This window comes from Vespa crabro, unplaced genomic scaffold (genome assembly GCF_910589235.1).
Source record: "Vespa crabro unplaced genomic scaffold, iyVesCrab1.2, whole genome shotgun sequence".
Classification (NCBI taxonomy): domain Eukaryota; kingdom Metazoa; phylum Arthropoda; class Insecta; order Hymenoptera; family Vespidae; genus Vespa; species Vespa crabro.
The window spans coordinates 1460573-1604751 of record NW_025813595.1 but is presented as its reverse complement, the minus strand read 5'-3'; positions in this window follow the sequence as shown (position 1 = coordinate 1604751).

The window sequence follows — 144179 nt, the reverse complement described above, 5'->3', positions numbered from 1 at the left end:
AAAATCGTTTTTATCGTTATTATAATTATTAATTTTTATATTACTACTATTTTTATTGTTATTATCGTTTTTATTGTTCTTATTCTTAATATTGTTATTAATACTTCTATTATAATTGTTATTATCGTTATTATCGTTATTATTGTTATTATTAATATGGATAATATCCTTATTATAGTTACTATGAATATTATAATTATCGCTATTATCGGTAATAACTTTATTATTGTTATAATTGTTATTATTGTTATTATTATTACTATTATCGTTATTATTACTACTATTATTATCGTTAATATCGTCATTATCGTAATTAATACTATTATTATTATTGATATTATCGTTATTATCGGTATTATCATTGTTAACGTTATCTTCGTTATTATTATTATTATTACTGTCATTATTATCGTTAATAGCGTTGTTATCTTTATTTTATTTTATCTTTATTATTATGGCTATTATCGTTATTATCGTCAATATTATTATCGTTAACATTGTTATAATCGTTATTATCGTTATTATTGTTATTACTGCTATTATTACTACTACTATTCCCATTATAATCATTGTTATATTTAATATTCTTAATATTGTTATTATTGCTTCTATTATTATCATTATATCATCATTGTCTTTATTATTATAAATTTTATTATAGTTAATATCGTTAATAATGTTATTGATGTTATTATTATTATCGTTTTTATTGTTAATGTTGTTACAATTATTACCGATATTATCATTAATATCGATATTATTATTATCGCTATTATCGTTAGTATTGTTATTACCGTTATTATCTTTAATATCATTTTTATTTTTAACTTTATGAACGTTATTATTATCATCGTTATTATCGTTATTTTTATTATCGTTACTATCGTCTTTGTCGTTATTATTGTTACTATCGATATTAAATAATTATTCCTTTCGTTATTATCGTTATTATTCTTATTATTATTATCCTTCAAACCTTTAATATCGTTATTATTGTTAAATTATTATCATTATTATCGTTCTTATCGTTAATATAGTTATTATTATTATTATTATTATTATTATCGTTATTATCGTTTTTATTGATATTATTGTTAATATTATTATCGTTGACATAGATATTATCCCTTTTATCGTTAGTAATATTATTATTATTGTCGTTACTATCGTTATTATCGTCATTATAATTATCATTATTATCGTTATTATTATTACTATGACTATAGACGTTATTATCAATTATATTGTTATCGTCATAATCGTTATGATCGTTATTATTGTTATGATTCTTAACATTACCACAATTATTATCGTTATTAAAGACATTATTGTTATTATTTTTAAAACTATTATTATTATTATTATTATTATTATTATTATAATTATTACTATTATTACCATTATTATCGTTATTGTCGTTATTATCGTTATTATCGCTATTATTATTATTACTATTTTCGTTATAATCGGTAATATTATTATCGTTATTATCTTTATATCTATATTATTGTTATTATTGATATTGCATCTACTACTATTATCGCTATTATCGTCATTAACGGTATTATTATTTTCATTATTATTATTATTAATATTATTGTCGTTTTTATAGTTAATATAGTTATTATAGTTATAATCATTATTATCGATATTATTATTATTATTAATTTCATAATTATCGCTATTATCGTTATTTACGCTATTAACTTTATTAATGTTATTATTATTATTGTTATTATCATTATTATCGTTAAAATCGTTAATATCCTTATTATGTTTATCGTTAAAATCTTTAATATCGTTATTATTGTTAAGAGTTTTATCTTTATTATCGCTATTGCTATTATCGTAAAATTGTTAAAATCGTCCTTATTTTTATTATTATTATCGTTATTATCGTTTTTATTAATATTATTGTTATTATTATTATCTGTGACGTACTTATTATCCCTCTTAACGCTATTATTATTATTATTATTGTTGTTAATATCGTTATTATAATTATCATTAGTATCGCTATTATCGTTATTATCATTGATATCGTTATTATCGTTATTATAATTATTATTATTATTATTTTTATAGTTATTAACTTTATTATAGATATTTTTATCATCGTCATTATCGTTATTATTATTATCGTCATTATAGTCATTATGGTAATTATTGTTATTTTTGATATTATTATTATTATTATTATTATTATCATTATTATCATTATTATTATTATCGTTAATATCTTTATTATCGTTATTATTGCTATTATCATTATTATTATTATCATTATTATCGATAATATTGATATTATTATTATCGTTTCATCGGTATTATAGTTAATATCGTTAATATTAATATTGCTATTATTGATAATATCATTTATTATCGGTATTATCGTTGTTATTTTAATCGTTATTATAATTATTATCGTTATTTTCGTTATTATAGTTATTAGTATTATTATTACATGTACTATTGTCGTTATTATCGTTATTATTATAATTTTTATTATTATCGTTTTTATTACTATTATCATTATTATCATTATTATCGTTATTGTCGTTATTATTGTTATTATTACTATATTTATTATTATCGTTATTATCGTTATTATCGTTATTATTTTTATTATCGTTTGTTATTGTTATAATTATTGTAGTTATTATCGTTATTATTGTTATAATTATTCTCGTTATTTTCGTAGTTTATGGTTTGATCATCGTTTATATCGTTAATATCTTACTATCGTTATTCTTTTTATTATTATTCAATTTATTATCATTTTTATCGGAATTATTATTTTTACTAGTATCGTTTCTATCGTTTTTATTATTTTAGTTATTATGGTAATAATCGTTATTATTGTTATCGTTATTATCGTTTATTTCGTTATAATAGTTATAAATTACTACTATTATTATTGCTAATATCTTTATTAATATTATTATCATTATTGCCGTTATCATTGTTATTATTATTAACGTTATTATAATTAATATTTTTATTACTATTATTATTATTATTGTCATTACCGTTATTTTTATTATCGATATCATCGATAATATTGTCATTAATGTTATTATTCTTGTTACTGTTATTGTAGCTATTATCGCTATTTTTGCTGAAATTATTATCGTTATTAGTGTTAATATAGTTATTAATTTTATTATGGTTAATATCGTTATTAACGTTATTATCGTTATAATCGTTATTGTCTTTATCAATATTACTATTATTATTATTATCGTTACTATTATTATTATTGTAATTATCGTTATTATAGATATTATTATCTTTACTATCGTTATTGTTGTTTGTTATCGTTGTAATTGCTAATATTATCATCAATATTATCGTTAATATCGTTATTATTGTTATTGTTAATATCGTTATTCTCGTTATTATAATTATTATTATCGTTACTATAGAAATTGTCTTTGCAATCGTTATTATTTTTATTAATATTATCTTAATTATCATTATTAACGTTATTAATGTTATTATTATTTACGTTATTATCGTCATTATTGTCATCATTATTATAATTTTTATCGCTAATATCATTATTATCGTAATTATCTTTCTTTATGTAAATATTATTATCGCTACTTTCGTCGATATTATTGTTATCCTTATTATAATTATTTTTATTAACGTTATTATCCTTATTATCTTTATTATTATTATCAATGTTGTTATCTCTACTATCGTTATTACTTTTATTATTATTATCATTATTATTTTAATAGATATTATCGTTAATATTGTTATTAATTTTATTGATATTATCGTGAATATTGTTATTATTATTATCGATATTATCGCTAAAATTGTTAATAATCTTATGGATATTATCGACTTTATCGTATTTATTATTATACTTATTACCGTTATTATTGGTATTATTGTCATGAATAATATTATTACTATAGTTATTATCGTTATCATCGATATTATTATTATTATTATTATTATTTTAATTCTTATTAATGTCGTTATAATCTTTATTATTGTTATTATATTATTATTATCCTTATTATCCTTTTTTTGTAATATTCTTATTAACGTTACTATCGTTTTTATTGATATTATTGTAATTATTATCATCGTTGACATAGATATTATCTCTTTTAACGTTATTATAATTATTATTATTATCGTTACATCGATATTATAGTTTTTATCGTTATTATTAATATCGTTATTAAAGATTAATCGTTCTTTTCATTATTATTGTTATTATTATAATCGTAAACATCATTATTATGATTATTATTATTAATACTATTATCGATAATGTCGTTGCTATTATAATCGTTATTATCATTATTTTCGTTATTAAAGTTATTATTTTTTTATCGTTTTTATCTTCATTATTGTTATTAATAATAATTTTATTATTATCGTTATTACAATTATTAATTTTATTATTGTTATTATTGATATTATTTTTGTCGATATAATCGTTAATATTACTATTATAATTATCGAATTGATCGATATTATCGTATTTATTATAATCATTTTTATCGTTATTATTGTCATTATCGTTATAATTACTATATTTATTATCGATATTATCGTAATTAACATTTTTATTATTACTATTCTTATTCTTCTTATTATTATTATTATCGTTAATATGGTTATTATCGTTACTTTCATTATTATTATTATACTTATTATCATTATTATCGTCGTTAATGTTATTATTATTATTATTATTATCGATATTATCGTTATTGTCGTTATTGTTTTGATTGATAATATTGTTATTATTGTTAATATGGTTATTATAATTATAGATATTATCGTTAATAACCTTATTATCGTTATTATTGTTATTATTGTTATTATTAAACTATTATTATCGTTATTATCGTTTTTAACGATATTAGGGTTATAATTGTTATTATTACTGCTATTATTATCATTATTATCGTTATTATCAGTATTATTGTTATTATTATAAATATTAATATCGTTACAGAATTTTAATTGTTATTATCGCTATTATCGGTTTTATAATTGTTATCGTTATTATCGTTATTATTGTTATTATTACTGTCATTATTATCGTTAAAATCGTTGTTATCTTTATTATTTATACTATTATTATGGTTATTATCCTTATTATCGTTATTATTATTATCATCGTTATTATCCGTATTATCGTTATTACTGTTATTATTATTATTGTTATAATTTTTAAATATATTATCATTAATAATGCTATTATTATTATCGATATTATCGTTAATATTGTTAATATTATTATCGATAATATCATTAATATTGTTAAAACTATTGTCGTTATTATCGTCTTTATCATATTTATTATTATCCTTATTATCGTTATTATTGTTGTTAATAATAATATTATTATTATCGTTATTATCGATATTATCGATACTATTATTATTATTAATTTATAATTATTATTGTCGTTATTATCTTTATTCTTGTTAATATTATTATTATAATCGTTATTATCGTTTTAATTATTATTACTATTATTATCATTGTCATTATTACCATTAATATCGTTATTATCGTTATTATTTTTATTATTATTATCCTTATTTCCTATATTATCATTATTATCTTTATTATTACAATTATTATTATTGTTATTATCAATATTATTGTTATAATCTTTATTACCCCTTATTATGATTATTAGTTTTATTGTCGTTAATATCGTTATTATTGTTAATATCTTTGATACAGTTATTATCCTTATTATTATTATTTTTATCTTAATTATCGTTAATAGTGTAGTTATTATTATCGACATTATCGTTATCCTTACTATTATTAACGTTAACATCGTTATTATCGTAATCATCGTAATTTCCATTATAGATATTATCGTTAATATCTTTGTTATATTTATTATTATTATTATTATTATCGTTATTATCGCAATAATCATTATTATCGTTATTATCGTTATTATCGTTATTATTTTTATTAATATTAATGTTATTATTATCATTATTATTGTTATTATTCTTATTATTGATATTATCATTATCAAAATTATCGATATTTTCGTATATATTATTGTTGTTGTTACCGTTATTAGTGTCATTATAGATATTATGACTATAATTATTAGCGTTCTTTTTGTTATTATTGATATTATTATTATTATTATTATTCGTATTATTATTGTCATTATTATCTTTATTATTGTAATTATTATTATTGTTATTATTATTATTATTATTATTATTATTATTATTATTATTATTATTATTTCCGTTATTATCTTTATTATTGTTATTATTATCATTATTAATATCGTAATTATCGTTTTTATAGTTTTCATTATTATTACTATTATTATTATTATTGTTATTATCGTTTTTATCAATATTTTTAAAATTATTATTGTCGTTATTATCGTTATTACGATTATCCTTATTATCGTTGTTTTCGTTATTATTGTTAATATTATTATCTTTATTAACGTAATTATCGTTATTAATATTCTTATTATTATCATTATTAATATCGTAATTATCGTTATTATCGTCATTATTGTTACTATCAATATTATTATTACTACTGTCGTTAATATCGTTATTATTATTATCCTTATTGTTGTTATTATCGTTATTACTGTTATTACTTTAATTGCTACCACTATTATTATCCATACTATCATTATTATTGCAAACATTGTTAATATTGTTATGATTACTTCTATTAAAATAATTATCGTTATTAACGATATTTATGTTAAAATTATTAATATTATTATCGTTATAATCATTACAATCGTTATTATTGTTATCATCTTTATTATTACTATTGTTATTATTGTAATTATCTATATTATCGGTATTATCGTAATTATTATTATCGTTATTATTGTTGTAATCGTTATTATAGTTACTATCATTATTATCGTTATTATTCTCATTTTCGTTATTGTTATACTCCGTATAATCATTATTATCGTTATCTTCGTTAATATTGTTATTATAATTATCGTTGTCATCGTTATTAACATTATTTTCTATTTTATTATTAATTTTTTTATCACTATTGTTCGTGCTATCTTTATTATTATTAATAATAATATTATTAATATTATTGTTATTATAATTTAATCGTTATTATCGTTATTATTATTATCACTATTATAGAAATTATCGTTATTATTAAAATTTTTATTTTCATCACTATCGTTATTATTTTTATATTTATCATTATTTTTATTAATATCGTTATTATCGTTATTATCGTTATTATTATTATTATAATCTTTATTAATATAATTATTGTGGTTATTACCGTTATTATCGGTATTATTATTATTATTATTATGGGCAATATTGTTATTATCGTTATTATTGTTAATACTGTTATTATTGCTTTATTACTACTACTATTATTATTATTATCTTTATTATTGTTAATATTGTAATTATTACATCTATCATTATAATTAATATCCTTTTATCGTTATTATTGCTCTTATTATTAGCATTATTAACGTTATTATCAATATAATCCTTATTTTCGTTATTATTATTATTATTATTACCGTTATTATCTTTATCACCGATATTATTGTTGTTATTTTTATCGTTTACACCATTATTAAGCTTAGTTTCGTTATCATTATTATTATCAATAATGTTATTATAGTTGTTATCGTTATTTTTGATGTTACTTTTATCGATCTTATCGCTATTATCCTTATCATCATTATTAATACTTTTATTATTATCGTAATTATCGATATAATCCTTAATATTATTATTATTATTATTATTATTATTATTAAAATGATTATTATCGTTTTTATAGTTTTTATCGTTATTATAGTTATAATTGTTATTATTATTATGGATATTTCTTTATTATCGTTGTAATTCTTATTATTATTATTGTTAGTATCGTTATTATAATAATTATTGTTCTTATAATTATCGTTACTCTCATTATTATCGTCATTATCGTTATTATTGTAATTATTTCTATCGTTATTATCGCTAATACCGTTATTATCTTTATTATCGTTAGTATCGTTTTATTATTATTATTTTTATTGTCGTTATTATTGTTAATATTTTTATTACCGTTAATTTCATTATTAACCTTATTATCAATAATATTATTATTATTATTATTAGTTATGTATTCGATATATATTATTATATATCGTTATCATCTTTGTTTTCGTTATTATTGTCATTATTACTATCGTTAATATCGATATTAACGTTAGTATCTTTATTATTGTTGTTACTAATGTCGTTATTACAGATACTATAGATATTATTGTTATTATTATTATTATATTTATCGTAATTTTCTTTATTATTCTTATTATTATTATAATTGTTATCATTATTATTGTCATTCCTATTATCGTTGTTACCGTTATTCTCTTTATTACAGTTATTATCGTACTTAATATTATTTTTATTGTCTCTATTATCGTTATTATCCTTATTATAGATATTATCGTTATTATTGTTATTATTAATATTGTGACTGTTATTATTATTATGATCGTTATTATCGCTATTAACGTTATTATTATTGTTATTGTTATTCGTCATTATCGTTATTGTCGATATTATTGTTATTATAATTATCTCTATCTTCGTTATTATTGCTATTATTATTACAATTACCATTATTATTATTGCTTTTATCGTTAGAATTGTTATTCTTTTTATAATCATTGTCGTTATTATTATTATCGCTAACATCATTATCGTTATTATTGTCATTATTGATATTATTACTACTATTATTGTCGTTAATATCGTTATTTTTGATATTATTATTATTGTAAATATTAATATTTTAGTTAATGTCGTTTTCATTGTTATAATTACTATTATTATTATCGTTATGATCGTTATTATCGTTATTATCGTAATTATAGATATTATTGCTTTTATTATTATTATTATTATCGTTATTATCTTCGTTAACTATATTATTATTATTGTTATTATTGTTCTTATCGTTATTATCGTTATTATCGTTAATTTCGTCATTATTGTTATTATTATTATTTTTATCATTATTATCGTTAGTAGTGTTATTATTGATATCGATGTTATCGTTATTATCCTTATTATCGTTATTATTACTATTATTATAATCGTCGTTCCCCTTATTGTCGTTATTATTATTATGATTATTATTGTTATTATTATTATTATTATTTCCGGTATTATCGTTATTATCTTTAATATTGTTATTATTGATATTATTACTTGTATTATTATCTTTATTTTTGTTATTATCGTTAATATTATTAATATTCTTAAAATAGTTATAATCGTTATTATCGTTATATTCGTTATAATTGTCATTATTATCATGGTTATTGTCGTTAGGATCGTTATTGACTTTATTCTTATTGTTTTTATTATCGTTATAATCGTTATTATAGTTATTATTAATATTACTATTGTTGTTATTAACTATATTATCGTAATAATTATTATTGGTTTTATCATTTTTAACGTTATTATTACAATAATTATTTTCGTTATTAAAGTAAGTATCGTTATTAATTTTATTATTATTATCGTTATTATAGTTATAGTCGTTACAATCGTTATTAATCTTACTATTATTATCATCATTATCGTTATTATTGTTACGATCAATATTATTATTATATTTATTATTGTTATTATCGTTATTATTATTATAGCTATTATCGTTATTGTCATTATAACCGTTATTATTTTTATTATTATTATCGTTATTATCAAATTATTATTATGGCTATTATCGTGATTATTGTTATTATTGTTACTTCTATTTTCATTTTTATAATGGTTTTTATCGTTATTATTGTTATTATCGTTATTATCGTTATTATTATTATTATTAGTATGTTTATTATCCTAATTATTATTATTATTATTATTATCGTTACTATCGTTATTATCGTTATTATCATTATTATCTTTAATATCGTTATTATCTCTAACATTATTAATTTTATTATGATTGTAAATATCGTTATTATTGCTATCACTTTTATAAATATTATCGTTATCATCATTATTATAGTAATTAACGATATTAATGTTATTATTGTTATTGTTATTATCGTTGATATCGTTTTTAACCTTATTATTGTTATTATTCTTTTTATTACTATTATTATTACCGTCATTATCGTTATTATCGTTTTTATCGTTATTATAAACATTATATTAATTATTATTTTCAACATTAACGTTAATATTATTATTGTTATTATCGATATTATCGTTAATATTTTCATCATTTTTTTCGATTTTGTCTTTGCTATCGATATTATTATGATAGTTATTATCGTTATTATTGTTAATATAGATATTACTACTATCACTATTATCTTTATTATCGTCATTAACGTTAGTATTATTTTTATTATTATTATTAGTATTATTGTCGTTATTACCGTTCTTATTATTATCGTTAATATCTATAATATCGTCATTATTATTATTATTAATTTTATTTTCGCTTTTATCTCTAATATCGTTTCTATCCTCAATATCGTTACTATATTTGTTATTATTGTTACTGTTACTAGTATTATTATCGTTATGATCGTTATAATCCTTATTATTATTTTTATAATTATTGTTATAATTATCGTTATTTTCGTTATTATCGTTATTATCGTTATTAAAATTATTATCGTTTTTATTATCATCGTTATTATTGTTAGTATCGTTTTTATCGTTATACATGTTATTATTATTATTACTGTTATCGTTATCAACGTTAATAATGTTAATATAATTATCGATATTATCGTAATTGTCGTTATTATTGTTATGGACATAACTATTATTATCCTTGTAATTGTTATTATTACTATCGTTATTTCTTTATTATCGTCGTAATTCTTATTAATATTATTGTTAATATCGTTATTATAGTAATTTTTTTTCTTATAATTATAGTTATTATTATTATTATCATCATTATCGTTATTATTGTAATTATTACTATCGTTTTTATCGTTAATCCCGTTATTATCTTTATTATTATTGTTATTATAATCGTTATTATCGTTAGTATCGTTATTATTATTATTATTACTTTTGTCGTTATTATTGTTATTATCTTTATTACCGTTATTTTCGTATTTATACTTATTATCGATAATATTATTATTATTATTATTATCGTTATCATCTTTTTTACCGTTATTATAGTCTTTATTACTATCGTTATTATCGTAATTATCGTTATTAATGTCAATATTACTATTGTTATTATCGTTTTTATTGTTATATGTATTATTATTATTCTAGTTATTTTCATTAATACCATTATTATCTAATTTTTAGTTGTTACTATTAATGATATTAAAGTTATTATTATTATTATTATCGTTATTATCGTTATTATCATATATATTATTATTATTACTATATACTTTACCGATATTATTTTCATTTTTATTACTATTAATATCGTTATTATCGTTTTTTTCGTCATTATGGTCATTATTACTATTGTTATTAGCGTAATCATTGTTATTAAAGTTATCGCTAATATCGATATTATTCTTATTATCTTTATAATTATTATTATTATCGTCATTTCTTTATTATCGTTATTATTGTTACTATTATTACTGTTATTATCGTTTTTATTATTATTATTATAATTATAATTCATGTAATTATCAATATTATTTTTATTATCGTCATTATTATTATTATTATTATCGTTATTACCGTTAATACCGTTACTTTCTTTATTATTATTATTATTATTATCGTTATTATCGTTATTATCGTTATTATCCTTATTATCGTTTTTATTATTATTATTATTTTCGTTTTATATATATTATCTTTATTACTGTTATTTTCGTAATTACCCATATTATCGATATTATTGTTATTATTATTATCGATGTCATTATTATTATTCTTATTATCGTTAATATTAATATTGCTATTGTCGTTATTTTTGTTATAATTATTATCGATATTATCATTATTATCGTTATTATTACTATTATTATTGTCCTTATTAACGATATTATCTTTATTTTTATTACTGTAATATCGCCATTAAGTTTATTATTGTTACTATTGTTTTTATTATTATCGTTATTTTCGTTATTATCGTTTTTATCGTTATTAATGTTATTATATTTTTTATCGTTCTTGCTGTTATTATTGTTATTATTAGTATTATTATTATCGTTGTAATCGTTATTATGTTAATTGTTATTATTATTATTATCGTTTGTATCATTATTATCGTTATTATTCTTTTTATTATTATAATTATTATCTTTATTATCATTATCTTTATAATCATTATTATAGTGTTTTATTATTATTATTGTTATTATCCTTGTTATTGTTATTATTATTATTATTATTATCGTTCTTATCTTTATTGTTTTTATTAATATTATTGTTCTTCTCGTTTATATCGTTATTATATTAATTATTATAATTATTATTGTTATCGATATTATCTTTATAATCGTAATTATTATTATTACTATATCTGTATTATCGTTATCATTATTATTGTTATTATCAGAATTATCGTAATTTTCGTTATTAACGTTATTTTTGTTATTATTGTTATCGCTATTATCGTTATTGTCGTTATTATTGTTATTGTAATTACCTTTATTGTCGTTATTATTGTTATTATTATTACTATTACTATTATTATTTCGTTTTTATAGTTAGTATTGTTATTATAATTATAATTATTATTGTTATTATTAATATCGTTAACATCATTATCGATAGTATTGCTATTATTGTTAGTATTTCTACTACTGTTATCATTAATATCGTTATTTTTGTTAATAATATAATTCTTAATATTATTATTGAAGTTAATTCCGTTATCATCGTTATTATTACTATTATTATTATCCTTATGATCGTTATTGTCGTTATTATCGTAATTATAGATATTATTACTGTTATTATTCTTATTATTATCATTATTATCTTTATTATCTTTATTTACGTTAACATTGTTTTTATTGTTATCGCTAGTATCGTTAATATCGTTATTATTGTTATTATTATTATTATTATCGTTATTATCGTTAGTATTGTTATTAATATTATCGATATTATTAATATAATCGTTAATAATATAATCGTTATTTTCGTTACTATCGTTATTATCGTAATTATTTTTATTACTAATACAATTACTATCGTTATTATCGTAATTATCTTTATTATTAATATTATTATTTTCGTTGTTATCATAATCGGCGTTATTAATTTTATTGTTTTTTCGATATTAATATCATTGTTATTATAGTTACTGTCCTTATTATCGTTATTATCGTTATTATTAATAATATAACAGTTATTATCGATATTATCGTTGTTATTCTTATTATTATTTTCGATATTATCGATAATATTTTAATTATTATTATTGGTATTATCGTTACTATAGTTATTATTATTATTGTTATTATCGTTATTGTCGATATTATAGTTATTATTATTGTTAATATTAACCATAATATCGTTAATGTTGTTATTAATATTATTGATATTTTGCTTACTATCGATAATATTATTATCGTTAATATCGTTATTATCTTTAGTATCGTTATTACTACAATTACTATCGTTGATATCTTTATTATGTTTATTATTGTTATTATTATTATTGTTATTATCGTTTTTATCGTTATAATTATTATTACTTTTTTCGTTATTATCGTCATTATTATAATTGTACTTATCGTTATTATCGGTAATATGGTTATTGATGTTCTTATTATTATTGTAATTATCACAATTATTGTTATTATTGTCAATTTCGTTATTATCTTTATTATTTTTATAATTATTATCGCTAATATCGTTATTATCGTTATTATTCTTATTATTATTGTCGTAATAATTGTTATTGTTATTATCTTCATAATCTTTCCCATCGCTATTATTGTTTTAATTATCGTTATTATAATTATTATCGTAATTATCGTTATTATCGATATTACTAATATTATAATTATAGGAATGATAGTAGTTATCGGTATTATTGTTAATATTATTATTATCGTTGTTATCGTTGTTATTATTATTGTTATTGTCGTTATTATCGTATTATTATTATCGTTACTATCAATATTATCGTTATTATCACTTTTATTATTACTATTATCGTTATTACCGTTAATATTGTTATTATTATTATCGATATTATCGTTATAATCGTTACTATTGTTACCGTAAATATAGTTCTTATCGTTATTATTGTTATTACTACTACGATTATTAAAGTATTATCATTATTATTGTTATTATTATTATCGTTGTCATCGTGATTATCCTTATTTTCGTTATTATTATTAATATTGTTATTATCGTTGTTATCATTATTATTGTTATTATTATTATTAATATTTTCACCATTATCATAATTTTTGTTACTATCAATATTATTATTATTACTATAATCGTTATTATTGTATTATAATTATCTTTATTATTGTTATTATTTTTAATATCGTTCATATCGTTACTATCTTTATTATTATTATTATTATTATAATAGTTGTTATCGTGTTTATCCTTGTTTTCATTATTATTAATATTACTATTATCGTCTTTTTGTAGTTATCGTTAATATTCTTATTATTATTATTATTGTCGATATTATCGTTATTACCGTTAACCTCTTTCTTATTGTCATTACCGTACATAATATAATTTTTATTGACGTTATTTTCTTTATTATTGTTATTCTTTTTATTATTATCTTTATTATCGATTTTATTGTTATTACTTTAATCGATATTATCGTTATTATCGTTATTATTCTTATAACTATTGTGTTATTATCGTTATTATTATAAACGAAATTGTCTTTATTTTCGTTTTATTATTATTATTATTGTCGTTATTATCGTTATTATCGTTATTTTCTTTATTATCGTTTTTATTTAATATCGTCCTTATAAACACTATCTTTATATTTATCCTATATTACTATATATATCAATATATATATTATTATTACTATCGTTATTATAGTTATTATTGTTATTATTATAATCGTTCTTATCTTTATTATCCTTATAATCGATATTATTATTATTAATATTACCATTATTATCGTTTTTATCGATTTTATGGTTATAATTTTTATCGTCATTTTTCTCCTTAATGTTGTTATTGTTATCATTATTATAGTCATTATTATTATTATTATTATTACTATCCTTATTAACGATAAAATATTAATATTTATTATTATAATTACCGTTATTATCGGTATCATCGTTATTCTTCTCATTAATATTATTATTTTTTTATTATCGTTATTATCATTATTATCGTCATTATCGTTTTTGTTAATAGTATTAATATGGTTTTTATCTTTATTATTTTTATTATATATGTTATCATAATCGATAATATCGTTATAATCGTTATTATTATTAATATTATTATCGTTAATCTCTTTATTATCGTAATTATTGTTATTATTATTATTATTATTATTATGATTATTATTGTTATTATAGATAGTATTATTATTAGTATTATTGTTATTATCGTTTATATTATTATCGTTATTACCTTTTTTGTTGTTGTTATTGTCATTATTATTATTATCGATATTATCTTTAATATTGTTATTATTGTTATCGATATCAACGTTATTATCGATATTATTAGAATCTTTAATATCGTTATTATCGTTAGTAATATTATTATTGTTATAATTACTAAAATTATTAACGTTCTTATCGCTATTATCGTTGTTATTGTTAATATTATTATTATTATCGTTATTATCGTTATGAATTTATTATTATTATCGTTATTTCCATTTATTTCGTTATTATCTTTGTTTTTATTATTATTATTAATGATATTATCGTCATTATCGTTAAAATCGTTATTCTCGTTATTATATTTATCGTTATAACCGTTATTATCGTTATTATTATTATTAAAATTATCCTTATTTTCGTTAATATTGATAATATTATTATCTATATTATCATTATTATTGTTATTATTATTATCGACGATATCTTTATTATCCTTTTTATTGGTATTATTAATATTTCTTTTATCGCTATATTCGTAAATATCGTCACTTTTAATAACCTTATTATCGTTAATATTGTTATTATCGTTATTATTGCTAATATTATTATTATAATTATCTATATAATTGTTAATATTTTTATTAATATAATCGATATTGTCTTTATTTTTCTTATTAATATTATTGATGATATCGGTCTTATCCTTAGTATCGTTTTAATTATAATTTTTATTTTCTTAATTATCGTTATCGTTGCAATTATTATTATTGTTATTAATGTCAATATCGGTATTATCTTTATTATTGTTAATATTATTAAAGTAATTATCGTTATTATCGCTATTATTATCATTTCTATTATCTTTGTCATTGTTAATATTATCGATATTATCGTTATTATAGTTATTACTATGATTATTGTTACTATAACTGCTATCATTGTCTTTATTATCGTTACGATCATTATTATTATTTATATGTTTATTATTATCGAAATTATCGTTACCATCGTTATTCTGATTATTATTATTATCGTTAACATCCTTATCGTCGTTTTTTCGTTATTCTCGATTTTACTGTTTCTATCGTTATTAAAATTATTATTATTATCCTTATTATCGTTAAAATCGTTATTATCGCTATTATTTTTATTATTATTTTCGTTGTTATCGTTATTATTCTTATTTTCGTTATTATTATTACTATTATATTCGTTATTATCCTTATATTCGTTATTGTGATTATTATTATTATTATCTTTATTGTCGTTCTTATCGTTATTATAATTATTACTATTATCGTTAATATCATTAGTATTATTATCTTTATTACCGTTATTATCGTTTTTATCGTTATTACTGTTATTATTATTAAGGTTACTTTCGTTTATATTGTTGTTATTATTATCGATATTATCTTTATTATCGTTATCATTGGTATCGCTATTATCGTTATTATTGTTATTATTATTACCATTTCTATTTTTATTTTCGTTATTATTACTAACGTTATTATTGTTATTATTATTATTTTTATCTTTATTGACATTATTATCGATATTATCGTTATTACTACTTTTGATATTATTGTTATTATTATTATCGTTATTATCGTTAATATCGTTAATATTATTATTATTTTTTTTATATTATTATTATTATTATCGGTATATATGTTATTATTATTTCTATTATGGTTATTATTGTTAATATTGTTAATATTATTATCGATATTATCGTAATTATCGTTATTATTGTTATCGTCATTACCGATATTATCGTTAATAGTGTTATGAATATTATTGTTATTATTATGATTATTATTATCGTTCTTATCTTTATTATCTTTAATAATGTTATTATTGTTATTAATACTTGGATTATTAACGTTATTATATTTATTATAGTTATTATTTTTATTATTATTATATTTATTATTATTATTTATATTATTTATATCGTTATTGTCGTTATTATCCTTAATTTTGTAATTAATATTTTACCATTATCTTCCATTTCGTTACCATCGTTATTATTGCTATTATTACTATTGTTACTGTTGTATTTATTATTACGCGATATTACCGTTATTATCGTCATTATTGTTATTATTATTATCGTTATTACCGTTATTATCGTCATTATTGTTATTATGATTATTATTATTACCGTTTTAATAGTTATTTTTGTTATTATTATTACAGTTATTATGATTATTGTCGTTATTATCAATGTTATTGTTCTTATTATTTTCGTTATAAACGTTGTTATCGTTATTAATTTTATTATTATTATCTTTATTATCGTTATTATGGTTATAATCATTAGTATTTTTATCTTTTCTATTATTATTATCGTAATTAGAGTTATTATAATTATTATTATCGTTACTATCATTATCTTTATAAACAATATAATCGATAATTTTGTTATAATTATTATTGTTTTTATCCTTATTATTGTAATCATTATTATTATTATTATTAATATTATTTTCATTATCGTTTTTATTGTTATAATTGTTATTAGTATTATCGTAATTATCGTTATTGTCGATATTATTGTTATTAGTGTTATTATTATTATCGCCATTATCGTTATTATTGTTATTATAGCTATATTTGTTATTATTGTTATTATTGTTAATATCGTTGTTATCCTTATTGTTGTTTTTGTTATATTCGCTATTATCGTTATTATCGTTATTATCTTTATTATTATTATTATTATTGTCGTTATTATAGTTATTATCATTATTACCGTTATTTTCGTAATCAACCATATTTTCGATATTAAAATTATTCTTACTATTATCGTTATTATATTAATAATCGTATTATTGTTATTATTGTTATTGTAATTATCGTTAGTATTGTTATATTTATTATTATTATTATAGATATTTTCATTAATATCATTACTATCGATTTTATACTTATTACTGTTAACGTTATTGTCGCTCTTATTAATATTATTATTATCGATATTATTGTTATTACCGTTATAATTATTAGTATTATTACCATTATTAGTGTTATTATCGTTATTATTGTAATTATTATTATCGTAATTATCGGTATTATTATTATTACCATAATTGTTATTATCGTTAATATAGTTATTATAATTATTGATATTATTGTTATTATCGTTATTATTATTACTATTTTTATTATTATCGTTATTATTAATTCTACTATTATCGTTATTAACGATATTATTATAATTGTTATTATCATAATTATCGTTATTATCTTTACTATCGTTATTATTATTATTATTGTTATTATTAGTACTATTATTATCATTATTTTCATTGTTATCGTTAATATTATTTTTATTATTATTATAATTATTACTGTCTTTAATATCGTTATAATCGCTATTATCGTTATTTTCGTTAATATTTTTATTATTATTATATTTATAATCGTTATTTCCTATAATACTGATATTTTCTTTATTATTAATATTTTTATTGTCGTTATTATCGTTATTACTATTACTACTATTGTCGATTTTATCGTTAATACCATTTCGTTATTATATTTATTATATTTATTAATGTCGTTATTATTATTATTATTATCGTTATTAACGATATTGTCGTTATTGTTGTTATTATTGCTAGTATTATTATTATTTTTATCGTCATTATCGTTATTAGTATTAATATTATTATTATTATTATTATTATTATTATTGCCGTCATTATCATTATTATGAATATTATTGTTATTACTATAATTATTATTATTGCCGTTATTATCGTTATTATCATAATTACTGTTATTATTATTATTATTATTATTATCGATATTATCGTTATTATCGTAATTATTATTATCGTTATTGTCGTCATTATCTTTCTTATAATTATTATAGTAATTATCAATATTATTATTGTTATTAATATTGTCTTTATAATCGTTATTATGAATATCGTTATTATTGTTTTTATCGTTATTACTGTAATAATGTTATTATAACTATTATTATTATCGTTATTATCGTAATTATCATTATTATTATTACTATTATTATTATTATTATTATTATCGTTATTACCTTTATTATCGTTATTATCGATATAGTTATTATTATTATTTCAATTATAATCGATATTATCGGTATAATTATTAATATTATTATCTTTATTATAGTTATTAGCGTTATTATTTTTATTATTATTACCGTTATTATCGTAATTATCATTATCATTTTATTTTTTTATCGTTATTATCGTTATTACTATTATTATTTTGATAATTATTATCGTTTTAAAATTATTATCATTATTATCTTTAATATTGTCAATATTATCGTTAACATCGTTATTGTTTTTATCGCTATTATCATTATTATCGTTATTATTATTAACGATATTATCGTTAGTATCGGTATTATTGTTATTATTGTTATTATTATTATCGATATTATTGTCTATATTGTTGTTATTATTGTCGATATTATCGTTAATATTGTTATTATTATTATCGAAGATACCGATATTATCCTATTTATTAATATCGATATTATCGTTATTATCTTTATTATCGTTATTATTGATATTATTGTTATTATTCTATTATTTTTATCGTTATTACAGTTATTATCGTTATAATTTTTATTATTATTTTGTCGTTAGTATCTATAATATCGTTATTATTACTATAATTATTATTATCTCTATAATCGTTATTATCGTTATTATAGTTATTATTATTATCGATATTATCGTAATTGTCACCATTATTATTATCGTTAAATTCGTTCTTATCGTTATTATTGTTATTACTTTTTTATTACTGCTATTATTATTGTTATTATCGTTATTATATTTATTATTCTTAATATTGTTATTATTATTTCTATTATTATCTCTATTATCGTGATTGTCATTATTGTTTTTACTATTGTTAATATTATTATCATTCTTAACACCATATACGTTATTATCGTTATTGTTGTTATTATTATTATCGTTGGAATCATTTACATCGTTCTTATCTTTATTATTACTATTATTATCAATGTTATTCTCGTAAATATCATTATTAACGTTATTACAGTTACTATCGTTATTATCTTTATTATTAATATTGTTATTATTATTATCGTTATTATTATTATCGTTATTTTCGTTATTATTATTATAGTAATTATCGTTATTATCGTTAATAATGTTACTATTTTTATTACTATTATCGACGTTAAAGTTTATAATATTATTATTATGATCGATATTATCGTTAATATTGTTAATATTATTATCGATAATATCGTTAAATTTGTTAATTTTATTATTGATATTATCGACTTTATCGTTTATATTATTAACATTATTATCGTTATTATCGTTGTTATCTTTATTATTATTATTATTATTATTATCGTTATTATCGTTATAATCGTTAATATTATTATCGTTAACAATGTTGTAAGCATTATTATCGTTATTATTGTTATTACTTTTATTATTACTATTACTATTATCGTTATAATCGTTATTATATTTATTAATCTAAATATTGTTATTATTAATTCTATTATTATCATTATTATCGTTATTGTCGTTATTATTATTATCGTTAGAAACTCATTGCTAATATCGTTAATATTGTTATTATTATTATTGACGTTATAATCGTTATTATCGTTATTATTATAAATTTTGTTATTGTTATTATTGTTATTATTGTTTTTGTTGTTATTATTATTATCGATACTATCGTGAATATTGTTACAAGTATTAGCGATATTATCCTTAATATCGTTATTATTATTATCGCTATTATTGATAGTATCGTTATTATCGTTCTTATCTTTAATAAGATTATTTTTATAAACGTTATTATGGTTAATGCCATTGATATTGTTATTATCGTTATTATTAGTATTATTATTTTCGTTATTATCGTTATTATCGTGATTATTGTTATTAATATTATAGTTGTCACCGTTATTGTACTTACTTTCGTTATTATTATTATTATTATAAATGTTAATATCCTTGTTCGTTACTAATGTTATTCCAATTTTCGTTATTTCGTTATTATTGCTAATAATATTATTATTAATTTCATTATTATCGATATTATCGATATTATCGTTATTATTGCTATATTTATTTTTATAATTTTGGATATTATCATTAATATTTTTATTATTATTATCGTTATTATTGTTACTATCGTTAATATCTTTATTATTATTATAATTATTATCGTAAATATCGTTATTATAGTTATGAATATTACTAATAATATCGATATTATCGTTATTTTTATTATTATTACTATTGACGTTATTATGAATAATATTGTTATCGTCATAATCTTTATTATCGTTATTATTGTTACTATTCTTAAGATTAACACTATTATTATCGTTATTATGCAAATTATTGTTATTATTTTTATTATTATTATTGTTATTATTATAATTATCGTTATTGTTATTATTACTATTGTCGTTAAAATCGTATATAATATTATCATTATTATTGTTATTATTGCTATCATTTTTATAATTACTATTATTATTATCGTTATTATTGTAATTAACGTTATTATTATTGCAATTATTATAACTATTATTATCGTTATTATCTTTAATTTCGTTATCATCGTTATTATCGATATTAATATTATTATTATTATTATGGTTAATATTATTATTATTGTTATTTTCGTTATTATTATTATAGTTATTATCGCTTTTACCATTATTCTCTTTATTATCAATAATATTGCTATTACAATTTTTATTTTTATTATCGTTACTATTGATATTATCGTTAAAATTGTTATTATCTTTATTATTATTAATTTTGTTATCGTTATTTCGTAATTATCGATGTTATTATTATTAATAATATTCTTATTATCGATAGTATTATCATAGTTATAATCATTATTATCGGTTTTATCGTTTATATCATTATTATCTTTATTAATATTAATATTTTTATCATTATTCTCGCTATTATCATTACTATTTATATTAATATTATCATTGTTATCGTTATTAATATTATTGTTATCATTATTATCGTTATTGCTGTTATTATTCCTACTATTATTATCGTTATTATTGATAATATTTTTAATATCTTTATTATTATTATTATTATTATCATTAATATAGATATTATTGTTCCTTTTATTAATATAATTATTATCGTTATTATCATTATTATGGTTATTATCGTTATAATCGTTATTATTATTACAATTATAAACATCGTTATCATTATTATTGTTACTAACGATAATATTATTAATATTATCGTTATTACCGTTTTTATTATAATCGCTATTATCGTTATGATCGTTATTATTGTTATTATTACAATTATTAATATCGATATTATCCTAATTAATGTTAATAATATTATAGTTATTATCGTTATTATCGTTATAATTATTATCGTTAAATACGTTTTTATGGCTATTATTGTTATTACTTCCATTATTACTACTATTATTGTAGTTATTATCGTTATTATACTTACTATTTTTAATATTGTCATTATTACTTTTATTATTATCCTTATGTCGTAATAATCGTTGTTACTGTTATTATTATTAATATTATTATCGTTCTTACCATTATAAACGTTATTATTGTTATTATTGTTCTTAGTATTACCGTTATTAACGTTAGTATCAATTTTATATATATTATTCTTAGAATTTTTATCTTTATTATCGTTATTATCGTTATTATTATTATCGCTATTATCGATATTATTGATATTATTGTTATTATTAAAGAAATTATTATTGGTTTTATCTTTATTATCGTTAATATTATTATTATTATAATAATTATCGTTATTATCCTTAGTATCGATATTATCGTTATTATTATTATCGTTATTATCGTAATTATCTTTATTATTGATATTATAGCTATTATTACTATTAATATTATCGTTATTATCGTTATTATTAATATTAATATTATTTTTATTTTTGTAGTTATTAACTTTATTATTATCATTATTATTATCATTATTATCGTTATTATCGTTATTATGATTATCTTTATTGTCGTTATTATCGGAATTATCGTTATTATCAATATTATCGTTGGTATCGTTATAAACGTTATTATTATTACTATTATAAACATCGCTATTATTATTATTGTTACTAAAGATAATATTATTATTATTATTAAATTCGTTATTATAGTTATAATTATAGTCGCTATTATCGTTAAGATCGTTAATATTGTTATTACTACAATTAGTAATATCGAGAATATCGTAAATATTGTTATTAATATTATCGATATTATCTTTATTATCGTTATTATTATTATCGTTAAAATCGTTTTTATGGGTATTGTTTTTATTACTGTCATCACTACTACTATAATTGTCGTTATTATCGTCAATATACATATTATTTTTTATATTGTTATTATTTCATCTATTATTATAATTGTAATTGTTATTATCTTTATTGTCGTTTTTATCGTTATTAACTATAATGTTATTAACCTTATTATCGTTATTATCTTCATTATCGCTATTATCGTTAATATTATTATTATTATTATCGTCAGTATGTTATTATCGTTACTATTGTAATTATTTATATTGTTGGTGTTATTATTATTGTTATCGTTATTGTCGTTATATTCGTGGTTATTATTACTATTATTGTTATTATCGCTATTATCGATATTATCGTTATTATGGTTATTATCGTTATTATAGTTATTATTATAATTGTTATTATTATTATGAACTTTATTATCGACATTATCGTTATTTTTATTTTTAATGATATTTTTATTATCGTTATTATTGTTATTATTATTATTATAACTAACTTTATTATCGTTAATAATGTTATCGATATTATCGTTTTTATTGTTATATTTATTATTATTATTATAGTAATTTTCATTATTATCATTATTATCGAATTTATACTTATTACTATTAACGTTACTATCGCTCTTATTAATATTGTTATTATAGAAATTTTCGCTATTATCGTTATAATTATTATTATTATTATTATCATTATTGTAGTTATTATCGGTATTATTGTAATTATTATTATCGATTATATCGTTATTATCATTATTATCGTTAATATTATTAATATTATTCTTAACATAACCGTTATTATTGTTATTATTTTAGTGAATATTATTGTCATTATTATTATTATTATCGTTATTATTATTAATATTATTATTATTTTTATTATTGTCGTCATTATCTTTATTACCGGTATTATTATTATTATTATTATTATTATTATTATTATTATTATTATTATTATTATTACTATTATTATTATTATTATTATTGTCGTTATTAACGTTATTATCTTTATTACTGTTATTATTATTATTATTATTATCGATAATATCGTTATTATCGTCATTATGGTTATCATCGTTATTATAGTTATAAACGATATTATTGTTATTATTATTGGCTTTATTATCGTTATTATAGATGTCGATATTATCGTTGTTATCGTTATTATTGTTATAATGCTATTATAACTATTATTATTATTGTTATTATCGTAATTACCATTATTATTATTATCAGTATTATTACTATTATTATTATCGTTTTTACCTTTATAATCGTTAGTTTCGATATTGTTATAATTATTATTTCCATTGTAATCGTTATTATCGTTATTATTAATGATATTATATCTTTATTATCGTCATTAGAGTTATCAATTTTACTATTTTTACTGTTATTATCGTTATTAACTTTATTAAGGTTATGAATTTTATTATTATTATCTATATTATCATTATTATTTTTATTTTTAATATCGTTATTAACGTTATTAATACTATAAATAAGATAATTATTATCGTTTTAACATTATTATCGTTATTATATTTAATATTGTCAATATTATCGTTAATATCGTTATTTTTTTATCCCTATTATCATTATTATCATTATTATTATTAACAATATTATCTTTATTACCTTTTTTAATATTATTATTGATATTATTGTTATTTTTCAATTATTTCTATCGTTATTACCGTTATTATCGTTATTATTATTATTATTTTTGTATTCTTATTATCTTTATTATGGTTATTATTACTATTATTATTATTATCGTTATTTTCGTAATTATAGATATTAATGTTATTATTATTATCGATATTATCGTTAATATTCTTATTATTATTATCTTTAAAATCGTTTTTATCGTTATTATAATTATTACTTTTTTTATTACTTCTATTTTTATTGTGCTATCGTTTTTATTGTTATTATGCTTAATATTATTATTAATACTTCTATTATATTTGATATTATCGTTATTATCGTCATTATTGTTATTATTATTATGTATAATATCCTTATTATAGTTACTATGAATATTATAATTATCGTTATTATCGGTAATAACATTATTATCGCTATAATTGTTATTATTGTTATTATTACTACTATTATCGTTATTATTACTACTATTATTATCGTTAATATCGTCATTATCGTAATTAATACTATTATTATTATTGTTATTATCGTTATTATCGGTATTATCATTGTTAACGTTATCTTCGTTATTATTATTATTATTACTGTCATTATTATCGTTAATAGCGTTTTATCTTTATTATTATTATTAATATTATTATGGTTATTACCGTTATTATCGTCAATATTATTATCGTTAACATTGTTATAATCGTTATTATCGTTATTACTGTTATTATTACTACTACTATTATCATTATAATCATTATTATGTTTAATACTCTTAGTATTGTTATTATTACTTCTATTATTATCATTATTATCGTCATTGACGTTATTATTATAAATTTTATTATAGTTAATATCGTTATTAATGTTTTTGTTGTTATTATTATCGTTTTTATTGTTAATATTGTTACAATTATTAATGATATTATCCTTAATATCGTTATTATTATTATCGTTATTATCGTTAGTATCGTTATTAGCGTTATTATCTTTAGTATGATTTTTATTATTAACTTAATGATCGTTATTATTATTATCGTTACTATCGTCTTTGTAGTTATTATTTTTACTATCGATATTAAATTATTATTCCTATCGTTATTATCGATATTATCCTAATTATTATTTTCCTTAAAATCTTTAATATCGGTATTATTGTTAAGATTATTATCATTATTATCGTTCTTATAGTTAATATCGTTAATAATATTATTATTATTAATATTGTTATTATCGTTGTCATAGTTATTATCCCTTTTAACGTTATTATTATTATTATTATTATTGTAGTTACTGTCGTCATTATCGTTATTAAAATTATCATTATTATCGTTATTATTATTATTATTACTGTGGACGTTATTATCAATAATATTGTTTTCGTCTTAATCGTTATTATCGTTATTATTGTTATGATTCTTAACATTACCAAAATTATTATCGTTATTAAACACATTATTGTTATTATTTTTAAAACTATTGTTATTATTATTATTATTATTATATTATAATTATTATTTTTATTACCATTATTATCGTTATTGTCGTTATTATAGTTATTATCGCTATTATTATTCTTTCTATTTTCGTTATAATCGTTAATATCCTTAATTTTTTTATCGTTAAAATCTTTAATATCGTTATTATCATTTTATTGATATTACTGTTATTGTTATTATCGGTGACATGTTATCCCTTTTAACGCAATTATTATTATTATTAATGTCGTTATTATCGTTATTATAATTATCATTATTATCGCTATTATCGTTATTATCATTGATATCGTTATTATCGTTATTGTTACTATTATTTTTATAGTTATTAACTTTATTATAGAAATTATTATCATCGTCATTATCGTTATTATTATTATCGTCATTATAGTCATTATGGTAATTATTGTTACTTTTGATATTATTATTATTATTATTATCATTATTATCATTATCATTATTATCGTTAATATCTTTATTATCGTTATTATTGCTATTATCATTATTATTATTATCAATATTATCGGTAATATTGATGTTGTTATTATCGTTTAATCGTTATTATAAATAATATCGTTGTTATAAATATCGTTATTATAGATAATATCGTTCTTTTCTATATTATTGTTATTATTATTAACGTAAATATCGTTATTATCGTTATTATTAACACGACCATTATCGGTATTATCGTTGTTAATATAATCGTCATTATCATCTTTATCGTTATTATCGTTATGATAGTTATTAGTATTATTATTACATGTACTATTATCGTTATTATCGTTATTATTATTATTTTTATTATTATTGTTTTTATTACTATTATCATTATTATTATTATTATCGTTATTGTCGTTATTATTGTTATTATAGTTATTATTACGTTATTATCGATTTTATCGTTATTAACGTTATTATTGTTATTATTACTATTTTTATTATTACCGTTATTATCGTTTTATCGTTATTATCGTTATTATTTCTATTATCGTTGTTATTGTTATAATTATTGTAGTTATTATCGTTATTATTGTTATAATTATTATCGTTATTTTCGTAGTTTTTGATTTTATCATCGTTTATATCGTTAATATCTTACTATCGTTATTCTTTTTATTATTATTAAATTTATTATCTTATTTATCTGTATTATTATTATTATTTGTATCGTTTCTATCGTTTTTATTATTTTAGATATTATAGTAATAATCGTTATCATTGTTATCGTTATTATTGTTATTTTCGTTATATTCGTTATTAATTACTATTATTATTATTGCTAATATCTTTACTATTATTATTATCAATATTGCCGTTATCATTGTTGTTATTATTAACGTTATTATAATTATTATTGTTATTACTATTATTATTATTATTGTCATTACCGTTATATTTATTATCGTTATCACCGATAATATCGTCAATAATGTTATTATTATTGTTACCTTTATTGTCGCTATTATCGCTATTATTGCTGATATTATTATCGTTATTAACGTAAATATAGTTATTAATTTTATTATGTTTAATATAGTTATTAACGTTATTATCGTAATAATCGTAAGTATTATCATTTTTATCGTTTCTATTGTTATTATTATTATAATTATTTTCCTTGTTATCATTATTGTCATTATTATCGTTATTATTGTAATTATTATTATCGTGAATGTTGTTATTATCGTTATTATTGTAATTATTATTATCGTGAATGTCCTTATTATCATTATTATTGTTTTTATTATTATCGTTATTATCATAATTATCTTTTTTATTATTATTATTACCGTTATTATCGTTATTGACTTTATCGATATTATTATTATTATTATTATTATTATTATAATCGTTACTATTATTATTATTGTAATTATCGTTATATTGATATTATTATCGTTACTATCGTTATTGTCGTTTGTCATCGTTATAATTGCTAATATTATTATCAATATTATCGTTAATATCGCTATTATTGTTATTGTTATTATCGATATTATTATTATCATTGTTGTTACCTCTACTATCGTTATTACTTTTATTATTATTATTATTATTATTATTATTATTTTTATAGATATTAACGTTAATTTTGTTATTAATTTTATCGATATTATCGTTAATATTGTTATTATTATTATCGATATTTTCGCTAAATTTGTTAATAATCTTATGGATATTATCGACTTTATCATATTTATCATTATACTTATTACCGTTATTATTGGTATTATTGTCATGAATAATATTATTATTATAGTTATTATCGTTGTCATCGATATTATTATTATTATTATTATTATTATTATTATTATTATTATTATTCTATTGATGTCGTTATAACCTTTATTATTGTTAATATTATTATTATTATCCTTATTATCCTCTTTTTGTTATATTATTATTAACGTTACTATCGTTTTTAATGATATTATTGTTATTATTATTATCGTTGACATAGTTATTATTTCTTTTAACGTTATTATAATTATAATTATTGTCGTTACTATCGTTATTATCGTTATTATAATTATCATTATTATCGTTATTATCGTTATTATCATTGATATCGTTACTATAGGTATTATTACTATTATTATTATCGATATTAACGTTAGTATAGTTATTATTATCAACGTCATTATCGTTATTTTTTATATCGTTATTATAGTCGTTATCGTAATTATTGTTATTTTTGATATTATTATTATTACTATTATCGTTATTATCATTATTATTATTATCGTTATTTTCTACATTATCGATATTATTCCTATTAATATTATTATTATTATTATCAATATTATCGTTATTATTTTTGTTATTATTATCGTTACATCGTTATTATAATTATTATCGTTATTATTAATATCGTTATTAAAGATTAATCGTTCTTTTCTTTATTATTGTTATTATTATAATCGTAAATATCGATATTATCATTATCATTATTAATACTATTATCGATATTGTCGTTTGTTATTATAATCGTTATTATCATTATTTTCGTTATTATCGTTATTATTATTATCGTTATTATTGTTGTAATCGTTATTATATTTACTATCATTATTATCGTTATTTTTCTCATTATCGTTATTGTTATAATCCGTATAATCGTTATTATCGTTGTTATCGTTAAAATTGTTATTAAAATTATCGTTGTCACCGTTATTAACCTTATTTTCTATTTTATTATTAATATTTTTATCACTATTATCGTTGTTATTGTTATTATTGTTAATAATAATATTATTATTATTATTGTTAATATAATTTTATCGTTAGTATCGTTATTATTATTATCACTATTATAGAAATTATCGTTATTATTAAAATTTTTATTTTCATCACTATCGTTATTTTTGTTATATTTATCATTATTTTTATTAATATCGATATTATCGTTATTATCGTTATTATTATTATTATTATTATTAATATAATTATTGTCGTTATTACCGACATTATCGGTATTATTGTTATTATTTCGATTGTTGTCATCCTTATTAACATTTATATTGCTATTATCTTATTATTATTATTATTATTATTATCTTCGTAATAGTTATTACCGTTATTTTCGATATTACTTTTATTAATATTTTTATTATTATTACTATCCTTATTATCGTTATTATTGCTATTATTAATTATGTTATAAACGTTAATATCGTTATTAATTTTATTATTATTAATGTCATTATCGTTATTACCGTTATAATCGTTAATATTATTATTATTATAATGGATAATATTGTTATTTTCGTTATTATTGTTAATACTGTTATTATTGTTATTATTACTACTATTATTATTATTATTATATTTATTATTGTTAATAGTGTAATTATTACATCTATTTTTGTCATTACTATCGTTTTACCGTTATTATTGCTCTTATTATTAGCATTATTAACGTTATTATCATTATAATATTTATTTTCGTTATTATTATTATTATTATTACCGTTATTATCTTTATCACCGATATTAATGTTATTATTTTTATCGTTTACACAATTATTATTCTTAGTTTCGTTATCATTATTATTATGAATAATGTTATTATAGTTGTTATCGTTATTATTGCTATTATTATTATAATTATTATCGTTATTAGTGCTATTATAGATATTATTATCATCCTCATTATCGTTATTATTATAATCGTTATTATCGTCATTATTGTAATTATTATTACTATCGATATTATTATTACTATTATCGTTATTATCGTATCATTATTATCGTTATTATCTTTATTAAGGTCATTATTGCTATTATTATTATTATTATTATTATCGATAATATCGTTATTATTATTATCGTTATTATAGACAAATCGTTATTTTTTTGTTATTATTTTTAATATTATTATTATTGTCTCTATTATTATCGTTATTATCGCTATTATCGTTATTTTTGTTATTATTATTAACGTTATTATCTATATTATCGTTTTTATCTTTATTATCAGTATTATAATTATTGTCATAAACATTATTATCGTTATTATCATTATTATCTTTATTATCATTATTATTGTTATTTTCTTAACGTTATTATCGTTAATATCGTTGTTATCATTATCGTTATTATCATTTTATCATTGACATCTTTATTATCGTAATTATTATATTTATTATTATCGTTATTATCGTTATAAACGTTAATATTGTTAATATTATTATCGATGATATCGTAATTGTCATTATTATTGTTATCGTCATTATAGTTATTATTGGTATAATTGTTATTATTACTATCGTTATGTTATTTGTTATCGTTATTATCGTTACTATTATTTTATTCTTATTGTTATTATTGTTTCTATCGTTATTTTTGATATTACTATTATCGATGTTATCGTTATTATCCTTGTCATCATTATTAATACTTTTATTATTATCGTAATTATCGCTATTATCCTTAATATTATAATTATTATTATTATTATTATTATTATCGTTATTATAGTTATTATCGTTATTATAGTTATAATTGTTATTATTATTATCGTTATTTCTTTATTATCGTTGTAAGTCTTATAGTTATTATTGTTAGTATCGTTATTATAATAATTAATGTTCTTATAATTATCGTTATTCTCATTATTATCGTCATTATCGTTATTTTCGTTATCATCGTTCTAATTGTTATTATTATTATAGTTACTGTCGTTTTTATCCTTATTAACTTTATTATTATTATCCATATTATCGATATTTTCTAAATTTTTTTTTCTATTAATATTGTTATTATCGGTATTATCGCTATTATCGATGTTATTATTAATTTACTTATCGTTATTTTCGCTATTATCTATATTATTTTTATTAGTATTCTCGATGTTTCCTTTAATATATATAATATCGTTGTTAATATTATTATTATTATCGTCATTATCTTCAATTTCGTTATTATCGATTTTATCGTTCTTATTATTATTATCATAATGCTTATTATCGTTAATATTGTTATTATCGTTTTTATTATTACTATTATTATCGTTATTACCATTATTATCCTTATCATCGTTATTATTGTTATTATTATTATCGTTATTATCGTTAATATCGACATTATGGCTATTATTGTTATTATTGTTATTATTATTGTCTTTATTATCGTAATTATCGTTATTATTATTATTATTGTTACCGTTATTATTATTATTATTATATACGTTATGATCGTTATTATCGATATTATTGTCATTATTATTATTATTATTATCGATGTATTTGTTAATATTGTAATTATTATTATCGATATAATCGTTGTAATCTATATTATTACTATCGTTATTATCGCTATTATCGTTATTTTTGTTATCATAGTTATTATTACTATTTTTACTATCGTTATTTTCGTTATTATCGTTATCATCATTATTATATTTATTATTGTTATTATTATAGATTTTATCGTTATTACTGCTATTATTATTATAAATAACATCGTTGTTATCGTTGTTATTGCTAATATTATCATTATTAATATTGTTATCGTCATTAATGTTTTTTTTACCTATATTATCCTCATTATTATTAATATTATTATTATTGTTAATATTCTTATTATTGTTATCGATATTATCATTATTATCGTTATTATCGTTATTATCGTTATTATCGTTATTATCGTACTTAATATTACAATTATTACTGTTACATTCGTTATTATCGATATTATAATTATTATTAATATTATAATTATTATTACCTTTCTTATTATAAACATTATTATCGTAATTATCGTTATTATTGTTGTTATAATTATTATTAATATTATTATTTTCATCGTTATTATCATTATTATTATTATTGTCTGTATTATTGTTTTTATTATTAATTTTATTATCTTTATTATAGTGAATATTGTTATTATTAATATAAATATTATCGTTTTTATCGATATATGATTATCTTTATTATCGTTATTCACATTATTAATGTTATTATTGTTATAATATGTTCTATTACTAAGGTTATTTTTGTTTATGTCGTTATTATTTTTATTATATTTATTATTATTTTCCTCATTATAGCTATCGTCGTTATTATAATTATTATTATTATTATTATTATTATTATTATTATTTTTATTTACGTTATTATCGATATTATCGTTATTATCAATATTATTGTTACTTTTATTATCGTTATTTACGTTATTATCGTTATTATGGTCATTATTATAATTGTTATTACCGTTAATATTGTTATTATTACAATTATTATTATCGATATTATCATTATTATCGCTAATATCGTTATTATCGTTATTACTGTTATTAATATTTTTGGCAATAACATTCTTTTCCGCCTTTAATGTTATTATTGTTATTATTACTACTATTATTATGGTTATGTTTGTCTATATCTTTATTGATATCATTATATTTTATTATTTTTGTTATTATTGTTATTATCAATATAATTTTTATAATTATTGTCGTTATAAACATTATTACTTTTATTATCAAAGTTATTATTATAATTATTGTCGTTATTAACGATATTATTGTTATTATTATGTTTATTATTATTATTGTCGTTATTATCGTTATTATTATTATTATTATTATACGTTATCATTGTTATTATTATTATGGTTATAATCTATATTATCGTTATCATTGTTATTATTATTATTATTGTTATCAATATTATCGTTAATATTTTTATTATTATTATCAATAATACCCTTATTATCCTTATTAATGTTATTATTAATATTATTGTTTTTATCGCTAATATCATTATAATCGTTTTCATACTTATTAATATTACCTTTACTAACGTTATTATCATTATTATTATATTTATCGTCATGATTGTTATTATTATTAATATCGTTAATATCGTTATTATCCGTATTATTGTTCCTACTATTGTTATTATTATCGTTATTATCGTTATTATTGCAATTATTATCATCGTTATTAACCTAATTATCGTTATTTATTATTTTAATATATGCCCTATCATCGTTGTTATATATATTATCGATTTTATAATTATTATTATTATCGTTATTATCGTTATTAATGTTCCATCAACATTATTGTTATTATTATTATCCTTATTATCGTTATTATCGTTATTATTTTTATTACAGTTATTGTTGTTATTAATATTATTATTATTATCTTTATTATCGTAATTAAATTTATTATTGATATTTTTATTATTATTTTTATCATCATTGTTATCGTTATTATTGTTATTATCATCGTCATTATCGTAAATATTGTTAAAATTATTATTATTTTTATTAATCTTATTATTTATATTATTAATGCAATTATAATCGTTATTATCGTTATTATTTCTATTATTATTATCAATATTATCGTAAATATAGTTATTAAAGTTTTTATTATTATTATTATTATTGTTACCATTAATATCATTATTATCGTGTTTATCATAATAATTATTATAATTACTAAAATTATTAGGGTTATTATGTTGTTTATCGTAATAATTATTATGGCTATTATCGTTAATGTTATTATTATTGTTATTAGTACCATTATTATTAACGTTATTAACGTTATTATCGTTATTATCAATACCGCTATTATCGTATTTTTCGTTTTTATCGTTATTATCGTAATTATTGTTATTATTATTATTATTATCGATATTATTGTTAATTTTGTTATTATTATTATCGATATTATCGTTTTTATAGTTATTATCGTTATTAGCAATATTGTTGTTATTATTGTTATTAGTACTATTAAGATTATCGTTATTTTTGTTATTATAGTTATTATTCTTAATATTGTTATTATTATATATTTTATTATCGTTAGTAGCGTTATTTTCATTATTAAGTATATTATTATTAATATTATTACTTTTGTCGATATTCTCGTTAATATTGTTATTACTGTTATTATTAATAATATTATTAACGTTATTATCGTTATTATATATACTATTCTTAATATTGTTATTATTACTTCCATTATTATCGTTATTATTAATATTATTATAAATATTATTATCGTTCTTATCGTTATAATCGTTTGTATCTTTATTATTGTTGTTAATATTATCGTCATTAACGTTAATATCGTTGTTATCTATATTATTATTATTATTATTATCGTTATGGTTATAATCGTTATTAACGTTATTGTCATTATAATCGTTATTATCGTTATTATCGTTATAATTGTTATTATTATTATCGTTATTGTGGTTTGTGTCGTTATTATCGTTATTATTACTATTATTATTATCGTATTTACCGTTTTTATTGCTATTATTATTTTTTTATTTTCGTTATTATCGTTACTATCTTTATTATTATAATTATTATTATTACTATTAATATTATTATTATTATTATTATTGTTATTATGTTTTTTATCGTTATTATTATTACTATTATTATTATCGTTATTATCGATAATTTCGTTATTAACGTTATTTTGTTAGTATATTATTTTTATTATCGTTATTATCGTTAATCATGTTATTATCTTTGTTATTATTGCTATTATCGTAAATATCGTTATTAATGCTATCACTATTATAATTATGATTGCAATTATCATAATTATTGTTATTATCGTTTTATTGTTTTTATTATTATCGTTATTTTCTTTATTTTAAATATTATTATTATTATCGTTAATAAAGATATTATCGTTATTATATCCATCGTCATTATAGTTATTATCATTATCGATATTATCGTCATTATAGTTATTCTTGTTACTATCGATATTATAATTATTACTATTATTGTTATAATCGTTATTATTATTCTCGTTATTTTCCGTGTTACGGATATTATTGCTATTATTATTATTATTATTATGGTTATTAACGTTAAAATTGTTATTATTAATATCGTTTTTATCGTTAAAGTTTTAATTATTATATTCGATTTAATCGTTTTCATCGATATTTTTCTTTTCGTTATTATCGTTATTATTATTATCGATAATATCCTTATTATAGTTATTATGAATATTATAATTATCATTATCATCGGTAATAACCTTATTAACAATATTATTGTTATTATTGTTATTATTATTACTATTATTATCGCAATTATCGTTATTAGTGTTATCATTGTTATTATTGCTACAATTATTATCGTTATTATCGTTATTATCTTTATTGTTGTTATATTATTATCGCTATTATATTTATTATCGTTATTATTATTCTTATTATTATCGTTATTATCGTAATAATCGTATCATTGTTATTATTGTTATTGTTATTATCCGTATTAGTGTATTATTTAATATTATTATTATAGTTATTTTCTTTAATATCATTATTATCGAATTTATAGTTATTACTATTCACGTTATTATCGCTCTTCTTAATAAAATGATTATCGATATTATCGTTACTATCGTTATAATTATTATCTTCATTGCCGTCTTCATGTTTACTATCGTTATTATAGTTATTATCAATTTCATTATTGTTATTATTATTGTCTTTATTATCGTAATTATCGTTATTATCGTTTTTATTATTATTACAATTATTAATATTATCGTTATTACCTTTATTATCGATAATATTATTATTATTATTGTCGTTATTATCGTTATTACTATTATCCATATCATCGTTGTTATCGTTATTATTGTTGTTATTATTATTACAATTAACGAATAATCTATATTAATTTTATTATTATTATCGTTATTTTCGTTATTATCGTAATTATTGTTACTATCGATATTATTATTACTCTTATCGTTATTATCGTTATTATTATTATCCTTATTATCGTTATTATCGTTATTATTTTTATTACCTTAAGTGTTACCACTATTATTATCGTTATTATCATTATTATTGCAAACATTATTAATATTTTTATTATTACTTCTATTAATATAATTATCGTTATTATCGTAATTATTGTTATTATTATTAATAATATATTCGTTATTATCATTATAATCGTTATTATTGTTATAATCTTTATTATTACTATTATTATTATATTTATTATTGTTATTATCGGTATTAATGTTATTATTATCATTATTATTGTTATCATCGTTATTTTAGTTACTATCATTATTATCGTTATTATTGTCATTATCGTTATTATAATTATTGCCATTTTCGTTATTATCTTTATTATAATAATACGTATAATTGTTATTATCGTTATTATCGTTAATATTGTTATTATTATTATCGTTGTCATCGTTATTATCCTTATTTTCTATTTTATTTTTTTACTATTATCACTATTGTCGTTGTTATCATTATTATTGTTAATATTATTATTATTTATACCGTTATTATCGTTATTACAATTATCTTTATTACCGTTATTATAGCTTTTATTTTTATTATTAATATAGTTATAATCGTTAACATCGTTATCATCTTTATTATTATTTTTATTATTAATGTTATTATCGTTCTTAGCTTAATTATCGATATTATTTTTATTATTATTATCTTTATTTTCCTTAATATCGTAATTATCATTATTAATGGTATAAATATTTTTTATGATTATTATTGTTATTTTTGTTATTATTAGTATAAATATTATCGTTATAATCGTTATTATCGATATTAATGTTATTATTATTATCGTTATTATCATTACTATGGTTATTATTATTATTATTATTATTATCGTTTGTATCATTATTTTCTTTATCATTGATATTATTATTATAATTACTATCGTTATTATCATTATATTTATAATCATTATTTTCCTTAATTGTGTTATTAATATTATTGTTATTACCCTTATTATTGTTATTATTTTATTATTATTATCGTTATTACCTTTATTGTTTTTATTAATCTTATTGTTTTTAGTGTTATTATAATTATCGTTATTACCATTATTATCGTTATTATTATAATTTCTGATACCGTTACTATGTTTATTGTTTTTAGCATCATTAACGCAATTATTATTTGTTATTATTATTATTATTACTAATAACGTTATTATCGTTATTATTAACATAATTTTTATGGGTATTATCGTTATTATCTTTATTGTTCTTCTCATTATTATTGTTATTATCGTCGTTATTATTATTAATATTATTATAATTTGTATTGTTATCATTATTATCGTTTTTTGTCATTAATACCGTTATTATCTTTATTATTATTATTATTATTATTATCGTTATTAACGTTATTGTCGTTATTATTATTAATACAATTATCGTTACTATCGTCGTTATTATAATCGTTATTATCGTTATTATCGTCATAATCGTAATTATTATTATTATTAATATCTATATTATCGTTAATATTTTAATTATTATTATCGATATCATCATTAAAATTGTTATTGTTAATATCGTTATTATCGTTATTGTCGTCATTATAGTTATTATTATTGTTAATGTTATCGATAATATCGTTATTATCGTTATTACCGTTAGTATCGTTATTATTATTTTATTATTACAATTACTATCGTTGATTTCTTTAATATCTTTTTTATTGTTATTATTTTTATTGTTATTATCGTTATTATCGAAATAATTATTATTACTGCTTTCGTTAATAGCGGCATTATTATAATCGTACTTATCGTTATTATCGTTATCATTGTTCTTAATATTATGGTTATTATCGGTATTACCGTTATTGCTGTTGTTATTATTATTGTAATTATCGTTATTGTTGTTACTATTATTATTATTATTATTATTGTTATTACCACCATTATCGTTATTATGGTCAATTTCGTTATTATCTTTATAATTATTATTGTTATTATTGCTAATATCGTTATTATCGTCATTATTGTTATAATTATTACCGTTATTATCGTTATATTCGTTATTACAGTTTTATCTCTTAATATTCCTTATTATCGATATTACTATTATTATAATTATCGGTATGATTGTATTTATCGATATTATTGTTAATATTATTATCATTACAATCGTCATTATCGTTATTATTGTTAATATTGTTATCAGTATTAAGGTGATTATCGTTAATATCGCTTTATCGTCATTATTTTTATTAATATTATTATCATTATCGTTATTTTCATTATAATCGTTATTATTGTTATTAATATTGTTATCGTTATTATTGTTATTAATTTTATTATCATTATTATCATTTTTAAAGTTATTATTGCTATTATTATTTTAGTTATTAACGTAATTGTCCTTATTAATTTTATTATTATTATCGTTATTATCGTTATTATCGTTCTAATCGTTAATAGTATTACCAATATAATCATAATTATAATTATTATTGTTGCTATCGATATTATTTTTTTTCTCATTATCGTTATTATCTTTACTAATATTATCGTTATTATCGTTATGATCGTTAATATTGTTATTATTATTATTACTATTATCGATATTATCGTAAATATTGTTATTATTATTATCAATATTATCGTTATTATCGTTACTATTCTTAACGTTAATTTCGTCTCTATCATTATTATTGTTATTTCAGTTATTACTTCTACCATTATTACCGTTATTATCGTTACTATATATATTATTCCTAATTTTGTTATAATTACTCCTATTATTAACGATATTATCGATTTTATTGTTATTATTATTATCGTTATTATCGTTATTATACATATTATTTTTAATATTGTTATTATTACATCTTTTATTATCGTTATTAACGTTATAATAGTTAATACTGTTATTAATATTAATATTATTATCGTTCTTATTATTATAAACGTTATTATCGTTATTACTTTTATTAATATTTTCGGTATTATGTTAGTATCAATGTTAAATAGATTATTCTTATAATTATTTTCATAATTACCGTTATTTCCTTTATTATGGTTATTATTGTAATTATTGTTATTATTACTAATATTATTATCATTATTTTCTTTGTAATAGTTAATATTATTATTATTTTATCTTATTATTATTTTATCTTATAATATTATTATCATTATTAATATTATTATTAATCGCTATATCGTTATTATCGTTATTACTGTTATTATTATTATTGTTATTATCGATATTTTCGATAATATCGTTATTATTGTTACTACTATTGTCGATTTTACCGTTAAAACCATATCGTTATTACATTTATTATAGTTATTAATGTCGTTATTATTATTATTATTATTATCGTTATTATATTTAATATTGTTATTATTAAAATCGAAATTTACGTTTTTTTTGTTATTATTGATATCGTTAATATAGTTAACATCGTTATTATTGTTGTCATCGTTATTATCGTTATTAAATTTGTTATTATTATTGTCGTGTCATCGTTACTGTTATTATGTTTATTATCTTTATTATCATTGTTATTACTAATATTATTATAATTATCATTATTGGCGTCATTATCTGCATTATGGATATTAATATTATAATTATTATTATAATTATTATTATTACTGGCGTTATTATCGTCATTATGGTTACTATCATTATTATATTTATATTCGATATTATTATTGTTATTATTATTGTCTTTATTCTCGTTATTATAGATATCGTTATTATCGTAATTGTCATTATTATTATTACTAGAATTATTACTATTATTATTATCGTTTTTACCGTTATTATCGTTATTTTCGATATTGTTATTATTATTATTTCCATTATTACCGTTATTAGCGTCATTATTAATAATATTATACCTTTATTAGCGTTATTAACGTTATCAATTTTATTATTATTACCGTTATTATCGTTATTAACCTTATTAACGTTATAAATTTTATTATTTTTATCTATTTTATCGTTATTATTTTTATTTTTAATATCGTTATTAACGTTATTACTACTATAATTATGATTATTATTATCGTTTTAACATTATTATCATTATTATCTTTAATATTGTCAATATTATCGTTAATATCGTTATTTTTTTTTATCGCTATTATCATTAGTATCGTTATTATTATTAACGATATTATCTTTACTATCTTTTTTAACATTATTATTGATATTATAGTTATTTTTCTATTATTTCTATCGTTATTGCCGTTATTATCGTTATTATTATTATTATTATTGTGTCGTTATTATGTTTATTTTGGTTATTATTACTCTTATTATTATTATCGTTGTAATCGTTATTTTCGTAATTATAGTTATTAATGTTATTATCGATATTATCGTTAACATTGTTATTATTATTATCGATATTATCCTATTTGTCGTCATTATTATTATCGTTAAAATCGTTTTTATCGTTACTATAATTATTAATTTAAATATTACTACTATTTTTATTGTTATTATCGTTTTTTTTATTCTTTTTCTTAATATTGTTATTATTACTTCTATTATAATTTTTATTATCGTTATTATCGTTATTATTGTTATTATTATTATCGTTATTATCGTAATTATCTTTATTATTATTATTATTACCGTTATTATCGTTATTGTCTTTATCGATATTACTATTATTATTATTATCGTTACTATTTTAATTATTGTAATTATCGTTATTGTAGATATTATTATCTTTACTGTCGTTATTGTCGTTTGTTATCGTTATAATTGCTAATATTATCATCAATATTATCGTTAATATCGCTATTATTGTTATTGTTAATATCGTTATTCTCGTTATTATAATTATTATTATCGTTACTATCGAAATTGTCTTTGTAATCGTTATTATTTTTATTATTATTATCGTAATTATCATTATTAACGTTATTATTGTTATTATTATTTACGTTATTATCGTCATTATAGTTATCATTATTATAATTTTTATCGCTAATATCATTATTATCGTAATTATCTTTCTTAATGTAAATATTATTATCGCTACTTTCGTCAATGTTATTCTTATCTTTATTATAATTATTTTTATTAACGTTATTATCCTTATTATCGTTATTATTATTATCATTGTTGTTATCTCTTCTGTCGTTATTACTTTTATTATTATTATTATTATAATTTTTAGAGATATTATCGTTAATATTGTTAATAATTTTATTGATATTATTCTTAATATTTTTATTATTATTATCGATATTATCGCTAAAATTGTTAATAATCTTATGGATGTTATCGACTTTATCGTATTTATTATTATACTTATTACCGTTATTATTGGTTTTATGGTCATGAATAATATTATTATAATAGTTATTATCGTTATCATCGATATTATTATTATTATTATTATTTTTATTCTTATTATTGTTGTTATAATCTTTATTATTGTTATTATTATTATTATTATCCTTATTATCCTTTTTTTTGTAATATTATTATTAACGTTACTATCGTTTTTATTGATTTTATTGTAATTATTATTATCGTTGACATAGATATTATCTCTTTTAACGTTATTATAATTATTATTATTATTGTTACATCGTTATTATAGATATTATCATTATTATTAATATCGTTTTTAAAGATTAAACGTTCTCTTCTTTATTAATGTTATTATTATAATCGTAAACATCGTTATTATGATTATTATTATTAAAACTATTATCGATATTGTCGTTGTTATTATAATCGTTATTATCATTATTTTCGTTATTGAAGTTATTACTTTTTTATCGTTTTTATCATTATTATAGTTATTAATAATAATTTTATTATTATCGTTATTAAAATTATTAATTTTATTATCGTTAAAATTGCTATTAGCGTTATAATTACTATATTTATTATCGTTATTATCGTAATTAACGTTATTATTATTACTATTCTTATTATTATTATTATTATTATCGTTAATATGGTTATTATCGTTATTTTCATTATTATTATTATACTTATTATCATTATTATCGTCGTTATTGTTATTATTATTATTATTATTATTATAGATATTATTGTTATTGTCGTTATTGTTTTGATTGATAATATTGTTATTATTGTTAATATGGTTATTATAATTATAGATATTATCGCTAATAACCTTATTATCGTTATTATTGTTATTATTGTTATTATTATAAATATTAATATCGTTAATAGAATTTTAATTGTTATTATCGCTATTATCGGTATTATAATTGTTATCGTTATTATCGTTATTATTGTTATTATTACTGTCATTATTATCGTTAAAATCGTTGTTATCTTTATTATTAATACTATTATTATTTTTATTATCCTTATTATCGTTATTATTATTATCATCGTTATTATCGGTATTACCGTTATTACTGATATTATTATTATTGTTATAATTTTTATATATATTATCGTTAATAATATTATTATTATTATCGATATTATTGTTAATATTGTTAATATTATTATCGATAATATCATTAATATTTTTAATACTATTGTCGATATTATCGACTATATCATATTTATTATTATCCTTATTGTCGTTATTATTGTCATTGTTTTTATTAATAATATTATTATTATCGTTATTATCGATATTATCGATACTATTATTATTATTATTTTTATAATTATTATTGTCGTTATTATCTTTAATCTTGTTATTATTATTATTATAATCGTTATTATCGTTTTAATTTTTATAACTATTATTATCATTGTCGTTATTATCATTAATATCGTTATTATCGTTATTATTGTTATTATTATTATCCTTATTTCCTATATTATCATTATTATCTTAATTATTACAATTATTATTATTGTTATTATCAATATTATCGTTAAAATCTTTATTACCCCTTATTATGATTATTAGTTTTATTGTCGTTAATATCGTTATTATCGTTATTATCTTTGATACAGTTATTATCCTTAGTATTATTATTTTGATCTTAATTATCGTTAATAGTGTAGTTATTATTATCGACATTATCGTTATCTTTACTATTATTAACGTTAACATCGTTATTATCGTAATTATCGTTATTTCCATTATAGATATTAGCGCTAATATCGTTGTTATATTTATTATTATTATTATTATTATCGTAAATATCGTTATTACCGTCATTATTATTACTAATATTATCGTTTATATCGTTAATTTTTATTATAATCGTTATTATCGCAATAATCGTTATTATCGTTATTATCGTTATTATCGTTATTATTTTTATTAATATTATTGTTATTATTATCATTATTATTGTTATTATTCTTATTATTGATATTATCATTATCAAAATTATCGATATTTTCGTATATATTATTGTTGTTGTTACCGTTATTATTGTCATTATAGATATTATGACTATTATTTTTAGCGTTCTTTTCGTTATTATTGATATTATTATTATTATTATTATTCGTATTATTATTGTCATTATTATCTTTATTATTGTAATTAATATTATTATTATTATTATTATTATTTCCGTTATTATCTTTATAATGTTATTATTATCATTATTAAAGTCGTAATTATCGTTTTTATCGTTTTCATTATTATTACTATTATTATTATTATTGTTATTATCGTTTTTATCAATATTTTTAAAATTATTATTGTCTTTATTATCGTTATTGTTATTATCCTTATTATCGTTGTTATTGTTATTATTGTTAATATTATTATCTTTATTAACGTAATTATCGTTATTAATTTTATTATTATTATCATTATTAATATCGTAATTATCGTTATCATCGTTTTCATTATTATTACTATTATTATTATTATTGTTATTATCGTTTTTATCAATATTTTTAAAATTATTATTGTCGTTTTTATCGTTATTGTTATTATCCTTATTATCGTTTTTATCGTTATTATTGTTAATATTATTATCTTTATTACCGTAATTATCGTTATTAATTTTATTATTATTATCGTTATTATCGTCATTTTCGTTATTATCGTCATTATTGTTACTATCGATATTATAATTACTACTATCGTTATTATCGTTATTATTATTATCCTAATTATTGTTATTATCGTTATTACTGTTATTACATTAATTGTTACCACTTTTATTATCTTTACTATCTTTATTTGCTACGACTATTATTGTTGCAAACATTGTTAATATTGTTATTATTACTTCTATTAAAATAATTTTCGTTATTAACGCTATTTATGTTAAAATTATTAATATTATTATCGTTATAATCGTTACTATCGTTATTATTGTTATCATCTTTATTATTACTATTGTTATTATGGTAATTATCTTTATTACCGGTATTACCGTAATTATTATTATCATTATTATTGTTGTAATCGTTATTATAGTTACAATCATTATTATCGTTATTATTCTCATTATCGTTATTGTTATAATCAGTATAATCGTTATTATCTTTACTTTCGTTAATATTGTTATTATAATTATCGTTGTCATCGTTATTAACCTTATTTTCTATTATATTATTAATATTTTTTCACTATTGTCGTTGTTATCTTTATTATTGTGAATAATAATATTTTTATTATTAATTATTATTATTATTAATAATGTTATTATCGATGTTATCATTATTATTGTTAGTAATATTAAAGTTATTAACTTTATTATCATTATTGTAGTTCTCATTATTATTGATATTAACGTTATTATTGTTATTTTTATTGTAATTATTATTGTTATTTGCATTAATATCGTTGCTATCGTTAATATCTTTTAATTTTTTAAATTATTTTTATTATTTTCACCATTATCGTAATTGTTGTTACTATCAATATTATTATCATTACTGTAATCGTTATTATCGTATTATAATAATCTTTATTATTGTTATTATAGTTAATATCGTTCATATCATTACTATCTTTATTATTATTATTATAGTTGTTATCGTTATTATCCTTGCTTCCATTATTATTAATATTTCTATTATCGTCTTTTTGTAGTTATCGTTATTATTCTTATTATTATTATTATTGTCGATATTATCGTTATTACCGTTAACCTCTTTCTTATCGTCATTACCGTACATAATATAATTTTTATTGACGTTATTCTCGTTATTTTTGTTATTATCTTTATTATTATCTTTATTATCGATTTTATTGTTATTACTTTAATCGATATTATCGTTATTATCGTTATTTTCTTTATTATCGTTTTTATTGAATATCGTTCTTATATACACTATCTATATATTTATCCTATATTACTATATATATCAATATATATATTACTATTACTATCGTTATTATAGTTATTATTGTTATTATTATAATCGTTATTATCTTTATTATCTTTGTTGTTATTTTTATTATCGTTAGTATTGTTATATTTTTTATTATTATTATGGATATTTTCATTAATATCATTACTATCGATTTTATACTTATTACTATTAACGTTATTATCGATCCTATTATTATTATTATTATCAATATTATCGTTATTATCGTTATAATTATTAGTATTATTATCATTATTATTGTTATTATCGTTATTATTGTAATTATTATTATCGATTATTTGGTTATTATCATTATTATCATTATTATTATTAATATTATTCTTCTCAAAACCGTTATTATTGTTATTATTGTGAGTATTAATGATATTATTATTATTATTATTATTATTATTATTATTATTATCATTATTATCGTTATTATTATTAATATTATTCTTATCATAACCGGTATTATTGTTATTATTCTGGTGATTATAATTTTTAATATTTTTATTATTATTATTATTATTATTATCGTTATTATTAATTCTACTTTTATCGTTAATATCGTTATTATTGTAATTGTTATTATTATAATTATCTTTATTATCTTTATTATCGTTATTATTGTTATTATTGTTATTATTACTACTATTATTATCATTATTTTCATTGTTATCGTTAATATTATTTTTATTATTATTATAATTATTACTGTCTTTAATATCGTTATAATCACTATTATCGTTATTATCGTTAATATTGTTATTATTATTATCGTTATAATCGTTATTTGCTATAATATTGATATTTTCTTTATTATTAATATTTTGATTGTCGTTATTTTCGTTATTATCGTTATTACTATTACTACTATTGGCGATTTTTTCGTTAATACCATTTCGTTATTATATTTACTACATTTATTAATGTAGTTATTATTATTATTATTATCGTTATTACCGTTATTGTCGATATTGTTTGTTATTATTGTTATTATTATTATTATTATTATCGTCATTATCGTTATCATTATTAATATTATTATTAATATTATTATTATCGTTATTACCGTTATGACCGTTATTATTATCAACGTCATTATCGTTATTATTATTATCGTTATTATCTTAATTGTCGTTATTATTGTTACTATCGATATTTTATTATTATTCTTATAGTTATTGTCGTTATTATTATTATCGATATTATTGCTACTATCGCTAATATCTTTATTATTAATATAATTATTATCATAAATATCGATATTATCTTTATTAATATTATTACTAATATCGTTATTATTGTAATTGCTATATTGCTTACTATCGAAATTATCGTTATTATAGTTATTATCGGTATTATCGTTATTATCAATAATATTGTTATCGTCATCATCGTTACTATCGTTATAGTTGTTATTATTCTTAACATTACCACTATTAGTATCGTTATTATACAAATGATTGTTTTTATTTTTATTATAATTGTGATTAATATTATCGTCGTTATTATTTTTAAGATCGTTATTATTATTATTACTATTGTTATAATCGTATATATTATTATCATTATTATCGTTATTATTGCTATTATTGTTATAATTACTATCATTATTACCGATATTATCGTTATTATCGTTATTATTAATATTATTATGAATATTTTTATTGTAGATATTAACTTTATTAGCGTTATTATTATGACCATTATTATCGTTATTATCGGTATTATCGTTAATATCGTTATTTTCTCTATTAATATTATTATTATTATCTTTATTATCTTTATTATCGTTATTAATAATTTTAATATTGTCATTATTATCGTTAATAATATTATCGTTATCTTTAATATCGTTATTATTGTTATTATTTCTATTAATATTATCGTTATTATCGATATTATCGGTATTATTATAATCGATATTATCACTATTATTGTCATTATTGTTATCGTTATTATCTTTACATTCGTTATTACTATTTTTATTATTATTTTTATTATCGTTGTTAACGTTACAATTTTTATTAATATTTTCGTTAATATCGTTATTATTGTTTCTTCTATTATCGTTATTATCGTTATTATCATTTTTATCGTTATTATCGATATAATCGTTATTATTATTACTATTATAAACATCGTTAACATTATTATTTTTACTAACGATAATATTATTATTATTATTATTATCGTTATTATCGTTATTATTATAATCGCTATTATTGTTATGATCGTTATTATTGTTATTATTAAAATTATTAATATCGATATTATCGTATATTGTTATTATTATTAACGATATTATCTTTATTATCGTTTTTATTATTATCGGTAAAATCGTTTTTATGGCTATTATTGTTATTACTTTCATTATTGCTACTATTATTGTAGTTATTTTCGTTGTTATACTTATTATCTTTAATATAGTTATTATTACTTTTATTATTATCGTAATATCGTAATAATCGTTATTATTGTTATTATTCTTAATATTATTATCGTTCTGATCATTATTAACGTTATTATCGTTATTATTGTTATTAGTATTATTGTTATTAACGTTAGTATCAATGTTATATATATTATTCTTAGAATTATTATCTTTATTATCGTTTTATCGATATTGGTCTTATCGCTATTATCGTTATCATCGTTATTATCGTTATTAATATTATCGTCATTCTCCTAATTAACGTTATTATCGTTATTATCATTATTATCGTTATTATCGATATTATCGTTATTATTATTATTATTTTTATTATTATTATTGTTATAATTATTACTGTTTTTATTATCGTTATTATCTCTAATATGATTATTATTATTAATGTTATTAATATTATTATTGTTGATAAAATTATTACCGTTATTAATGTTATTATTACTATGGTTATTAACGTTAAAATCGTTATTATTGCTATTATTATTATCGTTATTATCATTAATGTCGTTATTATTCTTTTTATTTTTATTGTTATAATCGTTATTATTCTTATTATTATTATTATTAGAATAGTTATTATCGTTATTATAGTTATTATCATTATTATCTTTTTATCTTCATTAGCGTTCTTATTATTATTACTATTATCCTTATAATCGTTATTGTTATAAATCGTATAATCGTTATTATCATTCTTATTATTATTACTTTTATCGTTATTATCGTTATTATTATAATCGTTATTATTGTAATTATCGTTATTGTCGATATTGTTATTACTATTATTTCCGTTATAAACCGTTATTATCGTCATTATTATTATTATTTTTCATTAATATCGATATCATCGTTAATATTGTTAATATTAATATCGATATTATCGACTTTATCGTATATATTATTATCATTCTTATCGTTATAATTGTTGTTATTGTTATCATCATTATTATGATTATTGTCGTTATTATCGTTATTATTGATATCGATATTATCGTTATTAACGTTATTATTGTTATTTTTGTATTGATTACTATTAATATTATCGTTTATATCGTAATCGCCGTTATTATTTTTACTATTATTATTATTTTCATTTTCATTATTATCGCTAAAATCGTTATTTGTATTATTTTTGAAGTCATTTTATCTTTTTTGATATTATTACTTTTATCACTACTACAGTTATTATCGTTATTATCTTTACTATAATTATTATTCTTAATATTGTTATAATTATCTCTATTATTAACGTTATTATCGTTATTGTTGTTATTATTATAGTTATTATAATCGATAATATCATTAATTTTGTTATTACTATTATCGGTATTAGCTTTATAAACGTTTTTATTATTATCGTTCACATCGTTACTATCGTTATTATCGTTATTATATTTATTATCGTTATTATTGTTAATATTGTTATAATTATTATCATTACTATCGTTAATATCTTTTTTATCTTAATTATTATAATTATTACTATCGTTATTATCGCAGTTTTTGATTTTATCATCGTTTATATCGTTAATATTTTCAATATCGTAATTATTTTTATTATTATTATATTTATTAGCGTTTTTATCGGTATTATTATTATTACTATTATAGTTTTTATTGTTTTTATTATTTTCGTTGTTATCGTTTTAATCGTTATTATTGTTATCGTTATTATCGTTATTTACGTTATAAAAGATATTAATGTTATTACTACTATTATAATTGTAATTATATTTATTATTATTATTATTATTATTAACGTTATTATCGTTATAATCGCTATTATTGCTAATATTATTATCGTTATTGACGTAAATATAGTTATAAATTTTATTGTAGCTAATATCGTTATTATAGTTATTATCGTTATTAATGTTATTATTATTATTATCGATATTATCTTCACTATCGTTATTGTTATCATTTATAACATTTTTATTTTTTTAATATGGTTATTATATTTATCGTTATTATCGTTAATAACCTTATTATCGCTATTATCGTTATTTTCATTATTATTACTACTATTATTATTGTTATTATCGTTATTAGTGTTGTTAGTGTTAATTTTGTTATTATTACTACTATTATTATCGTTTCTATCGTTATTATTATTATTATTGTTATTCATATAAATATTATTATCGTTATTAGGATTATAACTGTTATTATCGTTATTATCGATTTATAATTGTTATCGTTTTTATCGTTATTATTGTTACTATTACTGTCATTATTATCGTTAATATCGTTGTTATCTTTATTATTGTTACTATTATTATGGTTATTATCCTTATTATCGCTATTATAATTATCATTGTTATTATCGGTATTATCGTTATTACTGTTATCATTATTATTATTATTTTTAAAGATATTATGGTTAATATTGTTATTATTATTATCGATATTATCGTTAATATTGTTATTATTATTAACGATATTATCGCTAACATCATTATTATCCTTATTATTGTTATTTTCGTTACTATCGTCATTATTGTTACTATCGATATTATTATTACTGCTATCGTTATTATTATCATCCTTATTATCTTTATTATCGTTATTATTGTTATTAATTTAATTGTTAATACTATTATTATCGTTGTTTTCATTATAATTGCAAACATTGTTAATATTGTTATTATTACTACTATTAAAATAATTGTCGTTATTATCTTAATTATTGTTATTGTATTTTTTATTACTATTATTAATAATGTTATTATCGTTATTATCGGTATTATAATTATTATCGTTTTATCGATATTATTGTTATTATTATTATCGTTACTATCTTTAATATCGTTGTTATTTTTATTATTATAGTTATTATTATCGTTATTATCATTATAATCATTGATATCGTTTCTATCGTTATTATTATTATTATTATCGTTATTATTGTTATTATTTTTATCGTTGACATCGTTATTATCCTCATTTTCGTTATTATTATAATTATTATTAGGTTTATTATCGTTGTTATCGTTACTATTGTTATTAATATTATCTTTAATATCGTTAATATTGTTATCTTAATTATCGTTAATATTGTAATTTTTGCTATTATTATTAATATTATTTTCGTTAGTATCATTATAATTGTTATTATCGTTATTATTGTTTTTATTATAATCGTTAATATCTCTATTATCGTTACTATCGTTTATATCGATATTATCGTTATTATTAATATTATTATTATTTTATTATCGTTATAAACGTTATTATATTTATTATTATTACCTTTATTATCGTTATTAATGTTATTATCTTTATTATTATTAATGCTATTATCGTTTTTTACGTTATTATTACTATCGATATTATTGTTATTATTAATATTATTTTCATCGTCGTTATCATTATTATTATTATCGTGATTAGCGTTATTTGCGATATTATTGTTATTTCAATTATTATTTTTTTCATTATTTTCATTATTATTGCTATTATTATTATCGTTGTCATCGTTATTATCTTTACTTTCGTTATTTTTATTATTGATATTATTATTATCGTTATTGTTGTTATAATTATCCTTAATATTTTTGTTAATAAAGTTATTATTGTTTATTTTATTGTCCTTATTATCGTTATTATAGTTATTATTAATATAATTATTACCGATATTATCAATATTATCGATATTATCGTTATTATTATTAATTATTACCGTTATTGTCGTTAATATCGTTATTATCGCTATTATTATTATTATTATTATCTTTTTTTACGTTCTTATCGTAATTATTATTATTACTATTATGGTTATTATCGTTATTATTGTTATTATCATTATTATCAATATTATCGTTAATATTGTTATTATCTTTATTATTATTACTTTTATTATCGTTATTATCATAATTATTGTTGTTATTATTATTAATAATGTCGATATTATCGTTAATATTTTTGTCGTTATTATCTTTATTATCGTTATTGTTGTTATTATTACTATTATTATTACTATTATTATTACCTTTATTTACGTTATTAACGTTATTATCGTTATTAATATTATCGTCATTATCGTAATTATAGTTATTATCGGTAATATTTTTATTATTATCGTCATTATTATTATTATTATTATTGTTATAATCGATATTATAGTGATTATCTTCATTATCGTTATTATCATTATTATCGTTATTATAGCTATTATCGTTATAATTATTAATATTATTATCGATATTATCAATAATATTATTGATGGTATTATCGATATTATCGTTCTTATAGTTACTATTATTATTATTGTTGTTATAATTATTATTGTTGTTATTATCGTTAATATCTTTATTATGATTATTATTAATAACGCCTTTATTATTATTATCATTGATAATGTTATTATTGTTGTTTATATTATTATTATTATCGTTCTTAACTTTAAAATCGCTATTATTGCTGTCATTATTATCGTAATTATCCTCACTATCGTTATTTTTGTTTCTATCTATATTTGTATTATTACTATTATCTTTATAATCGTTAATGTTATTTACGTTACTTTCGTTATTTTTGATCTTATTGTCATTATATTTACTATTATTATCGATATTATCGTTTATTTTGTTATTAATATTATCTATTTTATCGTTAATATCTTTATTATTTTTATCGATAATATCGCTATTATCTGTATTATAATTATTATGTTTATTATCGTTATATTATTATTATTATTATCGTTATTATTGTTAATATTGTTGTTATATTTATTATCATTATTATTATTTTGTTTATTATCGTTATTATCATTATTATTATTATTACTATTATCGTAATTATCCTTATTATTATAATCGTTATTATCGTCATTATCGTCATTTTCATTATCGTTATTATTATTATTATAATCGCCGGTATTTACATTTTTGTAGTTATCTTCGTTCTTATCGTTATAATCTTTATTATCTCTATATAATTATTATAATTATCGTTATTATCGTTGTCATCGATATTATTGTTATTAGTATTATATTTCTTATCGTTATTATTGATATTATTGTTATAATTATTATCGTGATTATCGTTATTATCGATACAATTGCTTGTAATGCCATTATTATTATTATTATTGTCGTTATCATTGTTTTTAATGTTATTATTATTATTACTATCGTTATTATCATTATTATCGTTTTTATTATTATCATTATCGATGTTATCGTATTTATCCTTATTACCGTTATGATGATTATTATTATCTTCATTATTTTTGTTATAATTATTATCGATATTATTGTTATTATTGATATTATCTTTATTCTCATTACTATTAATATTGTTATTATCGTTATTATCGCGATTATCGATATTATTATAAATTTTATTATCGTTATTATCGTTCTTACCGTTATTATCCTTATTATTTTTATTATTATTATCGATGTCACCGTTATTATACTTACTTTTATTTTTATTATTGTTATTATTAATGTTAATATCGTTGTTATCGTTATTATTGTTAATACTATTTCCTTTAATATCGTTAATATTGTTATTTTTATTACAGTTGTTATCGTTATTACTGCTATTAACATTATTGCCGTTGTTATCTTTTTAATCTTTATTATTATAATCACTGTTATCTTTATTATCCATATTATTATTCTTGTTATTTTTAATATTTTCGATATTATCGTTAAAATTTTTATTACTATTAACAATATTATCGTTAATATCGTCATTAATATTATTGCTTTATCGTTGTTATTGTTATTGTCGTTTTTTATATTATTCTTTTATTGTCGTTATTATCGTTACTATCATTAATATGATTATAATTATTATCGTAATTATCGTTATTATAGTTGTTATCTTTATAATCTTTATTTTTATTATTTCCATTATTATCGTAATAACCGTTATTTTAATTATTATTGTTATCGTTTTTATTGATAATATTGATATTATATCTACTACTATTACCGTTATTATCGACATTAAAATTATTATTATTATAAATATTATCATTATTATTATTGTCTTTATTATCTTTATTATCTTTATTGTTATTATTATTATAATCGTTAATATCGTTATTATCGTTATTTTCGTTATTATTATTTTAATCGTAATTATCGTTAATGTTGTTATTATCGTCATTATTGTTATTAATATTATTATTATTATTATTATTTTCGATTATATCGTTAATAATATTATTATTATTATCGATATTATCGTTATTATCGTTATTATTATTATCGGTAATATCCGCATTATAGTTACTATGAATATTATAATTATCCTTATTATCGGTAATAACCTTATTATCGCTATTATTGTTATTATTGTTAATCTTACTACTACTGTTATCGTTATAATCGTTATTATAGTTATTAATCTTAATATATTTAGTATTAATTCTATTATTATCATTATTGTTGCTTTTATTTTTATTAACGTTAGATACTTTTTTATCGTCATTACCTTTATTATTATTATTATTATTATCATTGTTATTATCGTTAATATTGTTATCATAATTATAATCATTATTATCGTGATTATTTTAAATAAACTATAGTTATTATAATTATTATTGCTGCTGTTGTTGTTATTATTATCGCTATTATTGTTAGCATCGTTATTACCGTTATTATCTTTATTAATATTATTATTATAATCGTTATTATCGTTATTGCCATTGATATCCTTATTATCTTCATTATTAGTATTATTATTATCGTTATTATCGTTATTATCGTTATATTTGTTATTAATATTATAGTTGTCACCTTTATTATACTTACTTTCTTTATTATTATTATTATTATTATTATTAATGTTATTACCGTTGTTTTCGTTACTATTGTTATTACTATTTTAGTTAATATCGTTATTATTGCTATTATTATTATTATTATCGTCATTAGCCTTATGATCGTTATTATTATCATCGACATTATCGTTGTAATTATTATCGTTATTATCGTAATTGTCGTTATAATTGTTACTATCGAAATATTATTTTTATTCTTATTGTTATTATCGTTTTTATTATTATCGATATTATCGATATTATAGTTATTATTGCTATTATTATTATTATAATTTTCGATATAATCATTTATATTGTTATTATTATTATCGTTATTATTGTTGCTATCGTTATTATCTTTTATTATTCTTATAATTATTATCGTAAATATCGTTATTATCGTTATTAATATTACTACTAATATTGTTATTATTGTTATTATTATATTCGTTACTATCGGTGTTATCTTTATTATTATTATTATAATTATTATTATTATTATCGTTAATATTATTATTATCTTTATTTTCGTTATTATTTTTATAGTTATTATCGTTATTATTGTTAATAATGTCATTATTATTATTATTATTATTATAGACATTACGGTTTATAATATTATTATTATGATCGATATTATCGTTAATATTGTTAGTATTAATATCGATATATTTGTTAAATTTGTTAATATTATTATCGATATTATCGACTTTATCGTGTATATTATTATCGTTATTAATATTAATATTAATATCTGTTATTATTGCTATTATTTTTATAATTACTATTATTATTATCGTTATTATTGTAATTAACGTTATTATTATTGCAATTATTATAATTATTATTATCGTTATTATCTTTATTTTCGTTATCATCGTTATTATCGATATTATTATTATTAATATTATTATCGTTGATATCATTATTATCGTTATTTTCGTTATTATGTATATTAATATTATTATTTTTGTCGTTGTCATCGTTATTAGTATTATCGTTATTATCGTTAATATCCTTAATATTGTTATAACTATTATTATTATTATTATCATTATTATCGTAATTAATGCTATTGTTATTTTCGTTATTATCGTAACTTTCGTTATTAATTTTGTTATTATTATCGTTATTAACGTAATTATCCTTATAATCGTTATTATTATAATTATTATTATTGTCATTATCGTTATTATTGTTACTATAGGTATTATTAATATTACTATTATTGTTATTATCGTTATTATTATTATCGTTTTTGTCGTCATTTTCGTTATTATTGTTACTATTATTATTATTATCGTTAATAATTTTAATATCTCTATTATTATTATTATTCCTATTGTTAATACCGTTATTATAGTTATTAATATTATAACCGTTATTATCGTTATTACCGTTATTCTCTTTATTATCTTTATTATTGTTATAACAATTATTATTTTTATTATCGTTATTACCGGTATTATCGTTAATATTGTTATTATCTTTATTATTATTAATTTTGTTATCGTTATTATCGTAATTATAGTTATTATTATTATTAATAATATTGTTATTATCGATATTATTACAATAATTATTTCTGTTATTATCGTTATTATTGTTATTAGTATTAATATTATGACCGAAATTATCGTTAATATTATTATTATAATTATCGATATTATCGATATTATTGTTCTTATTATCGTTATTATCGTTATTATTGATATTATTGTTATTATGACAGATATTAATTATGCTATTATCGTTATTATCGTCATTATTATTTTAATTATTATTATTATTATTATTATTATTATTATTATTATTATTATTATTTCGTTATTGTATTTATTATCGCTACTACCGTTATAATCGTTATTATCGGTATTATCGTTAATAACTTTATTATCTTTATTAATATTAATATTCTTATCTTTATTATCGATATTATCTTTATTATTTATATTAATATTATCATTGTTATCATTAATAATATTATTGTTATCTTTATTATCGTTATTATTGTAATTATTTCTACTATTATTATTGTTATTATTGAAATGATTTTTAATTTCTTTATTAATATTATTATTATTATCGTTAATATCGATATTATCGGTATTATTATAATCGATATTATCGCTATTTTGGTCATTATTGTTATCGTTGTTGTCTTTACTTTCGTTATTATTATTATTATTATTATTATTATTATTATTATGTTTATTGTCGTTGTTAACGTTACAATTGTTACTAATATTTTCGTTAATATCGTTATTATTGTTCCTTTCATTAATATAATTATTATCGTTATTATCATTATTATCGTTATTATCGTTATAATCGTTATTATTATTATAATTATAAACATCGTTATCATTATTATTGTTACTAACAATAATATTATTACTATTATTATCGTTATTTTCGTTTTATTATAATCGCTATTATCGTTATAATCGTTATTATTTTTATTATTACAATTATTAATATCGATATTATCATAAATAATGTTATTAATTTTATAGATATTATCGTTATTATCGTCATAAATATTATCGTTAAAATCGTTTTTATGGCTATTATTTTTATTACTTTCATTATTACTACTATTGTAGTACTTATTATCGTTATTATACTTATTATTTTTAATAATGTTATTATTACTTTTATTATTATCCTTATTTCGTAATTATCGTTATTATCGTTATTATTATTATTATTATCGTCATTATCGTTATTATTACTATCGTTATTATCGATATTATCTTTATTATGGTTACTATTATTATTATTATTATTGTTATAATTATTATTGTTTTTATTATAGTTAATATCTCTAATATTATTATTATTATTAACGTCATTATTATTATTATCGTTCTTATTCTTTTTATAATTATTGTTATGATCGTTATTATTGTTATTGTTATTACTGTTAGTATTGTTATTATCATAATTATTACTGTTGTTATCGTTTATATCGTTTTTATCGTTATTATTGTTATTATTAATATCGTTATAATATTTGTTATTATAGTTATTATCATTTTTATCGTTTTATCTTCATTACCGATCACATTATTATTTCTATTATTGTTATTGATATTATCCTTATAATCGTTATTATCGTTATTACTTTAGTATTGTTATTATTATTATCATTGTCATCGTTATTATCCTTATTTTCTTTATCTTTATTATTTTTTTACCCTTTTTGTTGTTATTATTATTATCGTTGACATCGTAATTATCCTTATTTTCCATATTATTCATATTATTATTATTATTATCGTTATTATCGATAATAATGCTTTTATTATTTTCGTTATTAACGTAATTATCGTTATTAATTTTATTATTATTATCGTTAACTTGTCATTTTCGTTATAATTGTTATTATGATGATTATTAACGATACTATCGTTACTACTGATTTCTTAAATATAGTTATTACCGTTAATATAGTTATTACGGCTAGTATTATTAATGTTATTATCGATATTAGCGTTATTATTATTATTGTTATTATCGTTATTATCGTTACTATTTTTGTTATTGATGCTATTATCGTTATTATCCTTATTTTTGTTATATTTCCTTTTATTGTTGCTGTTTTTATCAACGTTATCGTAGATTATTGTTATTTTTAATATAGTTATTATCGTTATTATTGTTAAGTTTATTATTGTTATTATAGTCATTATCGTAATTAATGTTATTTTTGATATTATTATTATTACTATTATCGTTAATATCGTTATCCTTATTATCGTTATTATCTTTATTATCGTTATTATTGCTATTATTATTATTATTATTATCAATATTATTTTTAATATTATTGTTATTATTACCGTTACATCGTTATTTATTTATTATCGTTCTTATTAATATTGTTATTATAGATAATATCGTTCTTATCTCTATTATTGTTATTATTATTATAGTAACTATAGTCATTATCGTTATTATTATTACTACTATTATCGGTATTATCGTTGTTATTATAATCGATATTATTATTATTATCGTTATTATTGGTATTATTGGTATTAATAATACTGATATTATTATCGTTATTATGATTTTTATTTTTAATATTGTTATTATTGTTATTATTTTTGTTGATAAAATCGTTAATATTGTTATTATTATTATTGAAATTATCGATATAAACTTTGTTATTATTACCGTTATTATTGTTATTATTGCTATTATTGTTACTAATAATATTATCGTAATTAACGTAATTAACGTTATTATTATTACTATTATTTTTATTATTATTATTATTATTATCGTTGTTATCGTTATGATGGTTATTGTCGATATTGGTATTATTATTATTATCATTAATATCGTTATTACCGTTATTTTCGGTATTATTATTATACTTATTATTGTTTTTATCGTTGTTAATGTTATTATTATTATTAATATTATCGATGTTAACGTTAATTATATTATCATTATTATCGATATTATCGTTATTATTGTTATTGTTATCATTGATATCATCGTTATTATTATTAATATGGTTATTATAATTATCGTTATTATCGTTAATATTCTTATTATCGCTTTTAACGTTATTATTGTTATTATTACTACTATTATTATAGTTATTATCGTTATTATCAGTATTATTGTTATTCTTACCACTATTATTATCGTTATTATCGTTATTATCAGTAGTATTGTTATTATTATAAATATTAATATCGTTATTAGGATTATAATTGTTATTATCGTTATTATCTGTTTTATAATTGTTATCGTTATTATCGTTGATATCTTTATTATGATTAATATTATTATAGTTATTATCCTTATTATAGTTATAATTAGTATCATTGTTATTATCGGTATTACCGTTATTACTTTTATTATTATTATTATTATTATTTTTAAGATTATTAAATAGATTTTATCGTTATTATTGTGATTACTATTATTACTATTGCCGTTTTTATCGTTAATACCAAATCGTTATTATATTTATTATAGTTATTAAGGTTGGTATTATTATTATTATTATCGTTATTGTCTTTAATGTTGCTATTATTAATATCGAAATTAATGTTATTTCCGTTATTATTGATATAGTTAATATAGTTATTAACCTTATTATTGTTGTCATCTTTATTATAATTTTTATTGTTGTTATTATTATTGTTGTATTATCTTTACTGATATTATTTTTATTATCGTTATTATCGTTGTTATTGTTCTTATTAGTATTATTATTATAGCTTTTATCTTTATTTTCGATAATATCGTTATTATCTTGTTATTATTATTAATTTTATTGTTGTTATTATGGTTATTATCGTTATTACTATTATTAATATTGTCGTCATTATCGTTAATACCATATCGTTATTATATTTATTATAGTTATTATTGTCGTTATTATTATTTTTATAGTTATTATCGTTATTATCCTTATTATTGTTATTATTGTTAATATAACTATTATTATTATCGTCATTATCGTTATTATTATTAATATTATTTTTATTATTATTATTGTCGTCATTATCTTTATTATCGATATTATTATTATTATTAATATTATTATTATTATTATTATTATTATTTTCGCTTTATCGTTATTTATATTTTATTTATCGTTAATTATATGTTATTATAATTATTATTATCATCGATGTTAACGTTAATAATATTATTATTCTTATAGATATTATCGTTATTATTGTTATTGTTATCATCGAGAATATCGTTATTATTGTTAATATGGTTATTATAATTATCGTTATTACCGTTTATTACCTTATTACCGCTATTATTGTTATTAATGTTAGTAATACTACTATTATTATCGTTATTATCGTTATTACTATTATTATTATTGTTTTTATGCTTATAGATATTATCGTTAATAATGTTATTTTTATTATCGATATAATCATTAATATTATTAATATTATTATCGATATTATCGACTTTATCGTACTTATTATTATCATTATTTTCGTTATTATTGTTATTATTGTTGTTATTAATATTATAATTTTCGTTATTATTGTTATTATCGATATTAATATTATTATTATTATTATTATTATTATTACTATTATTATTATTATTATTATTATTATTATTATTTTTATTGTTATTAGCGTCATTATCGTTTTTATTTATATTATTATTGTCGTTTTCATCGTTATTACTGTCATTCTATTTATTATCGTTAATATCTTATTTAAATCATTTTTTTTTAGTTATTTACGTTATTATTGTAATTTTTGTTATTAATATTATATTTCTAATCGTTCTTATCATTATTATAGATTTTATTCTTTTGATATATCTTGTTATTATCGTTAATTATGTTCTTCTCGTTATTATCGTTAGTATCGTTATTATTGTTATTATTATTATTATTATTATCTTTATTATGGTTATTAGTATTATCGTTATTATTGTTATTATTATTACTTCTTATAACGTAATTATCGATATTATTGTTATAATTATACTTATAATATCGTTATTATCGTTATTATTTTTTTTATTATTAAATTTATTATCGTTTTTACGGTATTATGATTATTACTATTAACGATACTATCGTTTTTATTATTTTTGTTATTGTTGTAATAATCGTTATTATTGTCATCGTCATTATTGTTATTTTCGTTATAATGTTTACTAATGTTATTGCAGTTATTATTAATTCTCTTATCTTTATTATTATTATTACTAATATTGCAGTTAATATTGTTATTATTATTAACGTTATTATAATTATTATCGTTATTACTATTAATATTATTATAGTCATTACCGATATTATTATTATCGTTATCATGGTTTATATCGTTATTTATGTAATTAATATTATTTACGTAATTATAGTTATTATCGCTATTATTCCTAATATCCTTATCGTTGTTAACGTAAATAGTTATTAATTTTATTATAGTTAATATCGTTATTATTGTTATTATCATTATTATTGTAATTATTATTATCATCTTTATCGTTTTTATTATTTTTATTATTATAATTATTTTCCTTATTATCATTATTGTCGTTATTATTGTTATAATAGTAATTATTATTATCGTGATTATCGTTATTATCGTTATTAATGTTATTATTGTTATTATTATTCTCCTTATTTCCTATATTATCATTATTATCTTTATTATTACAATTATTATTATTGTCATTATCATTATTATCGTTATAATCTCTATTACCCCTTATTATTATTATTAGTTTCATTTTCGTTAATATCGTTATTATCGTTATTATCGTTGTTACAGTTATTATCCTTATTATTATCGATAATATCGTTATTATTAATATCGTTATTATAGATAAATCGTTATTTTTTTGTTATTATTTTTAATATTATTATTATTATCTCTATTAATATCGTTATTATCGTTATAATCGTTATTATTGTTATTATAATTAACGTTATTATCTATATTATCTTTATTATCAGTATTATAATTATTGTCATAAATATTATTATTGTTATTATCATTATTATCTTAATTGTCGTTATTATTGTAATTATTGGTATTATTACTACCATTATTATTCTTATTTTCGTTTTAATCATTAATATTATTATTATTATTATTATTATTATTATTATTATTATTATTATTATTATTATTATTATTATTATTATTGTCGTATTGTCGTTACTGTTTTTATGTTTATTGTCTTTATTATCGTTGTCATTGTTCTTATTATTATTATTCTTATAGCTTTTATCGTTATTTCAGATAATATCGTTTTTATCATTATTATTTTTATTTTATTGCCGCTATTTTTGTTATTATCGTTATTACTATTACTGCTACTGTTATCGTTAATACCATATCTTTATTATATTTATTATAGTTATTAATGTCGTTATTATTATCATTATTATCGTTATTATCGTTATTATTATTAATATTATACCTTTATTATCGTTATTAGCGTTATCAATTTTTTTATAATTTCCGTTATTATCGTTATTATCATTATTAACGTAATGAATTTTATTATTATTATCTATATTATCCTTATCATATTAACTTTTAATATCGTTATAATCGTTATTACTACTATAATTATGATAATTATTATCGTTTTTAAATTATTATCATTATCATCTTTAATATTGTCAATATTATCGTTAATATCGTTATTGATTTTATCGCTATTATCATTATTATCGTTATTATTATTAACGATACTATCGTTATTATCGTTATTACTGTTACTATAGATATTTTATTATTATTCTTGTCGTTATTATAGTTATTAGTGTTATTATCGTTATTATCGTTAATAATGTTATTATCTTTATTATTATTATTATTATTATTATTATTATTATTATTATTATTATTATCGTTAATATCGATATTATCATTATTATTATTATTACTATTGACGTAATTATCAATAATAATTTTAATGTCATAATCGTTATTATCGTTATTATCCTTAATACGATTATTATTATTATCGTTATTATCGTTATTATTAGTATTATTATTATCGTTATGATCTTTATTATCGTTCTTATTTTTATTATTTTTATCGATGGCATCGTTATTATACCTACTTTCGATATTATTATTAACATGATTAATGTTATTATTGTTGTTATCGTTATTATTGTTATTACTATATTCTTTAATATCGTCATTATTGTTATTTTTATTACCATTATTATCGTTATAATTGCAATTATCATTATTGTCGTTGTTATCTTTTTAATCGTTGTTAATAAAATCGCTATTATCTTTATTATTCTTCTTCTTCTTATTATTATTATTATTATCGATATTATGGGTAATATTGTTATTATTCTTAACGACATTATCGTTAATATCGATATAATTATTATTGCTATTATCGTTATTATTGTTATTATTGTTATTAATATTATTATTTTATTGTCGCTACTAACGTTACTATCTTTAATATGATTTTAATTATTATCGTTATTATCGTTATTGCCATTAATAACGTTATTATCTCTATTTTTAGAATTATTATTATCATTATTATCGTTATTATCTTTATTATTATTATTAATATTATAGTTGTCACCGTTATCATACTTACCTTCGCTATTATTATTATTATTATTAATGTTGTTATCGTCGTTATCGTTACAATTGTTAACACTATTTTCGTTAATATCGTTATTATTGTTGTTTTTATTACCTTAATTATCGTTATTATTGTAATTAGTAATAATGTAATTATTATTGTTATTATGGTTATTATTTTTATTATCGTTATTATCGTTACTATCGTTATTATTGTTATTATTGTTATTAATATTATTATTATTAATATTATTGTTATCTTTATTATCGTTATAATCGTTTTTAATGTTATTACTATTAATATTATGACTGATATTATCACTATTATTGTTATTATTGTTATCGTTATTATTTTTACTTTCGTCACTATTATTATTATTATTATTTTTAGTATCGTTGATAACGTTACAATTGTTATTAATTTAATTTATTGTTATTGTTCCTTTATTATCGTTAATATCGTTATTATCATTAATAACGTTAGTAACGTTATAATCGTTATTATTATAACTATTATAAACATCGTTATCATTATTATTGTTACTAACAATAATATTAGTATTCTTAATATCGGTATTATCGTTATTTTTATAGTCGCTATCATCTTTATGATTGTTATTATTGTTATTATTACAATTATTAATATCGAAATTATCGTAAATATTGATATTAATATCATCGATATTATTGTTATTATCGTTATTATTATTATCGTAACATCGTTTTTATGCCTATTTTTGTTATTAATGTAATTATTAATACTATTTTTGTTGTTATTATCGTTATTATCGATATTATCTTTATTATTGTTACTAATTTTATTATCGTTATTATCAAAATTATCGTTGTTAATATTATCAATAATGTCGATATTATCGTTAATATTATTATTGTTATTATCATTATTATCGTTAATATCGTTATTATTATAATCGTTATTATCGATATTATCGTTCTTATGTTTACTATTATTATTATTATTTTTTTTATTGTTATCGTTATTACCATTATTATCTTTATAATCGTTAATATCGTTATTATCTCTATTATTATTAATAGTATTATCGTTATTATCGTTATTATTATTAGCACTATTGTCGAAAATATCGTTATTATTATCATCGTTATTATCTATGTTATCGTTATTATTATTTTCATTATTATTATTATTGTGATTATCGTTAATATTGTTATTACTTTTTTTGATGTTAACTTTATTATCGTTACTATTATTATCGTTATTTTAGTTATTATCGTTATTATTGTTATTACTTCTATTATTGTTAACGTTATTATCGTTATTATCGTTATTCTTATTATTATTATTATCGTTATTATGGTTATTAGTATTTTCGTAATTATCGTCATTATCGTTATTATTGTTATTATTAATAATTCTAATAACACAATTATCGATTATATTATTATAATTATACCGATATTATTGTTAATTTCGTTAATATTGTTATTATTATTATTATTATAATCGTTATTATTATTATAAGCGTTATTATCGTTAATATCGTTATCATATTTAATATTATTATTATTATTGTCGTTATTATCATTATTATCGTTATTGTTATAATTACTATTGTCGTTATTATCGTTCTTATTATTATCGTTAATATCTATAATATCGCCATTATTATTATTATTAATTCTATTTTCGTTATTATCGCTATTAATGTTCTTATTATTATTGTTATTATCGTTATTATAGTTATTATTATTAATTTTATTACCGCTATTATGTCTAATATCGTTTGTATTCTCAATATCGTTATTATATTTATTATTATTTTTATTGTTACTAATAATATTACCGTTATGATTGTTATAATCATTATTTTTATTTTTATAATTATTGTTATTATTATCGTTATTTTCGTTATTATCGTTAATATCGTTAATAAAATTATTATCGTTATTATTATCATCGTTATTATCGTTTTTATCGTTATACATGTTATTATTATTATTACTGTTATCGTTATGAACGTTACTAATGTTAATATTATTATCGATATTATCGTAATTGTCGTTATTATTGTTATGGTTATTACTATTATTATCGTTATAATTGTTATTATTACTATCGTTATTTCTTTATTATCGTCGTAATTCTTATTAATATTATTGTTAATATCGTTATTATAGTAATTTTTGTTCTTGTAATTATCGTAATTATTATTATTATCGTCATTATCGTTATTATTGTAATTATTACTATCGTTATTATCGTTAATCCCGTTATTATCTTTCTTATTATTATTATTATTATCGGTATTATCGTTAGTATCGTTATTATTATTATTATTATTTTTGTCGTTATTATTTGTTAATATCTTTATTACCGTTATTTTCGTAATTATACTTATTATCGATAATATTATTATTATTATTATTAGTATCGTTATCATCTTTTTTACCGTTATTATAGTCTTTATTACTATCGTTATTATCGTAATTATCGTTATTAATGTCAATATTATTATTGTTATTATCGTTTTTATTGTTATATCTATTATTATTATTCTAGTTATTTTCATTAATACCATTATTATCGAATTTTTAGTTGTTACTATTAACGATATTAAAGTTATTATTATTATTATTATTATCGTTATTATCGTTATTATCGTATATTTTATTTTATTACTATCCACTTTACCGATATTATCTTCATTTTTATTATTATTAATATCGTTATTATCGTTGTTTTCGATATTTTGGTCATTATTACTATTGTTATTATCGTAATCATAGTTATTATAGTTATCGCTATTATCAATATTATTAGTATTATCTTTATAATTTTTATTATTATTATCGTTAATTCTTTATTATCGTTATTATTGTTACTATTATTACTGTTATTATCGTTTTTATTATTATTATTATAATTATAATTATTGTTATTATCATTATTATTTTTAATATCGTCATTATTGTTATTATTATTATCGTTATTACCGTTAATACCGTTACTTTATTATTATTATTATTATTAACGTTATTATCTTTATCATGGTTATTATCCTTATTATCGTTTTTATTATTTTTATTATTGTCGTTTTATATATATTATCGTTATTACTGTTATTTTCATAATTACCCTTATTATCGATATTATTGTTATTACTATTATCGATGTCATTATTATTATTCTTATTATCGTTAATATTAATAATTTTATTGTCGATATTTTCGTTATAATTATTATCGATAATATCGTTATTATCGTTATTATTACTATGATTATTGTCCTTATTATCGATATTACCTTTATTTTTATTACTGTTATATCGTTATTATGGTTATTACAGTTAATATTGTAATTATTGTTATCGCTATTATCGATATTGTCGTTTAAATTGTTATTGTAATTATCTTTATTATCTTTATTATTGCTATTATTATTACTATTACTATAATTATTATTATAATAGATGTTATCGTTAGTATCCTTGTTTTCATTATTATTAATATTACTATTATCGTCTTTTTGTAGTTATCGTTAATATTCTTATTATTATTATTATTGTCGATATTATCGTTATTACCGTTAACCTCTTTCTTATTGTCATTACCGTACATAATATAATTTTTATTGACGTTATTCTCGTTATTTTTATTATTATCTTTATTATTATCTTTATTATCGATTTTATTGTTATTACTTTAATCGATATTATCGTTATTGTCGTTATTATTATTATAACTATTTTGTTATTATCGTTATTATTATATTCGAAATTGTCTTTATTATCGTTTTATTATTATTATTATTGTCGTTATTATCGTTATTATCGTTATTTTCTTTAATATCGTTTTTACTTAATATCGTCCTTATAAACACTATCTATATATTTATCCTATATTACTATAGATATCAATATATATACTATTATTACTATCGTTATTATAGTTTTTATTGTTATTATTATAATCGTTCTTATCTTTATTATCCTTATAGTCGATATTATTATTATTAATAATACCATTATTATCGTTGTTATCGATTTTATGGTTAAAAATTTTATTGCTATTTTTCTTCTTATCGTTATTATTATTATTATTTTTATAGTCATTATTATTATTATTATTATTACTATCATTATTAACGATATTATATTTATATTTATTATTTTTATTACCGTTATTATCGGTATCATCGTTATTCTTCTTATTAATATTATTTTTTTATTATCGTTATTATCATTATTATCGTTATTATCGTCTTTGTTGATATCATTAATATCGTTTTTGTCTTTATTATCTTTATTATAAGTCTTATTACTATCGATAATATCGTTATAATCGTTATTATTATTATTACTATTATCGTCAGTATCATCATTATTATTATCGTTAATTACTTTATTATCGTAATTATTGTTATTATTATTATTATTATTATCATTATTATTGTTATTATTGATAGTATTATTATTAGTATTATTGTTATTATCGTTTATATTATTATCGTTATTAACTATTTTGTTGTTGTTATTGTCATTATTATTATTATCGATATTATCGTTAATATTGCTATTATTATTATCGATATCAACGTTATTATCGTTATTATTAGATTCTTTAAAATCGTTATTATCGTTAGTAATATTATTATTATTATAATTACTATAATTAATAACGTTGTTATCGCTATTATCGTTGTTATTGTTAATATTATTATTATTACCGTTATTATCGTTATTATTTTATTATTATTATCGTTATTTCCATTACTTTCGTTATTATCTATATTTTTATTATTATTATTATTGATATTATCGTCATTATCGTTAAAATCGTTATTATCGTTATTATATTTATCGTTAAAACCGTTATTATCGTTATTATTATTATTAAAATTATCCTTATTATCGTTAATATTGATAATATTAATATCTATATTATCATTATTATTGTTATTATTATTATCGACGATATCTTTATTATCCTTATTATTGGTATTATTAATATTTATTTATCGTTATATTCATAAATATCGTCATTTTTATTATCCTTATTATCGTTAAAATTGTTATTATCGTTATTAATATTAATATTATTATTATAATTATCTATATAATTGTTAATATTTATATTAATATAATCGATATTATCTTTATTTTTCTTATTATATTATTGATGATATCGTTCTTATCCTTAGTATCGTTTTAATTATAATTTTTATTTTCCTAATTATCGTTATTGTTGCTATTATTATTATTGTTATTAATGTCAATATCGGTATATTCTTTATTATTGTTATTATTATTAAAGTAATTATCGTTATTATCGCTATTATTATCATTTCTATTAACTTTGTCATTGTTATTAATATCGATATTATCGTTGTTATTGTTATTACTATGATTATTGTTACTAGAAATGCTACTATTGTCTTTATTATCGTTACGATCATTTTTATTATTATTTTTTTTATTATCGATATTATCGTTATCATCGTTATTCTGATTATTATTATTATCGTTAATATCGTTATCATCGTTTTTTCGTTATTATCGATTTTACTGTATCTATTGTTATTATAATTATTATTATTATCCTTATTATCGTTAATATCATTATTATCGCTATTTCTATTATTATCATTAAGGTTACTTTCGTTTATATTGTTGTTATTATTATCGATATTATCTTTATTATCATTATCATTGTTATTGCTATTATCGTTATTATTATTATTATTACCGCTTCTATTATTATTTTCGTTACTATTACTAACGTTATTATTATTATTATTATTATTTTTATCTTTATTGACATTATTTTCGATATTATCGTTATTACTACTTTTGATATTATTGTTGTTATTATTATCGTTATTATCGTTAATATTGTTATTATTTTTCTTGTATTGTTATTATTATTATCGGTATACATTTTATTATTATTACAATTATGTTTATGATCGTTAATATTGTTAATATTATTATCGATATTATCGTAATTATCGTTATTATTGTTATCGTCATCACTGTTATTATCGCTAATATTGTTATGAATATTATTGTTTTTATTATGATTATTATTATCGTTCTTATCTTTATTATCTTTAATAATGATATTATTGTTTTTATTACTCGTATTATTAATGTTATCATATTTATTATAGTTATTATTTTTATTATTATTATAATTATTATATTATTTATATTATTTATATCGTTATTATCGTTATTATCCTTAATTTTGTGATTAATGTTTTACCATTATCTTCCATTTCGTTACCATCGTTATTATTGCTTTAATTACTATTGTTACTGTTGTATTAATTATTACTCGATATTTCCGTTATTATCGTCATTATTATTATTATTATTATCGTTAATACCGTTATTATCGTCATTATTGTAATTATTCTTTTTGTTATTACCGTTTTAATAGTTATTTTTGTTATTATTATTACAGATATTATGATTATTGTCGTTATTATGAATGTTATTGTTCTTATTATTATCGTTATAAACGTTATTATCGTTATTAATTTTATTATTATTATCGTTATTATCTTTATTATTGTTATAAACATTAGTATTATTATCTTTTCTATTATTATTATCGTAATTATAGTTATTATTATCATTAATATTATCGATACTTTCATTACCTTTATAAACAATGTAATCGATAATTTTGTTATTATTATTATTGCTATTATCCTTATTATTGTTGTTATTATTATTATTATTATTAATATTATTGTTATTATCGTTATTATCGTTATAATTTTTATTAGTATTATCGTAATTATCGTTATTGTCGATATTATTATTATTAGTGTTATTATTATTATCGCGATTATCGTTATTATTGTTATTATAGCAATAATTGTTATTATTGTTATTATTGTTAATATCATTGTTATCTTTATTGTTGTTTTTATTATATACTCTATTATCGTTATTATCGTTATTATCATTGTTATTATTATTATTATTGTCGTTATTATAGTTATTATCATTATTACCGTTATTTTCGTAATCAACCATATTTTCTTTATTATAAGTATTCTTACTATTATCGTTATTATATTAATTATCGTTATTATTATTATTACTATAATTGTTATTATCGTTAATATAGTTATTATTATTATTGATATTATTGTTATTATCGTTATTATTATTATTATTTATATTATTATCGTTATTATTAATTGTACTATTATCGTTATTATCGTTATTATTATAATCGTTATTATCATAATTATCGTTATTAACTTTACTATCGTTATTATTGTTATTATTGTTATTATTACAACTATTATTATCATTATTTTCATTGTTATCGTTAATATTATTTTTATTATTATTATAATTATTACTGTCTTTAATATCGTTATAATCGCTATTATCGTTATTATCGTTAATATTGTTATTATTGTTGTTATTATTGTTAGTATTGTTATTATTATTATCGTCATTATCGTTAGTATTATTAATAATATAATTATTACTATTATTGTCGTCATTATCATTATTATGGATATTATTGTTATTATTATAATTCTTATTATTAACATTATTATCGTTATTACCCTTATTACTGTTATTATTATTATTACTATTATCGATTTTATCGTTTTTATCGTAATTATTATTATCGTTATTATTGTAATTATCATTATTATTATTACTATTATTATTACTATTATTATTATCGTTAATCACGTTATTATCGTTATTATCGATATTATCGGTATTATTAATAATATTATTACCTTTATTTTCGTTATTAGCATTATTAATTTTATTATTATTACCGTTATTATCGTAATTATCGTTATTAACGTTATTAATTTTATTATTGTTATCTATATTATTGTTATTATTTTATTTTCTTTATTGTTATTATCGTTATTACTATTATTATTATGATAATTATTAACGTTTTAAAATTATTATTATTATTATCTATAATATTGTCAAAATTATCGTTAATATCGTTATTGTTTTTATTGCTATTATCATTATTATCGTTATTATTATTAACGATATTATCGTTAGTATCGGTATTATTGTCATTATTGTTATTATTTTTATCGATGATACCGATATTATCCTATTTATTAATATCGATATTATCGTTATTATCTTTGTTATCGTTTTTATTGATATTATTGTTATTTTTCTATAGTTTTTATCGTTATTACCGTTATAATCGTTATAATTATTATTATTATTTTGTCGTTAGTATCTATAATATCGTTATTATTACTATAATTATTATAATCTCTATAATCGTTATTATCGTTATTATAGTTATTATTATTATCGATATTATCGTAATTATCACCATTATTATTATCGTTAAGTTCGTTTCTATCGTTATTATTGTTATTACTTTTTTATTACTAATATTATTATTGTTATTATCGTTATTAAATTTATTATTCTTAATATTGTTATTATTACTTCTATTATTATCTTTATTATCGTGATTGTCATTATTGTTTTTATTATAGTTAATATTATAATCATTCTCAACATCATATTCGTTATTATCGTTATTGTTGTTATCATTATTATCATTAGAATCATTTACATCGTTATTACCTTTATTATTTACTATTATTATCATAGTTATTATCGTTAATATCATTATTATCGTTATTATAGATACTATCGTAATTATCTTTATTATTATTATTATTATTATCGCTAATATTATTATCGTTATTTTCGTTATTATTATTATAGTAATTATGATTTTTATCGTTAATAATGTTATTATTAATATTATTATTATCGACGTTAAGGTTTGTAATATTATTATTATGATCGATATTATCGTTAATATTGTTAATATTATTATCGATATTATCGTCAAATATGTTAATATTTTTATAGATATTATCGTATTTATCGTTTATATTATTAACATTATTATCGTTATTATTTTTATTGTTATTATACTTATTATAGTAAATATCGTAATTATCTTAATTATTACTATTACTATTATTGTCAATATCGTTATTATCGGTATTATCTTTGTTAACGTTATTATCGTCATTATTGATTTCTGTTATTGACATTAATATCGTTAATATCGTTGTTATCTTTATTATAATTATAATTATTATTATGCTTATTATCGTTATTATCGTTAATATTATTATCTTTAACATATTTATATTCGTTATTATCGTTATTATTGTTATTAATGTTATTCTTACTACTACTGTTATTCTTATAATCGTTATTATAGTTATTATTCTTAATTTATTTAGTATTACTTCTATTATTATCATTATTATTTATTATTATTAACGTTAGATACTTTTTTATCGTCATTACCTTTATCATTATAATTATTATCATTGTTATTATCGTTAATATTGTTATCATAATTATAATCCTTATCATCGTTATTATTATAAGTAAACTATAGTTATTATCGTTATTATTGCTTCTGTTGTAAGTTATTATTATCGCTATTATTGTTAGCATCGTTATTACCGTTATTATCTTTAATAATATTATAATTATAAACATTATTATCGTTATTGCCATTGATATCCTTATTATCTTCATTATTGGTATTATTATTATCGTTATTATCGTTATTATCGTAATATTTGTTATTAATATTATAGTTGTCACTGTTATTATACTTACTTTCTTTATTATTATTATTATTATTAAAGATATTACCGTTGTTTTCGTTACTAATCTTATTAATATTTTCGTTAATATCGTTATTATTGCTATTATTATTATTATCGTTACTAGTGTTATGATCGTTATCATTATCATCGACATTGTAGTTGTTATTATTATCGTTATTATCGTAATTGTCGTTATTATTGTTACTACCGAAATTTTATTTTTATTCTTATCGTTATTATCGTTTCTATTATTATCGATATTATCGATATTATCGTTTTTATTGCTATTATTATTATTATAATTTTCGATATTATCATTAATATTGTTATTATTATTATCCATATTAATGTTGCTATCGTTATTATCTTTTATTTTCTTATAATTATTATCGTAAATATCGTTATTATCGTTATTAATATTATTACTAATATCGTTATTATTGTTATTATTATATTCGTTACTATCGCAATTATCGTTATTATAGTAATTAACGTTATTATCATTATTATCGTTACTATCGGTATTATCTTTATTATTATTATTATTATTATTATTATTATTATTATTATTATCGTTAATATTATTATTATCTTTATTTTCGTTATTATTATTATAGTTATTATCGTTATTATCGTTAATAATGTTATTATTATTATTATTATCGACGTTACGGTTTATAATATTATTATTATCGATATTATCGACATTATCGTGTATATTATTATCATTATTATCGTTATTATTTTTATTGTTATTATCCTTATTATCGTAAATGTTGTTATTATCTTAATTATTACTATTATTATTATTGTTATTATCGTTATCATCGTTATTATCGTTGTTAACGTTATTATCGTCATTATTGTTTTTATAACTCTCATTATTATTGTTATTATCGTTGTTATCTTCATAATTATTATTATTATTATAGTTATTATCGTTAAAATCGTTAATATTATTATCGTTAACAATGATATAAACATTATTATTGTTATTATTGTTAGTATTGTTATTATTACTAATACTATTATCGTTATAGTCGTTATTAAAGTTATTATTTTTTATACTGTTATTATTACTCTATTATTATCATTATGATCGTTATTATCGTTATTATTTTTATTATTATTAGTATTATTATCTTTCTTATCCTCACAGTCATTATTATAGTTATTGACGTCATTATTATTATTGTTAGGAACTCTTTTATTGTTATTAACAATATTATTACTATTATTATAATTGCTATTATCGATAATATTGTTATTATTATTATTAACGTTATAATCGTTATTATCGTTATTATTATAAATTTTATTATAGTTATTATCGTTAATAATGTTCTATTCTTCTATAAGATTATTATTATAAACGTTATTATGGTTAATGCCATTGATATCGTTATTATCGTTATTATTAGTATTATTATTATCGTTGTTATCGTTATTATTGTGATTATTGTTATTAATATTATAGTTGTCACCGTTATTGTACTTACTTTCGTTATTATTATTATTATTATAAATGTTAATATCGTTGTTTCGTTACTAATGTTATTACAATTTCGTTAATATCGTTATTATTGCTATTACTATTATTATGAATTTCATTATTATCGCTATTATCGATATTATCATTATTATTGCTATTATTATTTTTATAATTTTCGATATTATCATTAATATTCTTATTATTATTATCGTTATTATTGTTACTATCTATATTATCTTTATTATTATTATAATTATTATCGTAAATATTGATATTATCGTTATTAATATTACTACTAATATCGATATTATCGTTATTATTATTATTATTACTATTGACGTTATTATGAATAATATTGCTATCGTCATAATATTTATTATCGTTATTATTGTTATTATTCTTAACATTACCACTATTATTATCGTTATTATGCAAATTATTGTTATTATTTTTATTATTATTATGTTATTATTATAATTATCGTTATAAAATTTATTATCGTTATAATTATTATTACCATTGTCGTTAAAATCGTATATATTATTACCTTTATTATTGTTATTATTGCTATTATTTTTATAATTACTATTATTATTATCGTTATTATTGTAATTTACGTTATTATTATTGAAATTATTATAATTATTATTATCGTTATTATCTTTATTTTCGTTATCATCGTTATTATCCATATTATTATTATTATTATTAGCGTTGATATCATAAATGATATCGTTGATATCATTTTCTATATTATTATTATAGTTATTATCGTTATTACCGTTATTCTCTTTATTATCTTTATTATTGTTATTACAATTAAAATTTTTATTATCGTTATTATCGTTATTATCGTTAATATTGTTATTATCTTTATTATTATTAATTTTGTTATCATTATTATCGCAATTATCGTTATTATTATTATCAATAATATTGTTATTATCGATATTATTAAAATAGTTATTACCGTTAATATCGTTATTATTGCTATTAGTATTAATTTTATGACCGAAATTATCGTTAATTTTATTATTATAATTATCGATATAATCGATAATATTGTTATTATTATTATCATTATTATCGTTATTATTGATATTATTGTTATTATTAGAGATATTATTAATTTTATTATCGTTGTTATCGTCAATATTATTTTTATTATTATTATTATTATTATTATTATTATTATTATTATTATTATTATTATTATTATTATTATTTCGTTATTTTATTTATTATCGCTACTACCGTTATAATCGTTATTATCGGTATTATCGTTAATATCTTTATTATCTTTATTAATATTAATATTCTTATCTTTATTATCGTTATTATCGTTATTATTTATATTAATATTATCATTGTTATCGTTAATAATACTACTGTTATCTTTATTTTCGTTATTATTGTTAATATTTCTATTATTATTATTGTTATTATTGAATTTATTTTTAATATCGTTATTAATATTATTATTATTATCGTTAATATCGATATTATCGCTATTATTTTCTTTATTGTTATCTTTACTTTCGTTATTATTATTATTATTATTATTATGTATATTGTCGTTGTTAACGTTACAATTGTTACTAATATTTTCGTTAATATCGTTATTATTGTACCTTTTATTAATATAATTATTATCGTTATTATCATTATTATCGTTATTACCGTTATAATCGTTATTATTGTTATTATTACAATTATTAATATCGATATTATAATAAATATCGTCATAATTATTATCGTTAAAATCGTTTTTAGTGCTATAATTTTTATTACTTTCATTATTACTACTATCATAGTACTTATTATCGTTATTATACTTATTATTTTTAATATTGTTATTATTACTTTTATTATAATCCTTATATAGTAATTATCATTATTATCGTTATTATTATTATTATTATCGTCATTATCGTTATTATTACTATCGTTATTATCGATATTATCGATATTATGGTTACTATTATTATTCTTATTATTGTTATAATTATTATTGTTTTTATTATCGTTAATATCTCTAATATTATTATTATTATTAACGTCATTATTATTATTATCGTTATTATTATTTTATAATTATTGTTATAATTGTTATTATTGATATTGTTATTACTATTAGTATAGTTATTATCATTGTTATTACTGTTGTTATCGTTTATATCGTTTTTATCGTTATTATTGTTATTATTATTATCGTTATTATATTTGTTATTATAGTTATTATAGTTTTTATTGATATTTTTGTTAATATTATTATCGTTACTAACGTTATTATAGATATTATTATCATCGCCATTATCGTAATTATTATTATTGTTATTATAGTCATTATCTTAATTATTATTATTTTTGATATTATTATTATTACTATTATCGTTAATATCGTTATCTTTATTATCGTTATTATTTTTATTATTGACGCTATTATCGTTATTATCCTTATTTTTCTTATTTTTCCTATTATTGTTGTTGTTTTTATCGACGTTATCGTAGATTATTGATATTTTTAATATAGTTATTATCGTTATTATTGTTAATATTATTATTGTTATTATAGTTATTATCGATTTTATTGATATTTTTGTTTTTATTATTATCGTTATTAACGTTATTATAGATATTATTATCATCGCCATTATCGTAATTATTATTATTGTTATTATAGTCATTATCGTAATTATATCGTATATTATTATCGTTACATCGTTATTTTAGTTATTATCGTTATTATTAATATTGTTATTATAGATAATATCGTTGTTATCTCTATTATTGCTATTATTATTATCCTAAATATTGTCGTTATCGTTATTATTATCACTACTATTATCGGTATTATCGTTGTTATTATTATTATTATTACCGTTATTACCGTTATTATCCTTATTATCGTTATTATTACGATTATTGTTATTAACGATGTTATCGCTATTATTGATATTATTATTATCGTTATTAACGCTATGATCGTTATTGTTCTCTTTCTTATAGTTATTATCGTTATCATTGTAATTGTTATTTTTATTATTATTGCTATTATCATTATTATCGTGTTTGTCGATAACATCGTTATTACCTTATTATTATTTTTGTTATTAACGTTATTATCATTATTATTATTATTAGTAATATCGTTACTATCGTTACTATTATAATCGCTATTATGGTCATTACCGTTATTATCGTCATTATCGTTAATTTCGTTATTATCGATTTTATCGTTCTTATTATTATTATCATAATGCTTATTATAGTTAATATTGTTATTATCGTTTTTATTATTACTATTATTATCGTTATTAACATTATTATCCTTATAATCGTTATTACCGTCATTATGGTTATCATCGTTATAGTAGCTATAAATGATATTAATATTGCTGTTATTATTATCGTTATTATCCTCATTATCGTTATTTTTGTTATTATCGATATTTGTATTATTATTATTATCGTTTTTATCGTAAATATTATTTGCGCCATTTTCGTTATTTTTGTTTTTATTGTCATTCAATTTACTATTATTATCGATATTATCGTTTATTTTGTTATTATTATTATCTATTTTATAGTTAATATCATTATTATTTTTATCGATAATATCGTCATAATAGTTATTATTATTATTACTATTATCGTTATTATCATCATTATTATTATCGTTAATTACTTTATTATCGTAATTATTGTTATTATTATTATTATTATTATCATTATTATTGTTATTATAGATAGTATTATTATTAGTATTATTGTTATTATCGTTTATATTATTATCGTTATTATCCTTTTTCTTGTTGTTATTGTCATTATTATTATTATCGATATTATCGTTAATATTGTTATTATTATTATCGTTATCAACGTTATTATCGTTATTATTAGATTCTTTAAAATCGTTATTATCGTTAGTAATATTATTATTGTTATAATTACTAAAATTAATAACGTTGTTATCGCTATTATCCTTATTTTCTATTTTATTTTTATTACTTTTATCACTATAGCCGTTGTTATCTTTATTATTGTTAATATTATTATTATTATTACCATTATTATAGTTATTTTTGTTGCTATTATTATATTTATTATTACTATTATGATTATTATCGTTTTATTGTTACTACTATTATCGTTATTATCGTTATTATCGTTATAATTATTATTAATATTATCGATATTATCGTTATTATAATTATCTTTATTATCGTTATTATAGTTTTTATTGTTATTATTATTATTGTTATTATCGTTCTTAGCTTAATTATCGATATTATTTTTATTATTTTCTTTATTTTCGTTAATATCGTGATTATCATCATTAATGGTATTATATTTTTTATGATTATTATTGTTATTTTTGTTATTATTAGTATTATTATTATCGTTATAATCGTTATTATCGATATTAATGTTATTATTATTATCGTTATTATCATTACTATGGTTATTATTATTATTATTATTATTATTATTATTATTATTATTATTATTATTATTGTTTGTATCATTATTATCTTTATCATTGATATTATTATTATTATTATCGTTATTATCAATATATTTATAATCATTATTATCCTTAATTGTGTTATTAATATTATTGTTATTATCTTTATTACTGTTATTATTTCATTATTATTATCGTTATTATCTTTATTGTTTTTATTAATATTATAGTTTTTAGTGTTATTATAATTATCGTTATTACCATTATTATTGTCATTATTATAATTTCTAATACCGTTACTATGTTTATTGTTTTTAGCATCATTAACGCTTTTATTATTGATATTATTATTATTATTACTAATAACGTTATTATCGTTATTATTAACATAATTTTTATGGCTATTATCGTTATTATCTTTATTGTTCTTCTTATTATTATTGTTATTATCGTCGATATTATTATTAATATTATTATATTTTGTATTGCTATCATTATTATCGTTTTTGTCATTAATACCGTTATTATCTTTATTAATATTATTATTATTATCGTTATTATCGTTATTATCGTCATAATCGTAATTATTATTATTATTAATATCGATATAGTCGTTAATATTTTAATTATTATTATCGATAGTATCGTTACAATTGTTATTATTAATATCGTTATTATCGTTATTGTCGTCATTATAGTTATTATTATTGTTAATATTATCGATAATATCGTTAATATCGTTATTATCGTTAGTATCGTTATTATTATTTTATTATTACAATTACTATCGTTGATTTCTTTATTATCTTTTTTATTGTTATTATTATTATTGTTATTATTGTTATTACCGATATAATTATTATTACTGTTTTCGTTAATATCGACATTATTATAATCGTACTTATCGTTATTATCGTTATCACTGTTATTATTATTATCGTAATTATCGGTATTACCGTTATTGCTGTTGTTATTATTATTGTAATTATCGTTTTTGTTGTTACTATTATTATTATTATTTTCGTTTTTATCACCATTATCGTTATTATGATCAATTTCGTTATAATTTTTATAATTATTATAGTTATAATCGCTAATATTTTTATTATCGTCATTATTATTATTATTGTCGTAATTATAGTTATTATTACTATCTTCATTATCTTTCCTATCGTTTTTATTATTATTTCTATTATATTTATTATCGTCATTATAATTATTATCGTAATTATCGTTTTTATCGTCATTATTGTTATAATTATTACCGTTATTATCGTTATATTCGTTATTACCGTTTTTTCTCTTAATTTTCCTTATTTTCGATATTACTATTATTATAATTATTGGTATGATTGTATTTATCGATATTATTGTTAATATTATTATCATTACAATCGTTATTATCGTCATTATTGTTAATATTGTTATCAGAATTAAGGTGATTATCGTTAATATCGCTTTAACGTTATTATTTTTATTAATATTTTTCGTACTTGTGGGTATACCGGTATTGCATTATCGTTATTTACATTATAATCGTTATTATTGTTATTAATATTGTTATCGTTATTATTGTTATTACTTTTATTATCATTATTATCGTTTTATAATTATTATTGCTATTATTATTTTAGTTATTATCGTAATTGTCCTTATTAATTTTTTTATTATTATCGTTATTATCGTTATTAACGTTGTAATCGTTATTAGTATTACTAATATAATCATCATTATAATTATTATTGTTGCTATCGATATTATTATTTTTCTTATAAACGATATTATCTTTATTAATATTATCGCTATTATCGTTATAATCGTTAATATTGTTATTATTATTATTACTATTATCGATATTATCGTAAATATTGTTATTTTTATTATCAATTTTATCGTCATTATCGTTACTATTCTTAACGTTAATATCGTTTTTATCGTTATTGTTGTTATTTCTGTTATTACTTCTACCATTATTACCGTTATTATCGTAACTATATATATTATTCCTAAGTTTGTTATTATTACTCCTATTATTATCATTATTTTCGTTGTAATCGTTAATATTATTATTATTTTATCTTATTATTATTTTATTTTATAATATTATTATTATTATTATTATTATTAATCGCTCTATCGTTATTATCGTTATTACTGTTATTATTATTATTGTTATTGTCGTTATTTTCGATAATATCGTAATTATTGTTACTACTATTGTCGTTTTTACCGTTAATACCATATCGTTATTATATTTATTATAGTTATTAATGTCGTTATTATTATTATTAATATTGTTATTACCTTTAATATTGTTATTATTAATATCGAAATTAACGATATTTTCGATATTATTGATATCGTTAATATAGTTATTATCGTTATTATTGTTGTTATCGTTATTATCGTTATTAATATTGTTATTATTATTGTCGTGTCATCGTTACTGTTATTATGTTAATTATCGTTATTGTCATTGATATTGTTCTTCTTATTATTATTCTTATAGCTTTTATCTTTATTTTCGGTAATATCGTTATTATCTTTATTATTATAATTTTTGTTGCCGCTATTATCGTTATTATCGTTATTTCTATTACCACTATTGTCGTCTTTAACGTTAATAACATATCGTTATTATATTTATTATAGTTATAATGTCGTTATTATTATTATTATTATCGTTATTATCGTTATTATCGTTCTTATTTTTAATATTGTTATTAATACTATTATTATTATTGTCACTATCGTTATTATTACTTATATTATATAATTATTATTATTGGCGTCATTATCTGCATTATGGATATTATTATTATTATTATTATTACTGTCGTGATTATCGTTATTTTCGATATTACTGTTACTATTATTATTATTATTATCGATATTATCGTTATTATCGCCATTATGGTTACTATCATTATTACAGTTATTATAGATATTGTTATTATCGTTTATCTCGTAATTATTGTTATAATGTTATTATAACTATTATTATTATCGTTATTATCGTAATTAACATTATTATTATTACTAATGTTATTATTATTATTATTATTATCCATTTTATCGTTATTATAGTTATTATCGATATTGTAATCATTATTATTTCCATTATAATTATTATTATCGTCCTTATTAATAATATTATACCTTTATTATTGTTATTAGCGATATCAATTTTATTATTATTACCGTTATTATCGTTATTCTCGTTATTAACGTTATAAATTTTATTATTATTATCTATTGTATCGTTATAATTTTTATTTTTAATATCGTTATTATCGTTATTACTACTATAATTATGATAATTATTATCGTTTTAAAATTATTATCATTATTATCTTTAATATTGTCAATATTATCGTTAATATTGTTATTGCTTATATCGCTGTTAACATTATTATCATTATTTTTATTAGCGATATTATCGTTATTACCGGTATTACTGATATGATTATTATTATTATTATCGATATTATCGTCAATATTGTTGTTATTATTATCGATATTATTGTTAATATTGTTATTATTATTATCGATAATATCGTTATTATCGTATTTTATATTATTGATATAATCGTTTTTATACTTTTTATCGTTATTATTGATATTATTTTATTTTTCTTTTATTTTTATCGATATTACCGTTATTATCGTTACTATTATTATTATTATTATTGTGTAATTATAATCTTTATTATGGTTATTATTACTACTATTATTATTATCGGTATTATGGCTAATATTGTTATTATTATTATCGATAATATCCTACTTATCCTCATTATTATTATCGTTAAAATCGTTTTTATCGTTATTATAATTATTACTTTTTTATTACTACTATTATTACTGTTGTTCTCGTTTTTATAGTTATTATTCTTAAAATTGTTATTATTACTTCTATTATTATTCTGATTGTCGTTATTGTCGGTATTATTTTTATTATTATTAGTATTATTATTGTTCTTATTATCGTTATAGTAGTAAATATTATTATCGTTAGAAACTTTTACATCGTTATTATCTTTATTATTGCTATTATTATTATTGTTAATATTGTTATTATCGTTATTATCATTATTATCGTTTTTATCGTTTTTACCGTCATTATAATAACTGTTATTATACTTATTACCGTTAATATTGTTTTTGTTGTCATTATTATTTTCGCTATTATCGTCAGTATCGTTATTATGTTTATTATCTTTAATACGATTATTATTATTATGGTTATTATCGTTATTATCGTTATTATTATTATTAATATTATAGGTGTCACCGTTATCATACTTACATTCGCTATTATTATTATTATAATTAATGCTGTTATCGTTGTTTCCGTTACAATTGTTATTAATATTTTCGTTAATATTGTTATTATTGTTGTTTTTATTACCGTTATTATCGTTACTATTGTTATTAGTAATAATGTTATTATTATCGTTATTATGGTTATTATTTTTATTATCATTATTAACTTCAGAATCATTATAAACGTTATTATTATTACGAATATAAACATCGTTATCAATATTATTGTTACTTACAATAATAATATTATTATTAATGTCGTTGATATCGTGATTATTATAGTTGCTATTATCGTTATGATCGTTATTATTGTTATGATTACAATTATTAATATCGAAATTATCGAGAATATTGTTATTAATATTATCGACCTTATTGCAATTATCGTTATTATTATTAGCGTTATTATCGTTATTAGTATTATTGCTATTATCGTTATTATCGTAACTATCGTTATTATTGCTATTACTATTATTATTTTTATTATCGATATTTTCGTTATTATCGTTAAAATTGTTATTATCTTTATTTTTATTAGTTTTACGAACATTATTATCATAATTATCGTTGTCATTATTATTAATAATGTCGATATTATCGTTATTATCTCTATTATCGTTGTTATTGTTATTATTTCTATTATTATTGTCGTTATTTACGTTATTAGGGTTATTATCGTTATTAATATTATCGTCATTATCGTAAATATAGCGATTATCGTAATTATTATTATTGATATAGTCGATATTATAGTTATTATCTTTACTAACGTTATTATCATTATTATTTTTACTATCGATATTATCGTTATTATTATTATTATTATTATCGATCTTATCAATAATATTGTTATTAATATGATCGATATTATCGTTACTATCGTTATTATTATAATTGTTATTATCGATATTAACGTTCTTGTGGCCACTATTATTATTATTATTTTGTTATAATTTTTATTGTAGTTATTATCGTTAATATCTTTTTTATGATGATTATTATTAACGTCATTATTATTATCATCATTGATAATGTTATAATGGTCATTTAAGGTTTTATTTTTTTCGTTCTTAACGTTAACATCGTCATTATTGCTATTATTATTATCGTTATTATCATTATAATCGTTATTATTCTTTATATTATTTTTGTTATTATCGTTATTATTGTTATTATTATCATTATTAATGTCGTTATTATATTTATTATTATTGTTATTATCGTTAATATGGTTTTGTCGTAATTATTGTTATTATTATTATCGTTCTTAGCGTTACTATCTTTAATTTCTTTATTATTACAACTATTTTCATTGTTATTTTCGTTATTATTTTTATTAACTTTATTATCATGGTTAATGATAATATTGCTATTATTATTACAGTTATTATTTCAATTATCGTTATTATAGTTATTATCATTTTTATCGTTTTATCTTCATTATCGTTCTTATTATTATTACTATTATCGATATTATCGTATTGTTATAATCCGTATAATTGTCATTATCGTTATTATCTTTATTGTTGTTATTATTATTATCGTTGTTATCGTTATTATCCTTATTATTGTTATTATTATTATTGATGGCTTCGTTATTATCGTTATTTTCTTTATTATTTTTATTATTTTTATCGTTATTATCGTTGGTATCGTTATTATTGTAATTATAATTATCCTTATTATTGTTATTATCGATCATATTCTTCTCATTATTAGTGTTCTTAACGTTATTATTGTTATTAATATTATTATTAGTAATGTTACTATCATTTTATCGTTATGATCGTTAATTATGTTATTATCTTGATAATTATTATTAATAGTATCGTTGTTATCGATATTATCCTTATTTTAGTTAATATTAATGTTAATATTATTGTTTTTATCGTTGTCATCGTTATTAGAATTATCGTTATTATCGTTATTATCGTTATTATCCTTAATATTGTTATTATTATTATTATTACTATTATCGTTATTATCGTTATTATTTCTATTATTATTACAGTTATTAACGTAATTATCGATATTAATTTTATTATTATTATTGTTATTACTGTAATTATTGTTACAATCGTTATAATTATTATTATTATTATTGATCTTATCGTCATTATTTTTTCTATCGGTATTATTATTATTACTTTTTTCGATATTATCGTTATTATTATTATCGTTTTTATCGTAATTGTCGATATTATTGTTATTATTATTATTATTATTATTATCGGAATTAATGTGAATATTGCTATTATTATTACCAATATTAACGGTATTATCGTTATTATTTTTATTATTGTTATTATACTAATTTTATTATCGTTATTTCGTTATTATCGTCATTATTGTTTACATTGTTATTATTAGTTCTATTATTATCGTTATTATCATTATAATCGTTTTTATCGTTATTATTAGTATTATTACTAACGATATTATGTTTAATATCGTTATGACCTTTATTATTTCTATTATTATTATTTTGTGTCCGTTGTTATCGTTATTATCATTTATATCGTTATTGTCGTAATTATTGCTATTATTATTATAGTTATTATAGATAATATCGTTATTATCGTTGCTATTATTATTATTATAATCGACATTATCGATTTTATCGTTACTATTGTTTTCATAAAAATAGTTATTACCATTATTATAGTTATTTCTACTAGAATTATTAACGTTATTATCAGTATTATCGTTATTATTATTATTATTATTATCCTTATTTTCGTATGTTTTACTATTATTATTGTTGTTTTTATCTTTGTTATCGTATATTATTGTTATTTTTAATATAGTTATAATCGTTATTATTGTTAATATTATTATCGTTATTATCGTTCATAACGTTAATGTCTTTATTATTACTTTTATTCTTATTGTTAATATCATTATTATAGTTATTATGATAATAATCGTTATTATCTTTATTATTGTAATTATTATTTTTATTAGTATCGTTATTATCACTATTATCGTTCATAACGTTAATGTCATTATTATTACTTTTATTCTTATTGTTAATATCATTATTATAGTTATTATCATTATAATCGTTATTATCGTTATTATTGTTATTTTTGTTTTTATTAGTATCGTTATTATCATTATTATCGTTATTTTCGTGAATATCGTTATATCCTTTGTTATTAATATTATTATTATAATCGTTATTATCGTTATTATCGTTATTATTATTATCGTAAAAATCTTCATTATCGTTATTATTGTTAATATTATTACGGGCATTATTATTATTACTATTGTCGTTATTATCGTAATTAATCTTATTATAGTTATCATTAATATCATTACTATCGATTTTATTGTTATTATTATAATCGATATTATCGCAATTATCTTTATTACTGTTATTATTATTATCGTTATTATCGTGAATAACGTTATTAACATTATTATTACTATTATAATTATTGTTACTATCTTTATTATTCTTATTATCATTAATATCGTTATTATTGTTATTATTATTATTATTATTATCCTTATTTTCGGTAATATCGTTATTATCGTTATTACTATTACTATTTACATCGTTGTCATCGTTATTACCACTATTATCGTTATTATTACGATTATTGTTATTAACGATGTTATCGCTATTATTGTTCTCATTCTTATAGTTATTATCGTTATTATTGTAATTGTTATTTTTATTATTATTCTTATTATTATTTTTATCGTTGATGTCGTTAATATCGTTATTACCTTATTATTATTTTTATTATTAACATCATTATCGTTATTATTGAAACTATCGGTAATATTACCATTACAGTAATCGTTACTATCGTATCATTACATCGTATCAGACCGATAGTGTCTTATTGTTATTATCATTATTATCGTTATTATTATTATTACCATTATCGGTACTATCGATATTATTATATTCCATATTATCATCATCATCGTTATTATCGTCATTATCGTCATTATCGCCATTATTATTATTATAATTGCCGTTATTTTCTTTTATATAGTTATGTACGTTCTTATCATTACATACCTTATTATCTATATGTAATTATTATAATTATCGTTATTATCGTTGTCAGCAATATTATTGTTAATAGTATTGTATTTCTAATCGTTATTATCGATATAATTGTTACAATTATTATCGTATTTATCTTTATTATCGATATTATTGTTTGTAATGCTGTTACTATTATTGTTATTATCGGTATTATTGTTTTTAATGTTATTATTATTATTATTATCGTTATTATCGTTATTATCGTTAATATTATTATTATCATTGACGATATTATAGTTATTATCGATATTATTGCTATTAGTATTATCGATGTTATCGTATTTATCCTTATTACCGATTATGATTATTATTATCGTCGTTATTTTCGTTATAATTATTATCGATAATACCGTTATTATCGATATTATCATTATTCTTATTACTATTAATATTTTATTATCGCTATTATTGCTATTATCGATATTATTATTAATTTTATTATCGTTATTATCGTTATTATCGATATTATTTTTATTATTCTCGATGATATCGTTATTATACATAATATCGTTGTTAATATTATTATTATTATCGTCAATATCGTTATCATCGTTATTATTTTTATCATTACTATTTTTATTGTTGTAATTATTATTATGCGTTATTATCGTTACTATCGTTATTATTATATTTACTATTATCGTTATTATCGTTAATACCATTAATAATATTATTACTTTTGTCGTCATTGTCGCTATTATTTTTATCGATATTATCGTTATTATCGTTATTATTATTACATTTAATGTAGTTATTATCGTTATTTTCGATTTTATTGTTAATTATCGATTTCCCCGTCATCGTAGTTATTACCGATATTTTCGAAATTATCCTAATTAACGAAATTATTATTATTATTATTATATCGTTAATATCGTTATTATCGATATTATTGTCTTTATTATTACCTATGTTATCGTTATTATCATTATTATCGTTATTATTATTTTTATTATTGTCGTTATTTTCGATATTATTATTATCGTTATTATCATTATTATCGTTAATATTATTATTATTATTATCTTCATAATGTTATTATCGTTACTATTGTAATTATTTATATTGTTAGTGTTATTATTATTGTAATCGTAATTACCGTTATTATCGTAGTTATTATTACTATTATTGTTATTATCATTATTATCGTTGTTATTTTAATCGTTATTATAATTATTATCGTTATTAACGTTATTATAGTTATTAGCATTATTATTACATGTACTATTATCGTTATTATCGTTATTATTATAATTTTTATTATTATCGTACTTATTACTATTATCATTATTATTATTATTATCGTTATTGTCGTTATTATTGTTATTATTACTATATTTATTATTATCGTTATTATCGTTATTATCGTTATTATTTATATTATCATCAATATTATCGTTAATATCGCTATTATTGTTATTGTTAATATCGTTATTCTCGTTATTATAATTATTATTATCGGTACTATCGAAATTGTCTTTGTAATCGTTATTATTTTTATTATTATTATTCGTATTATTATTGTCATTATTATCTTTATTATTGTAATCATTATTATTATTATTATTATTATTATTATTATTATTATTAATATTATTTCCGTTATTATCTTTATTATTGTTATTATTATCATTATTAATATCGTAATTATCGTTTTTATAGTTTTCATTACTATTACTATTGTTATTATTATTGTTATTATCGTTTTTATCAATATTTTCAAAATTATTATTGACGTTATTATCGTTATTACTATTATCCTTATTATCGTTGTTTTCGTTATTATTGTTAATATTATTATCTTTATTAACGTAATTATCGTTATTAATATTATTATTATTATCATTATTAATATCGTAATTATCGTTATTATCGTCATTATTGTTACTATACATATTATTATTACTACTGTCGTTAATATCGTTATTACTATTATCCTTATTGTTGTTATTATCGTTATTACTGTTATTACTTTAATTGCTACCACTATTATTATCCTTACTATCATTATTATTGCAAACATTGTTAATATTGTTATGATTACTTCTATTAAAATAATTATCGTTATTAACGTTATTTATGTTAAAATTATTAATATTATTATCGTTATAATCATTACAATCGTTATTATTGTTATCATATTTATTATTACTATTGTTATTATTGTAATTATCTTTATTATCGGTATTATCGTAATTATTATTATCGTTATTATTGTTGTAATCGTTATTATAGTTACTATCATTATTATCGTTATTATTCTCATTATCGTTATTGTTATAATTCGTATAATCATTATTATCGTTATTATCGTTAATATTGTTATTATAATTATCGTTGTCATCGTTATTAACTTTATTTTCTATTTTAATATTAATTTTTTTATCACTATTGTTCTTGTTATCTTTATTATTGTTAATAATAATATTATTATTATTATTGTTATTATAATTTAATTGTTATTATCGTTATTATTATTACCACTATTATAGAAATTATCGTTATTATTTTAATTTTTATTTTCATCACTATCCTTATTATTTTTATATTTATCATTATTTTTATTAATATCGTTATTATCGTTATTATCGTTATTATTACTATTATAATTATTATTAATATAATTATTGTCGTTATTACCGTTATTATCGGTATTATTAATATTATTATTATGGACAATATTGTTATTATCGTTTTTATTGTTAATACTGTTATTATTGTTATTATTACTACTATTATTATTATTATTACATTTTAATATTGTTAATATTGTAATTATTACATCTATCATTATAATTATTATCATTTTATCGCTATTATTGCTCTTATTATTAACAGTATTAACGTTATTATCATTATAATCGTTATTTTCTTTATTATTATTATTATTATTACCGTTGTTATCTTTAACACCGATATTAGTGTTATTACTTTTATCGTTTACACCATTATTAAGCTTAGTTTCGTTATCATTATTATTATCAATAATGTTATTATAGTTGTTATCGTTATTTTTGCTATTATTATTATAATTATTATCGCTATTAGTGCTATTATAGTTTTTATTATCATCCTCATTATCGTTATTATTATAATCGTTATTATCGTCATTATTGTAATTATAATTACTATCGATATTGTTATTATTATTATAGTTATTATCGTATCATTATTATCGTTATTATCTTTATTAAGGTCATTATTGCTAATATTATTATTATTATTATCGATAATTTCGTTATTATTAACATCGTTATTATAGATAAAACGTTATTTTATTGTTATTATTTTTAATATTATTATTATTGTCTCTATTATTATCGTTATTATCCTTATAATCGTTATTATTGTTATTATTATTAGCGTTATTATCTATATTATCGTTATTATCTTTATTATCAGTATTATAATTATTGTCAAAAATATTATTATCTTTATTATCGTTATGAACGTTAATATTGTTAATATTATTATCGATAATATCGTAATTGTCGTTATTATTGGTATCGTCATTACAGTTATTATCGTTATAATTGATATTATTACTATCGTTATAATATTTGTTATCGTTATTATCGTACTATTATTTTATTTTTATCGTTATTATAGTTATTATCGATATTTTTGATATTACTTTTATCGATCTTATCGCTATAATCCTTATCATCATTATTAATACTTTTATTATTATCGTAATTATCGATATTATCCTTAATATTATTATTATTATTATTATTATTATTATTATTATTATTATTATTATTATTATTATTATTATTATCGTTTTTATAGTTTTTATCGTTATTATAGTTATAATTGTTATTATTATTATGGTTATTTCTTTATTATCGTTTTAATTCTTCTTATTATTATTGCTAGTATCGTTATTATAATAATTATTGTTCTTATAGTTATAGTTACGCTCATTATTATCGTCATTATCGTTATTATTGTAATTATTTCTATAGTTATTATCGTTAATACCGTTATTATCTTTATTATCGTTAGTATCGTTATTATTATTATTATTGTCGTTATTATTGTTAATATTTTTATTACCGTTAATTTCATTATTAACCTTATTATCAATAATATTATTACTATTATTATTCGTTATATATTCGATATATATTATTATATATCGTTATCATCTTTATTATCGTTATTATTGTCATTATTACTATCGTTAATATCGATATTAACGTTAGTATCTTTATTATTGTTGTTACTAATGTCGTTATTATAGATATTATAGATATTATTGTTATTATTATTATTATATTTATCGTAATTTTCTTAATTATTCTTATTATTATTATAATAGTTATCATCATTATTGTCATCGCTATTATCGTTGTTACCGTTATTCTCTTTATTACCGTTATTATCGTACTTATTATTATTTTTATTGTCTTTATTATCGTTATTATCCTTATTATCGATATTATCGTTATTATTGTTATTATTTATATTGTGACTGTTATTATTATTATGATCGTTATTATCGCTATTAACGTTATTATTATTATTATTGTTATTCGCCATTATCGTTATTGTCGATATTAATGTTATTATAATTATCTTTATCATCGTTATTATTGCTATTATTATTACAATTACTATTATTATTATTGCTTTTATCGTTAGAATTGTTATTATTATTATAATCATTGTCGTTATTATTATTATCGCTAACATCATTATCGTTATTATTGTCATTATTGATATTATTACTTCTATTATTGTCGTTAATATCGTTATTTTTGATATTATTATTATTGTAAATATTAATATTATAGTTAATGTCGTTTTCATCGTTATAATTACTATTATTATTATCGTTATGATCGTTATTATCGTTATTATCGTAATTATAGATATTATTGCTGTTATTATTATTATTATTACCGTTATTATCTTTGTTAACAATATTATTATTATTGTTATTATCGTTCTTATCGTTATTATCGTTATTATCGTTAATTTCGTCATTATTGTTATTATTATTATTTTTATCGTTATTATCGTTAGTAGTGTTTTTATTATTATCGATATTATTGATATTATCGTTAATATTATAATCGTTATTTTCTTTATTAACGTTATTATCTTTTCTATTATTATTATTATTACCTTTATTATTATTACAGCTACGATCGTCATTATTATTATCGTTATTATTATTATTATCGCTTTCATTTTTATAATTATTATTGTTATTATCGTTATTATCCATATTATTATTATTATTATTATTATCGTTATTAATTTTATTATCGTTATTATCAAAATTATGGTTGTTAATATTATCAATAATGTTGATATTATCGTTAATATTATTATCGTTATTATCCTTACTAACTTTAATGTATCTATTATTACTATTATTTTCACTGTTATTATCGTTATTATAGTAATTATTTTTATTATCGTTATTATGGTTACTATTATTATTATTATTATTTTTCGAATTATTATTGTTGAAATTATAGAAAATATCTTTAATATGATTATTATTATTAACGTCATTATTATTATTATCGTTTATAATGTTATAATGGTTATAAATGTTATTATTATTATCATTCTTAACATTAAAAATCGTTAATATTGTTATTATTATTATCGTTATTATCAATATTATTATTGTTATTATCGTTAATATCGTTTTTAACGTTATTATTGTTATTACTATTAACTTTTATATTGCAATTATACCTATTAACGTTAATATTAATAATAATATTGTCGGTATTACCGTATTAAACGTCATTATTATTAATATTATAATCGTTATTATCCTTACTAACTTTAATATATCTATTATTACTATTATTTTCACTGTTATTACCGTTATTATAGTAATTATTTTTATTATCGTTATTATGGTTACTATTATTATTATTATTGTTGATATTATCGCTAATATCTTTATTATGATTATTACTATTAACGTCATTATTAATATTATCGTTGTTAATGTAATTAACGTTATTAATATTATTAATATTATCGTTATTATTATTATTATTATTATTCTTATTACTGTCTTTATTGTCAATATAATCGCTATTATCGTTCTTATCGTTATTATTGTTATTATTGATAACGTTATTAAGGTTATTATCTCTATTATTATTATTATTATTATCGTTATTATCGTTAATATCGTTATTATTATTAGCACTAATGTCGAAAATATCGTTATTATTATCATCGTTATTATCTATGTTATCGTTATTATTATTTTTATTATTATTATTATTGTCATTATCGTTATTGTTATAATTACTATTGTCGTTATTATCGTTCTTATTATTATCGTTAATATCTATAATATTTCCATTATTATTATTATTAATTTTATTATCGTTATTATCGCTATTAATGTTATTATTATTATTGTTTTTATCGTTAGTATAGTTATTATTATTAATTTTATGTTCGCTTTTATCTCTAATATCGTTTGTATCCTCAATATCGTTACTATATTTATTATTATTGTTACTGTTACTAGTATTATTATCGTTATGATCATTATAATCCTTATTATTATTTTTATAATTATTTTATTATTATCGTTATTTTCGTTATTATCGTTATTATCGTTATTAAAATTATTATCGTTTTTATTATCATCGTTATTATTGTTAGTATCTATAGTTATTATGGTCTTTATTACTATCGTTATTATCGTAATTATCGTTATTAATGTCAATATTACTATTGTTATTATCGTTTTTATTGTTATATGTATTATTATTATTCTAGATATTTTCATTAATACCATTATTATCGAATTTTTAGTTGTTACTATTAATGATATTATAGTTATTATTATTATTATTATTAATGTTATTATCGTTATTATCGTATATATTATTTTAATACTATCCACTTTACCGATATTATTTTCTTTTTTATTACTATTAATATCGTTAGTATCTATTTTCGTTATTATGGTCATTATTACTATTGTTATTATCGTAATCATAGTTATTATAGTTATCGCTAATATCGAAATTATTGTTATTATCTTTATAATTATTATTATTATCGTTATTTCTTTATTATCGTTATTATTGTTACTATTATTACTGTTATTATCGTTTTTATTATTATTATTATAATTATAATTCATGTAATTATCAATATTATTTTTATTATCGTCTTTATTATTATTATTATTATCGTTATTACGGTTAATACAGTTACTTTCTTTATTATTATTAATATTATTATCGTTCTTACCGTTATTATCGTTATTATCCTTATTATCTTTTTTATTATTATTATTATTATCGTTTTATATATATTATCGTTATCACTGTTATTTTCATAATTACCCGTATTATCGATATTATTGTTATTATTATTATCGATGTCATTATTATTATTCTTATTATCGTTAATATTAATATTGTTATTGTCGTTATTTTCGTTATAACTATTATCGATATTATCATTATTATTGTTATTATTACTACTATTATTATCCTTATTAACGATATTATCTTAATTTTTATTACTGTAATATCGCCATTAAGGTTATTATAGTTACTATTGTTATTATTATTATCGTTATTTTCGTTATTATCGTTTTTATCGTTATTAAAGTTATTATATTTTTTATCATTCTTGCTGTTATTATTGTTATTATTAGTATTATTTTTATCGTTACAATCGTTATTATCGATATTTATTTTATTATTATTATCGTTATAATCGTTAATATGTTAAATGTTATTATTATTATTATCGTTTGTATCATTATTATCGTTATTATTTTTTTTATTATTATAATTATTATGTTTATTATCATTATCTTTATAAACATTATTATAGTCTTTTATTAATATTATTGTTATTATCCTTGTTATTGTTATTATTATTATTATTATTATCGTTCTTATCTTTATTGTTTTTATTAATATTATTGTTCTTATCGTTTATATCGTTATTATATTATTTATTATAATTATTATTATTATCGATATTATCTTTATAATCGTAATTATTATTATTACTATATCTGTATTATCGTTATCATTATTATTGTTATTATTGTTATCGCTATTATCGTTATTGTCGTTATTATTGTTATTGTAATTATCTTTATTATCGTTATTATTGTTATTATTATTACTATTACTAATATTATTTCGTTTTTATAGTTAGTATTGTTAATATTATTATAATTATTATCGTTATTATTAAACCGTTAACATCATTATCGATAGTATTGCTATTATTCTTAGTATTACTACTACTGTTATCATTAATATTGTTATTTTTGTTAATAATATAATTATTAATATTATTATTGAAGTTAATTCCGTTATCATCGTTATTATTACTATTATTATTATTCTTATGATCGTTATTGTCGTTATTATCGTAATTATAGAAATTATTACTGTTATTATTCTTATTATTATCATTATTATCTTTATTATCTTTATTTACGTTAACATTGTTTTATTATTATCGCTAGTATCGTTAATATCGGTATTATTGTTATTATTATTATTATTATCGTTATTATCGTTAGTATTGTTATTAATATTATCGATATTATTAATATAATCGTTAATAATATAATCGTTATTTTCGTTATTAACGTTATTATCGTTATTATTTTTATTATTAATACAATTACTATCGTTATTATCGTAATTATCTTTATTATTAATATTATTATTTTCGTTGTTATCATAATCGGCGTTATTAATTTTATTGTTTTTTCGATATTAATATCATTGTTATTATAGTTACTGTCCTTATTATCGTTATTATCGTTATTATTAATAATATAACAGTTATTATCGATATTATCGTTGTTATCTTTATTATTATTTTCGATATTATCGATAATATTTTAATTATTATTATTGGTATTATCGTTACTATAGTTATTATTAATATTGTTATTATCGTTATTGTCGTTATTATAGTTATTATTATTGTTAATATTAACGATAATATCGTTAATGTTGTTATTAATATTATTGATATTTTGCTTACTATCGATAATATTATTATCGTTAATATCGTTATTATCTTTAGTATCGTTATTACTACAATTACTATCGTTGATATCTTTATTATGTTTATTATTGTTATTATTATTATTGTTATTATCGTTTTTATCGTTATAATTATTATTACTTTTTTCGTTATTATCGTCATTATTATAATTGTACTTATCGTTTTTATCGTTGTCATTGTAGTTGTAATTATCGTTATTATCGGTAATATGGTTATTGCTGTTCTTATTATTATTGTAATTAGCACAATTATTGTTATTATGGTCATTTTCGTTATTATCTTTATTATTATTATAATTATTATCGTAATTATCGTTATTATCGATATTACTATTATTATAATTATAGGAATGATAGTAGTTATCGATATTATTGTTAATATTATTATTATCGTTGTTATAGTTGTTATTATTATTGGTATTGTCGTTATTATCGTATTATTATTATCGTTATTATCAATATTATCGTTATTATCACTTTTATTATTACTATTATCGTTATAATCGTTAATATTGTTATTATTATTATCGATATTATCGTTATTATCGTTACTATTTTTACCGTAAATATAGAACTTATCGTTATTATTGTTATTACTACTACGATTATTAACGTATTATCATTATTATTGATATTATTATTATCGTTGTCATCGTGATTATCCTTATTTTCGTTATTATTATTAATATTTTTATTATCGTTGTTATCATTATTATTGTTATTATTATTATTAATATTTTCACCATTATCGTAATTTTTGTTACTATCAATATTATTATTATTACTGTAATCGTTATTATCGTATTATAATTATCTTTATTATTGTTATTATAGTTAATATCGTTCATATCGTTACTATCTTTATTATTATTATTATTATTGTAATAGTTGTTATCGTTATTATCCTTGTTTTCATTTTTATTAATATTACTATTATCGTCTTTTTGTAGTTATCGTTATTATTCTTATTATTATTATTATTGTCCTTATTATTGGTATTACCGTTAATCTTTTTCTTATCGTTATTACCGTACATAATATAATTTTTATTGACGTTATTTTCGTTATTATTGTTATTATTTTTATTATTATCTTTATTATCGATTTTATTGTTATTACTTTAATCGATATTATCGTTATTATCGTTATTATTATTATAACTATTGTGTTATTATCGTTAGTATTATAATCGTTATTTTCTTTATTATCGTTTTTATTTAATATCGTCCTTATAAACACTATCTATATATTTATCCTATATTACTATATATATCAATATATATATTATTATTACTATCGTTATTATAGTTATTATTGTTATTATTATAATCGTTCTTATATTCAATATTTTTATAATCGATATTATTATTATTAATATTACCATTATTATCGTTTTTATCGATTTTATTGTTGTAATTTTTATCGTCATTTTTCTCCTTATTGTTATTATTGTTATCATTATTATAGTCATTGTTATTATTATTATTATTACTATCCTTATTAACGATATAATATTAATATTTATTATTATTAGTACCGTTATTATCGGTATCATCGTTATTCTTCTCATTAATATTATTATTTTTTTATTATCGTTATTATCATTATTATCGTTATTGTTGTTTTTGTTGATAGTATTAATATCGTTTTTATCTTTATTATCTTTATTATAAATCTTATTATAATCGATAATATCGTTATAATCGTTATTATTATTAATATTATTATCGTCATTATCATCATTATTATAATCGTTAATTTCTTTATTATCGTTAATTTCTTTATTATCGTAATTATTGTTATTATTATTATTATTATTATGATTATTATTGTTATTATAGATAGTATTATTATTAGTATTATTGTTATTATCGTTTATATTATTATCGTTATTACCTTTTTTGTTGTTGTTATTGTCATTACTATTATTATCGATATTATCGTTAATATTGTTATTATTATTATCGATATCAACGTTATTATCGTTATTATTAGAATCTTTAATATCGTTATTATCGTTAGTAATATTATTATTGTTATAATTACTAAAATTATTAACGTTCTAATCGTTATTATCGTTATTATTGTTAATATTTTTATTATTATCGTTATTATCGTTATGAATTTATTATTATTATCGTTATTTCCATTTATTTCGTTATTATCTTTATTTTTATTATTATTATTATTGATATTATCGTCATTATCGTTAATATCGTTAAAATCGTTATTATATTATCACTAAAACCGTTATTATCGTTATTATTATTATTAAAATTATCATTATTTTCCTTAATATGGATAATATTACTATCTATATTATCAATATTATTGTTATTATTATTATCGACGATATCTTTATTATCCTCTTTATTGGTATTATTAATATTTCTTTTATCGTTATATTCGTAAATATCGTCATTTTTATTAACCTTATTATCGATAATATTGTTATTATCGTTATTATTGTTAATATTTTTATTATAATTATCTATATAATTGTTAATATTTTTATTAATATAATCGATATTATTTTATTTTCTTAATTATTGTTATTGTTGCTATTATTATTATTATTATTAATGTCAATATCGGTATTATCTTTATTATTGTTATTATTATTAAAGTAATTATCGTTATTATCGCTATTATTATCATTTCTATTATCTGTGTCATTGTTAATATTATCGATATTATCGTTATTATAGTTTTTACTATGATTATTGTTAATATAACTGCTATTATTGTCTTTATTATCGTTACGATCATTATTATTATTTATACTTTTATTATTATCGATATTATCGTTATCATCGTTATTCAGATTATTATTATTATCGTTAACATCCTTATCATCGTTTTTTCGTTATTATCGATTTTACTGTTTCTATCGTTATTAAAATTATTATTATTATCCTTATTATCGTTATAATCGTTAATATCGCTATTATTGTTATTATTATTTTCGTTGTTATCGTTATTATCATTATTTTCGTTATTATTATTACTATTATAATCGTTATTATCCTTATATTCGTTATTGTTATTATTATTATCGTTCTTATCGTTAATATTATTACTATTTTTTTTTGTATTATTATTATTATTATCGGTATATATGTTATTATTATATCTATTATGTTTATGATTGTTAATATTGTTAATATTATTATCGATATCATCGTAATTATCGTTATTATTGTTATCGTCATTACCGTCATTATCGTTAATATTGTTATGAATATTATTGTTATTATTATGATTATTATTATCGTTCTTATCTTTATTATCTTTAATAATGATATTATTGTGATTATTACTTTTATTATTAACGTTATTATATTTATTATCGTTATTATTTTTATTATTAATATAATTATTATTATTATTTATATTATTTAAATCGTTATTATCGTTATTATCCTTAATTTCGTTATTACCATTATCTTCCATTTCGTTACCATCGTTATTATTGTTATTATTACTATAGTTACTGTTGTATTTATTATTACGCGTTATTACCGTTATTATCGTCATTATTATAATTATTTTTATCATTATTACAGTTATTATCGTCATTATTGTTATTATTATTATTATTATTACCGTTTTAATAGAAATTTTTGTTATTATTATTACAGTTATTATGTTTATTGTCGTAATTATCAATGTTATTGTTATTATTATTATCGTTATAATCGTTATTATCATTATTAATTTTACTATTATCGTTATTATCGTCATTATGGTTATAATCATTAGTATTATTATCCTTTCTATTATTATTATCGTAATTAGTTATTATTATAATTATTATTATCGTTGCTATCATTATCTTTATAATCAATATAAACGTTAATTTTGTTATTATTATTAATGCTATTATCCTTATTATTGTTATCAATATTATTATTATTACTAATATTATTGTTATTATCGTTATTATCGTTATAATTGTTATTAGTATTATCGTAATTATCGTTATTGTCGATATTATTGTTATTAGTGTTATTATTATTATCGTTATCATCGTTATTTTTGTTATTATCGCTATAATTGTTATTATTGTTATTATTTATTAATATCTTTGTTATCTTTATTGTTGAATTTTTTATAATCGCTATTATCGTCATTAACGTTATTATCTTTATTATTATTATTATTATTGTCATTATTATAGTTATTATCATTTTTACCGTTAGTTCCGTAATTAACCACATTTTCGATATTATTATTATTCTTACTATTATCGTTATTATATTAATAATCGTTATTATTGTTATTATTGTTATTGTTATTATCGTTAGTAGTGTTCTATTTATTATTATTATTATGGATATTTTCATTCATATCATTACTATCGATTTTATACTTATTACTATTAACGTTATTTTCGCTCTTATTAATATTCTTATAATCGCTATTATCGTTATTACCGTTATTATCTTTATTATTATTATTATTATTATCGTTATTGTAGTTATTATCAATATTATTATTGTTATTAATATTGTCTTTATTATGGTTATTATGGATATCGTTATTATTGTTTTTATCGTAATTGTTGTAATAATGTTATTATGACTATTATTATTATCGTTATTATCGTCATAATCATTATTATTATTACTATTGTTATCACTATTATTATTATTGTTATTATCGTTATTATCGTTATTATCAATATTGTTATTATTATTATTTCCATTATAATCGATTTTATCGGTATTATTAATAATACTATTATCTTTATTATCGTTATTAGCGTTATTAATTTTATTATTATTACCGTTATTATCGTAATTATCGTTATTAACTTTATTAATTTTATTATTATTTTCTATATTATCGTTATTATTTTAATTTTTTTATCGATATTATCGTTAATATTGTTATTATTGTTATCGATATCAACGTTATTATCGTTATTATTAGAAACTTTAATATTGCTATTATCGTTATTATTGTTAATATTGTTATTATTGTTATCGATATCAACGTTATTATCGTTATTATTAGAAACTTTAATATTGCTATTATCGTTATTATTGTTAATATTGTATATTATTATTATTATTGTTAATATTGTATATATTATTATTATTAAAATTATCCTTATTATCGCTTATATTGATAATATTAATATCTATATTATCATTATTAATGTTATTATTATTATCGACGATATCCTTATTATCCTTATTATTGATATTATTAATATTTCTTTTATCGTTATATTCGTAAATATCATTTTTGTTATACTTATTATCGTTATTATTGTTATTATTATTTTCGATGAAATCGATATTATCTAATTTATTAATATCTATATTTTCGTTATTATGTTTTTTATCGTCATTACCGTTATTATCGTTTATATTATTATGAATATTATTGTTATTATTATGATTATTATTATCGTTCATATCTTCATTATCTTTAATAATGATATTATTGTTATTATTACTTGTATTATTAAAGCTATTATATTTATTATCGTTATTACTTTTATTATTACTATAATTATTAATGTTATATGTATTATTTATATCGATATTATCGTTATTATCATTCATTTCGTATTTAATATTATTACCATTATCTTCCATTTCTTTACCATCGTTATTATTGCTATTATTACTATTGTTACTATTGTATTTATTATTACGCGATATTACCGTTATTATCGTCATTATTTTATTATTATTATCGTTATTACCGTTATTACCGTCATTATTGTTATTATTATTATTGTTATTACCGTTTTAATAGTTATTTTTGTTATTATTAATACAGTTATTACGAATATTGTCGTTTTTATCAATGTTATTGTTATTATTATTATCGTTATAAACGTAATTATCGTTATTAATATTATTATTATTATCGTTATTATCGTTATTATGGTTATAATTATTAGAATTATTATCTTTTCTATTATTATTATCGTAATTATTGTTATTATTGTTATTGTTATTATCGTTAGTATTGTTATATTTTTTATTATTATTATGGATATTTTCATTAATATCATTACTACCGATTTTATACTTATTACTATTAACGTTATTATCGATCCTATTATTATTATTATCAATATTATCGTTAGTATCGTTATAATTATTAGTATTATTATCATTATTATTGTTATTATCGTTATTATTGTAATTATTATTATCGATTATTTGGTTATTATCATTATTATCGTTATTATTATTAATATTATTCTTCTCATAACCGTTATTATTGTTATTATTGTGAGTATTAATGATATTATTATTATTATTATTATTATTATTATTATTATTATTATTATTATTATTATTATTATTATTATTGTTATCATTATTATCGTTATTATTATTAATATTATTCTTATCATAACCGGTATTATTGTTATTATCTTTTTTATCGTTATTGTTGATATTATTGTTATTTTTTTATTTATCCTTATTATCGTAATTACTATTATCATTATTGTCGTCATTATGTATATTATCGTTATTATAGATATTATCAATATTATTATTGTTATTAATATTGTATTTATTATCGTTATTGTGGATATCGTTATTATTGTTTTTATCGTTATTATTGTAATAATGTTATTATGACTATTATTATTATCATTATTATCGTAATTATCATTATTATTATTACTATTATTATTACTATTATTATTATCTTTATTACCGTTATTATCGTTATTATCGATATTTTTATTATTATTATTTCCATTATAATCGATATTATCGGTATTATTTATAATAATATTATCTTTATTATCGTTATTAGCGTTATTAATTTTATTATTATTACCTTTATTATCGTAATTATCGTTATTAACGTTATTAATATCATTATTATAATCTATATTATCGTTATTATTTTAATTTTTTTATCGTTATTATCGTTATTACTGTTATTATTATGATAATTATTATCGTTTTATAATTATTATCATTATTATCTTTAATATTGTCAATATTAACGTTAATATCGTTATTGTTTTTATCGCTATTATCATTATCGTTATAAATATTGACGATATTATCGTTAGTATCGGTATTATTGTTATTATTGTTATTATTATTATCGTTATTATTGTCGATATTGTTGTTATTATTGTCGATATTATCGTTAATATAGTTATTATTATTATCGTTGATACCGAAGTTATCTTACTTATTATTATCGATATTATCGTTATTATCTTTGTTATCATTATTGTTGATATTATTGTTATTTTTCTACTATTTTTATTCGTTATTACTGCTATTATCGTTAGTATTATTATTATTATTTTGTCGTTAGTATCTATAATATCGTTATATTTACTATAATTATTATTATCTCCATAATCGTTATTATCGTTATTATAGTTATTATTATCATCGATATTATCGTAATTATCACCATTATTATTATCGTTAAAAACTATTTTATCGTTATTATCGTATTACTTTTTTTATTACTACTATTATTATTGTTATTATCGTTATTATCTTTATTATCGTGATTGTCATTATTGTTTTTAATATTGTTAATATTATTATCATTCTTAAAATCATATTCGTTATTATCGTTATTGTTGTTATTATTATTATCGTTAGAAACATTTACATTGTTATTATCTTTATTATTACTATTATTATCATCGTTATTATCGTTATTATCGTTATTATCATTATAATTTTATTATTATTATCGATGTCACCGTTATTATACTTATTTTCGTTTTTATTATTATTATTATTAATATTATTATCGTTGTTATCGTTATTATTGTTATTACTATTTTCTTTAATATCGCTAATATTGTTATTTTTATCACAGTTGTTATCGTTATTTTTGCTATTATCATTATTGCCGTTGTTATCTATTTAATCGTTATTATTATAATCTCTGTTATCTTTATCATCCTTATTATTATTATTGTTTTTATTATTATTACCGATATTATCGTCATTAAAATTATTATTATTATTAATATTATTATTATTATTATTGCCTTTATTATAATTATTATCCTTATTATTATTATTATTATTACTATAATCGTTAATATCGTTATTATCGTTATTTTCGTTATTATCATTTTAATCGTAATTATCGTTATTATTGTTATTATCGGTATTATTTTTATTAATGATATTATGATTATTATTATTATCGATTATATCGTTAATAATATTATTATTATTATCGTTATTAGCGTTATGCGTGTTATTATTATCATCGACATTATCGATGTTATTATTATTTATATTATTATTATCGTTATTATTGTTTTTATTATTATCGTTAATATCTCTATTATCATTATTATTATTATTATTATTATTATTATCGTTATTATCGTTATAAACGTTATTTTATTTATTATTATTACCTTTATTATCGTTATTAATGTTATTATCTTTTCTATTATTAATGCTATTATCGTTTTTTACGTTATTATTATTATTATTATTATCGTTATTATCGTTATAAACGTTATTTTATTTATTATTATTACCTTTATTATCGTTATTAATGTTATTATCTTTTCTATTATTAATGCTATTATCGTTTTTTACGTTATTATTATTATCGATATTATTGTTATTATTAATATTATTTTCATCGTCGTTATTATTATTATTATTATCGTGATTAGCGTTATTTGCGATATTATTGTTATTTCAATTATTATTTTTTTCATTATTATCATTATTATTGCTATTATTATTATCGTTGTCATCTTTATTATCTTTTCTTTCGTTATTATTATTATTGTTATTATTATTATCGTTATTATCGTGATAATTATCCTTAATATTTTTGTTAATAAAGTTGTTATTGTTTATTTTATTGTCCTTATTATCGTTATTAAAGTTATTATTAATACAATTATTATCGATATTATCAATATTATTGATATTATCGTTATTATTAATAATTATTACCGTTATTGTCGTTAATATCGTTATTATTGCTATTATTATTATTATTATTATTCTTAATACTACTGTTATCGTTATAATCGTTATTATAGTTATTAATCTTAATATATTTAGTATTAATTCTATTATTATCATTATTGTTGCTTTATTATTATTAACATTAGATACTTTTTTATCGTCATTACCTTTATTATTATTATTATTATCATTGTCATTATCGTTAATAATGTTATTATAATTATTATTGTTATTATCGTTATTATTTTAAATAAACTATAGTTATTATAATTATTATTGCTGCTGTTGTTGTTATTATTATCGCTATTATTGTTAGCATCGTTATTACCGTTATTATCTTTAATAATATTATTATTATAAACGTTATTATCGTTATTGCCATTGATATCCATATTATCTTAATTATTAGAATTATTATTATCGTTATTATCGTTATTATCGTTATATTTGTTATTGATATTATAGTTGTCACCGTTATTATACTTACTTTCTTTATTATTATTATTATTATTAATGTTATTACCGTTGTTTTCGTTACTATTGTTATTACTATTTTCGTTAATATCGTTATTATTGCTATTATTATTATTATTTTCGTCATTAGCGTTATGATCGTTATTATTATCATCGACATTATCGTTGTTATTATTATCGTTATTATCGTAATTGTCGTTATAATTGTTACTATCGAAATATTATTTTTATTCTTATCGTTATTATCGTTTTTATTATTATCGATATTATCGATATTATCGTTATTATAGATATTAGTATTATTATAATTTTTGATATAATCATTAATATTGTTATTATTATTATCGATATTATTGGTGCTATCGTTATTATCTTTTATTATTCTTATAATTATTATCGTAAATATCGTTATTATCGTTATTAATATTACTACTAATACCGTTATTATTGTTATTATTATATTCGTTACTATCGCAATTGTCTTTGTTATAGTTATTAGCGTTGTTATCGTTATTATCGTTACTATCGGTATTATCTTTAATATTATTATTATAATTATTATTATTATTATCGTTAATATTATTATTATCTTTATTTTCGTTATTATTTATAGTTATTATCGTTATTATCGTTAATAATGTTATTATTATTATTATTATTATGATCGATATTATCGTTAATGTTGTTAATATTAATATCGATATTATAGTTAAATTTGGTAATATTATTATCGATATTATCGACATTATCGTGTATATTATTTTCGTTATTAATATTAATACTAACATCTGTTATTATTGCTATTATTTTTATAATTACTATTACTATTATCGTTATTATTGTAATTAACGTTATTATTATTGAAATTATTATAATTATTATTATCGTTATTATCTTTATTTTCGTTATCATCGTTATTATCCATATTATTATTATTATTATTAGCGTTGATATCATAAATGATATCGTTGATATCATTTTCTTTTTATTATTATAGTTATTATCGTTATTACCGTTATTCTCTTTATTATCTTTATTATTGTTATTACAATTAAAATTTTTATTATCGTTATTACCGGTATTATCGTTACATTGATATTATCTTTATTATTATTAATTTTGTTATCGTTATTATCGTAATTATCGTTATTATTATTATTAATAATATTGTTATTATCGATATTATTACAATAGTTATTACCGTTATTATCTTTATTATTGTTATTAGTATTAATATTTTGATCGAAATTATCGTTAATATTATTATTATAATTGTCGATATTATCGATATTATTGTTATTATTACTATCGTTATTATCGATATTATCGTTATTATGGTTACTATTATTATTATTATTATTGTTATAATTATTATTGTTTTAATTATAGTTAATATCTCTAATATTATTATTATTATTAACTTCATTATTATTATTATCGGTCTTATTCTTTTTATAATTATTGTTATAATCGTTATTTTCGTTATTGTTATTACTGTTAGTATTGTTATTATGATAATATTACTGTTGTTATCGTTTATATCGTTTTTATCGTTATTATTGTTATTATTATTATCGTTATTATATTTGTTATTATAGTTATTATCATTTTTATCGTTTTATCTTCATTACCGTTCTCATTATTATTTCTATTATCGTTATTGATATAATCCTTATAATCGTTATTATCCTTATTATATTAGTATTGTTATTATTATTATCATTGTCATCGTTATTATCCTTATTTTCTTTATCTTTATTATTTTTATTGTCTCTTTTGTTGTTATTATTATTATCGTTGACATCGTAATTATCCTTATTTTCGATATTATTATTATTATTATTTTTATCGTTACTGTCGTTGGTATCGTTATTAAAGTTAATATGGTTATTATCTTGATATTAAATATTAATATTATCGTTGTTATCGTTATTATCCTTATTTTCGTTATTATTAATATTAATATTGTTGTTTTTATTGTTGTCATCTGTATTAGTATTAACGTTATTATCGTTATTATCCTTAATGTTGTAATTATTCTTATTATTATTATTATCGTTATTATCGATATTAATGCTTTTATTATTTTCGTTATTAACGTAAATATCGTTATTAATTTTATTATTATTATCGTTAACTCGTCATTTTCGTTATAATTGTTATTATGATGATTATTAACGATACTATCGTTACTACTGATTTCTTAAATATAGTTATTACCGTTAATATAGTTATTACTGCTAGTATTATTAATGTTATTATCAATATTATCGTTATTATTATTATTGTTATTATCGTTATTACCGTTATTATTTTTATTATAGACGCTATTATCGTTATTATCCTTATTTTTGTTATTTTTCCTTTTATTGTTGTTGTTTTTATCTACGTTATCGTAGATTAATGTTATTTTTAATATAGATATTATCGTTATTATTGTTAATATTATTATTGTTTTTATAGTTATTATTGTTTTTATTGATATTTTTGTTATTATTATTATCGTTATAAACGTTATTATAGATATTATTATCATCGCCATTACCGTAATTATTATTATTGTTATTATAGTCATTATCGTAATTATTGTTATTTTTGATATTATTATTATTACTATTATCGTTATTATCTTTATTTTCGTTATTATTGCTATTATTATTATAATTATTATCAATATTATTGTATATATTATTGTTATTATTATGGTTACATCGTTATTTTGGTTACTATCGTTATTACTAATATTGTTATTATAGATAATATCGTTCTTATCTCTATTATTGTTATTATTATTATCCTAAATATAGTCATTATCGTTATTATTATTACTACTATTATCGGTATTATCGTTGTTATTATAATCGATATTGTTATTATTATTATCGTTATAATCGGTATTATTGGTATTAATAATAATGATATTATTATCGTTATTATGATTATTATTTTTAATATTGTTATTATTGTTATTATTTTAGTCGATATAATCGTTAATATTGTTATTATTATTATTGAAATTATCGATATAAACTTTTTTATTATTATTGTTATTATTGTTATTATTGCTATTATTGTTATAGTTACTAATAATATTATCGTAATTAACGTAATTAACGTTATTATTATTACTATTATTTTTATTATTATTATTATTATAATCGTTGTTATCGTTATGATGGTTATTGTCGATATTGGTATTATTATTATTATCATTAATATCGTTATTATCGTTATTTTCGGTATTATTATTATAGTTATAATTGTTATTAACGTTATTAATGTTATTATTATTATTAATATTATCGATTTTAGCGTTAATTATATTATCATTATTATCGATATTATCGTTATTATTGTTATTGTTATCATTGATAACATCGTTATTATTATTATTATGATTATTATAATTATCGTTATTATCGTTAATCATCTTATTATTGCTTTTAACGTTATTAGTGTTATTATTGTTATTATTACTACTATTATTATCGTTATTATCGTTATTATCAGTATTATTGTTATTCTTGCTACTATTATTATCGTTATTATCGTTATTATCAGTAGTATTGTTATTATTATAAATATTATTATCGTTATTAGGATTATAATTGTTATTATCGTTATTATCTGTTTTATAATTGTTATCGTTATTATCGTTGTTATCTTTATTATGATTTATATTATTATAGTTATTATCCTTATTATAGTTATTATTAGTATCATTGTTATTATCGGTATTAACGTTATTACTATTATTATTATTATTATTATTATTTTTATAGATTATTAAATAGATATTATCGTTATTATTGTTACTACTATTACTAATATTGCCGTTTTTATCGTTAATACCATATCGTTATAATGTTTATTATAGTTATTAAGGTTATTATTATTATTATTATTATCGTTATTATCTTTAATGCTGCTATTATTTATATCGAAATTAATGTTATTTCCTTTATTATTGATATAGTTAATATAGTTATTAACCTTATTATTGTTGTCATCTTTATTATCATTTTTATTGTTGTTATTATTATTGTCGTATTATAGTTACTGATATTATTTTTATTATCGTTATTATCGTTGTTATTGTTCTTATTAGTATTATTATTATAGCTTTTATCTTTATTTTCGATAATATCTTTATTATCTTGTTATTATTATTAATTTTATTGCTGTTATTATGGTTATTATCGATATTACTATTACTAATATTGTCGTCATTATTGTTAATACCATATCGTTATTATATTTATTATAGTTATTATTGTCGTTTTATTATTTTTATAGTTATTATTGTTATTATCCTTATTATTGTTATTATTGTTAATATAACTATTATTATTATCGTCATTATCGTTATTACTATTAATATTATTTTTATTATTATTATTGCCGTCATTATCTTTAATATCGATATTATTATTATTATTATTATTATTATTATTATTATTATTATTATTATTATTTTCGCTTTATCGTTATTATCGTTATTGGAGATATTGGTATTATTATTATTATTATTATTATTTTTTCGTTATTATCGTTATTATCGTTATTATCGATAATATTACTATTGTTATTATCGTTAATATAATTATTATCGTTATTTTCTTTATTATTATTATAGTTATTATCGATATTATCGTTATTAATGTTATTATAATTATTATTATCATCGATGTTAACGTTAATAATATTATTATTATTATAGATATTATCGTTATTATTGTTAATGTTATCATCGATAATGTCGTTATTATTGTTAATATGGTTATTATAATTATCGTTATTACCGTTTATTAACTTATTACCGCTATTATTGTTATTAATGTTAGTAATACTACTATTATCATCGTTATTATCGTTATTACTATTATTATTATTATTTTTATGCTTATTGATATTATCGTTAATAATGTTATTTTTATTATCGATATTTTCATTAATATTATTAATATTATTTTCGATATTATCGACTTTATCGTACTTATTATTATCATTATTATCGTTATTATTGTTATTATTGTTATTAATATTATAATTTTCGTTATTAGTGTTATTATCGATATTAATATTATTATTATTATCGATGTCATCGTTATTACCACTATTTTCGTTATTATTACGATTATTGTTATTAACGATGTTATCGCTATTATTGCTATTATTATTATCGTCATTATAGTTATTATGGTAATTATTGTTATTTTTGATATTATTATTATTATTATTATCGTAATTATCATTTGCATTGTTATCGTTAATATCTTTATTATGGTTATTATTGCTATTATCATTATTATTATTATCAATATTATCGGTAATATTGATGTTATTATTTTCGTTTCATCGTTATTATTGTTAATATCGTTAATATTATTATCGTTATTCTAGATCATATCGTTCTTTTCTATATTATTGTTATTATTATTATCGTAAATATCCTTATTATCGTTATTATTAATAATAACATTATCGGTATTATCGTTGTAATTATAAACGATAGTATCATTATTATCGTTTTTATCGTTATTATAGTTATTAGTATCATTATAACATGTACTATTATCTTTATTATCGTTATTATTAATATTTTTATTATTATCGTTTTTATTACTTTTATCAGTATTATTATTATTATCGTTATTGTCGTTATTATTGTTATTATTTTTATTTTCGTTGTTATTTTTATAATTATTGTAGTTATTATCGTTATTATTGTTATAATTATTATCGTTATATTCGTAGTTTTTGGTTTTATAATCGTTTATATCTTTAATTTTTTACTATCATTATTCCTTTTATTATTATTAAATTTATTATCGTTTTTATCAGTATTATTATTTTTACTAATATCGTTTCTATCGTTTTTATTATTTTAGTTATTATAGTAATAATCGTTATTATTGTTATCGTTATTATCGTTAATTTCGTTATAAATGTTATTAATTACTACTATTATTATTGCTAATATCTTTATTAATATTATTATCATTATTGCCGTTATCATTGTTATTATTATTAACGTTGTTATAATTATTATTTTTATTACTATTATTATTATTATTGTCATTACCGTTATTTTTATTATCGTTATCATCGATAATATTGTCAATAATGTTATTATTATTGTTAACGTTATTGTCGCTATTACCTATATTATTTCTGATATTATTATCGTTATTAACGTAAAAATAGTTAATAATCTTATTATGGTTAATATCGTTATTAACGTTATTATCGTTATGATCGTAAGTATTACCAATTTATCGTTTCTATTGATAATATTATTATAATAATCTTCCTTGTTATCATTATTGTCCTTATTATCGTTATTATTGTTATTATTATTTACATTATTATCGTCATTATTGTTATCATTATTATAAATTTTATCGCTAATATCATTATTATCGTAATTATCTTTCTTATTGAAAATATTATTATCGATACTTTCGTCATTATCGTTGTTATCTTTATTATAATTATTTTTATTAACGTTATTATCATTATTATCGTTATTATTATTATCATTGTTGTTATCTCTACTATCGTTCTTACTTTTATTATTATTATTATTTTTTTTATAGATATTATCGTAAATAACCTTATTATCGTTATTATTGTTATTATTGTTATTATTAAACTATTATTATCTTTATTATCGTTTTAACGTTATTAATTTAATAATTGTTATTATTACTACTATTATTACCGTTATTATCATTATCATCTGTATTATTGTTATTACTGTTATTATTATTATTGTTATAATTTTCATATATATATTATCGTTAATAATGTTATTATTATTATCGATATTATCGTTAATATTGTTAATATTCTTATCGATAGTATCATTAATATTGTTAATATTATTGTCGATATTATCGGCTTTATCGTATTTATTATTATCCTTATTATCGTTATTATTGTCATTGTTGTTATTAATAATATTATTATTATCGTTATTATCGATATTATCGATATTATTATTATTATTATTTTTATAATTATTATTGTCCATTTTATCTTTATTATTGTTATTATTATTATTATTATAATCGTTATTATCGTTTTAATTATTATTACTATTATTATCATTGTCGTTATTATCATTTATATCGTTATTATCGTTATTATTGTTATTATTATTATCCTTATTTCCTATATTATCATTACTATCTTTATTATTACAATTATTATTATTGTCATTATCATTATTATCGTTATAATCTCTATTACCCATTATCATTATTATTAGTTTTATTGTCGATAATATCGTTATTATCGTTATTATCGTTATTATTTTTATGAATATTATTTTGATTATTATCATTAATATTGTTGTTATTCTTATTATTGATATTATAATTATCAAAATTATCGATAATTTCGTATATATTATGGTTGATGATACCGTTATTAGTGTCATTATAGATATTATGACTATTATTAGCGCTCTTTTCGTTATTATTGATATTCTTATTATTATTATTATTCGTATTATTATAGTCATTATTATCTTTATTATTTATATTATTATTATTATTATTATTATTATTATTATTATTATTTCAGTTATTATCTTTATTATTGTTATTATTATTATTAATATCGTAATTATTATTTTTATCGTTTTTATTATTATTACTATTATTATTATTATTCTTATTATCTTTTTTATCAATATTTTTAAAATTACTATTGTCGTTATTATCGTTATTACTATTATCCTTATTATCGTTGTTATCGTTATTATTGTTAATATTATTTTGTTTATTAACGTAATTATCGTTATTAATTTTATTATTATTATCGTTATTATCGTTATTTTCGTTATTACCGTCATTATTTTTTCTATCGATATTATTATTACTACTAACGTTATTATCTTTATTATTATTATCCTTATTATTGTTATTATCGTTATTACTGTTATTACTTTAATTGTTACCACTATTATTAACCTTACTATCATTATTATTGCAGACATTGTTAATATTGTTATTATTATTTCTTTAAAAATAATTATCGTTATTAACGACATTTATGTTAAAATTATTAATATTATTATCACTATTGTCCTTGTTATCGTTATTAACATTAATAATAATATTATTATTATTATTGTTATTATAATTTAATCGTTATTATCGGTATTAGTATTATCACTATTATAGAAAATATCGTTATTATTAAAATTTTTATTTTCATCACTATCGTTATTATTTTTATATTTATCATTACTTTTAATAATATCGTTATTATCGCTATTACCGTTATTATTATTATTACAATTATTATTAATATAATTATTGTCGTTATTACTGTTATTATTGGTATTATTGTTATTATTTTAATCGTTGTCATCGATATTATCATTTATATGGCTATTATCTTATTATTATTATTATTATCTTCGTAATCGTTATTACCGTTATTTTCGATATTATTTTTATTACTATTATTATTATTACTATCCTTATTATCATTATTATTGCTATCATTATTAACGTTATAAACGTTATTATCGTAATTAATTCTATTATTATTAATGTCATTATCGTTATTACCGTTATAATCGTTAATATTATTATTATTATTATGGATAATATTTTTATTATAGTTTTTATTGTTTATACTATTATTATTGTTATGATTACTACTATTATTATTATTATTATCTTTATTATAGTTGATGTTGTAATTATTACATCTATTATTATAATTATTATCCTTTTATCGTTATTATTGCTCTTATATTAGCATTGTTAACGTTATTATCATTCTAATCGTTATTTTCGTTATTATTATTATTATTATTACCGTTATTATCTTTATCACCGATATTAATGTTATTATTTTTATCGTTTACATAATTATTATTATTAGTTTCGTTATCATTATTATTATGAATAATGTTATTATAGTTGTTATCGTTATTATTGCTATTATTATTATAATTATTATCGTTATTAGTGCTATTATAGATATTATTATCATCCTCATTATCGTTATTATTATAATCGTTATTATCGTCATTATTGTAATTATTATTAATATCGATATTATTATTACTATTATCGTTATTATCGTTTCATTATTTACGTTATTATCTTTATTAAGGTCATTATTGCTATTAAAATTATTATTATTATCGATAATATCGTTATTATTAATATTGTTATTATAGATAAATTTATAATAATATTATAATTTCCGTTATTATCGTTATTATCATTATTAACGTAATGAATTTTATTATTATTATCTATATTTTCGTTATCATTTTAAATTTTAATATCGTTATTAACGTTATTACTACTATAATTATGATAATTATTGTCGTTTTTAAATTATTATCATTATCATCTTTAATATTGTCAATATTATCGTTAATATCGTTATTGTTTTTACCGCTATTATCATTATTATCGTTAATATTATTAACGATATTATCGATAGTATATAGTTATTATCTTTATTAATATTAATATTATTATCTTTATTATCGTTATTTCGTTATTAATAATTTTAATATTGTCATTATTATCGTTAATAATATTATCGATATCTATATTATCGTTATTATTGTTATTATTTCTATTATTATTATCGTTATTATCGATATTATCGGTATTATTATAATCGATATTATCGCTATTATTGTTATTATTGTTATCGTTATTATCCTTACTTTCGTTAATATTATTATTATTATTTTTTTTATTATAGTTGATAACGTTACAATTGTTATTAATATTTTCGTTAATATCGTTATTATTGTTTCTTCTATTATCGTTATTAACGTTATTATTGCAATTACTAATATAATTATTATCGTTATTATCATTTTTATCGTTATTATCGTTATAATCTTTTTTATTATTACTTTTATAAACATCGTTATCATTATTATTTTTACTAACGATAATAATATTATTATTATTATCATTATTATCATTATTATTATAATCGCTATTATTGTTATGATCGTTATTATTGTTATCATTAGAATTATTAATATCGTCTTTATCGTATATTGTTATTATTATAATCGATATTATCGTTATTATCGTTATTATTATTATCGTTAAAATTGTTTTTATGGCTATTGTTGTTATTACTTTCATTATTGCTACTATTATTTTAGATATTATGATTATTATACTTATTATTTTTAAAATAGTTATTATTACTTTTATTATTATCGTAATGTCGTATTAATTGTTATTATTGTTATTATTATTAATATTATTATCGTTGTGATCATTATTGACGTTATTATCGTTATTATTGTTATTAGTATTATTGTTATTAACGTTAGTATCAATGTTATATATATTATTCTTAGAATTATTATATTTATTATCGTTTTATCGATATTAGTCTTATCTCCATTATCGTTATTATCGTTATTATCGTTATTATTGCTATTACTATTATTATTTTTATTATTGTTATTATCGATATTATTGTTAATATTGTTATTATCTTAATTAATATTAATTTTATTATCGTTATTATCGTATTTATCGTTGTTATAATTGATAATAATGTCTATATTATCCTTAATATTATTATTGTTAATATTGTTATTATTAATATTATTTTTATCGTTATATAAGTTATTAACGTTATTATCGTAATTAATATTATTGCCATTCTCGTAATTAACATTATTATCGTTATTATTATTATTATTATCGTCATTAGCGTTATTATTATTATTATCGTTATAATCGATATTATTGTTATTATCTCTATTATCGTTATTATCATTATTATCTTTATAATCAATATTATCGTTATTATTATTATTTTTATTATTATCGAAATTATCAATAATATTGTTATTATTATTATCGTCATTATCGTCATTATTTTTACTCTTGATGTTATTGTTACCACTATCGATATTATCGTTATTATTATTATTATTATTATCGTTATTATTATTACTATATGTTAATATCGTTGTTATTTTTATTATTATTGCTATTGTTATCGTTATTTTCGTTATAATCATTGATATCGTTTTTATCGTTATTATTATTATTATTATTTTCGTTATTATCGTTACTATCGTTATTATTGTTATTATTTTTATCGTTGTCTTCGTTATTATCTTTATTTTCGTTATTATTATTATTATTATTAGGGTTACTATCGTTGTTATCATTACTATTGTTATTAATATTAGCTTTAATGTCGTTAATATTGTTATTTTTTTATCGTTATTATTGTTATTATTGCTAGTATTATTAATATTATTTTCGTTTGTATCATTATAATTGTTATTATCGTTATTATTGTTATTATTTTTATCGTTAATATCTCTATTATCGTTATTATAGTTAATATCGTTATTATCGTTATTATCGTTATAAACGTTATTATATTCACTATTATTACGTTTATTATCGTTATTTACGTTATTATTATTATCGATATTATCGTTATTATTAATATTATTTTCATCGTCGTTATCATTATTATTATTATCGTAATTAGCGTTATTAGCGATATTATTATTATTACTATTATTATTTTTTTCATTATTATCATTATTATTGCTATTATTATTATCGTTGTCATCGTTATTATCTTTATTATTATTATTATTAATATGATTATCGTTATTATCGTTATATTTGTCCTTAATATTTTTGATAATACAGTTATTATTCTTTGTTTTATTGTCCTTATTATCGTTATTATAGTTATTATTAATATAATTATTATCGATATTATCAATATTATCGATATTATCGTTATTATTGTTATAATTATTACCGTTATTGTCGTTAATATCGCTATTATCGCTACTATTATTATTATTATTACTATTATTATCGTTATTTACGTTATTATCGTTATTATTATTATTGCTATTATGGTTATTATCGTTCTTATTATTATCGTTATTATCGTTATTATTGTTATTATCTTTATTATCAATATTATCGTTAATATTGTTATTATCCTTATTATTATTACATTTATTATCGTTATTATCATAATTATCGTTGTTATTATTAATTATGTCGGTATTTTCGTTAATATTATTATCATTAATATTTTTATTATCGTTCTTATTGTTATTATTACTATTATCATTACCTTTATTTAAGTTATTAACGTTATTATGGTTATTAATATTATCGTCATTATCGTAATTATCGTTATTATCGCTATTATCGTTATGATTATTAATATTATTATCGATATTATCAATAATATTGTTATTGGTATTATCGATATTATCGTTACTTTCGTTATTATTATTTTCGTTATAATCGATATTATCATTCTTTTAGTTACTATTATTATTATTGCTATAATTATTATTGTTTTTATTATCGTTAATATCTTTATTATGATTATTATTATTAACGTCTTTATTATTATTATTGTTGATAATGTTATTATTGTTATTAATATTATTATTATTATCGTTCTTAATTTTAAAATCGTTATTATTGCTGTTATTATTATCGTTATTATCCTCATTATCGTTATTTTTGTTACTATCGATATTTGTATTATTATTATTATCGTTTTTATCGTTAATATTATTTACGTCATGTTCGTTATTTTTGTTTTTATTGTCATTCAACTTACTATTATTATCGATATTATCGTTTATTTTGTTATTATTATTATCTATTTTATCGTTAATATAATTATTATTTTTATCGATAATATCGTTATTATCTATATTACAATTATTATATTTATTATCGTTATATTATTATTACTATTATCGTTACTATCTTTATTATTATAATGTTATTATCGTCATTTTCGTTATTATCGTCATTATCGTCATTTTCATTATCGTTATTATTATTATTATATTTGCCCTTATTTACATTTTTATAGTTATGTTCGTTCTTATCGTTATAATCCTTATTATCTATATATTATTATTATAATTATCGTTATTTTCGTTGTCAACGATATTATTGTTATTAGTATTATATTTCTTATCGTTATTTTTGATATTATTGTTATAATTATTATCGTGATTATCGTTATTATCGATATTATTGCTTGTAATGCCGTTATTATTATTATTATTATTACCGTTATTATCATTATTATCGTTATTATTATTATTATTATCTTCATTATTTTTGTTATAATTATTATCGATATTACCGTTATTATTGATATTATCTTTACTCTCATTACTATTAATATTGTTATTATCGTTATTATCGCCATTATCGATATTATTATAAATTTTATTATTGTTATTATCGTTCTTACAGTTATTATCGTTATTATTTTTATTATTATTATCGATGTCACCGTTATTATACTTACTTTCGTTTTTATTATTATTATTATTAATGTTATTATCGTTGTTATCGCTATTATTGTTATTATTATTTTCTTTAATATCGTTAATATTGTTATTTTTATTACAGATGTTATCGTTATTATTGCTATTATCATTATTGCCGTTGTTATCTTTTTAATCGTCATTATTGTAATCTCTGTTTTCTTTATTATGCTTATTATTATTAGTGTTATTTTTAATATTGTCGATATTATCGTTAAAATTTTTATTACTATTAACAATATTATCATTAATTTCGATAATAATATTATTGCTACCGTAATTATTATTATTGTCCTTATTAATATTATTCTTTCTTATCGTTATTATCGTTAGTATAGTTGTTATCTTTATAAACTTTATTTTTATTATTAGCATCATTAACGTAATAACCGTTACTATTATTATTGTTATCGTTTTTATTGATAATACTGATATTATATCTACTACTATTACCGTTATTGTCGTCATTAAAATTTTTATTATTATTAATATTATCATTATTATTATTGTCTTTATTATCTTTATTATCGATATTATTATTATTATTTCTTCGTTATAATAGTTATTTTGGTTATTATTAATATCGGTAATATCCGTATTATAGTTATTATGAATATTATAATTATCCTTATTATCGGTAATAACCTTATTATCCCTATTATTGTTATTATTGTAATTATTACAACTATTATAATCGTATATATCGTTATTAACTTAATTATTACTATTATTATTATTGTCATTATCGTTATTATCGGTATTATCTTTGTTAACGTTATTATCGTCATTATTGTTTTCTGTTATTGTCATTATTATCGTTAATATCGTTGTTATCTTTATTATAATTATAATTATTATTATGCTTATTATCGTTATTATCGTTAATATTATTATCGTTAACATTTTTATAATGTTATTCTTACTACTACTGTTATTGTTATAATCGTTATTATAGTTATTATTCTTAATTTATTTAGTATTACATCTATTATTATCATTATTATTGCTTTATTATTATTAACGTTAGATACTTTTTTATCGTCATTACCTTTATTATTATAATTATTATCATTGTTATTATCGTTAATATTGTTATCATAATTATAATCGTTAACATCGTTATTATTATAAGTAAACTATGGTTATTATCGTTATTATTGCTTCTGTTGTAAGTTATTATTATAGCTATTATTGTTAGCATCGTTATTACCGTTATTACCTTTAATAATATTATAATTATAAACATTATTATCGTTATTGCCATTGATATCCTTATTATCTTCATTATTAGTATTATTATTATCGTTATTATCGTTATTATCGTTATATTTATTATTAATATTATAGTTGTCACCGTTATTATACTTACTTTCTTTATTATTATTATTATTATTAAAGATATTACCTTTGTTTTCGTTACTAATGTAATTAATATTTTCGTTAATATCGTTATTATTGCTATTATTATTATTACCGTTACTAGTTTTATGATCGTTATCATTATCATCGACATTATAGTTGTTATTATTATCGTTATTATCGTAATTGTCGTTATTATTCTTACTACCGAAATTTTATTTTTATTCTTATCGTTATTGTCGTTTTTATTATTATCGATATTATCGATATTATCGTTATTATAGCTATTAGTATTATTATAATTTTCGATATTATCATTAATATTGTTATTATTATTATCCATATTAATGTTGCTATCGTTATTATCTTTTATTATTCTTATAATTATTATCGTAAATATCGTTATTATCGTTATTAATATTATTACTAATATCGTTATTATTGTTATTATTATATTCGTTACTATCGCAATTACCGTTATTATAGTTATTATCGTTATTATCGTTATTATCGTTACTATCGGTATTATCTTTATTATTATTATTATTATTATTATCGTTAATATTATTATCATCTTTATTTTCGTTATTATTATTATATTTATTATCGTTATTATCGTTAATAATGTTATTATTATTATTATTATTATCGACGTTATGTTTTATAATATTATTATTAATCGATATTATCGTTAATATTGTTAATATTATTATCGATATTATAATTAAATATGTTAATATTATTATCTATATTATCGACATTATCGTGTATACTATTATCATTATTATCGTTATTATTTTTATTGTTATTATCCTTATTATCGTAAATGTCGTTATTATCATAATTATTACAATTATTATTATTGTTATTATCGTTATCATCGTTATTATCGTTGTTAACGTTATTATCGTTATTATTGTTTTTATTACTCTCATTATTATCGTTATTATCGTTGTTATCTTCATTATTATTATTATTATTATGGATATTATCGTTAAAATCGTTAATATTACTATCGTTAACAATGTTATAAACATTATTATTCTTATTATTGTTAGTACTGTTATTATTACTATTACTATTATCGTTATGGTCGTTATTAAAGTTATTATTCTTTATATTGTTATTATTACTCTATAATTATCATTATGATCGTTATTATCGTTATTATCGTTATTATTATAAATTTTATTATAGTTATTATCGTTATTATTGTTCTATTCTTCAATAAGATTATTATTATAAACGTTATTATCGTTAATGATATTGATATCATTATTATCGTTATTATTAGTATTATTATTATCGTTATTATCGTTATTATTGTGATTATTGTTATTAATATTATAGTTGTTACCGTTATTGTACTTTCTTTCGTTATTATTATTATTATTATAAATGTTAATATCGTTGTTTCGTTACGAATGTTATTACAATTTTCGTTAATATCGTTATTATTGCTATTATTATTCTAATGAATTTCATTAATATCGCTATTATCGATATTATCGTTATTATTATTATTATTACTATTGACTTTATTATGAATAATATTGTTATCGTCATAATATTTATTATCGTTATTATTGTTATTATTCTTAACATTACCACTATTATTATCGTTATTATGCAAATTATTGTTATTATTTTTATTATTATTATTGTTATTATTATAATTATCGTTATTATATTTATTATCGTTATTATTATTATTACTATTGTCGTTAAAATCGTATATATTATTAACTTTATTATTGTTATTATTGCTATTCTTTTTATAATTATTATTATTATTATCGTTATTATTGTAATTTACGTTATTATTATTGAAAGTATTATAATTATTATTATCGTTATTATCTTTATTTCCGTTATCATCGTTATTATTCAAATTATTATTATTATTATTATCGTTGATATCATAAATGATATCGTTGCTATCACTTTCGTTATTATTTTTATAGTTATTATCGTTATTACCGTTATTCTCTTTATTATCTTTATTATTGTTATTACAATTATAATTTTAATTATCGTTATTAACGGTATTATCGTTAATATTGTTATTATCTTTATTATTATTAATTTTGTTATCATTATTATCGAAATTATCGTTATTATTATTTTTAATAATATTGTTATTATCGGTATTATTACAATAGTTATTACCGTTAATATCGTTATTATTGTTATTAGTATTAATATTATGACCGAAATTATCGTTAATATTATTATTATAATTATCGATATTATCGATATTATTGTTATTATTATTATCGTTATTATCGTTATTATTGATATTATTGTTATTATTACAGATATTATTAATGTTATTATCGTTGTTATCGTCATTATTATTTTTATTATTATTATTATTATTATTATTTCGTTATTTTATTTATTATCGCTACTACCGTTATAATCGTTATTATCGGTATTATCGTTAATATCTTTATTATCTTTATTAATATTAATATTCTTATCTTTATTATCGTTATTATCGTTATTATTTATATTAATATTATCATTGTTATCGTTAATAATACTATTGTTATCTTTATTTTCGTTATTATTGTTATTATTTCTACTATTATTATTGTTATTATTGAAATTATTTTTAATATCGTTATTAATATTATTATTATATTCGTTAATATCGATATTATCGTTATTATTATAATCGATATTATAGCTATTATTGTCATTATTGTTATCTTTACTTTCGTTATTATTATTATTATTATTATTATTATTATGTTTATTGACATTGTTAACGTTAAAATTGTTACTAATATTTTCGTTAATATCATTATTATTGTTCCTTTTATTAATATAATTATTATCGTTATTATCGTTATTATCATTATTATCGTTATAATCGTTATTATTGTTATTATTACAATTATTAATATCGATAATATCATAAATATCGTCATAATTATTATCGTTAAAATCGTTTTTATGGCTATAATTTTTATTACTTTCATTATTACTACTATCATAATACTTATTATCGTTATTATACTTATTATTTTTAATATTGTTATTATAACTTTTATTATTATCCTTATATCGTAATTATCGTTATTATTGTTATTATTATTATTAATATCGTCATTATCGCTATTATTACTATCGTTATTATCGATATTATCGTTATTATGGTTACTATTATTATTATTATTATTGTTAAAATTATTATTGTTTTTATGATCGTTAATTTCTCTAATATAATTATTATTATTAACGTCATTAATATTATTATCGTTAATATTCTTTTTATAATTATCGTTATTATCGTTAATAATCTTATTATCGCTTTTAACGTTATTAGTGTTATTATTGTTATTATTACTATTATTATTATAGTTATTATCCTTGTTATCAGTATTATTGTTATTATTATAAATATTAATATCGTTATTAGGATTATAATTGTTATTATCGTTATTATCTGTTTTGTAATTGTTATCGTTATTATCCTTGTTATCTTTATTATGATTAATATTATTATAGTTATTATCCTTATTACAGTTATTATTAGTATCATTGTTATTATCGGTATTACCGTTATTACTTTTATTATTATTAATAATGATATATTTATAGTTTATCAAATAGATATTATCGTTATTATTGTTATTACTATTACCACTATTGTCGTTTTTATCGTTAATACCATATCGTAATTATATTTATTATAGTTATTAAGGTCGTTATTATTATTATTATTATCGTTATTACCTTTATTGCTGCTATTATTAATTTCGAAATTAATGATACTTCCGTTATTATTGATATAGTTAATATAGTTATTAACCTTATTATTGATGTTATTGTTATTATCATTTTTATTGTTGTTATAATTATTGTCGTATTATCGTTACTGTTATTATTTTCATTATCGTTATTATCGTTGTTATTGTTCTTATTAGTATTATTATTATAGCTTTTATCTTTATTTTCGATAATATCGTTATTATCTTTATTATTATTAATTTTATTGCTGTTATTATGGTTATTATCGTTATTACTATTACTAATATTGTCGTCATTATCGTCAATACCATATCATTATTATATTTATTATAGTTATTAATGTCGTTATTATTATTTCTATCGTTATTATCGTTATTATCATTATTATTGTTATTATTGTTAATATAACTATTATTATTGTCGTTATTATCGTTATAATTGTAATTATTATTATCGTGATAATCGTTATTATAGTTATTATTGTTATTATTATTATCGTTATTATCGTAATTATCTTTATTATTAATAATACTAATATTGTTATTATCATTATTATCGTTATTATTATTATTATTATTTTTATAGATATTATCGTTAATATGTTATTATTATTATCGATATTATCGTTAATATTGTTATAATTATAATCCATATTACCATTAATATTGTTAATATTATTATCGATATTATCTTATTTATCGTATTTATTATTATGCTTATTATCGTTCTTATTGTAATTATTGTTATTATTAATATTATTATTATCGTTATTATTGTTATTATCTATATTATTATTATTATAATTTTTATTATTATTATTATTATTATTATTATTATTATCGCTATTTACGTTATTAACCTTATTATCTTTATTAATATTATCGTCATTATCGTAATTATCGTTATTAACTTTATTATTATTATTATTTCCGTCATTATCCTCATTATTATTTTCGTTATAATCGATATTATCTTTATTAATATTATTATTATTATTATTAATATCTTTATTATCATTATTATGGTTATTATTATTATTAATATTGTCGTTATTATCGTATTTAATATAATCATTGTTACCTTTAATAACCATAATTACGATCTATTATATTGTCAGTATTATAATCCATATTATCGTTATTATCGTTTATAACGTTATTAACATTAGTATTACTATTATTATTATTGTTACTGTCTTTATTATTCTTATTATTATTAATATCTTTATAATTATTAATATTGTTATTATTGTTATCCTTATTTTCGTAATATCGTTATTATTACGATTATTGTTATTAACGATGTTATCGCAATTATTGATATTATTATTATCGTTATTACCGCTATGATCTTTATTACTGTTCTCTTTCTTATAGTTATTATCGTTAGTATTGTAATTGTTACTTTTATTATTATTGCTATTATCATTATTATCGTGTTTGTCGTTAACATCGTTATTACCTTATTATTATTTTTGTTATTAACGTTATTATCATTATTATTATTATTACTAATATCGTTACTATCGTTATTATTATAATCGTTATTATTGTCATTACCGTTATTATCGTCATTATCGTTAATTTCGTTATTATCGATTTTATCGTTCTTATTATTATTATCATAATGCTTATTATCGTTAATATTGTTATTATCGTTTTCATTATTACTATTATTATCGTTATTAACATTATTATCCTTATAATTGTTATTATTGTTATTATTATTATCGTTATTATCGTTCATAACGTGAATGTCTTTATTATTACTTTTATTCTTATTGTTAATATCATTATAATAGTTATTATGATTATAATCGTTATTATCTTTATTATTGTTATTATTATTATTATTAGTATCGTTATTATCATAATTATCGTTCATAACGTTAATGTCTTTATTATTACTTTTATTCTTATTGTTAATATCATTATTATAGTTATTATAATTATAATCGTTATTATCGTTATTATTGTTATTATTATTTTTATTATTATAGTTTTCATTACTATTATCATTATTATTATTATTATCGTTTTTGTCGTTATTATTGTTATTATTACTATATTTATTATTATCGTTATTATCGTTTTATCGTTATTATCGTTATTATTGTTATTATTTGTATTATCGTTGTTATTGTTATAATTATTGTAGTTATTATAGTTATTATTGTTATAATTATTATCGTTATATTCGTAGTTTTTGGTTTTATCATCTTTTATGTCGTTAATATCTTACTATCGTTATTCTTTTTATTATTATTAAATTTATTATCGTTTTTATCGGTATTATTATTTTTACTAGTATCGTTTCTATCATTTTTATTATTTTAGTTATTATAGTAATAATCGTTATTATTGTTATCGTTATTATCGTTAATTTCGTTATAATAGTTATAAATTACTACTATTATTACTGCTAATATCTTTATTAATATTATTATCATTATTGCCGTTATCATTGATATTAATATTAACGTTATTATAATTATTATTTTTATTACTATTATTATTATTATTGTCATTACAGTTATTTTTATTATCGTTATCATCGATAATATTGTCAATAATTTTATTATTATTGTTACCGATATTATCGCTATTACAGCTATTATTGCTGATATTATTATCGTTATTAACGTAAATATAGTTATTAAATTTATTAGCGTTAATATCGTTATTAACGTTATTATCGTTATAATCGCAAGTATTACCAATTTATCGTTTCTATTGATATTATTATTATAATTATCTTCCTTGCTATCATTATTGTCGTTATTATCGTTATTATTGTAATTATTATTATCGTGAATGTCGTTATTATCGTTATTATTGTTATTATTATTTACGCTATTATCCTCATTATTGTTATCATTATTATAAATTTTATCGCTAATATCATTATTATCGTAATTATCTTTCTTATTGAAAATATTATTATCGCTACTTTCGTCAATATCGTTGTTATCTTTATTATAATTATTTTTATTAACGTTATTATCATTATTATCGTTATTATTATTATCATTGTTGTTATCTCTACTATCGTTCTTACTTTTATTATTATTATTATTATTATTTTTATAGACATTATCGTTAATATTGTTATTAATTTAATCGATATTATCTTATTTATTATTATCATTATTATCGTTATTATTGCTATTAACGTTATATTTACTATTTTTATTATCGTTATTATCGTAATTAACGTTATTATTATTACTATTCTTATTATTGTTATTATTATCGTTAATATGGTTATTATAGTTATTTTCATTATTATTATTATACTTATTATCGTTATTATCGTTGTTAATGTTATTATTATTATTATTTTTATGGATGTTAACGTTAATAATGTTATTATTATTATCGATATTATCGTTATTGTCGATATTGTTACGATTGATAATATCGTTATTATTGTTAATATGGTTATTATAATTATAGATATTATCGTTAATAACCTTATTATCGTTTTTATTGTTATTATTGTTATTATTGAACTAATATTATCGTTATTATCTTTTTAACATTATTAGTGTAATAATTGTTATTATTACTACTATTATTATCGTTATTATCGTTATTATCAGTATTATTGTTATTATTATAAATATTAAAATCGTTAATAGGATTTTAATTGTTATTATCGCTATTATCGGTATTATAATTGTTTTCATTATTATCGTTTTTATTGTTATTATTACTGTCAGTATTATCGTTAAAATCGTTGTTATCTTTATTATTAATACTATTATTGTGGTTATTATCCTTATTATCGTTTTTATTATTATCATCGTTATTATCGGTATTATCATTATTAGTGTTATTATTATTATTGTATTAATTTTTATATATATTATCGTTAATAATGTTATTATTATTATCGATATTATCGTTAATATTGTTAATATTATTATCGATAGTATCATTAATATTGTTAATATTATTGTCGATATTAACGGCTTTATCGTATTTATTATTATCCTTATTATCGTTATTATTGTCATTGTTGTTATTAATAATATTAATATTATCGTTATTATCGATATTATCGATATTATTATTATTTTTATTTTTATAATTATTATTGTCCATATTATCTTTATTATTGTTATTATTATTATTATTATAATCGTTATTATCGTTTTAATTATTATTACTATTATTATTATTGTGGTTATTATCATTAATATCGTTACTATCGTTATTATTGTTATTATTATTATCCTTATTTCCTATATTATCATTATTATCTATATTATAACAATTATTATTATTGTCATTATCAATATTATCGTTATAATCTCTATTACCCCTTATTATTATTATTAGTTTTATTGTCGTTAATATCGTTATAATCGTTATTATCGTTGTAACAGTTATTATCCTTATTATTATTATTATTATCAAAATTATCGTTAATATTGTTATTATTATTATCGTTATTATCGTTATTATTGCTATTATTTTATCGTTATTGTTTATATTATTATTTTCGTTATTACCGTTATTATAGTTATTATTGTTTTTATTATTATCAATATTATTGTTGTTATTGTTATTATAATCGTTATTGTCCTCATAACTGTTAATATAATTATATTGTTTTTATTATGAATGTTATTATTTTTATTACCTTTATTATTATTATCGTTTTATAATTGTTATCGTTATTATTGTAATTATTGTAATTTCTTTATTATTATTATCGTTGTAACCGTTGTTACAGTTATTATCGATATTATTATTATTATTATTTTTCCGTTATATCATTATATTATCATAAATATCATTAGTGACGTTAAAATTATTATTATTATTATTATTATTATAATTATTACTATTATCGTTATTAATATTATTTTTCTAATATTATTATAGTTATAACCATTATTATCGTTACTATTGATATTATTACTATTATTAATGTTGATACTAGTGTAATTATAGTTATTAAAGTTTTACTTATTATTATTATCGTTACTATCATTCTTATCGTGTTTATCATAATAATTATTATTAGTATTATCATTATTATCGTTATTATGTTGTTTATCGTTATAATTATTATTATTATTATCGTTAATATCGTTATTATGAAGTTTATCGTAGCAATTATAATTATTATTTTTGTTAATATCTCTATTATTGATGTTATCGATATTATTATTATTACTCTTATCCTTCTTATCGATATTAACGTTATTATTGATATTTTTATTATTATTATCGTTTTTTGTTATTTTTAGTATTATTTTTATTATCGTTATAATTATTATTATCGATTTTCTCGTTATAATTGTTATTATTATTATCCTTATTACAGTTATTATCTATATTGTTGTTATTATTATTACCTTTCTTATCGTTATTATTATTATTGTTCTTATTGTCAATATAGTTATTAACTTTATTATCGCTATTAATGATATTATAATTATCGTTATATTTTATATTATCGTTATTATTCTTATTATTATTCCTAATAATTGCGTTATTATCGTTCATATTGTTATAATTATTATCATTATTATATATTTATGTTCATTATTATTTTTATTATAATAATTATTATTATCGCTATAAACGGTATTATTGATGATAATTATATCGATACTATAGTTATAAACCTTATTATTGTTATCGTTATTATTGACATTATCGTCATTATCGATAATATTGTAATTATATTTATTGTTATTTTCGTTATTATTGTTATTATTATTATTATTACCGTCTTTATCTTTTTTATTATTATCGTTATTATCGATACTATCATTAATATCGTTATTATGGTTATATTATTATTATTATCGTTATTATCGTCATTATCGTTCTTTTCGTTATTATCGTTAGTAACGTTATTATCGTTATTATTATTACCGGCATTATCGTAATTATTATTATCGTTATTACCGATTTTATCGTTCTTATCGTAATGATTGTTATTATTATTATTATTATTATCGATTTTTTCGTTAATATTTTAAATGTTATTACCGAAATTATCGTTATTATCGTTATCATTATTATCGTTATTATTATTATTATCTTTATGTCCGTTAATATCGTTATTATCTTTATTATTATCGTTATATCGTTATTATTGATATTATTATTGTCATTATTATTGTAATTTTTTTTATTATTGTTATTATTATTTTTTTTGTTATAGTTATTATAACTATTATCGTTATTATGATTAATATCGTTATTATATTTATTATTATTATTATTATCGTTTATATCGTTATTACCGTTATTATTATTATTAATACTGTCGTAATTATATTTATTATTAATATAATAATTAACGTTATTAACATTACTATCGTTATTATCGTTAACATCGTTATTATTATTATTATAATTGCCGTTATTAACGCTATTATCCTTATTTTGGTTTTCATCGTTATAAATGTTATGATAATTACCGTTATTGTCTTTATTAATTCTTCTTTATTAATGATATTTTTGTTGTTATTATTACTATTATTATCGAATTCAACGTTATTATAGTTGTTATTCTTATTACTATTATCGGTATTTTCCTTACTATCGATATTATTATTATCGTTAGTATCGTTATTAATGTTAGTATACTTATTATTGTTTTTATTACTACAATTATTATCGTTGATATCGTTATTATCTTTATTATTATTATTATTATTATGGTGAATATCGTTATTATCGTCATAATTATTATTAATATTTTCGTTATCATCGTTATTATATAATCGTATTTATCGGTAATATCGTTACCATTGTTATATTTATTATTATTATTATTATCATTATTATTGGTGTTATTATCGTTAGCATCGTTATTATTATTGTTACTATTACTGTTATTATCGTTATTATCGTTATTTTAGATATTACCCTTATTATGGTTATTATTGTTATTATTATTATCGCTAATATCGTAATTATCGTTATTATTTTTATTATTATAATCGCTTTTATTGTTACAATCCATATTATTATTATCGATATTATCGTTATCACCTCTCTTGTCGTTATTATTGTCATTATTATTATTATCGGAATTTTCGTTGATATTGTTATTATTATTATTTATATTATCGTTATTATCGTAATTATTATAATCTTTAATATCGTTATTATCGTTAGTAATGTTATTATTGTTATTATTACTACAATTATTATCGTTGTTATCGTTATTACAGTTATTATTTTTAATATTGTTATTATTATAATTATTATCATTATAACTGTTATTATCGTTATTATTATTATTATTACGATTATCGATAATATCATTAGTATCATTAATGTTTTTATTGTTATTACTATTATTATTATTGACGGTATCGTTATTATCCTTAATATCGTTATTATTATTATTATTGTTATTATTAATAATATTTTTACCGTAATGATCGTTATTATCGTTTTTATCGTCATTATCGACATTATTGTTAATGCTATTATTTTTATTATCGTTAGTATTGATATTATAAATATTATTAACTATGTTTTGATAATTATTATCGTAATTAGCGTTACTGTTGTTATTATTATTATCGTCATTATCGTTAATATCGCCATTATCTTTATTATAATGATAATTATATTCGATATTAACGTTATTATTAATATTATTATTATTATTACTATTAGTGTTGTTATCGTTTTTTATATAATCGTTATTATCGTCATTGTCTTTATTATTGTGTTTATGAATATTATTATTATCGTTATTATTGATAATATTATTATCTCATTATCGATATTATCGTTATTATCGTTATTTTTATTGTCGTTATAATTTTAGTTATTATAATTATTATTATCGATATTATCGTTATTTTCTTTATTATTTTTATTATTATTATATTTATTACCGTTATTATCGTTATTATCGATATTATTATTATTATTATTACCAACATTATCGTAATTATCGTTATTATTACTATTATTATTATCGTTGTTATCGTTTATATCGCTATTATTATTATTATTAAAATCTATATTTTCTTTTTTATTGTTATTATTATTATCTATATTACCGTTATTATCGTTATTATCGATATTGTTATTATTATTATTAACTTTATTATCGTGATTATCGTTATTATTAATATTATTATTATCGTTATTATATTTATAAACGTAATTATTGTCATTATTTTCGTTATTATTGTATTACCGTTAACATTGTTATTATTGTTTTTATTATTATTATTTTTATTATTACCGTTTTTATAGTTTTTATCAATGTTATTGCTATTTGTGTTATTATTATTATTATTATTACCGTCATTATCGTTATTATCGTTATTATCGTTATTATCGCTATTTTGTTTTTATTATTATTATTATTATCGTTAATATCGTTATTATGCCTATTATTATTATCGTTATTATAGTTATTATCTGTATTAATTCTATTATTATTAACGTTACCATTGTTATTATCGTTTTTATCATTTTTATTATTATTTCTATTATCGCTATTATCGTTATTATTATTATCGTTATTTTCGTCATTATCATTATAATTGTTATATATATTATTATCGCCATTATCGTTATTATTGATTTTAATATTATTGTTATTATCATTATAATCAGGGTAATCTCAATAGGAGCAGGACCTTGCACCTCCTTCTAAACCAGCTCCGCTCTGAGATAAAGCTGATATCGTTTTAATCAGCGAACAATACCAGGACACAGCAGGAATAGGATGATACGCATACGAATTGGTCACCGCGGCCATTTGGATCCCAGATCGCTGACAAATACGTGTGCCCGATCAAGGATCCGGATGTGTATACGTTTGGGTGAGACAAAACTCGACGACTTATATCAGTGTATATCTCACCCCAAACGACACGGAGGGGGCACTGATGCTGCTCAACTAGGTCATGCGCCGAGTCATCAACTGGATGGAAGAGCACGGGCTATCCTTTTCAGCCCAGAAAACAGAGATCGTGATACTAACGAAGAAGCGTATCAACACCTTGCGCAGCTTCTCCGTAGGAGACACGATGGTGCAGAATAAGCCGTCCGTCAGGTACCTAGAAGTAATGCTCGATTACAAATTCAATTACGGATTGCATATAATAATGGCATCCGACAAGGCGGCAAATGTAGTATCCACTCTGGGCACACTCATGGCCAATGTCAACGGCCCCCGACCTTGCATTAGGCGAATACGGATGCGTGCCGCCGATGAAGTGATGCTATACGTCGCGGAAGTATGGGCCGAGGCGTTGCGATAAGAGAAATATCGCAAGCGCATAGTCGCGGTACACAAGAGGAGTACTCTCCGAATCGCGTGCTCCTACAGCACGGTCTCAGAGCCCGCAGTGCTAATTGTCATCGGGGTAATCCCGATCGACCTACTAGCCAAGGAGAGACAATTCGTCCATCAGCAGAAGCCCGTTCTGGGGAAGGAGGAGGCATCATAGTAAGCCGGGTCTAACAGCATCGAGACCTGACAAAGCAGATGGGAGCAGGAACCTAGGGGCAGATGGACTGCCCGACTCAATGGTCGACTTGACAACTGGATAACCCGAAAGGCGGGTGAGGTAAATTTCTACCTCACCCAATTCTTATCATGGCATGGCCTGTTCCTCTTCTTCCTCGCAAAGATGGGGTAAGTAGCAAACGGCAACTGCCCCTATGGGGATTCGATCAAAGAAGATGCAAACCACACGTTCTTCATATGTACCCGGTGGAGCGCCGAATGACTTGCCTTAGAGCAGGAGCTTGGGGACATCTTGCTGTACAACAATGTCGAGAAAATGCTGCGAGGGCAGATGAAGTGGAACAGGGTGGTCTGTTACGTAAGGGAAATCTTACGCAACAAGAAGATGGTTATGGATGGCCCATTGACGTGTCACCAACGTTGTTCCAGGTTCCTGCCACTTAGAAGCGAATGAGAGAGACCAGTTTAGGGACATGAGGCAGTGGTGTCATTCCGAAGTAATGCTACAAAGCGGTGCAGGGATGGTTTCACTATGCCACTAGGATGGAAATGCGTTTAGTCGGTAGTGTCTATTCCAACGATGAGCCCGACACTCCAGGGACAATAACGGGGGACCCAAATGGTAAAGGGTTCCTCTAGCGGTCAGGGACCCTAGGTAAGTGCGTAAAAATTGGCATTCACAGACCGTCAAAAAAAATAAAAAATAAAAAAAATTATCCTTATTATCATTATTATCGCTATGATCGTTATTGTTGTTATGAGTGTTTTTATTACTACTATTAATAACTTTATTATCTTTATTATTAATATTATAAATATCATTAATACAGTTATTATAGATATTATCGTTATTATTATTATTATAATCGTTACTATCGTTATTATCGTTATTATTAACATAATTATTATTGTTATTTTCGCTACTATTATTATCGTTATTATCGTTAATATCGCTATTATAATTATTATTTTATCGTCATTATCGATATTATTATGATAGTTAATATTGTTAGTATTGTAATTATTATTATTACCATTATTATCGTTATTATCGTTACTATTGCTATAATTATTATCGTTATTATCGTAATTATCGTTATTAATTTTATTATTATTATCGTTATTGTCGTTATTATTTTTATTATTTTTAGAATCATTGTTATTGTTATTATTATTATTAATATTAATTTTGTCATCCATATTATTTGAAATTATTTTTAACTTTATGATCGTAAATATTATTATTAATTTTATTATTATTAAAGTTACTATCGTTATTGTTGTTATTATTATAATTACTATTATTGTTATCATCGTTATTATATTTATAATGGGTATTATTATTATTGTTATTAATGTCGTTATTACCGTTATCATCGATATTATTGTAATAATTATTAACTTTATTACCGTAATAATTGTTATTATTATTATTATTATTATTAACGGCATTATAATAATTATCGTTACTAACTTTATTATTGCCATCATGATTATCGTTATTACCGTTTTTACTGTTATTACTTTTATTATTGTTATTATTATATTTATTACCATCTATATAATCGTTATTATCGTTATTATTGTTATTATTATTATTAATATTACTGTTTTTATCTTTACTATTGATATTATTATTATCGATAATATCGTTATTAATGATTATATCGTTCATATTGTTAATATTGTTATTATTATTATTATGATTATTATCGTTATTATCGATAGTATCGTTATTATTATTATTATTATTATCGATATTATATATATTATTGTGTATTATTATTACCGATAATATTGTTATTAACGTTATTATTGTTATTATCGTTGTTCATGTTATTCTTATTATTAATATTATCGTTATAAACTTTATTATCATTATTTATGTTAATATTATTATTGCTATTATCGTTATTATCGGTATTATTGTAATTAATATTATCGCTATGATCGTTATTATTGTTAGTATTAGAATTATGATCGTCATTGTCGTTTTTATCGCTAATATAGTTAGTATTGTTATTATTATTATATTTATTACCTCTTATTACCGTTATTATCGATATTATTATTAATTTTATTACCTTTACTATCGTTATTATCGTTATTATGATTATTATTATTATCGCTATATACGATATTACTGTTAATATTATTAATATTTTCGACATTATAATTTTTATCGTTATTATGGTTTTATTGTTATAATCGCTATTATAATTATTATTATTTTCATTATTAATGTTATATCTTTAGTATCATCATCATTATTATTATTATTATCGTTATAATCGTATGTATCGTTATTATCTTCATTATTGTTATTACTAATAATAATAATATCGTCATTATCCATATTATCGATAATATTGTTATTATTATTATCTTTATTATCGTTATTACTTTTAAAATTAATATTGATTTTATTATTTGAGTTATTATCGATATTACAATAATTATCGTTATTATTGTTGTTATTATTATCGTTATTGTCGACATTATAGTAACTATCGTTATTAATTTTATTATAATTATAGTTATTATCGTTCTTATCGTCATTATTGTTAATATTGTTATTATTAATATCTTTTTTAACGTTTTATTGTAATTATCAATGTTGTTATTATTATTATTATCGTCATTTTTGTTATTACCGTTTATATCGTTATTATTATTATTATTGTTATTATTATTTATATCGTTATTATCGTTATTACCGTTAAGAATATTTATATAATATTTTTTATTATTGTTATTATCGTTATTATCGTTATTATCAATATTACTATTATTATTAGTAACGTTATTACCGTTTTTATCGTTTTTGTTGTTATTATTATATATTATTTTTTTCTTAATTATCCTTATTATTGTCAATGTTGTTATTATCCCTATTATGATTATCGTTAATAATGTCATCATGGTCATTATTACTATTAGTTTTATTATAATCATTATAATAATTATCGTTATTATCGATATTATTGTTGTCGTTATTATTGTTTTTATCTTTATTATCATTATCATCATTAATATTATTTTCGTATTTATTAGTTTCGTTATTATGTTTAATATTGATAGTATTATTAACGTAATTATCGTTCTTATCGTTATTAGCGTTATTATTGTTTCAATTATTATTATTATTGTTACAATTGATATTATTGTTATTATTATTATCGATGTCATCCTTATTATCGTTATTATTGATCTTATTATTATCTTTATTATCGTTATTATCTTTATTATCGTAATTAATGTTACCGCTATTACCGTTATTATCGTTATTATCATTATTCTTGTTATCGTTTTTATTGTTATTATCGTTCTTATCGTAATTAATACTATTATTATCGTTATTATTGATTTTATGAATTTTATTATTATTTTTACTATGGTTATTATTGTTATTATCGTAATAAGAGTAATTATCGTTAATAATTTTATTATAATTATATTTCTTATCGTTTTTATCGTTATTATTGTTAATATTGTTATTATTTATGTCGTTTTTAACGATATATTCTAATTATCAATATTTTTATTACTATTATTATTCTTATTATCTTATTATGACTCTTATTACTATCGTCATTACCGTTATTATCATTAAACAGTATTGCTATTATCGTTATTATGATAATCATAATTATCATTATTATTGTTATAAATATTATTATTACTCTTTTCATTATCGTTATTATTGTTGCTATTATCGTTATTATCGTTATTTTTATTATCGTTATTATCGTAATTATCGCTATTATTGTAATTATCGTTATTATCGTTCTTATGATTATTATTATTATCTTCTATATCATTATTACTATTATCGTTATTTTCGATACTGTTGCTATTATTATTATTATTACCTTTAACGATATTATCGTTATTATTATTATCGGTATTAACGTTATTATCGTTATTATCGTTATTATTGTTATTATTATTATTATCGTTATTGTCATTAATATCGAAATTATCATTATTATTATCAATATTACTATCGTTATTATGGTTATTATTGTTATCATTATTATTAATATTGTCGTTATTACATTAATGTTATCGTCGTTTTTATCTTTATTATCGATATTATTATTATTATTATTATTATTATTATTATAATTAATATTATTATTATTATTATTATTATTATTACTATCGTTATTATCGTCATTTTCGTTATTGTCGTTATTATTAATATTATTGTTATTGACTTTATTGTCATTATGATCGTAATTATCGTTATGATTTTTATTATTATTATTATTAGTGTCGTTGTTATCGTTATTATTGTTACTATTATATTAGTTATTATCGTTATTATCGTTATTATTGTTTCCTTTATATACGTTAATACGTTAATATTGTAATAATTATTTTAATTTTTACCGTTATTGTCATTATTATCATTCTTATCCTTATTACTGTTATTATTCTTATCGTTATTATCGTTGATATCGATATTGTCGTTATTATTATTATTATTATTACTATCGTTATTAACGTTATTATCGTTTTTATTGTTATTATTAGTATTATTAATATCGTTATAAACTTTATTATTATTATTATTATTAATATTATTGTAGTAATTATAGTTATTATCGTTATTATTGTTATAATTATTAGCGTTAATATCGTTAATATCTATATTATCTTTATTATTATTTTTATTATTTCCCTTATACTTTTTTACCATTATTATTGTTGTTATTATTATTATCGTTATTATCTTTAATATTGTTATCTTTGTTATCGTTATTATCGTTATTATTGTTATAATTTTTATGGTTACTAATATTATTATCCTTATTATAATAACTATTTTTATTATTATTATTATTATTATTATTGTTATTATTATTAATATCGTTGTAATCGTTATTATCATTTTTATCGTTATTATTATCATTAATATTGTCGTTATTATCGTTATTATTATTATAATCATTATCGTTATTATCGTTATTATTACTATTTTTATTATCGTATTTTTCGTTTTTATTGCTATTATTATTTTTTTATTAGCGTCATTATCGTTATTATCGTTATTATAGTTATTATTATTATTATTATGATTATCGTTATTATGTTTATTATCGTTATTATTATTACTATTATTATTATCGTTATTATCGATAATTTCGTTATTATCGTTATTTTGTTAATATTATTATTATTTCTATCGTTAATATTTTTATTATCAATATCGATATTATCGTCTATAACGTTATTATCGTTATTATTTTTATTATCGTTAATAATGTTATTATCTTTATTATTATTATTATTATCGTAAATATCGTTATTAATGCTATCACTATTATAATTATTATTGTTATTACCATAATTATTGTTATTATCGTTATAATTGCTTTTATTATTATCGTTATTATCATTAATATCGTTATTATCGCTATTATTATTATTAATATTAATACCGTTATTAAAGATATTATCTTTATTATAACCATCTTCATTATCGTTATTATCATTACCGTTATTATCGTCTTTATAGTTATTATTGTTACTATCGATATTATATTTATTACTGTTATCGTTATTTTCGTTAATATCATCATCGTTATTTTCCTTGTTATGGTTATTATTGCTATTATTATTATTTTTATTATGGTTATTAACGTTAAAATTATTATTATTTTTATCGATTTTATCGTTAATGTTTTTATTATTATTTTCGATTTTATCGTGTTTATCGATATTATTATGATTCGTTATTATCGTTATTATCGTTTTTAGCTTTATTATTAATATCACTAATTTTGTTATTATCGTTATTGAAGTTTTTATTTTTATTTTTATTACCGTTATTAACCTTATTATAGTTATAATCATTACTATAATCATTTTCGTTATTATTATTAATATTATAACCGTTATTATTGTTATTATCGTTATTATTATTATTATTATTATTATTGATATAATCGTTATTATTTCTATTACTTTTATCGATATTATCGTTATTATCGTAATGATTATTATCCTTATTATCGTTAATATGATGATCATTCTTATCATTATTATGGTTATCATCATTATTATCGTTATTATCGTTATTATTTTTATAACTTTTTTTATTATTATTATACTTAATGATATTTTCGTTAATATTGTTAATAATATTTTCGATATTATCGTTATTATCGTTATTATTATTAACGTTATCGTCGTTAATGTCGTTATTAGGCATATTATTCATATTATTGTTATCGTTATTATCGCTATTATTACGTTTATTATTGTCGTTATTTACGAAATTATCGTTATTATTTTACTATTATTAACGTTATTTTCGTTATTATCGTCAGAATCGTTAATATAATTACTATTATTATCATCATTATCGTTATTATTGTTACAATAGATACTATTATTATTATTATTATCGTTACTATCGATATTATCATTATCATTATTATTACTATTGTCGATATTATCATTAATATTGTTATCGTCATAATCTTTATTATCGTTATTATTGTTATTATTGACAAGATTACCAACATTATTATAGTTATTGTACTTAATATCATTATTATAATTATTATTTTTATTATTATTATTAACGTTACTATCTTTATTATCGTTATTATTATAATTGTTATTTTCGTCATTATAGTTATTATAGTTATTATTATTATTATTATTATCGATATTATCGTAAATATTGATATTATTTTTATCCATCTTATCGTTATAGTTATTATTATTGATATTAAATACGTTTTCATCGCTATTATTGTTATTACTGTTATTATTTCTTCTATTATTATCGTTATTACCGTCATAATAATTTTTATTCATAACATTCCTATTACTTCTTTTATTTTTATCGTTATTATTGTTATTGAGGTTTTTATTTTTATTATTATTTATTTTATTATCGTTCCTATCATCACAACTGTTATTATCGTTAATTTAGTTAATATTATTATCGTTAGAAACTTTAATATCCTTATTATGTTTATTATTTCTATTATTATTATTATTATTATCGAGTATATCGTTATTGTCTTTATTATTAGTATCGTTAATTTTGTTATTATCATTGTTTTCTTTATTATTATTATCATTATTAACGTTATTATCCTTATTATAATTGTCGTTATTATCGTTATTATTGTTTTTATTGCTAATATTATTATTATTATTATCGATATTATCGTCATTATCGTTAGTATAGTTATTATCGTTCCTAGCGTTGAATCGTTATTATCGTTATTTTTTTTATTGTTATCATTACCACTATTATTATCGGTAATATACTAATTATTGTTATTAACAATATTATTATTATTATTATTATCATTATTATCGTTATTATCGTTATTATTGTTATTTTTATTATTACTATTGACGTTATTTTCTTTAATATTATTATTTTTATTATCTTTCTTATATTTACTATTGTTATTATTATTTGTTATTAACATTATCGTTAAAATTTGTTATTATTATCGACAATATGGTTATTATCGTTATTATCGTTATTATTGTTATTATTGTTATCATTATTGTCGTTATTAACTTTAATATCAATGTTCTATATATTGTCCTTATTATTATTATCGTTATTTTCGTTATTATATTTCACATTATAATTACTATTATCGTTAATATCGATATTAAAATGATCGTTATTATCATTATAATCGTTATTATTGTTAGTGTTAATATTCTTATTAACGATATTATCGTTAATTTTGTTATTATTATCATCGATATTATCGTTAATATTATTATTAATATTAACGCTGTTATCGTTATTATTGCTATTATTGTTATAATAATTATAATTTTTATTTTCGTTAATATCGTTATTATCATTATTATGATTGTTATTAATATCGTTTTTATCGATGTTATCGTTACTAATACTATTGTTATTATCGTTATTAATGATATTATCATTAATGTTATTATTATTATCATTATCACCGTTATTATCCTTTCTTTCGTTATTATAATTATTTTTATAAATCTTATTATCGTTGTTGTCGTTAATATTGTTATTTTTATTAACGATATTTTCGGTTACATCGTTATTATCAATATCGTTATTATCATTATTATCATTGATATCGTTATTATAGTTATGATTATTTTTATTATTATTGTTATTATCGTTATTATCGTTATTATTATTATTATTATTATTATCTTTATTACTGTTATCATCGATATTATTGTTATTATTATTTTCGTTAATATCGTTATTATTGATAATTTTATTTCCTTTATCATCGTTATTATTGCTATTATGATTATTATTACAATCGTTTTTGTCTTCATTATCGATAAAATAATTTTTATTATAATAATTATAATAGTTATCATTGTCATTATTGTAATTATTATTATCGATGTTATCGTAATTATCTTTATTATAGTTATTATTACTATTATTATTATAGTCATTCCCGTTATAATCGTAATTATTTTTATGATTATTATTGTTATTGTTACTATTATTATTATTATCGTTTGCATCGTTATTATCTTTAATATTGTTATTATTTATATTATTACTTTTATTATTATCGTTATTTTCGTTATAATTGTTATTATTATCTTCGTTATTGTCGTTAGAATCGTTATTGAATTTATACTTATTATTTTTTTTATCGTTATAATCTTTATTATCGTAATTATTCATATTACTATTGTCGTTATTAACGTTATTATCGTAATTATAATTATTGCTTTTTTCGATAATAACGTTATTATTATTATTTTTATT